We start from the raw sequence: 116,857 nt of genomic DNA on the forward strand, positions 1-116,857 counted from the left end.
TTGGGAATATAGGGGGGGGAAGTTTAGTGGGAAAGCTTTTTTTACATTTTGTTGATCTTGTTGCAAAATTTGACGATAATACGCCTTATCTGTTGCAGTATATTAAGATTTAAAGTCAGCAATCGCTGACTATCATGTATGATAGCCATGGAACCCCAGGAAACATAGCTGGCTATCATATAGGAAAGCCACAGCACTCAAGGTGTGAAAAAGAAAGAAAAACAAATCACTGGTCGGTCGAATGTATTGAGCGAAGCTTTTCATTACCTTAAAGTTTTGCTGTTGAGATCGATATCAGATTGATGCTATGGATCGCTGGAATAATAATAGCTACATGATTTCTTTACAGAGTAAACTTCCACCAATGTTAAACCAACACAAAAAAGATATGTGCATCAAATATCTTAATTCAGAGGTCTCCAAGCCCCGTGCGGCATTCGCGACCCACATTTGCAATGATTGTGCAAACGATAAAATAAATAAGTCTTTTATTAAAAAAAATAGTATTTACACGTATTTTATTGAAGTTGCTTACTTTTGGCTATGAGAATGTAACACTCTTTACATCGCCGTGTTTTGCGAGCATTATTCTCACCAATTCTCTCAGATGCACCTAACGCTCTGGATTGCGCTCTCCCCTATTCCTATTCGTTGCTAGAGTGAATGCGCCTCGCGAACTGAAAAGTTTGGAAACAGGACGCAAAACGAACTGAAAGGTACGGGCCTTAAACGTTTACATATGGGGCATGGTGGAATCCTAACAGACTGCGTTTAGCAAACGGTAAACAACTGTAGCATTTTGCCAAAAGCTTTTAACTGGTGGCTCCCTCTGTTGGTAAATATCCAGTGGAGTTTTCATCGCTTTGAAAACTTTCACCTCTATATTGTTAGTGGACTTCGCATCGAAAATATGCATGGCAAACGATTGCTGCCGGTCTGGCGGTACAGTCGTTAACTCGTACTTAACAACATGCCCGTCATGGGTTCAAGCCCTGAATGAACCGTGCCTCATACCAACAACTGTCTATCCTGCTATGGTAATTAATAAATCACAGAAAGCCAAGCCCACTAGTTGTACAGACTCTTCTTGGGCCTACCACGCCTCCTTTGTCCTTGTGGATGGCCTAAGAGGACTTTACGGGCTGGGTTGTCCGTTTCCATGCGTACAACAAGGCCAGCCCACCGGAGCCTGGCGAGCTTGATACGCTACATGTGTGGTACAGACTAGTGTTGGGCATGAATCTGAATGAATCTTTGAAATGATTCAATGAAACCGAATATCGAATCTCTAAAGTATCATGAATCTCTAAAGATTCATGAATCTCAAGGGATTCATAAATCTTTAAAATTTCATAGAGGTTGAGCTTTTTATTATTCTTCTTCTTGGCGTAACAACCTACGTGGTCATGCCAGCCTATACAGACTTTCAAGACATCTTGGCAATATCACACAGCTGGATAGTTTTGGGAGACGGTCCATGTGACACTTGAACCCACCACGGACATGTTTAAGGTGGGATTTTGATTTTTTTAATTCCCCCTTATTAAGGTACATGCTGGGCGGATCAGTTCATTAAGATTCATAAATCCCTAGAGATATATAAATTTTAATCGAATTTGTGAAAATGTTAGATTCAAGAATCTTTGAAGAAAAAATAGAAGGTGGGCGAAACAGAATGCGAGAAAAAAGCTAGCAAAATAAAGATGAGTTAGTAGAATGCAGCAGCATTTATTTGAGGATATCAATCAAATTTCGGAGTCTTTTTTTATTATTTTATTTATTTCTTTTTCATCGTACATATATGTGATTTTTCAGTCGTTTGAGCTAAAGCTAAAGCTCTGTTGCTTGGGAGCAGCCAATAACAATGGTGACAAAAAAAAACTAAATCTGGTGATCAAAACTACTCCCAACCTTACGTTGCATGTTCCGATTTGATCGCCATTGAAGTTTTGGGTAAAAGTGAAGCTCCGCTCTCTTCGTTACGTTGGCGTTACGCGCGTAACACCTGTGAGCTGCTAACCCAAGCAGCAAATTTGGCGGTACGCTTGTTACAATCGTCATTAATAGACAAACTGTTTTTTGAGTGTTTTGAGTCAATTAGACAATGTATTTTTTCCTTTTCCATCAATCACTTCCATTTCCACGAACCTGAATCTATGCCACTTACGCCAGCTCTAATTTGAACCACAGGTATGAATGTTTCGTCATTGTTTCGGAGGTAAACTGTTCAGATCTTCTGTTAAAGGCGAGGAAAATAATAAACCCAAACACAATCGGTTATTCGTTTCATGTTTCTTTATAAACTGATAAACTGATTTCAGTACATGTAGCATGCCGTTTGAAAAACGATTTAATGACATATGGCAACCATATTGGAAGCAAGTGCGACTGAGGTTGTGCAGTGTCACCAGCGCTTTTGCAGACGTGTTGATCTCACGCAGATCTATGCGCTGCAACACCTTATACAACACCTTATATCGCTCAGCTCACACTTGCCCCTTGCTGTATTTGTTCAGACTGTTACTTTGTTACTACTCTGCCAAAACATCTGCCGATCCTTTCTCGTGCGCTTTCTCTTTCTCTCTCTCTCTCTCTCTCTCTTTCCATCTATCCACAGATTTGACCCTGTGCTCATAGGTGATGAATGAATAGTGCAGATTCACTGTGGCTAGACGTTCCCGCTGATCTGATCGCGCAGAACAGTAGGCAACGCGCGTATCGGGATAACAATTGGCGCGATTAAAGCAGAATCGTGTCCCTGAAATGCTCCGGGCAGCTCGTCGCTGCAAAAGGTACGGTGCTTGGGAAGCATATTTAACAAACATTAAGACATTATTTTGGTATTGCACAATCCGGAAGCGGATTCGTTCCCTCTAGCGGGGGCGGTACGGATAGGGGGATAGGGAGGGGGGGGGAAATAATTGCAGCGCATGGCGATAGCCGTTAGACAGCGGAGGGTGAAAAGGGAAATGAGCTCAGTGCTCACCGGGCCGGCTAGTGGCCAGAGCCGTGACCGACGCCATAGTGGTAGCCATCGTTGGTGACCGAGCCGGACGCGACCGAAGCCGAGCTGGCGCCCGAAAAGCTAACTGGGTTGTTCTGCAGCGGGAGCAGCTGTATCGGTTCCGGGCGCGGGGCAGGCGCACTGTAGACTGGCGGTGGTGGCGGTGGTGGTGGCGGCGGTGGCGGCGGTGCACTGTACACGGGCGGCTGGTAGGCGGGGGCTGGCGGGGGTGCACTGTAGACGGGGGCGGGTGGGGGCGCGTGATACACCGGTGCTGGTGGGACGTAGGCGGGCTGTGGCGGTGGTGGCGGCGGTGGGGCAGGTGCGTACTGTACTGCTGGCGGGCCGTAGACTGGACGGGGCGGCGGCGGCGGTGGTGGTGCGTGATAGGCCTGGGCCGGCGGACCGTACACTGGACGCGGCGGTGGTGGCGGAGGCGGTGGTGGTGCGTGATGCACTGGCGGAGGGGGTCCGTAGACTGGGCGCGGCGGTGGTGGCGGAGGAGGCGCGTGATGCACTGGCGGAGGAGGCCCATACACTGGGCGCGGCGGCGGCGGAGGTGGCGGTGGTGGGGCGTGATGCACTGGTGGCGGAGGGCCGTACACTGGACGTGGTGGCGGTGGCGGAGGTGGCGGCGGTGCGTGATGCACTGGTGGCGGAGGGCCGTACGACTGCGGGGGCGGCGGTCCGTACACCGGGGCAGGCGGTGGTCCGTAGGCCGGAGGTGGCGGCGGCGGCGGCGGAGCGTGATGTACCGGCGGTGGGCCGTAGACGGGCCGAGGAGGTGGCGGTGGGCCGTAGACGGGCCGAGGAGGTGGCGGTGGACCGTGATGCTTCTCCTTTTCGAACAGCCCGTCAAACAGCCCGCTCAAGTCGAAGTCCTTCTTTTTGAACAGTTGGTCGAAAGTGGCTGATGTGCACACCGTGAGTGCACACAGTACTAAAAGGACCTGCCGAAACAGAGAGAGAAGAACGAGCTTAGCCGTTAGGGATCGATCTTGATTCAGCTAGCACGAAAGAGTTTGTGTTGTGTTTGGAAACCTATTTGTTATGAGCAACTTTGCAACTAATAGTAATGTCAATCAATGATTGTGGACAACATTGTATATCCTAAATATCCTAGTCCTAAATAAGTTGGGAAGCTTATCATTCCTATCGCAACGGTGATTGCATGCCAATTTTGAATATCAACAAGAATAAATTTGCCAGTTGGACATTACATGCTAACACTCCTCCTCCTTGTAGACACGTTTGATTTTCCTCTTTCCCCAGCTTATATGTGTTTCTACCTCGTCTTCTTCGTGTGACTACACCTCACTAGCGTTATTTCAAAGTTTAAAAGAAGTGTGTGGAGATTTGGGATGCTCCAACGAAACTGAATAACATCACATCGGTCCTTATTGCGTAGAAATGATTCTGATGGGAATCAAACAGTATCCTGCCTTTACAGGAGTCAGCGCGTCTACCATTAAACCAATCGACCCATCCCGATCTAGTTGCGCTAAATCCCTGCAAGACTCGAGTCATATAGTCAGGTACAGGTATCAGCCCTGGCTTAAATGGTGTTTCACAGCTTCCTAGCGAGCCTTTTTTGTTGTGTGTAACACGTGCATGCGCTGGGCTTTGAATGATGGCAGAAAATTGATCGATGTTGGTGATGCAGATGATGCTTTGTCTACGACGGTGCTGATAGACAATCGTAAGACACTGGTAAACCACAGGCACGGATTCGACAATGTCCTTCAACTGACTGCGTTAGTCCATTTCTGCACATGAAGCACACAAGCACACGCAACGAGAGAGTTACACAGGTGTTTGCCGCAACAAACCACAAAAAAAAACCAGCTTAAATTGTTCCTAGCATTCAGGCACTGTATATTCTTTATCCGTTGCACACCGATGCACACAAGCGTCCCAAACCAAATCCCAACCAACTGGCCTGTGGCCCGAAGCACCGCCACAACTAACCTTCATTGTTGGCTGCGTGTTGTTTGTGATCCACGAGACACTGCCAAACTGATAATTGGTAACGCATCTGCGCTCAATTTTATACCATTCCGCCCCGGTACGCGCGCGCGCTCCACCCGTGCAGTGGTTCGGACGCCAAAGTCAAACAACAATAGGCTTTGGGGCCGGTGTGTGATCGTTTTTGGTGGGGGCCACCGTACCCAAACCGACCACGGGTGTGTGAGCGCGCCCGGTCGCAGCATCTTCAGCAGCCTCGGCCGGGTGGGGTGGAAAGTTTCAGCTCGGCCACTCGGCATTGTGTAACGCACCAGTAAACTGTCTTCCCGGATGGGGTGTGATTTGCCTTCTGCGTCTGCACCGGTCGAGCCTGCGATCAACGCGATCTATCGACACAAAAACACATTTTGTTTCTTTGTGGACGAGGGTTAGGAAGGGCGGGAGAGAGGAAAGGGCAGAGAAAGATGCTAGCAGTGTCCCCATACCGTACGCGCTAGCCTGAAGCAACCCCTGTCGATAAAGAGTCGTCCGAGTTGAATGATCGGGATCGGGTGAAGGATGCGATTTACATCACTCAAAAAAAAACCCTTTTAAATATAATTAACAATGCTCTTATGTTTCTAAGAATTTGCAAGGAATGAAAACGATATGTTGAGTACTAGATAAAAGTTACAGGACGGAACAAATGTGTTTTATGCAGATATGTGTATATTTCTCTCTTATGAAAATGCATACACCCCAACGACACATCCTTTAGGTTGCTGCCGGTTATGAAATCACCTTACCAAACCGCACTTCATACCACTTATCTTGCCGCATCCACCGTCCTGCTCTCAGGTGGCCGTGGTGCAGTGCATCTTCAAACATCATCCTTTTCTATCCACCTGAAAAAAAAAAAACCGGAGAGCCTACTCCCTAATGTATGTCCGCCGTTGTTATGTATGCCAATGAATATTTTGTCATCTTTCTTTCCTCTTCAAGCGGTAAAGAGGAGAGTGTTGGAGTGGGGGACGGGATGACAACCTTTGCAGCAGGAATGTTGGCTTGGCCGTCCGTCCCTCGATCACCTCGGATGACGTCGAACGTTTGGCCACTAGCGGATCCTCTACTCCTACCTAAGGCCGGGCACTATCTTCACACCAACACGGTGGCCGCCCCTTTCGGGTCCGCAGCCCACAGCACGTGCAGACCGAAGACGAATTTCAGATTTGATTACTTAATAGCCGGTTATCGAATGGCTATAGCTTTGTTGAACTTTATGCGAACTGGTTCATTAAGGAAAAAAAACAACATCAAGTGCAAAGCATCTGGTGCTTCGTCTTACTCCCGTCCCCATTCTCTTTCTCTCCGGTATGCAAACACAAACGGAAGACGAACCCACCGCCGCAACAACCCGGAGACAATCGGCTATGTCAATTTGAGGGTTTTAATTATTCATCTACCTACAAACAAGTGCATGATGTTGCGCATGATCTTTAAATCCGACGCATATACATATTTACTATTTGCTCGCATAACAATCAATGTGGGGGAATCGAACATGTCCAGCCTTGCAGGAGCCGGCGCGTTAGGCCATTAGGCCAGAGGTCCCCAAACTTTTTTAAGTTCGCGGACCGCATTGCTTCGCAAATAACGTTGTTGAGGGTCATATTGACGCTGCTTTCAGCTGTTGGGTGAACGTTTAAATCTCGTTTTGATACTAATATAAAAACTCTATGTATCAAATTTGTACAGATTTATATTATTGAAGTTTGTTTTTGGATTTAAAAAAAGAGCCAAAAAGTCAAAAATATTGATAGAAATAGTCAAAATTATTTGTTTTTATTTTAATCCTTCTAAAGTAACTGCGGACCGCATTATAAACATTCCGGGGAAGTAATTGTCCACGGACCGTAGTTTGGAGGCGCCTTCAGCAAGCAATCTGGACGTTCCGCCTGATGTATGTACGGATAACCCCCCCCCCCCCCCCCCGAGATATGACCGTATTTGGGACCGAAAAAATGGCCCAAAGCAAGTCGTAAGTCAAAATAGTCGTATGTCGAATATCTGTGAATATAAAGGTAATAACCGAAGTTGGATCTATGATATCGTGTATTTTATTTAAAACAATGTTCGATAATGTATTAATTTTAGTCTAAAAGCTGTTTACACGATATAGATATTGAAGATCGGATAGTTGGGGAATCTCAATGACAACTTTAAATCGTCGTATCTGCGAATTGCCGTAACTCGGGGGACGCCTGTACTATGTTACTTTTATTCATCATATTGTATTTTCACGTTCTTGGCAAGTCGTATCGCCACCGAAAACTGGAAAACCTTTGCATTTGCGGCTCGGTTCAGTTTGCACTAATTTATTTGCTTTCTTTTGTTGTAATTGATTTGTCCATGTCTACTTGGTCATCCAATATCCTAGAGACAAAAAGAAAGCGAATACAACAATTGCATTTGACCTCTAATCTTCGAATGACTGTTGGCCGACAAACTTGAGCAACGCGGCTGGGGCGTTGGAAGCTAATAGGCCACAGCCACTGCACCTAGGTTGCTGCAGTGAGTGCAATATTTGCGCACGATCCCATGTCTGAAGTAATGTTTGCTCGGTTACTACTCTATTGAGCTGTGTGGTACCTTACTAGCAGCTCAACCAGAGAAAAGTGTTCCGAAAATAAGTTCAAAGCTTCAAGTTCATGCATCCGTGGTAGCACGCTTCAAAGCCATCGCTTCACCTTGGTGACCGACTGCACCCAGCAGCTTTCCCGGCCTAATCCTCGGCTCAGACAAATTTGAATGCGGCTGGCCTCAACGGACACCAGTTTCTAGCGGTATTCTGTCTCTGTTTAATTGGAAGCACTCAAATCAATGCACGTTGATTGGGCTAATCATCCTTAAACAAAGCCAGTCGCTAAATAACATTACAGGTCGATTTAGAGTGCTCATCTCTCACGCAAACAACTATTTGATTAACGATCTCGGACGATTTGTTATTGAGTTTGGTTCAACTGGTAGCTCTCTCCTTGTGACAAACACAGGACAGCTCTTGCGGTGGCACAACAGGACGCACGTGCGAAATCTTGTGCGCGACGCATCTGCTACCTGGAGTTACACCGAGGTTTGACGTGCCGAAATCGAAAACGGCGGCAGTCTTTGGCCAGGACTAATGAGGCTACGATTTGAATAAATTTCTCTTTCGATCATTTCGTAACCTATTGCATGCCTCCAAAACTTCCAAACACTTCTCGTCGTTCGAGATAGCAAAAGTCAAAACCGGATTTGGAACGGGTTCGTCACACATTTCGGCCCTCGACAGGGGTGGATCGAGCGATATGATTACTAGGGTCCGTGTGTTAGGTGGCTTCGTTGAAAGATGATCATTCCAGTGTGCTAATACTAATACCTGTACGACCGGGATCGTTGTTTTGGGGCTCACCTCTGTTGAACTTTATTTATGAAACAAAACATCTTCTTAAAAGTGCTTATAACTACAGAAATTTCATGATAGTGCAATCGAAACAAAATAAGTCATAAAATAAATTGAAGATATAACTACAAATGATAATGCCATTGGAATGTTACATCTCTGTGGCCAAACACAGTTTGATTTAATTAAAATAGGAAGAAAAAAGCAAACAGGTAATTGCAAACATTCTTGTGATTATTCTTTATGCAACAGGTCACCCAGTGCCGTTCGCCTCGATGCGGCACACACATAATATAACACATCAAAACGGTTTGATACATCGATGAAAAAAGGAATTGGTGTTAGGCAATGCGCAATTCAACACAAAACCAAGCCCCCTCGCCTTCCATTCCTCCCCACTCCCTGACCGCTTCCTCTACCTCCATCCGCTCGACCGTCAACCCGCCCATCGCTCTGGGAACGACACGCAGGGATGGGTAACAAGATGCGCGAACATCTCAACATCTGATCGAATCGAAGATGAAACCAGCATGAAAAGAGCACGTCGCACGCTGGGGCGGCTGCAAGATGGAATTTTTGGAACCAGAAAGCGTGTTACCGTGCAGTATCGCATTATGCAACAACGACGTGCGGGGCGCGAGAGCGAGCAGGCGCTGAAATGGATGTAGCCGGCGAGATGCGGTGAAATTACTATGTTACACGAGGTGCACTTGAAACACATATCGGTCCAAAACCGTTGTCTCTCTCACGATCGTCCTAGCCTATCCGGTAATTGTTCGAACGGTTCGAGTGCGATGGCTGCGAAGTGTTTGAAATGTTGAAGAAGCTCGAGGGAGCGCGCACATAGATGAGGTCGCGTGGATACTCGCGGCCAGCGAACGATCGGGCCCCGGTACATGAACGCTTCCGGGCGACAGGTTGCTGAGCACGCTCCGTCCCACGACCACGGGTGTTGTATGATTGTATAAGCTACCTTGCCCTGCAAAGGACTAAAGCCAAGGACGAGCTGTTTGCTCCCCAAACCGACGCTAGGATGACGCGATCGGCTGAACGCACGAAGCTTTAGCAAATACAGCTCGACGTCGATTATTGTAAATAAATATTGTCATTGAGCTAATGGCTATTTATTCCAATCGCAGCTTTAGATCAAATCTGTAGTTTTATAATATATATTTCATTCAAAGCTATTATTTTTACATCACAAAGTTGGGGTTATAGAAAGTTTAAAGGTGATTTTTGTTAGTTTTTGTTACTCGTCTCTTTGAATATTAACCACTGAACAATCCAGTTTGCACGAAACTTCAAGAGCGAAACTTTTGTTTTTTTATCCCTCTCTTCCGTAACATTTCGTATTTAAATTTCTTTTCAAGGCGGAAACGATCCACCACATTCGGACTGACCTTTAGAGGAATTTACATTGGCTTGAGTTGAGATCGCGACTTGTGGAACGGATACGAAAATTATAGCAATAGCAAAAAAAAATGGAGCAATTTTGTTATTGAGTAGTGTACTAGCACCACTTCAAATAAAAATAATAAACAATTCACAATTGTTTTCAAAGCTATTGCTTTGTATTGTTGTGTTGCGTCTAGATGAAGCAGTTCGTATTTATACGAACACAAAGTACTGTTTTTTATCCTAGTCGGGTGGTCGAACGGGTAAATTTGTATTTGTATTTGTATTTGTATTTCTTAGTTGCGAGTCCGCCATATAATGATTACACAAGCTTTAGTAATAAAAATAGGAGTAATAATAATAATAGTAATATGTACCGACTAAATGTTATACAAATCGTATTCGTTCTCTAAATTGTCGTGTCGTTTCATTAAAATCAAAATGGCCTGCAAGTGCATTGAATTCGCGCATCATTACCGTAATGGGTTCATTAGATCCGTACTGCGTGTTTCTGAAATTAGTTCTTAATAATTGTCGATTTCTGGTGGTTGGCCTGTTTACGTTTAACTTAATTTGTTCCCATATTTCCGGACAGTCAATATTTCTACAAAGTAGGTCAGCAATGAACAAGGCTTGCGCATTTCTTCTTCTATCAGCGAGAGTCTCTAATCCTAACAGTAAACGACGCGATTGGTATGGTGGCAAAGTGTTACTGTCACTCCACTGAAGTCGCCGTATCGCAAAACGTGTGAATTTGCGTTGGATTCTTTCCATTCTCTCTTTGCAAACTTCTGCAGATGGACACCAGACAATTGAGCAATACTCTAATATAGGCCTAACTAATGCACGGTACAAAGTTTTCACACACACTGGATCGTTGAATTCCCTTGTCATTTTAAACAATAAACCTAGAGTTCTGTTTGCTCTCTTGATAATATCTTCATAATGCGTTTTAAAAGTCAGTTGTGTGTCTAGTAGAACACCTAGGTCGCATATTTCCCTTTTCTTCTGAAGAAGCTGTCCGTTTATTCTATAGCTATTGGAGACTGGTAGACGTGCACGAGTAAAGGACACAACGACACATTTTTCAATACACAGACCTTGGTCGCTTACACCACTTATCGAACAAGTCCAGAGCCATTTGGCGAGTATTAGTGTCTTTGGAAAACGAGTATATCTTAGTGTCGTCGGCATACATTAAAAATTTCACATCACGCAGGACAAAACTCACATCATTAACATATAACAGAAAAAAGTAGCGGTCCAAGATTACAGCCCAGAAGAACACCTGATGTACAGTAAAACGGATTTGATACAACTTGTCCAAATTTTACACAATATAGTCGGTCTAGTAAATAAGATTGAAGCCAAGTGAGAGTACTCTCGGTTAGTCCTAGTTTTTTTTTAGTTTTGCGAGCAGCATATCGTGTGATATGCTGTCGAAAGCTGCTATGCTGTCGAAAGCTGTGTACACACAGTCTGTTTGTAGGCCAATAACCATGCCACTCAAACAATCAAAGAGACAAATTTTACCAAATTTGTGGAGGTTGCACGCTTCGGCATGAATCCATGTTGTTCGTTGCAGATATAATGCCGAGATGCATTCAGCAGGATCTCATGAAAAATTATTTTACACACACTATGCACATGAACACATTGACTTAATTCCTCTGTAGCTCTCTGCATGGTTCGGATCGCCTTTTTTGAACAGGGGCGTCATCCAGGAAGTTTTTCAGATCCTCGGGACCGTTCCGGAAGAGAATGAGATCCGGTATAATTGTGTCATATACGGCAATAAAGTGATGACACATTTCTTTAGCACAACAGATGGAAAGGCGCTGATACATTTAGTGAAGCCGGATACGGATCGATTCCCAGTCCCTACTCTATTGAGAATAAAGTTAATTGATCAATTCATTATCCACATAAATCGTAATGATTTTTATTCAAATCAAAACATTTCGCTCATCAGTAATTCGTGTACACCACCACAACAACAAACTGATCATGCCTTAACGCACAAAACAGTCTTCTAATCGGACCTCTCATGTGGGTGACGCGCGATATGTATGATGCACTAATGTAGTCTCATTTGCGATATGTTGAAATCGGTGTACCACTCTTACCTGGGGAAAGCAAACAACGCGCGCGCCCGGTCATGCGCCAAGAAAAAAAAAATCTCTTCTCTTGGACAACCTTTTACTACCTTGGTAGCATCTTGAACGGGGGGGGGTCGATGAGTGTAATGATTTTTTTTCTTCTTTTCGCTGCCTCCCTCAACTTCACCTGGTTTACCGTGCTAATGTCAATAACGGTCCTTTGATAGCGCGAAGGCAAGTTAGTTCGCGCCCGACCGATGCCTAACCTTGGCACATACGCGTCAACGTTAGGCAATCGGACCAACCTCCACCCGCTCTCTCCCTCTCTTTCTCTCAATCTTTTTCTTTCTCTCTCTCTCTCTCTCTCTCTCTCTCTCTTTTCGCCAGTCTCTCAGCACACCCCGCAGGAAGCCAAACGGCGCGCGATATTTAACCAAACCATTGGACGATCATTGATGCACGCTTATGTCACGGGACTGTGACGCTTTCGTCAGTCGAACCGTCCGTTCCGTCGAATGGCCTGCCCACTCTACCGGGCCAAGCAATCACGCCGCGCAACGACCCTGGAACCGGCAGGGTTGTAAAGAGGTGCGTCCAGTTGTTGCGACCGCTGCTGTGACTTATCGGCCTGGCTCGGGGGCACACGGGCGTCCACCTTTTGCCGTTTGCATGCCGCTCTGGGAGTGCGTACAGTGCCAAAACACTTGACGTGGCCCTGCCGAAACGTTGGGAGTTTAATCAGCATTGTTTATTGTCTCCAAGTATCAATATTTGTGTGTTATTAGCATACATCCCTGAGCAGCAGCAGCAGCAATCACATAGCAGTGGTAGCTGTGGAACATTTTGATTTGTCAAAGCATTTTATTCACACATTTTCAAACATATAGTGGAAACATCAAATTCCTCCTCCTTATGTTTTCAAATGCTATTCGTATTATCAAGCGCAGTAATGCGCCATGGCAGCATAAACTCATAAAACAAAAGAAGCACAGTTCGCTACACTCATCCCTGGCATGCGGGACAGGAAGGGCGTAATATACGCGGTTTATTATTATTATTATTATTATTTTGAGTAGCGCTGAGAAGCATTACATCGAAACGTTTGAAGCCTGATTACGCAACTGACCAATCCCCGGACAGGGAGTATGTGCCGGTGAATGAATTCCCCGAGCGAAGCGAAAACAAAAAGACAACTAATAATGTTGCTTCGGGATGGTCCCAAGCCACGCCGAAGAGACGCTGGGGAATATATATTTGTATATATATTTGGGGAAAGCATATTTGTCGTTTTATCGATCGCATCGCAGAACCAGACGAGTGATAGAAATAGTAAAACAGTTTCCCACGTGCTGATTGTCGTTGCGCAAGCAACGGATTTTCCTGCGCGCGCAGCCAGATTCAGCCCGATGATTAAGGTTTAATATATTTGTAATTGCTTTAATTATATCAAAAAGTCTCTCGGCTGTTCACCATCGTCCAGGCTTTCGTGTGGGACGCAATACTGCACACGAAAACAGCACGCAAGGCAGGCTCGTCAATCCTTATTATCTTACAGTAAACAGGCTAAATGTGGCATAAAACATAGTGCATGCTGTTGCAACAGTGTGGCAAACTTTCGCTGGTCCAAACAGGGTTGCAGTGGTCCCACCCTGAGACCCCGAGCGGTTCTTCTAACAATACGAACAATCAGCGAACAGTCCGCGGTTGCTTTGTTAGTCGGTGTTAAACTTTTTACCCACATTGTATGTTGCACTTTACCGGTTTGTTGCGTTTTGTTTGGCTTCCTTCGTACTTCCATACTAACGTTACTTTTAAAAATCATTTCCCTTTTTGTATTAACGTACTTTTGATAAGATATGTATTAAGTGAAGATTGAAATCTATTCCAAAACTATTATTTAATATTTAATTTAAAAAAAATAACCTAATTTAAATATGATTTTACATAATTGGAAAATACAGTAATATTCATTTAATGTTAATATAAATTTATTTTATTTTATTTTTTTTTAATATTCCTATTCCTATTAATATTCGTAACTGTTTTTTTCCAACGGCAAACTTATCAACCGCCGTAAACCCCCCGAGGTGCCGTGGCAATTCCCGCGCCGCGTCAATAAACAATAGATCAGACGAGCGCTTCCAGTGACCGGTGACGCAACCTCGTGACCATCTTCCGGCGGCATTCGATGATCCTACACACCACGCTCTTACATGTGACCTTTAGGTATGGCCGATTTACAAACTGCCATGATTATGTATTGCCCGTTCCGCGTGCTGTGAAAAGAGTGATCACCTGCTTCTACTTCGTCTTGTTATCGCGTAACAGCATAGACAATCATGCGTGGTGCGTAGCGATTGTATGTCCATTCCTTGTTTCGGAGGCACGACTCAAATTGTCCTGCGACGAGCTGCTTGCTCCTGGAGCCCATGTGTATTTGTACGCGCCCACTAAGCGTATTAAAATAGAAGCACCCGCGGAAAAGCAGTTGGCCTATCAATACGGCCTAGAAAGGTCACGTTCGCGTGAGGGTCGAACGCCGCTCGCAGCAACATATTGCCAGTTATGGATGGCATGGGCGAATGAGTTGAAGATGAACAGGATAAAATCAACACCGCGACGAGGGTGTCATTAAAAATGACTGTTTACTTGATTACTTGCTAATGACAATTAACACTAAACTGATCTGTTTTTGAGCAGCAACAGCATACAGTTTCAAAAACGAAAAATAAAAATGTATCGTTGTACAAAAGAATACATAATACATTATTGTACAAAAAAATCAGACATATTCTGTGTTTTCTTTTTTTTACACACCTGCTAAAGACGAACTGACGCTATACAAGTATGTGGCCCAGTATGTGCGTGTATGGTTTTATACAACTAGAAAAAAAAGTTAGACAATTTCTGGTTTATGTTTGTGATATTAGCACTAGAGATGAATTTAAGAATCGAAAGATTATATTTTTCTTCCTTTTATCTCTTATTTGGCAACAAAACCACAGCACTCTGTCGTAGTCGGTCAAGGCCTGTGTTGTTGTCCTCCAAAAAACCACTTTATGGGTTGTAGTAGCAGTGGTAGTAGTAGTAGTAGTAGCTCCTTATATTTAAACCAGCGATTTTCAACCGCGTGGGGAATTCCTCACACCGGAGGTTTGATTATTTGAATTGAATTTTGATTATTTTTGGGGGTGGTTTTCGATCAAAATTTTGCTAAATACTACGAATTGCCACGCTCTCCCCCGCTCATGAAATTGTAAGGGGGGAATGAAATCCAACATGCACCCTGCATGGGGGGAAATGCTTTCGAAAAGGTTGAAAACCACTGCTGTAAACTGAATGGTGTGAGTCTCACAAATAATTCAGGTTCTTCGGAATCGATTCTCTGTCACGCACGAGATTCAAGTCTATGATGGCGACAAGATAACTTATTTGGTCGTTCGGCTTGACTACTATACCACAGGGCTCTGACCCAAAAACTCATCCGTTGAAGTACTATCGTATCATCGCGCAAAGTCCAAACGTTTCTAGTATGAACCCATTCGCGAGTTTAACCTAATTAGAAAGGGATTTACGCACCTTCACCTTCAATCCAATAAGCCCCATTGGTAATTGATATTAAGACTAATGTTAGTTAATGTAAAAAATACAAATTCTAAAACAAAATCTATTTAAAGCGGTATCCTCATGCTTTATTGGCGAGCCACTCGACTGTAGCTGACTTGCGGGTCGATCTGTACTCCGTTGGACGTTTTATACCCTCCACTGGACGTCACATCCTTCTTGAGCCGTTTCTCGTCAAAGTTATCGCGCTGCAGCAGCTTCTGCAGCACCTGCTGAACCTCGGGAAACGAAAGTGGCTCCACATCCGGTGACTGCAACTGGTACGTGACCACATTATCGGACAGTCGATTTGGAACAATGGCCACACTGCTCAGTACAGGCTGCGCGTTCTCTTTCCCGGACTCGTCACTGCTTCCATCGCGCGTATTTACTGTTGCGGGTTTCGTATCTCCACCGGCAATGGATAGGTCAGTGTTATCGCCAATCCGCAGGCCTACAGTTTGAACGTCATCTACAGGCACGTTTAGCGTTTGATCGCCATCTAGCGAAAGGCCTTCAGTTTCATCCACATTTACAGGTAGATCTGCAGTTTGATCTACATCCACCGCCGAGCCTACATTAAATACGCTTGCACCCGCCAAACTTACAGTTTGGCCATCAGCTACCGGCAGTCCTAAAGACTGATCGTTTGCTTCCGGTAGGTCTACAGCTACTAGGCTTGCATCCGCCAGGCCTACAGTTTGATCGTCAGTTTCTGGCAGGGTTACTGTTTGATCGTTATTTACCGACACGAGTATCGTACCTGCGTTATCGGCCGGTAAGCCTGCTGTTTCTTCGATTCGCACGGGCAACTCAATATTGTCGGCTGCCGAATCCGGTAACACTATAAGATTGGCTCCACCGCTGACTGATGGGGGCAACTCTTGGATAACTTCTGCAGTGTCGTCTTGGATATCTTCGGATACAGTAATTGGCTGTTGTACCTCTTCAACAACCGTACCCAGTGATGGTTCACTTTCCTGAATTCTGGAGGATAGGGTTTCCGTACTCGCGGTTCGTCCCTGACTTTGCGCAGTGAACACCGGTAAAGGTGCTGCATCGTTTATAGGAACGATTTCCGCTGGTAGCTCAATGTGTCTACCTTCCGACTTTAGCACCTCTATTACATTGGTCACGGTGCCCATCCGGAACCCGACGGATGGTATAACTTCGACGTTTCTGGAGTTGCCATTAGATTCTACTGCTGGCAAAGCCTGCTGGTTGGAGTTACTATTCAACCGTATTGATCCGAATGCCGGCAATGCCTGCTGATTAGAGTTGCCATTAAAGCTTACTGCTTCGAAAGCAGGCAATGCCTGCTGGGTGGAGCTGCCAGCGAAACTTGCTGCTTGGGACACAGCCGTTGCCTGCTGGTGGGAGCTGCCAGCGAAACTTGCTGCTTGGGAGACAGCCGATGCCTGCTGGTGGGAGCTGCCAGCGAAATTCACTGCATGGGAGACAGGCAACGGCTGCTGGTGCGAGCTGCCGGAGTAACTTGCTGCCTGGTAGGCAGGCAACGGCTGTTGGTGCGAGCTGCCGGCGTAACTTGCTGCCTGGTAGGCAGGCAACGACTGCTGGTGCGAGCTGCCGGCGTAACTTGCTGCCTGATAGTCAGGCTGCTGGTAGGCCACGGGTGCCACGGTGTGTACCGGTTCCGGATACGTCGCCGGCACCGGAACAGTGTTCACGCTGGTTGGCTGATAATAGTAGTACGGCGCAGGTTGATAGTAATAGTTGTAGGCGTAGCCATACGGATACTGCGGTTGCTGCACTGCCGGAGCATGATGGACGTACACTTTTTTCTTCTTCTTGAAGAAGAACCCGGTCGTTATGTTAATCACCAAAAACACTACTAGCAACACTTTAAGGATCTAGAGCAGAGGCGAATAAGGGAAGAAAGTAAACGAAACAACAAAAAAAAACCGTACATGAAAACACCAGCTGTAGTCATTTCGTTGCAAAAATTGCTAAACACATGCGGTTCACTATTTTCGTTACAAAAAATTTACACAAACTACACACTTTACCTGCATTGCCACTACAGTAAATCCAAGCGCAACCGGAGCTAAAAACGAACTGAAAGCGAAAATGTGCAAGAAATGTCGTTTTATATCGAATATGCGGGATTTCACTCTTGTGTGTTAATAATTTATGCCGGCGAATCTCTTCCTAATCTGCATCTTTTTAACGAATTCTTTCGTAGTGTTTCTTTTGCTTCTTTTTTCCTACCTTAGCAAACCTAGCGAAGGATGCGTAGGAAAAGAGAAGACGTACCGTCGATAGTAAAGCTGCTCATTCATATTAGAGAAATCTGTGTGATCCTACGCTTGCTAGCCTTGGCGAGCGATCCAGCAATCCGAATAAGCGTCGATAATGTTGGCCCGCTCTGTTGAGAAAATGGTGCTAAATGTGGCAAGAGCCGCTTAACAGTTTTTAAAACACGAAACAGACTATTTCCAACAGCAGCGGTACCACATGACCCAGGTGAAGAACCTGCGTAGGAGCCTTGGCCAAAAAGGCAGGACCAAACGTCAGTTTAAAAATAGATACGAAGGTGGAATTCATAAGTTAACCTTATAGCAAGGGCAAGCACGTATCCATCGAAAGATATCAATCGTTGCGCAAGAGGGTAGGGAGATCTTAGGGCGATCGTTAATGGACACATCAATGTAGGTGACAGGCCGATACGATGCCTACTACGATCCGATCGTATCCTAAGAACCAGTGCTTTCAGGTAATTTATGGCAGCTATTCATGCGTATTTTTCCGTATTTAAAATATTCTAGAAGTTTTATCCCACCGATGGAATAGTGGGGCCCTTCCTTCCCAGCAAAAATTGTGCAAACCAAACCTGTGACCTGGAGTATCCGAACAGGCTCATCATTGTCAGCGCAAACGAGTTTGGGTTTTACTATCTACTTTCCATTCGAATTAAAATTCATGATATTTAGAGATTTTTTTTGGGAATTTTTTATTCGCTTTTTGAGTGGAATCCAAAAAACACATGCTTTTCGAGGTGAATCGGATTCAACGTTATGGTAACGTTATGGCGAGGAACGATCCTCTCCCTCACGTGCCTCTTGTTCCGCTTAGTTAACAGATTCAAGGATATGTGTGTGTGTGTGTGTGTGTGTGTGTGTGTGTGTGTGTGTGTGTGTGTGTGTGTGTGTGTGTGTGTGTGTGTGTGTGTGTGTGTGTGTGTGTGTGTGTGTGTGTGTGTGTCTGTTCAAGTGTGTTTTCAGGAAGATGCTGAACTTTCGCGGATGTTATCTCTTTTCCGTCTATGATACCGCATGATTTCACATAACCTGTATAATCACATATCCAAACGAGCGACAAAGAGGGAGAGCGTAGCAAGAGGCTGCGTTGACAAAATGTTAGCTAATTTTTAAATTACACAGCCACCCAGTCGGAGATGAAAATACAATTCCAGAACGATCTACCTTTTTTTTTAACTATTTCATATCCAGCAGTCACACCTTTACGCTACTTCTCTCCGACACCAAGTGTATTAACTGGTTTTCATTGTTTTGAAAATTTACACAAAACAGTTTGCCCGGCCTTGTAAAATTTGAAATTAGGTCTCTCCATGATGTAGTCTCTTCAAGATCAAGATTTTGACGGTCGCGTCATATTTCATACAACTCTTCTAGATGGAAGACAAAGGCGGAGTCAAAAATTTGGAGAGAATTTATTTAAATTTATTTATCGCTGTATTTATAAAATTGGTTAAACTTAACACGTGTGCTGGACGATTCATAGCTGAAAAAGGATCCCGGAATAGGAATAGGACACGGCTTAAAAACGATTATTAAGAAGGCATACTGACGTGGTGTTTTTAGTTATGCTGCCATAGAAAAATATTTCAAAGACAATCATTTAATTTCCTACCACCGGGCAAGTCTTGTCTTAGGTTTTTTTAGGACAATAAAAACAACCATATTATGTGTAATATTCCATTCTTTTACCCGATTCGAGTTGAGACGAGAAATTTGACTCGATTGCTCTTTTAAACATGCTTGTTGTTTTAGGAATCTCTTGCGGAAAATCAATTGAGACGAACAGCAGGCGTCAAATCGGCAGACAAACTGCCGGAGATGATTTCAAAAATTTGATATTATTGCATAGAATTATCTCTCTTTTCATTTTGGTCAATAAAGTTTGCTTTTTCTATAAATTTTAAATTTAAATGGTATTCTTCGATGAATCTTAAAATATACAACTATTTTAGTTTCCATCGCAGAAAACTGCACAATTTTACTTAAAAAACTGACAAAATATCGCTTTCGATTCATTTCTCGCTTGGTATAGGATGTAGAGAATGACGGGCATGAAATCGACTTTAGAATCGAAAGACACGTAGTAGACGCTCACATGGACTGATTAGTACGACTGTATCCGTGATCGCGATCGGACGTATTATCGAGCTTTCTCCTAGTGTACACAAAGTCAGGTGCATCAAGTAAAAGATGGCAGAGAGAAAGAGATGGGAGGACACTCTCCGCATCGATTTTTCATCACTACCCGTGAAGCCGAAAGAAGAAGAAGAAGTTATAGCACTTCTTGCAAAATTGCGCTTACTAAGGATAACCTGGCCAGGGCACATCTAAAAGCATTATTGGACTATAATGTCTATCTACACCTGGATTCCCTGTAGCAGGCACAAGAGTGCGTAGAAAGGAAACGTGTAAAAATGGGAAGGATATTGCTCAGCGGCGGATCTAACGGTAGGCGGACTAGGCGGTTAGGGGTCCCGTAAATCGCTAGTCTGTTCACTTTCATACATACTGCCTACTACAGAGTACTAGCGACAATGGCCCCGGAAGGATGTACGTTGGGGCCCTGACGCTGGCGATTCATTTGCACCCCACCCCCGCTAACATTAGCCATTTACAGGGGGTCTCAACTCGTCTTACCGCCCAGGGCCTCCGATACCCTAAATCCGCCACTGATATTGCTTCATTACACATATGTCATCCAGCTGGTCGATAGAAGAACGGAAGTCAAAGTGTATGACCTTGCGTATTACATTTTGAATGAAATGTTGCGAGAGGAGATATCGAAATACGACATAGTATTCGATATCAAGGAGCTGTGCTATCCAAACAGCTCCGGACTGTTGGTAAGAAAGCTTGCTGGCATTTGTTCGGTGTGCATGACGCGGGAGATGCCAATCCCATAATATTTGCATGCCAAGGGAGAAATGACGCGGGTCATCCCGGTCAAACAAAAACATACCGCATACACCACTTCAACGCATACACCACGGTGTATCATGCGCAAAAAAATCGGCAGGATTTGTCTGCCACACAATCGTACGCTTCGCCGTAGAAATCCGCAAGGAAAGAAACCAAAGCTGCAGAGCATGGAATAGATACAGCCATGGCCACGATTGCTAAAGTTTACACACACACACACACACACACACACACACACACACACACACACACACACACACACACACACACCTCAACCGATTGCCGTATCACCTAATGCGGACGATCAAGCGATAGCGTCGACATCAGCTGGTTGTACGGAATCGCTTGATACATACATCGATGCGGAAGAGGAACTGATGCAGGAGCGCATTTGTGTGGATGACACGCTTAACAAAGCTGCGTCAGGTTTCAAAGCCCCGCTTGCGCCGATTTTATCCTCGTCTCTTCCCGCTACTGAACTGAAACGTCGCACGGAGGATGAAAGTGAAGGTGATGATTCAAACTCATCCCAGGGCTCGACAACCAAGCGCAAACCAGGTCGTCCGACCAAACAAACAAAGGTATTGTAAATATCTCTCTATTTTTCTTACCCTTCTTTTTCATTTCTTTCTGTCCATTCAATGATACGTTTCTTAAAGTTGTAAAAGCTTAACAATGGCTAATTGAAATGAAATAAGTATTAGTATTGGTTCAGTCCATCTAAATACGATATGTAATAAGACTATCAATCCTTAAGTTTTCAATGTAATGCACTGTTTCCACAGCAGTACAATTACTTCATTTTTCACGGAAAAAATGTAAAATTGTAAGTACTGGGCACTTTATTTTGCCGGCCACTGTATTTACAAGACCAAAATTTAATTTCCTTGCCTTGTCTTAGGTTTTTTAGGATAATAAAAACAACCATATTACGTGTAATATTCCAGTCTTTTACCCGATTCTAATCGAGACGACAAATTTGACTCGATTGATCTTTTAATCATGCTTGTTGTTTTAGAATAGGGAAAACCAATTGAGAGCACTGGTCTGGACCACTGGACATATTTCTATAGAAACCTCAAACCCATTATAGTTTCGTTTCAAAGTAAATCGTTTTTCCTTAGCAGTATAGCTGATTGCAATAATAGAATAAGCCTGATTGTTCCATACTGTGAATAAAGTTAGTAAAAATGTTACTAGTACTAGTAGTATGACACGCATAATTACAAAATTATTACAGCAATAGGCAATCGTAATAGAATGAAATGAGCATGAAAAATGTAATTACGCATTCTCGAGACAAGGGCAAACAAAACCCTATTAATGCCTATAAAGGCTTAGTAGAGGAAACAAAAATAGAGGAAACTACTATGTACATTTGCTGTTTTCTTGAATGACGGAGTGATTTTATTGTAGATATCTATTGTTCATATACGTTACGTTTTACGTGCCTACAAGACCGCGCCGAAAATATATAAATATTTATAGTTTGTTAGTCACAATCAATCAAACTGGAATTGGCATGGAATTTAGCTCAACCTGCTTATCTGTAACGGTCAATTACAACCAACAGTTCCTAACACCTGCTACACCTTGATGAATGTTTATTCCCATTAACCATTTCCCATTTCACGCACAATCTGCATCTTTCCCTCTCTCTGTCCCTCTCTGTCTCTCTGTCTCTCTCTCTCTCTCTCTCTCTCTCTCTCTCTCTCTCTCTCTCTGTATCTCTATATGTCGGTCGTGAATGATTTGCTACGGCTGGGAAAGAAACTAATTGCAATGATCCACTACACCTTGATTTATTAGCTTACGCTAGAATAACATTCTCCTACCCTGAAATAACCGTATAGGAAGCAAAATAGCTGCATTGCTGCACCCGTAGACCATGCATTCGATACAAATCGTAAGGAAAGGTTAGGAGTTGATTATTGATTCATTTGCATCATATGAAGCCCCATTCGTCTAAATTTGAATTTTCCTACTTGCAACAGGCATGATCATTCTTCTAGATGAACGCATTTTGTTTTAACTACGCAGGACTACAATCAATTTTACGTGCCTGTGATTTCCGTGCATCTTTCCCGCGTAAGGTACTGCAAAACAAATTTTAAAAAACAACAAAAATCAACGAATATAATAAATTAATAAATAAATCAAAGCACACGCGCAAATGAATAATAAACCTACCATTCCTACGTACCCGTAACATGCAAATGTATAAATGTAAAAGCCGGTCATCCGTTGCCCCTCTGTTGTTCCGCTTGCCGTGCGGCATCCGCGCGCTGCCGCCGTGCCGTGCTCACACGATGGTGTAGTACATGCTCACGTCGCGCATGGCCAGTTCTTCGCCAGCGGTTAGAGGCCCCTGCCGGCAAGCTACTTTTTTGACAGCAGCTTCGGCCGGTCGACGAAATCGCTGCGATGCTTGACGAAGAACCGATGGGTAAACAGCACCATCACGCCCCAGCCGAGCAGCAGGACACCCGTTTTCAAGCTAAACTCGGTCGGGTATAGCACGATGACAAAGAACATCGCTATTTCAAACAGCACCGTGGCCATAATCTGCAGAACAGGAGCGAAGGATGGAAGTGGCTAGGTTAGTGCGTGGCATGGGAAGATGTAGCGGCCTAGTTACGTTACCATTCGCTTGCGCCAGTCGACCGTGGGATCGGAGACACTGAGCGGCGAGGGAAACTCCAAACCTTCCCCGTTCCGTACGCGGTACATGCCCAGGAACAGCTCGATGCTGTCCTGCCGGAAGCCGTCGCTAAAGTTGTTCTTGACGTAGCGCGTAAGCGAGTTAAGCCCGTCGCGCAGCAGCCCTTTGAACGTGCGCTTGCCGGTGCGCGTGAAGTCCGTCTTCAGCGCACCGGTGCCAGAGTACTGCAGTGAGATGAGGTCTGCGTTATCTGCCCACACCTGTAAAAAAAAACAGAGCAAATTGCATTCCAATTTTATATGAAACACTAACCACTAGCACCATCAACCTACCGCTTTGAAGACCGCCTCGAACTGCGAGTTGGGATCGATGTGCTTCTCGCCGAACTTGAAAATGCCGAGCCGTTCCAGCGCCTGCTCGAGGCTGCGCTTCGCAATCAGGCTCTGCACAACGTTCGTCCGGTCCAGACAGTCGATGCAGTTGGTGCGGAACACACCCTTCTGGACGGAGTACACCTGGCCGACGTGGTTGGTGTGATAAAAGCCGAACTTGTCCTGCTCGTGGGTGATGCGGTTCATCAGCAGGCTCAGCCGGTCGTACCGCATCTTTTTGCACTCCTTGTGGAAGTCGAACGAGACGTAGTGCAGCTGCGTGTTGCCGACCCCGGACACGGTCGCATCGTACGCTTTCTCCAGCACCTCTTCCGCGCCCTTGTGGTCGATCAGGTTGATTAGGCACTGCGCACCGTACAGCTTGCACTGGTCGTCGAAGTGGCGCGAGCAGGCGACCAGATGGTCCCGCCCGATCAGCAGCTGTGGCCGCGGTTTGTACTGCAAGTTCGGCGTCTGGTGCCAGAACAGGGGAATGCTGCCGCGCGTCTGCACGAACGACACCCGATCCTGTCCGGTGACGAGGATCTGCTCCGTCTCGACGTAGTTGGCCACCTCGCCATTCTGGTTAATGCCGCGGCAGAACAGCCGGGTGCCGGCGTGCTGTACCGAGCGGCGTGAGATCAGAATCCAGCTGAGAGCATGCCCGTTCACCGTTACATCGTTGATGGAAACAACTGCACCGAGAGCAAGGGAGGGAGGGAAGGGAGGGAGAGAGAGAGAGAGAGAAAGAGAGTGAGAGAGAAAGCTTAATGTTTACAGTAGTGATGGGAAAAATGAAGTTTTCGTCGGAATCGATTGGGGCTAGCTCCGAAGTTTTGCTGGAATCGATTCTGGAATCGGCTCCGCAATCATAATCGGGTCCGGAATCAAAATCGATTCTGAAATTGAAATCGATTTAGGAATCCAAATCGGCTCCAGAATCGGAATTGGCTCGGAAATCGGAACCGGCTTCGAAATCGAAGTCGGTTTCGGCATCTCCTTAAGAATAGGCATTTCCAAGAATAGGTCCAATGATGCTACGTATGCTTCTGCTGGCAAAGAATGCTTCTGCTGGCTTCTGAAACTTCTTGTTTCTCTGACTCTCAAGAGCAAGAACTGTTTCTCATTCCGGAGCTAATTCCAATTATAGGGACATTTTTGATTCCGTTACCCTAGCAAATTGCGATTCCCAGTTCGATTCCGATTCCGTAGCCGATTTCGATTCCGGGGCCAGTTCTGATTCCGGGAACGACACCTCTATCGACTCCACAATCGACACCAGAATCGACTCCGGAATCGGCTCTGAAATTGAAATCGGCTTCAGAATCGGAATTAGCTCTTAAATCAGAATCGGCTTCGAAATAGGAGTCGGTTTTGACATCTTCATAAGAATAAACGTTTGGGTCCTATGATGCTACGTATTGATAGCCGCAAAGAATCCTAATATACTGGTAAACGATCCATTCTCATGGAGATTCCCGAACTAATTTTACTTCTCAAACTTCTTGTTTCTCTTATTCTCAAGAACAAGCACTGATTCTCATTCCGGAGCTAATTCCAATTCAGGAGTCAATTATGATACCGTTACCGGAGTAAATTGTGATTCCCAGTTCGATTCCGATTCCAAACCGATACTAATTCCGGAATCGATTCCGGAAACGACACCGGAATCGATTGAACTCGACTCCGAAATCGACTCCAAAATTGGAATTCCAGCATCCAGCAAATAGGCTCCGACCACTACTAGTTTTCAATGTGCGGGAAAGAGCATGATGCCACCGGGTGTACTCACAGCCATGTATGATGGGAAGAACGTAGCGCACCAGCAGTGGAAAGTTCTCCAGCAGCCCAACGTTCCACACGAAGCGCTTGTCGCTCTGCCCGTAAAGGCCAACATTGTCCCCGACCTTCGGATTGCTGCCGATGCGCTGCATCGTGTTGGTAAGGTCGTAGCCGTACGAAAAGTAGAAGAAGGGTGTGTCCAGCACCTGCCGCATCATGGCCAGATAGGTCTCGTTCTGTTCCTTCTGGCTCTCGCTCAGATGCGTCAGCGTCGGCGTGAGCGGTATCAGATCGGAACCGGCCATCTGCCACACCGGCTCGTTGTTGATAAGGCCCACGAAAATGCGATGCGTTACCACGACCAGATGCAGCCCGCTGATTAGCCGCACCATGCCGAGCACTCCGCAGATTTTCCGCAGCTCGTAACTGTGGATCGGTAACCGCTCCTTGCTGTCCACGGCTGCAGAGAGGTGGTAGGAAGAGAAGATAAGGTTACAAAAAAAAAATCTGCACCGGCTGGAAAAGGGACTACTATACGCACTGTGCAGCGAAACTGCTCCATCTGGCCGTTCGATGATGACGAACTGTTCCGACTCGGAGGGCTCGATGTAGAACCGGTCCGGCGTGATGTACCTGAAACGGCAAGGCACGGCTCGGTTACAACGGAATGAACGAGATAAACAAACAGCTCAACATCGTTTACGGATCAGATGTTTTTTTTTTTTCGCATTCCCCCACAACATTCATATCCAACACAACACCGGATGGGCGAAAAAAGGGTAAACATTTTACACTCTTGCGACGGGTTGGTGCGATGGCAAGCGTTGGGTGAACACTGGATGACAAATTGTGCCGAAAAAAAGTGCATTTTACTTACAAATTCATATCATCGAAGATTCGTGCATCCATCTTTACCATTATCGTACGACTACTGGGCGAGGAAAATAGATGACGTCTGTCGAGAAAACAAGACACGACATAAATATGGGACCGCGTACGCTTAGGCTATGGTCCTGCATGCGGCTTTCCGGCAAGCAGCAATCTGACAGCTGATACAACACGTACGGGGGAATGTCGCGTGCGACTGGTTAAAAGTAGCCCAGTTCTGCAGAAGAAATGAAATGAGAGCTTTGGTTCTACCATCGTTTATATTATTGCATGAATTTCCAACACGCCATTAACGTGTTGAGATGTTAATCTATTCAAAGTAAACAGTTGAAAATGATTTTTAAAATGCACTTTGAATTGTTCACGCGAAAATGTAGTACTAAGCTGAACTACTTTGGACCATAGATGACGTGCAATACAACCCAAGTGCCACTAAACAACACTAATCCACTAAATCCACTATACGACCACTAAACGGAGTCTGTACTGCTCAAGCTCGCAACCTAAATGGAATCTAGATAGATTTCGTTTAGCAGACGGCAAACGACTCAGCCATTCTAAAAATAGCTAAAAAGCTTATGGCGCCATTTGTTGGTGGGATAGCAACACAGCGAACTAGCTTCCATCGACATTTTTCCTTTATGTCTGTGCCTGTGTCTACTAGATTGTTTTCCTCAACCATCTCATTATCTATGCCTGCTATTTGTTGTGACCTCGTTTTTTTTAATCGTTATCCAAATTACCCAAGCGCCACAGATTAAGCTTAAACAATAGGAAAATCAAATATCCATAGAAAATAATGAAAGCTTCATAGCTTCATTGGTTTGCTCAATATATGGGGTATTACAACTTTTCATTATATTGCTGTCCTTTCCTGCAATGTGTTTCGACAAGCTCCATCTTATCATCTATACAGCCTTCCAACTTTCCGAGCAAAAATCTATATTTTTCTTGGGTATTTTGCGCTGGTTTTCGATACCCTTTGTTTAGACATTCCAATCGCCAGTAGCGAACCCATCGAACTCATTTCAAAATGATATGAAGTTGAGGGTACGATGGGTTCGATGAATGAGTTTTCCATCACTTGTGAGTCTCCAGTAGCTCAGTTTCGAAATGTTCGAGAGGGCTAATGTAAACACACGGATAAGTTGCGTTGATAAATTTCACACCGCGTAGATCAAAGTAGCTCAGTTCACTCAAAGCATCTACTTGTACTGTGGAGCGCCGTTTATCCGAGCTTATCGGGACTCAACCTCACCCGGATACTCGAATAACACGAGTTATGAGTCATAGTGTATATTTTATCACAAATTCCAATTTTTTAAAATTTGTATTACGTTTTGGTAAAACATACCCAAGCGCCACAGATTAAGCCTAAACGACTGGAAAATTGAATATCCATAGAAAAAAAATGAAAGCTCCAGCTTCATTGGTTTGAACAATAGATGGCGTATTAAAACTGATTATGATATTGCTATCCTTTTCTTGCAATGTGTTTCGACATGCTTCATCTAATCATGACCTATATAGCCTTCTAACTTTCCGAGCAAAAATCTATATAAATGGTCGTGTGGTCAGATACGTGGGTATCAACACCAACGACCATTACTCAAATCTCACTTGCTTCAGTGCTGGTGGTTTCCGTTGGAGTTTAGTATTTAAACAATCGTATCGCCGTTCTAGTTCTAGCGATGCATAACTTCAATGCGAAACCATACAACAGTACAGAGGAAATGAGAAAGCTCTCCTGCAAGCGATGAAGCTCAACTAGTTGGGGTATCCCACCAACAGAGAGCACCACCGGCTTTTTCGCAATTTTTAGAATGCATGAGTCGTTTGCCGTCTGCTAAACGAAGTCTTTCTATATTCCGTTTAGGTAGAGAACTTGAGTCGTTTAGAAGCCGTTTAGTGGTCGTTTAGTGGATTTGTGGCACTTGGGTAGCCAGTTTTCATTAAACTCATCATCATTCTCTTCATGTTGTTCCAAATAGAATATTCGAAATGTGCCATGAATTATTATGATCTTGTTAATTACGATTTTGTTAAGACAGTATGCTTTGATAACCGTTATTTCAAATATCGTCCGCAATGTCATCTCAAGTGACATTTGCTCGAAATTGTTTTCCTATATCTGCTCGATTAATACTCGATACGCCTGAAATTGTGGATTTGTGGCTGATCAAGTGTGTTGAAAGCGCTAAAATTTGGTGAGTTCGTATATAAGACTTGCTTCTATCAATTGACGATGCCGTCGAGCTCATTTTACACACATAGCTTAGATTTTTGATGAAAAACAAAGCTAATTTTCTGTGACGTTATTTTATAAAAAATCAATATTATTTAAGTATAAAATGGCTACCTGACCAACTATAACGATAAACTGGTGCAGTTTAAGGGAAGTTGCTCGAATTCCCGATTATTCGTGCTCGAAAATGTCAATCTTTGTATTGTACGATCATTTCTCAACAGCACGGATAAACGGACAGCCGAATAAAAGGTACCCGTATAAACGGCGCTCCACTCAACTGGTTCGACTCGACTGGTTCGGATAAAGCAGAAATATCGTGCAAGACAAGCAGCTATGTTTACAATATTGAACTACTTTTGTGTCGCGTGAGACGTTCTCGCTCTATGTCTATTTGAACGGTTATTCAATGCCGGAAAGAAATCTCTCGCTAGAAATATCGGAAAAAGTTCCACAACTTGGTGGGCGTGTACACGTAATATCATCGTATGAAACGCATGACGTGTAAATGTGCATTATGGTCTGCATTGGAATGTGTCAATTTGTGAATGCTCTTGTATTTCTGGCAGTTTTTTTTACATTCTAATTATTAAACTCACCACTTACCTGCAATATAACGTATTTTAAGGAATAAAGAGATCATTTATCGAATCTTTTTTTTTTCTTGCAATCTAATACGGACGTCACACGAGGCGTAAACTCAAAAAGTTTACGCTTGATTTGTATGGGAGAGCGTAAACTTCCTGTCAAAAGATTTCAGGGTTGTATGGCTGAAATCCAGTTTACGCCAAAGTTTACGCTTCGTGTGACGTCCGTAAAACACGATTGCAGTAATGCACACCGGTCACATTGTATTTTAATGGAGCTTGACAGCTCTACCGAGCTCTGCGTTTGCGCGTTTTTGACATTTTGCCCAGCAAGCTTTTCCTCATGGTGCCAGACCACAACATAACAACACCCACTGTAATCACCTCGCATTGCCGGTGTCAGAGCATATTATGCTAACTCCGTGCAGTGTCAAAATAAATACAAGAAACTTACCTGCTGCTGCAAAACCCCATCGAACGTTCAATGGTCGGCCAATAATTTGCTGTTTATATTAAATTAATTATATTAAATTAAGCTAGGAAAGGTAATTGTAGTGTGCGACTGCATGCTGTACGTGCGGAATTATGTAAGAATCTGTAATGTTGATTATTTTTCGCTGCAAACGTTTTAGCAAGACAGCCGCAGGGAAGGGAAGAACTACTGCTAATCGACCAGCTAAGCTTCCACTTGCCGCACCATGATACTGAAAATGACCATCCCAAACACCGTGTGGTATCAAACCCGCTCGATAGTGTCATCGGTCACAGCAAACACAGCCGCCGCCGCCGCCGCGCTGGATCGCGTGCCGAAGGTGGTGGAATTCCGCACGCCGGAACAAACCGTAGCCAATCACACGCGCGCCACGCTCGGCCGCTACTACACCGTGCCGGGCGACGTGCGCAAGAAGATCTTTGCGCACGGCGGGCTGCCGAAAAGCTTCGAGCGCCAGATCAAAACGTTCAACGAGTGCTCGCTGATGGTGCGCCGGCCGGCCGTCGAGATCATGGAGTACCTGCAGCGGACGGATTTCGCCCGCCCGGTGAACCGGTTCGTCCTGCACGGCGAGGACGGCGTGGGCAAATCGCTCGTGCTAGCGCACCTGCTGCACTACGGCTTCCAGCAGCAGTACGTGCTGATACACGTGCCCTGGGTGCCGAACTGGATGAAGCGCGCGAAGGAGATTGCGAACTCGGCCTCGCACGAGGGCTCGATCGATCTGCCGCTGGACGGTGCGGCCTGGCTGGTGCACTTCAAGAGCCAGAACGGGCCGCTCATCAAAAGCCTGGGCCTGACGGTGAGCCGCGAGTACGTGTGGACGAAGCGTGAAACTACGCCGGCCGGTGCACCGCTGATGGAGCTCGTCGAGCACGGCATCAACCGGGCGAAGTTTTCCTGCGACACGATCGCTGCGTTGGTGGAGGAGCTGAAGCAGCATGCGAGTGCGGGTCGCGCCCGGGCCATGGTAGTGATCGACGGGTACAATGCATTCTTCCAGCCGCACACGCGCTTGCTGACGGAGGCCAAGGCACGCATCACGCCGGACCAGATCACGCTCACCAAACCGTTCCTGAGCATCACGCGCAACGACTGGACGAACGGCGTGTGCGTGGTCACCGTCGACCAGATGGTGAAAGAGTTCAAGGACACGGCAGCCGGCCGGCAAAGCAGTGCTGTGGCGGGGCCGGCCCAGGTACAAGAGCCCTCCCTCGCGCTGCTGGAGTCGCGCGAGTGTTTCGAGCATCTCGACCCGTTCGTGCCGGTCAGCGTGGTCGGTTACGATGACGCTGAGTACTACAGCTGCATCCAGTACTACCTGGAGCGCAAATGGATACAGACGAATGAGCCCGGGTTTGAGGAGGAGCTGAAACTGCTCAGCTGCCAAAACCCGTACCAGCTGATGCAGCTGTGTGCATCGTTGTAGGGCGGGATGGAAGGTGTAAAGTAGAATTGTTATCAAAAAAAAAACGAATAAACAAGACCTACAGTGCGTAAATAAGTGAAACAATGTTTAATTGTGTGATCCTTCTTACCGCTCTAACGGTTTGGCCCCAATGGTTCCTTGGATTGACCACCTGTGATGGGTAAATATTGGTAAATTGCAATAAAATATACCAATAATGCTTCGAAATTACTCTATCTATATTTTTTAAACAGTTTTAAAACGGAAGGTGCAACCGTCTAAGCGGACTGCACGACCCACACGCTGACCCACGACAATTTTTCACAGAAAAACGAGTGAAGAGCATTTCAATTCTTTTGATTAGAAGTACAAAAATCGAATATTCGTTGCAGATTGTACAATTATGCTTATGTCCGTTAAAAAATACACGTATCGCGGCATGTATGTATAAGAACCATCCCTGTTGCATTAATTAACATTTTTTTAAATAATTTAATTTTAGCTCCTCACGGTTGTTTTCAAATGAATTATCAATTATACCATCCTCATCATTACATACCTGCTTAATTTTGCATCGCATTACAGTTGAAAAGTTACTACCAGTGTACAATGACCTAAAATACGGTAGTTTAAGAGCAGTAAAGAGGTAAAAGTAGGAAGGTTTGTGTAATAATTATATTCTCCTATCTTTCGATGCAATTTCCAAAACAAAATAAAAACCTACGTAACAAGCATTGAACTGAATCGCCTGCAATTTGTTACATGAATATTTAAAACCGAATAATCGTTGCCTAAAACTAAGGTACACAAAATACCCCAAACTACATACTGTGCTCTAGATACCATATGCAAATCTATTGGCTAGGCCAGGGGCCTCTAAACTTTTCAGCTCGCGGGCCGCATTGCTTCAAAAATCACTATGTTAAGGGCCATTTAATGTTACCTATAATTAATGAGTGAACGTTTAAATCTCATTTTTATAACAAAATAATATCGATACTTGAACAGATTCGTGTTACTAAAGCTTGATTTTTGTCTAAGAAATGAAAAAAAAATACAATTTCTTTTGAAAAAGTCAAAATAACCTAATATTTATTCTAAATCTGGCAAAGTCATCGGGGCCGCATTTTAAGCTCTTGAGGGCCGCATGCGGCCCGCGGGCCGTAGTTTGGAGACCCCTGGGCTAGGCGATAGATCCTCAGTGAAGTGAATTCCTAATTCGATTTTCTAGTTTTCATCAGCTAAATTAGTTTATTTTGCTACCCAAAAGTTTAAATAAAATAAAGCAAAATCTAAAAAAAAATATTATAATTCAAATAACGGACAGCTTCAGACTCCGTACAATCATAATGTTTTTATTTAATGTCTGTACATTTCGTCTCTGGTCATGCTGCTTTTAATCTTTTAGATGTTTGCCATGATGAACTAGAATAAATTAAAAGTATTTCAGACATCCAGTAGACCCCGACGTCATGATAAATAAATATTTTCTGTCGGTCTGTTCACCACCGAAGGCATTCTTAGCAGGTTTGGCGCCAGTGTAATATCTACGATATTTCCCATAAAATTGGTCCATATGCATTAAAGTACATCGGAATTGTAAAAGTAGTTATCATCATGAAAAGAATTTTTTTTAATATTGTGCTCTGATTTTTACGTAAAACACGTATTCAATTCTGTCCGAAGATAGAAGCAAGATGTTTTACTTTGTTTTGCAAAACAAATTTTTAGACAGTTTAGGACTTCTTCTATTTCTCGATTCGAGTAGAATCCAGAAACTTGTCTCGATTGCTTTTTGAAATAGGTTTGCTTATTGTTACAGAAGTTTGCTAAGGAAAATCCATCGAGGCGGGAAACCGAAATCGCAGTAGGCGTGAAATTGTCTGTCCAACTCTCGAAGATGCATTTAAAATACGTTAACAGAATTTGAATGTGAGCAAAAAATAAGGAATTTCCTGAAAGATAATGAAAATAAATAATTGAGAAATAATTGCTTACTTAACACATTTTTATGGAAACCTTGAAACCGCTAACGGAAGTGAGATAGTTTAGCTGCATAGTAAATCTGATTTCCTTGACAATATTCATCACGACGTAGAGACATCTCGATTGCAAAAATAGAATAGACCTGAATGATAATAAAGATACAGTGGCAATAATAAACAACAATATTTGAAGATAGCTGTGCACCCAAACTTCGTTGTCAATTTGACCGTCATCTTGTTGTTCCAGAATTGGTTGATCCAGAACACAAACACTCAGAATTCCTCAGAATTGGGTGTCCGGAACATAAAATAAGTTAAAAACAAAAAAGCTGTAGTGTATGTGTAAAAGTGAAGATTATTGATTAAATTTCGTGACTGTCTGGAATCCGTATCAAAACGTTCGTAATTATTACTATTTTATTAGTTAATCGTCAACGGACAATATGGCCTATTCAAGATATGTAACAGTACAAAAAAATTACATAGCAAAATCAAGATTTTTATCACAGTTCACTGTGGCCACGGCAGAAGCCGGAGACGTTCTTTAAAGACTGAGTTGAAACGTTAAAGTCGAAGCAGTGCGAAACAGTGTTGAATACAGCGGACATTGTATTGTATTGTATTGTTTTTTATTGCGGAAGAAATTGGCCGAGCGAAATGGCTTTATTACCCTATAACTTACCCTAAATCTAGCAAATCATAGCTAATAAATAATCGAACAAATACATAACATAACGCACATTACAATAAGCTGCTTTGTTAAAAATGAGTCGCGTAATGCCAGTCAAAACTAACGTAATCAGCGTTAAATTTCAGAGACATCGCAGTTATTTGATCATTTTCACTATCAGCTCGTCTAGCCAGTTGAATTCTAAGAAGTCGATTATTGCGAAAAGTTCTAGAGGATACATTTATATTAATTATTGCTAGTAGTTCGGGCGCGTCAGTCTCACCTATAATTAGCTTAGACATAAATTTCAACTGTGCTACTTCACGTCTCCTTTCAAGCGTCTCTAAGCCAAATAGTAAACACCTAGTTTCATGAGACGGACGAGGATCTACAAAAAGGGTCATGCGGTACATAGGGTCAAACTTACCAGCGATGGTGCGAGGCTGCACGACCCGCAGAGTCTATCTAGACCTAAGTGGTCGGGATAGAGCGTAGATATCGATACGATGCAACCAAGGCGATGAGTCGATAGAGCCGTTTAGCAGACCAGCGATAAAAGCGCACTGTGCATTGCGTCTTCTAACCTAAGGCCTAGAAGGCGGCACCGCCCACGCATACGGAGGAAGATTATTGCGATCTTGTCAGGGAAGTAGGCTTAGGGCATATCGCGTGTGCTTTCGTTGAATCGCCTCAAAACGAGCAATTGAAGAAGCAGTAGTCGTGCACCAGACTACGCACGAATATTGCAGAACCGAACGAACGATACTATTGTAGACAGCCTTAATGCACATAGGGTTGCGAAATTCATCAGTTGTCCGGATAACCACGCCTTGGTTTCCTCTGGCTACAACGTCATCGATATGCTGTTTAAAATTCAAACTTGAATCTAAAAGAATCGCTCAGGTCTTTGGCATAATTTTGTCGATTAACTGCAGTGCCGTCTATGAAGTAGGTATCAGTGATTGGGCTCCTGCAGCGACAAAAAGACACACAGAAGCATTACTCGATGATAATAATGATATGTAGTATGAAACATGAAGAATATCGAAACTGTCTAGAATATGAAAGAAAATATAGCTAAATTTCGGCTGATTAAATTTGAAATAGTAAGAAATTATCCCATGCCAAAAATGTCCTAATGATTATTGTCTTTAATTCGAAGCAATACAGTACGATTTAATATGTTCCAAACTATTATCAAACAATATTATTTTATCTATTAAGCCACGCTAATGGTATCCGTGTTTTTTACCTCTGATATCGGGCGTTTTGTTTTATGGTGAAATCTCTGTAAAACGTCATATCTGCAATATTGATTGTATCTTTAAGATGAACATTTTCAGAGTCTCTTTATATGCCCTACATTTTTGTCTCTCTAAGATGCATTCTCTAAGCAGCATATGCAATTTGCCTGTCCAGATTCGCTTAGGTCTTCGGTTGACCCACTTTACGTAAAAATTGTAAGCCAAATTTTTTAACCAAGAGAAAAAATGTGTGAAAGTTCAATGAAATATATGAACTGTTAAGAGCCGCACATTGCCGATCGCTTAGGTGAATTTACACAAAATATGTTTTTAGCGGTCAAAGTAGGCCATATTTTCACAGTTGCCGTGTTGGATATTCCTTAGCAAAACGTTGTTTTTTCCCCCCAACATAAATATCGCTCTAAGCTAGAGGTCTCCAAACTACGACCCGCGGGCGCTCGAGAGCTTGTAATACTGTCTGCTAAGTAACAACACTGATGGCTTCAAAAGGGTTAAAATTAATAGATTTTTTTCCTCCAATTTTTCAAACCAAAAATGAACTTCACCCATTAGCTAAAGGTAACGTCAAAATGGCTCTCAACAGCATTATTTTTACTAGGCAATGTGAAGAGACCCCTGCCCTATACTGCAGGACCTTTGAGGAGTTACCTTAGACTGTAATTTGTAAAAATTATCTAAATTCTGTAATGATTTAGCAAGGATAAGTGAAAAATCAGGGCATGAGAACATCTTTCAAAAATAAGGCCAGTCAACTCCTTCACTCTTCGTGAAATAACCCCTTTCCGTTCAAAGTTGTTAGAACTTTCAGAGCCTTCTTCTTCTATATATGGCGTAACGTCACACGCGGACATGCCGACCTATACAGGCTTTCGAGACTAAATGCATTGCCACGCAGCCGGATATTGTCAATCCATGCAACGGGAGGACCATTTCAGGCTTAAACCCATGACGAACATGTTATTGAGTCATTCGAGTTGACGACTGTACCACGTGACTGCCCCAACCTACCCAACCTTCAGAACCTAAGGATGATAAAACCTACCATTTATCATATAATTCGAATGCAACTACTACTTGACGTGCAATGGGCAGAATTGTGTCGAATTTTTCAAAGAGTAAGACAGACTTAATAAGTACAAAAAACACTTCAAACACCACTGTGTTACTGTCATACACATTTATTCTAATCCTTTGACTGCCCGTAATTATAGTGGCATTACATTAAGGTGTTACCAGTTTTGTTTTATTTTCCGCCGTGTCACAATTGCTTGAGGCATGTTTATTATTATCCGATTGTTCTTGTTTCTGTTTCCACTCACAATTTTACCTTACGGCACCCTTTGGTGCGAAAAAAAAACGTTCACGATGCAACAACAACACACACATACACGCTGCCTTTAAGTTGAGAGCATGTTCATTATTTGAGTAAATTTAGTTACTAATTTTGATGAATGTAATGGGCGCGTAGAATGATGCTTAATTTAAAACAAACAAACGAAAGAAACATATAATGAAACAAAAGATTTTTTAAATCGCCTATCGTTGCTGTTGGTTTATCACAATTCCAAAATGATTGTTTTCCAAAAATTTCCACACCGTTTATGAGTGAATCGAATAATACAGGGGTTTTTTTTTTTGTCAGGGGTTCTCATAATTTAGGGACACTTGCTTGACTCTTTCTTAAAAGGGAAGGTGGACTTTATGGGACGGGCAGCTGACTCTACGGCATCCTTTATGGACAAGCTCATTGGGAATCCTATAGGAATTGCCATGTGTCTATTCAAAGTAGGTGCTGCCCTAGAGTCCAGTTTCCATCTCGCACCAAGTTCACTTCCAGCGAGCCCAGTACAGCTCCTGAACCCCCCCTAGGAAGACCGTAGGACCGCTCACATGCAGCATGCCGCTTCTTTGCCCCTCGCGTGTGCTAACTTCGTTTCATCGGGACGCTTTTCTATCACCCTTCTTTCCCTTTCTTACATTTATCTAATTGTGCGTGCGACAATTTAGTGATATTTTAATATACAATGTTCGTTGTATACGCTATCCACTGTAGCCATTCGACACGTATGTGTATGTATATGTGTGTGTGTGTTTGTTGTTCTGTCGTAACCCCTTAAGTAAGATAGAAGTTTGCTAGCAAAAAGAGGGAACCGCTGTTTGCCCACCCTGTCGCACTTAGCCAATTGATTATACTAATACATATACTGGCAACTGTTGCCGTTTACGAAACGTGATTTGTGGGTAGTTTGAGCGCCAATTGATAAGCATTAAGGCACTGTTAGTTAAATAAAACCATGAGCAATATACTTTTTTGTGATCTTTACCCGTGGCAGACATGGAAAGGAGGTGTGGTGAGTGCAAACTATTAGAAGCATTATGCCGGTCGCAATAAACACGAAAAACAAATACACAGCAGTAAGTATGAAACCTGGATACGTCACGGAGTAAAAACCTCATGTTATCAATGGCTCCGGAACAACAAACAAGAAAAAAAAACACGAGACGATACCAATTCCGATATCCTATTGGCGATCGCGAGAGGATGAGCTAAAATTGATTGCACAAATAACAAATGTTTGATTAAGTTATCGCTTTCTCCACCATCTAATACAAATTAATCAGTCAAAATGGACAAATGTAAACGAACGAATTAGCCCGAAAGTCTATAGTAAAACTCATGCATGTGTGTCACTGAATTCTTGACTCGTGAATTTTAGCGAGGTCGTTAATAGGTTGATTTTACGATTTTACCTCATTTCGATAAAAAAAAAAGAAAAGATTTTAAGCGAATTTGTGCCGTTGCGAAACACAATACCACGGACTGCTGTCTTGAATGTTACCGTAACGCGATCACATTTCATCTCCGAACACGGTTGGCGGGTTGCGTGAGTCTGTCGAAGGGCCAAACCCGGCCGGCAGCCGGCTCACGCTCTATTGCGATATGTTAAGGAGCCCGCCGAACATCTCCTTGCTTCTCCTTTTTTTTTTTTTTACGTCCGCCTGGGTAGTGTTACAGCTCCCGCACGCCAGTGCCGTAGTTAGCGCCGCCAGCTTTGTTCAGATGCGCCTTGAACATTTCCAAATCGAGATCGACGCTCGTTTCCACCTGCAGCTCGACGGCAAAGTTCTAAAAGCGGAACACAGAAAGGGGAAAGGGTATAGCAAGCAGAACATTTTTTTTTTTTAATTTCGCTCCCCCTCCGTCCCGGGTGCAACCTCCCCCACGTACGTTGATCACATCCTTGATGATCGATTTGTCGGTGGACATTTTGGCGCGCTGCATCACACCGACCTCCGGCCCGATCCAGGTGAGGAACAGGAACTTGCTGCGCTTCGACATCTCGTCCCCCATCTGTATCCGGATGTAGCCGAACGCCCGCTCGTCGTCGTGAAACTGGGCGCAAAACTCCTGGAAACCCTGCCCCTTGGCCGAGCATACGATTTTCAGCCCGTCGAACTTGAACACGGCCCACTCGTGGTCGCTCATATTGGAGCGTACGTCCTCGTACGCCTCGCGAATTGCATCCTTATCTAGCGAGGTGGGCAATGCCATCTAAAAAGAAAAAAAAAACAGGAAAGAAAGATAAAGCGGAAAAGAGATTGAGCAATATGTTGGCTGTTATCGCTGCAACACTGCCGGCCGATGATATCAATGCCCTTATAAGGTTGTACCATTGTCGGGTGCTTAGCTCCCTCAATGCTACATTACTTCTTTTGTGGTTTCGTAATACAGGGGTTTTTACTTGATTTCGCAAGCGTAGTAACGCTGAATGCAACTGCAGCATTTGACAACACAAGCGCATCAGTTATTTTCGGAACGTCATCACGCTTAAGACAACCTTCGCACCTTGTAATCGCAAGCGCGGTACACCATATCGCAAAAGGGTTTGGCGGCTTGAAGCATTCATTTAACCAGCGCCTATAAACGTTTTTAAAGCAATGCACACGCCCGAAAATTGAAACTTAAGCGTTGGGTAAGGTGTTCGTCCCTTTGTGATTGTGAATTTACGTGAAAAAAGTATTTTGGATTGTTTCCTCCAAAATCTTCTAAAAGCTTGTAAATTACCAACCCTGAATCTGTTCAGACACATGGAGTTGAATACTTGCTTGAATCCGTAACGCTGGAATTGTGATGTTATGTACCGCGCTTGCGATATCCGGTGCGAATGGCGTCTTAAGCATGACAACATTCCAAAAACAACTGATGCGCTTGTCCCGTCAAATGCTGCAAAGTTGCGTTCAAGTAAAATGCCCTGTAATGTATATTATACAGGGGTTTGCAAGTCACTTTCGAATGTAAAAGTATTTACCACATCCAAAATGTTTTTCAACAGCTGTCAAATACTGTGTTTGCTTCAAAATGAAACTTTAGTTCTAACACATGATTTTCAACACACAACAAAGAACTGCCAAACTCAATCCAGCTTGAAGCGTGTTGAAAATCATGCTGATGAAATTTAAAAAAATATTTTAATGGAAATGAAATGTCAGATGGATGAGGATTAACATCTTGCTCGCGGAAAAATAACAATGTTTAAATTTGAAACTGACTTGGAAAACTCTGTAAGACATTTATTCATTCGAGAATTGTAACACGTAATTAAGTCGCCATGCTGAAGCGCTCAAATAAAGCCGAAATAGAATGAGATAAAATCGGCATTCATCGCTCAAACAGCACACTGCATTAGTCGTTTATTTATGATCTCAGTAAACAGCCCAGTTTAGCCACGCATCGGTTCGCTGATAGTGGGGTAGCGCGATAGGGAATCATGGCATGAGTCATGGGACCGCAAATACGAACACGATCGGAACAGCAGTTCACCGCTGGCTGAGTCACCATCTTGGCCGCATTCCTTCCGCAGCCCCCGGGGCTCAATAATTTCTGTTCTATTTCGTGCAAAGAATAAACGGTGGCTTGCACGGCGGCGTGTGTGTGTTGCAAGAAAACAGCGTATGCACAAAAACACACATTCGACGCCTTTTCCGCCGGCACAGTGACGTGTCCGCGGCACATCGCGTCATCGCACCGGCAAGCAACCGGCGACAGATGGTGCCTCCTACCGAAAATTTGTTTGATGCCTTTGCTTTAAAGTATTTTTGCTTTCCCAGCACAGCCGAATCTCAACTGTGCATGCCGGTTAGGGTTGCGAGGAGCCATAGTGCTGTGCTCCCCCCCCCCCCGCACGGCATGAACCGAACACAGAGAAATCTTTATCGTGCGTTTCGCGTTTTCGCCGCCGTGTATGACTCAGTGCGCAGTCACTAACACAGCCGCATGACGGGTGCATTCCTGGCTGCGGTTTTATGACACACAAGTGTGCTGCATGCATTAGCGCTGGTTGTTGTTGATGCATCTTCGCTCCGGCTGAACTGAGCGGACTTGGCGTGCAGTGTTGCCATTTCTTTCCCCCTCAACCCACTCCAAGTCACACCATGTTCCATGTGTTTTTTTTTCTCTCTCTCTCCTGGAATTGGCTTGAAGGCACTGTCAAAATAATGCATTTTTCGTTGTTGTTGTTTTGTGCGCTCCGGGTGCAATATAAGTAACACTTCATCGAAACTTTGGCGCTGGCTAACAGCTGCCTCTCCATCGGCTCCATGAAACGATGACCATTTAAGGCGTTGGTGCAACTCGGCTCGCCAACACACACACACACACACACACACACACACACACACACACACACACACACACACACACACACACACACACACACACTCATCGCTCAAAGGCTGTCCAAATAATGTTTCGTCTATGTCGCCCCGCACTGCCGTGCATTTTATTTTCACCCTTATTTTAATCTCCCGTTTAACTGTATCTCCTCCTCCTGCACTGTGCGTGAAAGTAACCTGGCGGGAGGTTTGCTTCTTCTTGCAATCGCTTCGTGCTTCGTAGCACCCCGCCAAGCGCGCCGGTGATATGTGAGTTGACCATTTTTGTCTTCCCTCCAATGCATCGAGCGCGGCCAGAGATTGTCCGGTTCGTTTGCTGTTTTTTTTTTGTTTTGTGTGTCAGGGCCATCATCTACCGACGCGGGCTTGCGCTGCCGTTATGGACTGTCTGTACCCACACCAATCTATGCTCCATACACACACACACACACACACACACACACACACACACACAGCCAGACAGACGCACACCTACAGTACAAAAGACTCCACCAGCCTTGACCCTCTGAGTTTGTCAGCCGCACGCGGGTTGGCGGGCTGTATGCTAGCCCCAGACACTAATTGCCCGACAATTGGTGACACATCCATACACACAATCGGCAGCACCAAAAAAAAAAAAAAAAAAAAAAACATGTCTTGATTTGTGCCAAGAAATATAAAAATTGCACTCGTGATTCATCGTGACACGCTCCTGCGGGAACACGCAAGGCCGGGGTTTCTTGTCTTCTTCTTTTCTTTCTATAAATACCACTTGCAATCGCTAAAATTTTGTCAAAAAATTGTTTCGCTACACACGCGGCAAACCTCGGCACAGATGGTGTGAATTCACCATTACAAAAAAAAAAAACCCCTCGGGAGCGAGCCAACAGATTTTTTAGACCCGGTCGTCCGCGCAAAAGCGCAGCAAAACCCGCGCGCGAGTCCAGTAAGAAAAGCACACACACACACACACACACACACACACACACACACACACGAAAAAAGTACCGCATTTGGGCAATCTTCCAATGTGCTGCGCACAGGGGTAGGTGGTAAAAATATTACTCACTGGTCCGGAGAGTCTTGCGGAACGTGCTTTCCTTGGGAGGTTGTGGCTTTCTCCCCCCCCCCCCCCGCCGGAAGGTTATTGGCGCGGGCCACCAAACAAGAAGCAGCGGCGGAAGTCGGCCCAGGGAATGGACGATAACATATAAAGATCGATTGATTAAATCCGTAAAGCGCTCAAGCCTGACCCCTGCCGGGCTGTATAAAAAGATCCGTTGTGCGCAGAGTTCCTTCACTCGCTCTCTTCTCTAACGCGCGATGTAGTTTTAGGTTTAGCTGATTTAATTATCCCACAATGTAAGTGGTTCGTAACGCACCAACTAGCGCAACGCATTCGGTAAAATATTGACCTTAACCGCAAAGACCCTCTCCCCCCCCCCCCCCCCCCCCAATAAAAAAAGCTACGGTTGGGTGAAAATAAAGCCAAGAACATCAGCCGCACGGAAAAGATAAAATACTTCAAACTTGCTTGTAACAAGCAACAAGGTTCAAATTTCGTTTTCTTTTTCTTCTATGACATAACTGCACCGATGCGCTGGCAAATTATCGGCAGTTGATGTTGGGCTCGGTGCTGTAAAATGTCATGAGCATCACGAGATATTCACCAGCGAAAACAATGATCATATCCGTGGTAGCTTGATGCACATTGCTGCTACTCAATGAAAGTACGTAATGACATGCCGAACACAACATGTGGATGCTTGGGTCCAACGCGATGCACTGACTGACAAGCTGAGCTTAATGCCGGCGCAAGCATGATCATTAATTTTTCCTGACCAGACCTGCCAAATGCCACTTTAGTTTTAGTCACCAAGACTCAGCACTGAATGAAACGAAGCTCAAATCAGATCATGTACACAACTGAGATGTTCAGAGGTAAGACTCAAGCAGTTGATGGTTCAATCACATGCTTGATGACATTTTGTTTAACACTCAACTCTTGATCACTCACTCGGTCATGACATTTTCTGTCGGTGATAATCATGACATTTTTGGAATATACTTGGCGTATGGTCCCAAGGAGCAACATGCGCATGCTTTAACGCTCTGTTTGACCCGACAGACAATCGAAGCAGACTCGCACGCACCGCATTCCTCCCATGACTATCGTGATTATCACCGACTGAAAATGTCGCGACCAAGTGACTGACCAAGAGTTGGTTGCACACAATGTCACCAAGCATGTAATTATCGCATCAACTGTTTGAGTCTCACCTCTGATCATCACAGAAGAGCTCATGACGCTGATATGATTTTGTCATGATTATGTCAGTGACATTTTGCAGAACTGATTGCACAGCAAAAAAAAAGTCATGACAAAGTGACCGCCCAACCGTTGGTCACAAAAATGTCACAAAGCATGCATTAATCACACCGATCGTGTTGAATATCACCCCTGATCATCACAATTAAGTACGTGACGCAGAATTGAATTTGTTTCAGACACAATTGTTTTATGACATTGACAGTGACATTCTGCAGCCCTGGTTGGGCTAATCAATTAGTGCACCGAGCGTGTGTTGTTGTCTTGCGACTGGTTCCACGCGAAATATCCGCGCGAGAGAGATTAAATTGTACAGCGAAATGAAAATAAACAATTAAACGCACACATTCCTCAAACGACGACGTCCCTCGGAGGCAAACAACGGCAAAAGCACACAGCAAAAAAATAAAAAACCGTGCAGCAAATTTCCAGCTTTCCCGCTGCACTCACACACGCGCGTGTGTGCATGTGTTTTCAATTCGCATTTTAAGCGTTTTTGTGTTGTTGTTGCGTCTTTTTTTTTGTATATTCGGTTTCTTTTTCTTTTTCCTCCGTTTTTTTTTTTAGATGTGTTTCCCTTCTTCTTTCTATTTTCTAGTCGTTTCGCTTAGCTTGTGCTCTATATTTTCCGAAGCACAGTTAACCCTATCCTTTTGCTCACCCATCGTTCCCACATCGGGCGGAGTTTCCAAAATCTCTTTACATTTCGGAACGAAACCAACCAAATAAAAAAAAACATGGACCCTTCTCCTACTGCTGTGAGTGACGGGAAAGAGAAATTAGGGGTGGCGAGGAGGCGGGTGAGGAGGCGAATTCAGTAAAAGGTGAAATTATCCTCCACACCCTCCATGTACAGCAAACAGCCACGCGATCGCACCAAAGCACACACACACACTTGGGGATGGGATGCAGCGGCAGCTTTCGGACCGAAAGCAATGAAATTAGGAGAAGTGGAAGGGGGGGAGTGGGGGGGGGGTGAAGGCGTGGGCGTGCTATCGCTGCTATGTTTGTGTTATTTCATCCCCCATTTCTAGCAAGCCATTGGCCCCAATTAGGCATCTAAAATGGAACGGAACGAAGAAAAAAAATCCACCCCACCCGGCCGGCCGGTCCCGCCGATCGCCAACATTGGAAGCCAAAAGATGCTACTTCCCAAAACGGGGCTGCCCATCTTCTTCGTGTTGATGGTTACACTCACACACACGGCATGCTTAAAATTCAGCATATTTATTTCTTTTTTTTTTTTCGGGAAAACCCTTTGCATTTCGATTACACACACACACACACAACGTGTTATGACGTCATTATCTACCTTCGCTGGTGCGGTTTTTCAATCAGTGCGACACAGGAAACTGTTTTCATCCTTTTGTGAATGTTGTGAATGTCAAAGCTAAGTAGTTCGTAGTTGTGGGACACTTCCTTGTCTCTTTCCGATTGGAAGTGAACTTCCCTTGTTAGAAATTGGACTCTATGATACGCCTTGAAAATTCCTGTTGGATTCGTCAAACAAGGGTGCTATAGAGTCCAATTCGCATTACATTAAGTTCATTTCCTGTAAGAAAGAGTCAATAAAGTGTCCCACAGCTATGAGCACTACTGGATAACCCTGTAATGCCACACAGATGAAGCAGTTTTTGTTTTCTTATCCTCTCAATGAATGTTTTTCATGTTAAAATTAAAATTTGTTTCTAGGAAAGCAGCAACCCTCGTATTTGTGTGTACATTTTTCGCCAACGATGTGCCAGCTTCACCCAAACAAAGGTGAAGGATTTTAAGGATACAAATTTTCTCCAGTTTCATGTTCTATTTTCCCGATCGATCTCATACCCCAAAAAATTGCATCCAATCTGTACCAAACCGAACCGAAATTGCATTGCATAACTGTAAGCAACACGTGTCAGTGTCAGTGATTTCGTTAATTTTCGTTTTTCTTCGTCTTCTTCTTCCTCTTCTTCTTGTTAATCACTACAGTTACAGAAACTGGTCGAAGGCGCTCCAAAAAGCGGGATAAATGTGGAACAAACCAGAGGAAACCATCATTTACCCGTACATATTGGTAAAACAGGTCGTTCGCACCCGAACAAGACCCGGGGGCGCGACGGGATGGGGGTTGGCGATGCATCTGGGGCTTGCTGGTGGTTTCGCTGGGCACACTGTTGTTGAAGAACCCGTTTTCTTCGGCGATGGCTTTTTACCTTTTTTTTTTTTTTTGAAGCCGCCAAGCCCTGCGGGCATTTCGCGCGGCCACACACACACACACACGGCGTTGCACCGTCCGTGTCCCGGTGGTGTGTGTGTTTTTGAACGGTCTTTCGAATGTGCACCTGCTTTCAACGGATTTTTTTTTTGTTGTTGTGTGTGATACTTGTGATACTTTGCAGGCGCGCGTGACGAGTGATTTCAATGATTTGCAAATTCAGTTCAAATAAATAGCACGAAAGTGGCACCCTGCAGCAGCACTTTCTCCGTGATTTATTTGGACTGTTTGAAAAAAAAACCCAAGGCGCCGTTGAGGGATGAAGTGGATTTATCGTTGAGATTTGCATGAACGGACGGCGGCTCGGCGGTCTATTGGAGAGACGATCCGGGCTACCCGCAACAAGACAATTCGTCCATTCGGCAATTGTCGTTCACCCCCCGCCCAACCCAAGAACTTTGAGTGTGTGTGTGTGTGTGTGTGTGTGTGTGTGTGTGTATGAGGCGCGACCATATCCGGTAAGAATGAGAGAAGCGGAGGCGCCCGTACAGCGAACCGGCATTGACCCGCGGAACGTAGGTCGTAACGCGCCCCAAGAAGAAGAAGAAGAAGAAGAAGAAGAAGAAGAAGGAAAGAACACTTGCCAAGATACACACACACACACACACACACACGCTTGTGACTTACCTTGCGAGGCTTGCTCTCGGCCATTTGTTCTACTTCAACCGAGTCGGACATCCTGCTGATGCGGTGGAGATGCTGTTTCTCTCGTTGAGCAAACGTTTGATAGTGGGTATTCCAAGGGTGCGGGTGTGTGTGTGTGTGTGCGTGTTTGTGCTGATAATTGAGCCACGCAACTTTGCTTGACCTTTTTTCCTAAGTTGACAAAGCCGTGGGCCGCTGTAAAACCTTCCGCCTGATTCAATTTACTCAAACTAGCACCAGTGCTTCCCTACGTTCTTCGCCTGCAGCATCAATAATGCACAAGGACACACTCAATACAACAACAACAACAACAACAAAAAAAACAACACACGCACACACAAGACGAACAATGCTGGAACACCGCACACGGGAGGATAATGCAACGCGACGGTTTGCCGGCGAGCGAGCTTCACACGGTTTGCAGGGCAACGAATTCCAGCCAAGACTGAGATGGTTTAAGCGTGCGCAATAATTGTACAAACATTTTTACACGTGCAGTGTGTGCGGCTGGAAAGCTTCGGGTCCGCTCGACGAACGCGAGCGAAAGAGACGACCGTCGGTAGCGCGGTCTGCTGTACGTTGTCTCGTTTGTGCGCCGCTCCGTTAGCCCGTGCCAGATACGCGCGTGTGAAAGCGTCCGCGAAGGAAAGGGCGACCGCGAAGGTGTAGGCTGTCCCTTTTCTTGCGATGGGTTGCTCCGGCGCGCGTTGTACTGTTTCCGCACTTTGGAGCCCGCCATCTTTGGCTGGATTTGACAAACCGAGGTGCCGGTGATTGACGCACAATTGTGAGCTATTTTTCTATGCACGCAATGGTTTTTTTGTAAGAAATCATTTTTTTCATAATGCCAATGCTTTATTTTTTTTATGTATGCTGCACTGTTTTTTTTTTTTGCCATCGAACCTTTCCATTCGACAATGTTTATCTCGAGCAGCTCAGTTGTCAGCTTTGTCAGCAATAAAAACAAAAGCTGTTGCTTATCTTTTTTTTTTGCGTAACCGCGATGCAGATTAAAACAAGCGGCCGTCCCCTGTTGCTTCTTGGAATACATTGCAAGCAGTAGGTAGTGGTGCCGTTTTGTTGCATTATTTGGCGGTCCAGCAACTTGAACTTGAAACCCCAACCAGCTCGTTTTGGGGGCAGGGTGCAGAAAAGGAGGCAGGTGCTGCTTAGCTTTAGACGTTACAAACATTTAAAGAAATGCAATTTACTGCGCGCAATTTAGTAAATGGTTAGCCTATTACATTCAATAATCCCTTTTTCCCGCTTTCCAGCTAGCTTCAATTGCCACAATGTCCCGTAGTGTTAAACTTTACTATGACCTCATGTCGCAACCGTCGAGGGCGCTTTACATATTCTTATCGACCAACAAGATCCCCTTTGACCGGTGCCCGATAGCGCTGCGAAAAAGTGAGTATGCGGGTGATAATCTTTGCGTTATCTTTTTTTTTTTTTAATTTTAATGTTCCCGTTTTTGGCTCCTCCCCCGCACAGTGCAGCACAAGACGGACGAATACCGCCGGCAGGTGAATCGGTACGGCAAGGTGCCCTGCATCGTGGACGGCAGCTTCCGGCTTGCCGAGAGCGTCGCCATCTACCGGTACCTGTGCCGAGAGTTTCCGACCGACGGCCACTGGTACCCTAGCGACACGGTGCGCCAGGCACGCGTCGACGAGTACCTTTCCTGGCAGCACCTAAACCTGCGCGCCGACGTGTCGCTGTACTTTTTCCACGTGTGGCTAAACCCGCTGCTGGGCAAGGAGCCGGACGCCGGCAAGACGGAACGGTTGCGCCGGCGGCTGGACGGTGTGCTGAACTTTTTCGACCAAGAGCTGCTGCCGGCCGGTAGCGGGCCGGCGTTTCTGGCGGGCGATCGCATCAGCATTGCCGACCTATCGGCCGCTTGCGAGATTGAGCAGGCGAAAATAGCCGGATACGATCCGTGTGAGGGCCGGCCGGCACTGGCCAGCTGGCTGACGGCGGTGCGGGAGCAGACCAATCCGTACTACGACGAGGCGCACAAATACGTTTATCGGCTTGCGCCGGACCACATCGTAACGCCGGTCGTTGCGGAAGATGAGTGAATGTTTCGTTCTTTTTGTTGCTACTGTTGCCTAGGTAAAATAAAGATTTTCGATTTCCAAAAACCACAAAAATATTAAATATTCAGCGTTTCAAGGTTGTAGAAAACAAACCGCCCTTGCATATTACAGTAATTTACCCGTTTGATTGCAATCACATTGAGCGATAACACATTTACACGGCGTTTTGAATAAGAAGCGTCTTAAATAGTGGTGGGAGCTCGGAATCAGACCTACCCAATTCCGATTCCTTGTTCGGAATCAATTCCTGAGCCGATTCCAAAGTTAACTCCGAATCCAGAATCGATTCCGAAATCAGAATAGACCTTGGGAATCGCAATTTACCTCGGAAACGGAATCAGAATTGTCTCACGGGATTGGAATTAGCTCGGGAAAGAGAATAAGTTCTTGAATTTAAATAAGAAGTTTCAAAAGGGAAATCAGTCCGGGAATCTCCATGAGAATGGATCGTTAACCAGTAAATTTTGATTCTTTGCGGCTATATCAATACATACGTATCATCATTGGACCCAAACGCCTATTCTTATGGAGATGCCGAAGCCGACTCCGATTTCGAAGCAGATCCTGATTTTTCGATTCTGGAGCCGATTCTGGAGCCGTTGTCGGAGCATATTTCGATTCCGGAACCAATTTCGGAGTTGACTCTGAATCCAAAATCGATTCCGGAATCGACCTGGGAATCACAATTTGCTCCGGTAATGGAATCAGAATTGATTCTATAATTGGAAATAGCTCCGGAATGAGAATCAGTTCTTGAATGGAAATATGAAGTTTCAGCAGGAAAATCAGTCCGAGAATCTCCATGAATTTGAATTTGAATTTGAAGAACAAATGAATTTTGATTCTTGGCGGTTTTCAATCATTGGAACCAAATTCCTAAGGAAATGCCAAAACCGACTCCGATTTCGAAACCAAATCTGATTTCGGAGCCAATTCCGATTTCGGAATCGATTTCGGAAACTGATTCCGGAATCGATTCCAGACAACTTAGGAGCTAGCCGGAATCGAATCTGACAAAAACTTTATTTTTCCCATCACTAGTCCTAAAGCGTTAAAAAATAGACAAATGTAGATTCTTCACAAATATAAAGCTGATACTTTGAGTATGATCGAGCAAGTAACGAACATTAAAAAAAACTTTACAACAATAGAGGAACATTATTTAATCATTTACATAGGGTTTGAGTCGGTGTAAACAGTTCTTACGCGAAAGTAGAAAAAAACACGTACAAAAACGGGTTTCCCCATTTTAGCGACTAAATAACCCTTCGATCGCCGCTACATCTTTTGCGCACTCTTTTGTAAGCACTTCTATTTGCTTATCCGGCTTTATCAGCACATCGTCCTCGATGCGCAAACCCGTGCCACGAAATTCAACCGGAACGTCGAAATTGTGCTTGGAGATGTAAATACCTGCAAGAAGCGTATTGATGAATGGTTGGAAGAGGGCGAAAACGAGTAGCTACAACGATTTACCTGGCTCGACGGTGCACACCATCCCGGGCATTAGGCGAATGTTGCGCGATATCAACGGCGTGTCGTGCACATCCATGCCCAGATAGTGCGAAACATGGTGGGGGCAAAACTTGTAGGCCGCCCTGGAGCGCTCCAGGCCCGACAGTGACTCCGGTATGAGCTTGATTTCCTGCAAGTATTTGCCGATCTTCGAGCACATCGTATCGAACAGCTGGTCGAGCGTTTCGCCGCCCGCCTGCTGCAAACAGCCGAGCAGTTCCCGCTGCACCTGCAGCAGCACCTCGTACAGTACTCGCTGCGGATCGCTAAACCTGCCCTCGACGGGCCACGTGCGGGTAATGTCGCTGGTGTAACCGTGATACTCGCAGCCGGCGTCCAGCAGCAGCAGCTCACCGGTCCTGACAATTTGATTGTTGTTGATGTAGTGTATCACCGTCGCGTTGGAGCCGCCCGCGACCACCGGCGGGTAGGCCAGGAAGTTGGCACCGGCGACGCGGGTGTAGTAGTCCACGTTGGCGAACACTTGATGCTCACTGATGCCGGGAAAGCTGTGCTGCATCGTCCGGTTGATGGCTTTGGATGCGATTTCACACGTTTTGCCCATCAGCGCACACTCGCTGGCCGACTTCACCAGCCGGAGGCTTTGTATCGCTTCGGTCGGTGGCTTTGGTTGCGTCTGGTTCGTCACGTCTTTTACCATCTTTGAAACGTCCTGTAAATCCGATGCCGCTGCGTCGTACCACAGCACCGCGTTGGGATGGGCGAAACCATGCTTGGTGAGGTATTCCTTTAAGCTATTGACATCCAGCGCCTCCTCCACACCGAACACGTCCACGGCGGCCTGCACGCCCGTCCTGGGGCCGTCCCACATTTCCGCATGCTTGTCTTTGGGGCGCACGAACAGCGTGCTTTTGCAGTTGCTACTCGCGTCAATTTCCAGCACCAGCACACTGTCCGGCTCCTGGCAGCCGCTCAGGTACAGGAAGTCGGTGTTCTGTCGAAATACGTACGGAATCTTGTGGCTCATGTACTTTTTGTTCGCCGACGGGATGACCACCTACAAAACAAGGGCGATACGTTTATTCTTTGCACATCGTTGCACAGCACAGCCGACGTACTTACGATGTGATTCGTTGCCGTGCCGGTTTGGAGCGCGTGATGATCTCGCAACGCGTGGAGCAGCCGTTTTCGCCTCTCCTGCACCTCTTCAAGCCGTATGCCGGTTAGCACCTCGCCAGACCCTATTAAATGTGGATGCGTCTGGTGCACCGGCTGCCCGAACGTTGCATTCTGAAAGGCGGCCTGTCTGCCCGGCTTGCCGGCTGCGAGAATTACATTGGTCTTGTGGTAATCGGCGCACCATCGAGCTGTTTAGGGGGGTTGAAAATAACGTTAGCGCGCGGCCAGCCTTGCGTCGGAGCGACGGTTATAATTTATTTACCTTTTTTTACCAACAAACTAGAACGCCGGGCTGGATTTAAAAGGAAAGATTTGGTGAAAACAAACATCGCGAACTGTAGGGGCCGTTCCTAGAATGACAGGGTATTGTTATGTCTACACCGGCGTGACAAAGTCGCAAGTCCCCAACGAACAAGATACGCTTTCAATCTGATCTGCTAATTGACAGCTGCACGTACGAGAGATCGTGCCTCGTGATTGAAACGCATTTTGTTTAAAAAATCATATTAATTTTTTAATTTATACTCTTCGGCTAGTAGAATCGGTTTAGATAAGCGTATTGCTTTGACCTGACGCATAAATTAATGAGTAAATAAAATGAATTATTTTGTTAGAGGCAATTAAATCTACAATTTAAGGCCGAAAATACATAAACTGGAATTTTTCTGGCGCGTATTTATGGCTGCTATGAAACCTAGGAACAACTTATCAACTGCATCTTTTCTGAACTGTCACATCCATATCCAAGAACCACGACTCCACTAAACGACCTCTAAACGCCATATAAAAGGTTCAAGCTCTCATCCTTAACGGAATATAAAAAGACTTCGTTTAGCAGACGACAAACGATTCATGCATTCTAAAAATTGCAAAAAAAGCTCGTGGTACCATCTTTTGATGGACTAGACACACAGCAGAGCTTTCTTCGGTTTGAGAGCTTTCCCAAGTGCCACAAATCCACTAATCGACCACTAAACGGCTTCTAAACGACTCAAGTTCTCTACCTAAACGGAATATAGAAAGACTTCGTTTAGCAGACGGCAAACGACTCATGCATTCTAAAAATAGCAAAAAAGCTGGTGGTGCTCTCTGTTGAAGGGATACCCCAACCAGTTGAGCTTCATCGTTTGGAGGAGAGCTTTCTCATTTCCTCTGTACTGTTGTATGGTTTCGCATTGAAGTTATGCATCGCTAGAACTAGAACGGCGATACGATTGTTTAAATACTAAACTCCAACGGAAACCACCAGCACTGAAGCAAGTGAGATTTGAGTAATGGTCGTTGGTGTTGATACCCACGTATCTGACCACACGACCATTTATATAGATTTTTGCTCGGAAAGTTAGAAGGCTATATAGGTCATGATTAGATGAAGCATGTCGAAACACATTGCAAGAAAAGGATAGCAATATCATAATCAGTTTTAATACGCCATCTATTGTTCAAACCAATGAAGCTGTGGAGCTTTCATTTTTTTCTATGGATATTCAATTTTCCTGTCGTTTAAGCTTAATCTGTGGCGCTTGGGTTTTCATTCCCATTTCTTCATTTGGTATGACATCGGTACGATTTTTCGTTAAACAGCCTCAAATCAGCTAAAGAGTTCGAGCTGGTTATTTGGGTAGTGTCTAGTGCTATTTTCGAACTTATTTTTTGTTCATGAACAGTTGTTAAACCTACTTAAACCAGTTAGTTGATGATGAAAATAAAATTCTAATAATGATTAATCGATTGAACCATAGTAAATTGTTTTTAATCAAGTGAATTTTATAACTTTTATATGAATTTGACATTTATTGGACTATTATCCGTGAATAACGATTAACCGGCAACCGTCCGATCCCGAGCAGCCCGGATAATCGACGTTCTACTGTACAGTTTGTTCTCGAGTTACACGGTTCTCGACATACGCGGATTTGGAGATACGCGGTTTTCTAAATTGGACAGATTAAATGTCAAATCAGTACAATTTGCTTCAGAGCGTTTCTACATACACCGAGAATGCAGCTGAGAAAATAACTGACAGTATGCTTTGACAGCGACTGACAGCATTTTCGGTGAGAGAATTCTCCTCGGCATGCAAAGAACGATGGAGCTGAGAAAAAATTGAATTGGCAGTTTATAGCGATCGATCAATTATAGTTTGCATTTTTGCCGTCTAATAATCGTAGATATATTATTAAAAAGTAAAAGAAACTTTTTTGACTTCATTTTAGCGATTAAAATGGATTTTTTCAACATCATTTGAAAAGTCTCATCTCGGCGCTTTTCAGAGCTTCTACACACACCAGCGTGAGAAACCGGTTGTCAATTCTCTCACAGCCATCTCTCAGCTGCATTCTCGGTGTATGTAGAAACGCTCTCAAGTTAGGTATAAGGGCGGTGGCAACGCATTTTCGCATGCGATTTTATCGGACGGCCTGTCAAATTTTTATATGGGATTTGACAGATAACGTCGGACGACGAAATCGCACGTCCGACGTTATCTGTCAAATCCCATATAAATCTCGTCCGATAAAATCGCATCCGATGAGCGTTGCCACCGCCCTAAATGGCATTTTGGCTAACAAATTGAAACCGCTTAAAAGCCAGAAATATTAGAATTTTGTGCACGAATTATCTCAAATAAATGATGAAGTGTATAAAAGAACTAAATTAAATCAAAAACTCCGAGTAATCAATAGTATTTTAGTAAAAAACGTGAAATTCGACATACGCGGATATTCGAGTTACGCGGATTCGACTTGAACGCAGAAACCGCGTATCTCGGGAATAGACTGTACAAACAAAACACATCTCGTGGAAATACTATTCAAATTAAAACTTCCACTACACTTTTTAATTCCAGCAAGCGTGTAAAGGGCCAATATTGGCTTGTAGTGTTTCCATGCGAGGATTTTAATTATTTCCATCTGCAAATGCACCGACGATGGAATGCTACAAAAATACGTGTGAACTCACGCGGTGGCAACAACGTCATACAGTCGGATTTTGATGTTTGGGAATGCTGTAAACACAAACATGCGTGCATGTACAAATTAACGTCAGCTGGAGCGACAAAGACAGCTAAAAAAGCTAGAAAGAGACCCCTGTGCGTCATTTCGATGCGGTGCATGATATCTTTTTGATATGGTAAGCGATGATTAACATTTGGTGCAAGCAGAAGAGAAAAATCGCACATCAAACCAACCAGAGAGACCAGACACCTTTTGTTTTCTGGTATTGTGGTAATTATGGTATTTAGCAACGGTGACTGAAATTGTTTAAAATTAGTGCCTACGAAAGCGGGCAAAATGTAAAAACTGTGTGCCGTTCAAACGTCGGGAAAATACACAAACACTCAACACTAGGAGCGGTGCTAAAAGGTCCATACATCCGTTTTCGCACAGGTAGGGTGGGAGAAATTGCTTGCTCTACATGCGTACGGGAAAAGTAGCCTAATCTATACGCTCTATTTATGCAACATACAGATACAGGCAGCTAGGCGCAGCACAGTGCCCGCGCGACAATGTTCCTCGGGTGTTACAATGCCATCCGGCGTTTCCTCCACTGGGGACCATTAACTGCAATCGGTAAGACTGCGGCAAAACAGTGTTGCCACTTCAACGCGACGCTGCTCTACTGGCGCATGTAACGCAATGCTGATGGTTATCCGTTGCAGGAATTATACAATCGATTACAGTGATGACCATTTACATGAACAGCATGTGGTGGCCCTCGCACACTTCCCTGTGGGCGCTCATCAACCAGACAGTATTTGTGCTGCTGTCCCTCGGCACCGGGTTTTACTTCGTGATGGCCTCGCTAACCGGGCCGGGCTATTTGCGGCTCAAATGGCGACCGGCCCATCACTCAGCGGACGAGCAGTTGCAGTTTTGCATCGTGTGCGGAGGGTACAAGGCGCCGCGTTCGCACCACTGCCGGAAGTGTGACCGGTGCGTGATCAAAATGGATCACCACTGCCCGTGGATCAACAACTGCGTCGGTTGGGCCAACCATGGCTACTTTACCGCCTTTCTAGCGTTCGCCGTGCTCGGCTGCATCCACGGTACGGTGATATTGGGCTCCTCGCTGTACGTGGGCCTGTATCGCGACTGGTACGTATATTACGGCCACCTCTCGAAAGTGAACGTGAAGCTAACGGTTTCGAGTCTGGTGCTGTGCGTGTTCAACATCGGGCTGGCCATCGGGGTCGTACTCACGGTGGGCGCCTTGTTAGTGTACCAGGTGCGATCCATCCTGAACAACCGGACCGCCATCGAGGATTGGATCGTGGAGAAGGCGCGGTTTAGAGCGGAACGCAACGAGCAGACCTTCGTGTATCCTTACGATCTGGGCCGATGGAGCAACGTGAAGCAGGTCATCAACTTTACCTGCCGGCCGGTCGGTAACGGGTACGAATGGCCCGTCGTCGAAGGATGCGACCAGTACACGCTAACGGTACGTTGCCGAGCGACAATGTTGGTCACCCGCGCGCTTTAATTTGCACCATCCATTACTCTCATTCTGCAGCGTGAACAATTAGCACAAAAAGAGGAAAAACGGGCACGAACACGGACGTACACCATTGTTCGACCGGCGACGGGAAGCTGGTTTCCACTATTTTCGCAAGGACCGTCGGTGTGCCTTTCGCCTCCGCTTACTGATGAGCCCCGAATTAAGCTTGAGGTTGATGACATCGTTCGTGTTACCAGATGGAGAAAGTAAGTATTGGAGATGAATCAAGATAGTTAAATAATATTCAAGCTTATTGCACTCTCAAACTTCATGCGAGTCCTGAAGTTTTATCAGATAGCTCTTTGAATGTTTTATTTTATCTTTAATGAGATGCTGGGATTTTTGGAGGAGTAAACTTATTCCCAAGCACACACAAAGGTTTCTGCATTGCCATGTACGTTCCAGTATGCGTAACTGGCAATACAAAACCAAAACGGCCAGAGATGCAACCTTGTTCATTTCCTGATTCTGTTTCCCATAATGCCCATTTGTGAGTAATTCTTGACCCTGTTTCGGTCCTATTTCCCATCTGAATATGCAGTCCATGCGGGGTTTGGCACCATGGCAGGCATGTTGATCGGGCCGTTTCCACTACACATGCTACACATACACATACACAACTTCCATGGAGATCAACACACAATCTTCACCATATCGCGTTACTAAACCTCCCCACACTCACCACACTGAGTCACTAAACTACTACTTCGCAATGTATAGATCGCTTTAGACCTTGCGTGAAAGTGAACGTGAAATTTTGTTTTTTTTTTTGCTATATTTCATTGAATATTTATCAGAATATGGCTTATCGCACCGGTCTCGTAGTACAGTCTTCAACTCGTACGACTTAACAACATGCCCGTCATGGGTTCAATCCCCAAATAGACCGTGCCGCCATACGTAGGACTGACTATCCTGCTATGGGGGGAAATCAATTAGTCACTGAAAGCCAAGCCCATAATGTACCACTTGACAGGCAGGCCTTGACCGACAACGGTTGTTGAGCCAAAGAAGAAGAAGGCTTACCGCATACCAAAAGAAAGAATATTAAATTTCCCAACTATCTAGACTATAAAACTAAAACATTATAAATTAAATTTATTTCCTTGTGATTCCTCGCTGACCATTATTTTTTCCATCGTGAACAAAGCGAGGAATCTTTAAGCAATACGGACCGTTCCTCCTGAATAAAAAAGCAAGGAATCTCAAGGAAATGCATATAATTTTTTTTTAATATATGTTATAGTATAAATAGTTGGGGAATGGTATCTGAATGAATTTTTGAAATGATTCAATGAATCTGAATCTCTGTTGGAAAGATTCACGAATCTCATTAGATTCAGATATCTTGAAAGATTTACAAATCTCAAGGGACTCATACATCTCCAAAGAATCATAGAGCTTGAGCTTCTTATTATTCTTCTGTTTGGCGTAACAACCTACGTGGTCATGTCAGCCTACCCAGGCTTTCGAAACTTCTTCTCATGTACAACAAAGCCGGGCATGTTGTCAAGTCGTGCGAGTTCTTACGAGATTCATGAATCATTCGAGTAAGAGAATTGATGATTTTATAGAGAATCATGAAATTTTAGTGATTTACGAGTCTTTAGAGATTCACGAATCTTTGGAGATTCGTTTCGAGATTCGAATGAATCTGAACGAAGGATTAATAAAGCCCAACACTGGTATCTACAGTTTATTATCCGCAACTGAACCTAGCTGAAGCTGGCTGCTTCTTTTATACCCGTAGTATGTGATATGGTCCACTTTGTTTTTCCAAACACCCCCTCTTAGAGCTATCGCAAATCTATGTTACGTAAAGCCTGCTGAAGAAAAACCTTTCGTAAACTCATCCGCAATTTGGGTTTCGCTTGGAATATATGTATTTGTAGCCACTTGTAGAATGACGACACTCCATGTCGCTACCCCAATCTGCATCTGCAAATCCTATAATTGGCTCCTCTTGATTATGCCAATATGCTAGGAAATAATCCTTTGTACCTTGCAAATACCTTAGTACACGGTGTAGATGTGTCCAGTGGCCATCTGTTGCATCACTCTGGTTTCTAGCGATCCTATCGACGGTTTGAAATCTTCCATACCAAAAGTCCTTGACGTACTTTAATTGATTAATTTTTAACGTACCTTGTTATCATGTCGTAATCAATTTTCATTCGAATGAAGTTGGTTATTTCTTGCATATCTTCCATTTCGAATTCGAATTTACCAGTTAATTTTTTTTCCAAAGAGTTTGATGCCAAGACTATATCATCGATCATTAGATACATCTCAGCTTTCGTAGTTTTCCGAGTATACAAACAACTGTCATATGCTGACCGTACAAATTCCAGTGTGAACATATAATTGTGTAACATTTCATTGCAAATTCGCGGCGCCTCTTTAATCAGAACATATCAGAACACAAGTTTTCATTGTTGTAAACCCAACAAATTATTTTCAAAATTACCAATATATTGTTCTAGATTTATTTTCCGGCGGGGGGTTTGATGTGGAAAACGACTAGCTAGAATCGATTCACGCATCGACGGAACACGTAGTTATTCCTGGTATTTGACACCACTCTTTAATCGAAAAATAAAAATTTATTTAGTAATAATCAACTTGAACACTCGATTGCAAGAAAGGCATAAGCTTGAATATGTTTTGCTACAAACCAGTAACATTAGATTAGCCACCGTTTCAATTAATATATTTGACGAAGTACAATCTGTCCTCTGAAAGCATTTAAATTTCCTGCCGCCAGTTTGCCTGCCATCTAACATCTATATTAACTTCATTTTTCACCGTTTCAGACACTGGTTGTTTGGCGAAAAACTACAGGAACCAACGAAAAAAACTATTCCGAAGCGGATTCGCGGTTGGTTTCCTCGGAAATGTGCCGTGGAGTATATCGAGCTTGATGATGACGATGCTGTGATGAGCGGCGTACCACCAATATACGAAAATACGAATAAAAAAGACGTTTAAAAAGACGCTTGAAATACAAACCATTGGAAGAAGAAAAAACTGAGAGAACATGCCGTCCGTTCCCGAGATATGCGGTGAATGTGTTCCGAAGACATCCGCGTATGGCAAATATCACGGTTTTCTGCAAAAAATACAATTGAAGAGTGGGTAGTTTTGATTCATGACACGTTCATGTAACTTCACTCATTTCAATATGTTTGTACAAGCAGAGAGTATAATTTTTGGAGCAAACTGATTACTGATTTGACACATAGCCTAACAAAATGCAGAAAATCCGCTTATTTCCAAATTAGCGCATATCGAGGACCGCATTACTCGGGAACAGACTGTATAGTTGCCCTCACAGAGTGCGCACCGTACATTAAAGCAACAGATTTGAAAGATAAATATTGTTCTGATGGCTGATACAAAAACAAATAGGATTCCGTCAGCTACATAAAAGAGATACTGTGTTTTGATTTGTTTAATATTTACTGCACACAGGCATAGGTATGTCTGCTGCAAACGGTTCCTTTATTTTCTTTTTTTTAGCATTGTTTTCGAACTAGATTTTAGAAATACATATTTTCTGCTTCAAACGTCGTATTTTATAGTGTTTTCAAAATATGATCGAATTCACGTTGTCGCTTTGCTCATGATTCGATGAGAGAAACGCCACACCTCGGCTACACTAAAAATACATAAATTTCCCAAATATATGTATTTTTATGCTTTCCAAGCCATTTATTATCTTCGGAAAGGTTATATGAAATGTAATTCTTCTAAAGCAGCGGTCGGCAAAGTCTTGCCCGCGGTCCAAATGCGGACCGCAGCAACATTCAAAAATTGCGAAAGGATATGACTGATTTTGAAAGATGGAAAGAAACTATTCGTACACAAATGACTGAAGATCCTTAAGTATAACATTTTATACTGTACTGTTTGAACTTTAATTAAAGTACTATGATATTTGCATAAAAAATGGCGTTTGCAAGAAAAAAAATCGGCTGGCTGTAGAAAACAAACTAGTAGAGATAATTTCTCTACATTTACATTTTTTTAGCAATTGAAAGGTATTTATTTACGCTTACTTGCACAAATAAATCTAAGACTTTACGAGTTGCCATCAGTTTCGTCAGTTATCCGGAATTTTCGCCATGGTGGACGCAAACGTGCGTGTAGGCATAAATTTAGTTCTACCTTCGGTTTTCGTTCAGAAAAATCGATGGGACACATGGAACGGATGTTGGACCAGTTTGCGGTGTCATATCGAAATACTGCCGAAATTCACCTGAAATGATCGCGTTGAGCTTGGGCGTCATTGTTTGTCGCTGCGAGACCAGCGGAGGCGATTTCTAATTCCTGATCTGTTGATTCATGTTTCCCAAGTACTATTTAACTGTAATGTAGCCACTTGTCCCTCTGTCTTCATTTTCTAGCTTTTTTAGCCTCAACAATGAACCTGGGCTCTCTTTCGATACTTTGATTGTTGCCTAACAGTTCCAAGATGTTGGCGACCAAAAAGGCGTAATAGACTTATACGACGTCCACAAACTTCCGTACGGAGTCCATTTTTTCTTTGATCGCGCAGGCTTTTGAACGACGTTGGTTTACTTTTTAGGCCATCATGGTTAGAGTTCGTGCGATAGAGGTGTCAAATTTTGTTCGCTGATTCATGAGATACTACTATTCAAAGTGTTATTAACGTTTTCTTAGTGCAGCTGAAGAAAAACCCATGATAAACTAATTAACTTGTTTATTTTTGTAATGCAACCGTTATGTAATTTTAACATTGTTTTTTTTTTTAACACGTCAATAAGACTTTCGGAATGAAGGAAGTCGCATACGAAATTTTATATAGATAAGATACACTATAGTCTTGCTGCAATACATTTACTTAAAGTTTTGCATGCGACTTTACGAGAGCATTTGACTTTCGCATACGCAATACATGCATTACAAAGTTTTAGATATAGTGAAATAGGTCCATACATTTGTCTCACGACAATATATTTTCTGCTATTTGTTTTTCTTAATTTCACACAAATTAAATGGTTTCCCTTTTGTCTATTTTACGGATATTTTCAATTTTCAAACTAACATTAAAAAAAACCCCTGTTGGTTTAACGAGAATGACGATTCCACTTTGTTGCTGTTTACGAGTACAGCGATTGTCAAAGTGCTTTTTCATAAGGTACCAGTTATCATCACTTTATCTGACATGGCATTACTTGTCCGTAAAGCATTTGGATAATTGCTGAATGCATGTTTGCTTCGATAATTTGTCAGCCGTTGAGACTTTTGTATCATCCCTCGAATATTGGCAATATTTTTTGCGGCCTGAGAGGATGGGAAAATGAAAAAGCCTGCACCTGGCCCGCGGCTCTCGATCATTTACTTAATTTGACCCTTGGCCTAAAAAGTTTGCCGACCGCTGTTCTAAAGCATAAAGCCGCCCTGTTGCATAATTTCTTTTGCATTTGTAGATGATGTACCTAACGATGGTTTTGTGATGTAAGGTTGGCAAGCTTTCTATTCAAGTTTATCTTATTCTACGAATATTTTACTTTCATTTTAAGTTTCCTAAGGGAACTCTTTTGAATTTTTCGCTTTTTTATATTTTTTTCTCCTCCTTTCTTTCTTATTTTTGAATTTCTTATTTTTTTGTCCTGCTCCTAATCTAATAGTGTAAAGTAGATAAGTTAGTTTAATTTTAGTTTAAGTTAAGTTAGCGTAACAAAAGGCCCTAGGCCTAGCACCGTTCTTTCTAAAATCAAAACAAACTGCCTCCTGGCAAAACGCTCCACAGCGGTGAAAAGCGAGCGTTACGCTAAATCTCGCAAAACAAATGTACACATGAAATTAAAAGAAAAATACCAATAATCATATATTCTGATTCTGATTCTGATTCAGTTTAAGTTTGCGTTTGCAGGATTTATTGAAAGTTTGCAAGACATATTCATCACCAATAAGCGCAGTTTCGGTTTGGTTGGTTCTTAAGAAATTGAAAGCTTTTAAGGCGTGTGTCAATAAATTTAGTTGTACTAAACAAAAAAAAAAACAAATTAAAAACTGCTCTTCAACTGGTAGCTACAATCGAATGATTATTTGTTACATTTTGCCCAGTGCTATTAACTGTATCACTGTTTATACTGTACTTTAAATCAAGCTAACTACATAAACGATTCGCTGTAAGACGACTGTGCGATCGTGCAGTTGCGCTTGAAAAAATTGCTACAGAAAATTACGTACAATACGAAGATAAGGCGATGGGGCTGGGGTACGTGCACGGGCATTTATAATTTTAATTCTTAAGGTTAGTGATTGAAATTCAGATGCTATCACCTCGTACGCACACTGCTGAAAGACGAATAAACCGGTTTGATGTTGCGGTTTAAGGTCAGTCCTCCGTCTTCCACTGTAAAAAAAAGTGCAAATTATGGTAGGCCGTGTGTTTTTTATATTTCTATTTTCCCCTTTTTACTGTTCACTAGGAATAGGATTAAGGCAAACTGTGCGTTGCGTTCTTTATAAAATACTTCCCATGTTTTCATATGTTGGTACAAGTGGAGGCTTTAATTGAAAGACCATACAAACGTGTGTGTGAGAGTGTGTTTTGTGTAGGCATGTCGATTAGGGTTGGCGTTCGATTGGCGTGAAAGTGCCACGAGATGCGTTGGATCAATCAGAAAAGTTAACCTTTTCTCTCTTCTACTGCCGCTGCCGCTGGTTGTATATGTGTGTGCTTTTTCTGCGTGTGGTTGTTCCACAGCACTGTAAACGCCTTCAGCATATTACATGAAGCACAACACACCGATGATTCGCATATAAATTCCAAGTTCGTCGGCTGTCCGCGGGAGAAGAACCCGTCAAGATCTCGGTGAGTGCGGTCGTGTGCTGTGCTGCTACTGTGCTTGCGGTGGGTTATTATTAGTGTTTGCTCCAAAGTGTTCAATTTCCTCGAGACATGTTGTGTAGTGGTTTGTTGTTGTGTTTGAATGTTTGATAACCTAAAGCGATTTTTATTTAAATTGAACTGCTATCAAAAATTACCAGAATTATCTGCCCATACACCACCACGATCAGCTTTTACCTATTGGCAGTTAAATAGAGTGTGCAAATGCTTGCAAATACGCTCAATGCTCAAATCAATGAAATTAAACCCTTCAAATCGCTTTCAAATTGTTAGCTCAGCTAAATAAGTATGATGCTAATTTTCTACATTTTACCTTAAAAAGGTCGTTTTGAGCATTTTTTTTTTAAACTGCCGTTGCATAAGCGTGACGTTAAAAAAAGTGTAAATAATTGAACCGTTGCTACACCAACGAGAGTTAGCTAGTAGTGATGGGAAAAATGAAGTTTTTGTCGGAATCGATACCCGCTAGCTCCGAAGTTTTCTGGAATAGATTCCGGATAGTCAGCTTCCGGTGTTGATTCTGGAATCGGCTCCGGAATTAGTTCCGGAATCGGCTCCAAAATCGGCTCCGGAGTCGGAAATGACTTCGGAATCGGAATCGGTTCCGGAATCGAAATCGGCTCTGGAATCGAAATTGGTTCCAGAATCAGAGTCACCTTCGAAATCGTAGTCGGATTCGGCATCTCCATAAGAATAAGCGTTTGGGTTCAATAATGCTTTTGATGTCCGCAAAGAATCCAAATTTACTTGTAAACGATAAATTCTCATGGAGATTCCCGGACTGATTTCGCTTCTGAAACTTCTGATTTCAGTTCAAGTACTGATCCTCGTTCCGGAGCTAATTCAATTTCTGGAGTCAATCCTGATGAGCAAAAAGCGATTCCCAAGTCGTTTCCGAAGTCGGTTCTTCGGAATCGCAATTACCTCCGAAATCAGAATAGACGTCGAAACAGAATCGGTTTCGATAGCCGAAAAGAATCAAAATTTACTTATAACGATCCATTTTGATTCCAACTGATTCTCATCCCGGAGCTAATTGCATTTCTGGAGTCAATCCTGATTCCATTACCGTTTCCGATTCCGGAGCCGACTCTGAAATCGATTCCAGTATCGGAATCGGTTCCGGAATTGATTCCGAACACGGTATCGGAATCGAGTTAGGTCCAATTCCGAGCACCCACCACTAGTTGCTATTCGAGTTTTACTGTTCTGTTACTTTATTTGATTTTTACGGTTGTTTAATTCCCGATTCCCGATTGTTTAGGTATGGCGATGGGTCGAAGCTCGATGCTGCTCGCAGTAATTGCTGCAACCATTATAGGAGTGACCGTGGGTGACACGGGAGTGCCGTACAGCGGTTACCGACTGCCCAAATCGATCACTCCCGAGCATTACAATCTGCGCGTCTACACACATCTTGGCGATGAGCGAGGTTTCATATTTTACGGCCAAGTGGCGATGCGGGTAAGCAACCAAAGGAAGCGAACAACAAAAAAGTCTTGGACCTAATAACACGTTTTTGTGTGCGATGGATGTTACAGCTCATTTGCCACGAGGATACGGAGAATATAGTGCTGCACTCGAAAAACCTAACGCTTCCCGAGCAGCGCATCTCGTTGCGCGAACTGGGCTCGGCCGGCCAGCAGAACGGCTCCGCCATAGCGATCAAGAGCGTGCAGTACGCCAAGGAGCATGACTTTGTGATACTGAACGTGGCCACCGTGCTGCGCAAGGGGAACCGCTACGAGCTGGTCGTGCCGTTCGAGAGCGCCCTCGGCACCGGCCTGCTCGGCTACTACCGCAGCAGCTACGTCGACAAGGCGAGCAAGCAGAAGATCTGGCTGGCGGTGACACAGTTCGAGCCGACGTACGCCCGCCAAGCGTTCCCGTGCTTCGACGAGCCGGAAATGAAGGCCACCTTCGACATCGCGCTAGCGCACGACGAGCGGTACGTCGCGCTCAGCAACATGCCGGTGAACAGCAGCGCCCCGGTGGACGGTATGCCGGGCTGGGTGATGGACGTGTTCGGCACCACCGTGCCGATGTCGACCTACCTCGTCGCGTACACGGTGAACGATTTCGAGTACCGGGAAGCGATGGCGGCGGAGGAGGGCGACGTGCTGTTCAAAATCTGGGCCCGGCGCGACGCGATCGAGCAGGTGGACTATGCGCGCGAGATCGGCCCGAAGGTAACGCGCTTCTACGAGGACTACTTTCAGCAGAAGTTCCCGCTGCCCAAGATCGACATGATCGCGATACCGGACTTTGCGTCCGGTGCGATGGAAAACTGGGGCCTCATCACGTACCGCGAGACGGCCCTGCTCTACCATCCGAACGTGTCGACGGCGAGCAACAAGCACCGCGTTGCGTCGGTCATTGCGCACGAGCTGGCGCACCAGTGGTTCGGCAATCTCGTCACCATGCGCTGGTGGACCGACCTGTGGCTGAACGAAGGCTTCGCGACGTACGTCGCCAGCCTCGGCGTCGACTACCTGCACCCCGAGTGGCACTCGCTCGAGGAGGAGTCGGTCTCGAACACGCTGGACATTTTCAAGTTCGATGCGCTGCAGTCCAGCCACCCGATCTCGGTGGAGATCGGCCACCCGAACCAGATATCGCAAATCTTCGACGCGATCTCGTACGAGAAGGGCTCGATCGTGATACGCATGATGCACCTGTTCCTGGACGAGGAAACGTTCCGCGACGGCGTCGGCCGGTACCTGCGCCGGCACGCGTACGGCAACGCGGAGCAGGACAACCTGTGGGCGGCCCTGACCGAGGAGGCGCACGCGAACGGCGTACTGCCCGACCACATCGACGTGAAGAAGGTGATGGACTCGTGGACGCTGCAGACGGGCTACCCGATCATCACCGTGACGCGCAACTACGACGCCAACACGGCGCAGGTAACGCAAACGCGCTTCATCTCCTCCGACGTGCGGCCGGACAGCAACGTGACCGACTACTGCTGGTGGATACCGTTGACCTACACCACCGCGAAGCAGCTCGACTTTAACGACACGCTGCCGAAAGCGTGGATGGCGTGCAGCGGCGAGCCGAAGGGCTCGCACCAGCAGGAAGCGAAGCTGCTGGAGGATCTGCCCGATGCCGACCAGTGGGTCATCTTCAACGTGGAGCTGGCCGGGCTGTACAAGGTGCGGTACGATCGGCGCAACTATCAGCTGATCATTGCGCAGCTGAACGGGCCCAGGTTCGGCGAGATCGGGCTGCTGAACCGCGCGCAGCTGATCGATGACGCGATGGATCTGGCCTGGACGGGGCAGCAGAACTACGGCATCGCGTTCGCGATGCTGAACTACCTGCGGCAGGAGACGCAATACATCCCGTGGAAGTCCGCACTGACCAACCTGAACAACATCAACCGCATCCTGAAGCGCACCCCACTGTACGGCGTGTTCCGGAGCTACGTGCAGTACATCCTCGAGCCGATCTACGAGCAGCTGGACATCTTCAACGGCAGCCGGGCGACGACCGAACGGCTGGACGGGATCAAGCAGATCACGCTGATCGCTTCCTGGGCCTGCCGGTTCGAGGTCGGCGACTGCGTCAACCGGTCGGTCGAGCTGTTCGCCCGCTGGATGAACGAGAGCAGCCCGGACACGGACAACCCGGTGCCGGTCAACCTCCGCCCGGTGGTGTACTGCAACGCGATCCGCCGGGGCGACGAGGCGCAGTGGCACTTCCTCTGGCTGCGCTACCTGCAGAGCAACGTCGGGGCGGAAAAGATCATGATCATCGGTTCGCTGGCGTGCACGCGCGAGGTGCGGCTCGTCGAGCGCTTCCTGCAGTGGTCGCTCAACAGCACGTCGGGCGTGCGCAAGCAGGACGCCACGATTCTGTTCAGCGGCGTGTCGCGCAACGATGCCGGGTTCGCTGCCGCCAAAAAGTTCTTCCTCGAGCGGGCCGACGACATATACAACTAGTAAGTAATGGCGCTAAACGCGTGCGTGAAGCCTCCAGCATTCGAATTACCTACCCGGGTCCGATTCCGTGTTCGGAACCAATTCTGGAGCCGACTCCGATGCTGGAATCGATTCCGATTCCGGATCCGAATCCGGAGTCGATTCTGCAGCCGATGCTGAAGTTGACTCGACTCTGCGATCGGAGTCGGCTCCAGAATCAGAATAGACCCTGGGAATCGAAATTTGCATCGGAAACGGAATCAGAATTGACGCCAGAACCTAAACACCCATTCTTAAGGAGATGCCGAAATCAACTCCTAAGCTACGAGCTAATTCTGATTTCGGAGCCAATTCCGATTCTGGTGCCGATTTCGATTCCAAACCCGATTCTGAATTCCGGAGCCAATTCCGGAACCAGATCCGGAGCCGATTCTGGAGTTGACTGCGAATCCAAAATCGATTTCAGAATCAGAAACCGAAACCGATCTGGGAATCGCAATTTGCCCCGGTAACGGAATCAGGATTGACTCCAGAAATGGAATTAGCTCGGGTATATTAAGATGTTTCAGAAGCGAAATCAGTCCGGGAATCTCCATGAGAATGTAAATTTGGATTTTATACAGCTTTCAATATGTAGCATCATTCGACCAAAACGCCTATTCTTAAGGAGATTCTGATTCTGAAGCAGATTTCTACTCCGGAACTGATTTCGATTCCGGAGCCGATTCCGATTCCAGATCTAATTATGATTCCGGAACCAATTCCGGATCCGATTCCATCATCGATTCTGGAAACTAATTCCGAACCTACAGTCCCAAAAATCTTCATTTTCCCCATCACTAGATCGAATACTAACCACACCGTTCCTTTTACTCCGTTACAGCCTGAGCCCGGACACGTCGCGACTGTCGCGCTACATCAAACCGCTCGCGGAGCAAATGTTTTCCAGCGAGGAGCTGCAGGAACTGACCGATCTGATCGAACAGAAGGCACCGATCTTCGAAAAGGCCAACCAGGGCGTCAAACAGGCGCTGGAAACGGCCCAAACGAACAACCGGTGGTCGAAAGTGAACATTGACAAGATGGAACGCCTATTGCCAATGCTTACTACCCGGTCCGTTTCAGTGTTAAGTTTAATCGACGACCTGTAGAAAGGGGCCCGCCTGGGTGGACGGTGCGCCGATACATTTCCGTAGGCGCCCTCCCCTGAAGTGTAGTACTTAAAGCATACCCCGTTTACCTTCAGTCCCATCGGCAGTACAATTACACAGTCCTGCCGCAAGCATTCCTCTACAATGGAGAGGGAGTTAAAATATAAAAAAAAACACACGCACATGCTCGGTAGATAGTTAAGAAGTTGTTACTTTAAATATTTTCCTGACTATACCGTCCAGCCTAGGGAGTAGCTGTAGCACGGTCCTCATTTTTTTATAGAAATAAAACTAAAACATTCACAAACACACACACACCTGTTGTAGCTGATGTGACGAAAGACGAAAGCAGTAGAGCTGGGTTTCATGAATCTTTCGTTCAGATTCATTCATATGAATCTTCAGTGATGAGTGATTCGAACCTCGAGTCGAATATTCAGATTCATGAAATATAAAGATTTATGAATTCTTGAGGATTCACGAATCTTCAAATATTCATAAATCTTTAAACAATCATGAATCCCCAAGGATTCATGAATCTCTTAATATCCGTGATTCGGTAAGACTCATAAATCCATTAAAGTTCATAAATCTTCTGGGATTTATGATTTATGAATTATAGTTATATGATTTCCAAAATATTGAATTTGCCCAATCCCACCTAAAACTTGTCCGTTGGGGGTTCAAACCTTGCAAGGATCGTCTCCCCGTAGCAAAACAAACTATCCGGCTGTGCGGTACTTTCCAAGAAGTCTCGAAAACCTGTTTGGGCAGGCATGACCACGTAGGTTATTACGCCAAGAAAAATAATAATAAAAAACTCAAGTTTTATGTTTTTTAGAGATTTATGAATCCTAGAATCTTTCAAGATATAAGAATCTTTTGAGATGCATGAATCTTTTGAGATTGAATAGTCTTTTCGCACAGATTCGAGATTCAGATTGAATGAATCATTTCAAAGATCCATCACGTTCATAAATCTGAATCAGATTTATCCAACACTAGCAAGCAGCAAAACCTTTTTTTCCATTGCGCTACAGTCTCCATGTTTGATGGTTGGCCTTGACCGACAGACGCGTTATTGCGCTCAGATACGAAGAAGAAGCAGGTTCAATCAAGGTTTGCGATTGAGGGTCATCAACGGTCATGCATAAAACAAACGCAAACGATCCCGCTAGGTATGCTTGTTGTAGATGCGAGGAGAAGGGGACGAGAGGACGTTTTATAATATTCATTTTGGCATGGAAACATACAATTTTGTGATTTTAACCATTTCAGCAACTTAAACCTTATCTGACGATATTCCAGCAACAAAGTGTACACAACAGTAAAGCGGTATGCTCTGTTTGTTCTGTTTTGTTTTATTATTCCTCTTTAAATATATTGAACATTACTCAGTTTCTGTTGCTGCTCTAATGCGGTATCTCATATACCATATATTGTTGAATGATGTTACGGCGCACTACTCCAAACCCTCTATCATCTCTAACATTTCTCTTAGCTTTTACACTGTTGCTTCTTATTTGTCTGTCAATAAGTTAGAAAGCCGATTTTGAACCGGCTTCAGGTTTCACGATCTATCTTCGCCCTAATATAATTACTATATGCGACTCGAATGAGGAGGTCAACTATATTGCCATGCTGCTAAAGTCTAGATCTCTCACGCCACAATTCCGTGGCGCTCCCTATCCCCCTGCTCCACGTCGCACGTGATCCAGGCAGCAAGCACTGACTATCCCGTGGCGCTGCGTGCGTAGCCAACTTAAACAGGAGGGGGGGGGTTGGATGGAGAAGGAGTGGGAGTGGGGGTTGATTTACAATAAGCCAATACAGTCATTATCCGATATACGCTATCGTACGGGACCGAGCGCAATAGCGTATCTCGAGTTTTCGCGTATAGCGGATTTGTATGGAAAAATAGTTTACACTACCAGTTCGAGGGTTGAAAAATATTGCCACAGAGTTTTGCATTAAAGTTTTTTGTTGTAAAATATCTTGTATCTTTTGCACAAATTTAATGCAAAATGCAATAAGAACATCAAGGAAACTCAAAAAGAGCATAACATATTTCAAAATATTAAAATATTTGCAAAATACACATGGAGCTGTCAAATTTAGAGCAATCGCGTACTGCGAATTCTCGTATATCGGGTATCGCGTACTGCGGATAATTGCTGTATAAGGCCGGGCACGACCAGCTAGGTGGTCCTGGCGCCAGGCAGGAAGTATTCCTTGAATAGAAAGAAACGTGTTTAATGTTTAGACTTGCCAGCATGCGTGCCTGGAGCCTCGTGCGCGTCAAACTTAAACGGAGATGGTAGCAGATTTGGTCGCCGCCGGGACATGCTTGGTTATTACCTTATGCATTTTGTGTTGATACTGCTGTTGCTGATGCTGCTGCGTGGGCGATGCCGACTGCTCTTTTGGTTGATTATGTTCCTTTCGCTCAATGTCGTAGCGCGCGTAAAACAGCAGGTATGGCGTGGTCACATGGCGCCGGTTCGGTGACAGTATCTCCTCGAACTCGAGCTGCGTCATAATTTTTACCTTGTCATCGTCGCACATGTACCAGGTTAGCTGCTGCTGCTGCTGCCTTGCAACGGTATCGTCCATGAAATTGCCATAACTTAGCTCGCTATTCCCTTGATTGCTAATCGACGAGCTGGACAGCAATGAAGAGTGACAGTTGCCGATGGTTGATTGGCTTTCGCCGTTCGCACCGTCCAGCTTGTAGCGACTTTGTGCACAGTTCATTTCGCACATTGACCCCGCCACGATAGGCGATAGGTGATGGGGGGCGCTGCCCGGGCCACTGCTGCTGCGCAAACCGTCCCCGATCAGGCCGCCGCCCTCATCGGCGGTCCCGCTTCCGGCGTGAGCGCCTCCCGCATGCCGGATGTCGTCGGCGAGTATGTTTTTCGCCAGCACGGCACAGCAACCGACGCTCTGGCAATGGAGATCGTGCAGGTTCGACGCTTTGTCGCAAATACTGCGCAGCGGATGATTCGTTTTGCCGTCGCACGGGTTGCTCCCGCCGCCCAGCGAACAATCGACCGCGCTGCGCGCTGAGCTGACGCCGTCCATGCTTTGAATGCTGTAAAAGTTATCACTATAGCCGGCCCGCACCGCCTTCTCGATGCAGACGGTGGTGGCGTGCGCGTTCAGCTGCAGGTTTTCGATCCCATTGATGGGGGAGAACCGATTAATAACGTTGTTTTTCAGCTTTTTGCTAATATCACCAGCACTGGAGGCTTTTTTGCTGCCAAACAGCTTTTTTAATTGACCGGAAGCACTCTTGTCGACGCCGCCGCCGTGCCCCTTGCCCGAGATTCCGACGCCTTTGATGCCGTTCAGCACGCCGGCCGCCTGCGCTTCCAGGGTGGAGGCAGCGAGCAGCGCCCTTCGTTGGCGATCCTTAACACAGTTGACGTAGTGCAGCGGGATCTGCAGCGAGCTGGTGTAGGCGATGTAGTGTCCGACCGACATGCGCGCACCGACGTGCGTTATCACGCTGTACAGCCGGTACACGTGGCGCTTCTCGCTGTCCGACTTGCCCAGACAGTCGGCGCAGAAGCACTGCAACACGAACGGCGTCGGGATGTAGCTGTTAATTTTTTCCATATCGCCATTGAACCGCTTCAGCTGCAGCACCAGCAGCCGGGGCAGTATATCGAAGGATATCGTACGGCAAGCCTCGGTGTAGCCCGAGCACACTTCGCACCGGTACTTGTTATCACCACGAAAGTATTCCTGCGTTATGCAAGCGTCCTGGCGGGGGAGCAAACGAAAAACATCAACCATTAATTGATTTTTTTTTTAGTCTCAGCTCATAATGTTGCATGAATGTTTGCTACAATAGTGCTTAGAGGTAGCGTAAAACTGAACAGTCAAATCAAACTATTTCCATGAATGAAATCATTCTTCACAAATTCTTCACGCTAAGAGAAACTTATATGCGTTACATGGTTTCCCAAGTCCCTTTCAAATGTTTTCGTTTTTACACATTAATTTCAATACATCACAAAGAACTGACAAACTCAATCTAGCATCAGACGAGTTGAAAATCATTCTGAAGAAATTAATGAAAATCATCCTGAAGAAACAAAATATTAGATTGATGTAGATTAACATCTTCCACGAGATGAACAACAGTGTTTACATTCGAAAGTTACTTAGAAACCCCTGTATCATAATTTTTAATTTCTTCAGCATGATTTTCAACACGTCTCATGCTGGATTGAGTTTGACAGTTCATTGTGGTGTGATAAAAATCATGCGTAGCAACTGAAATTGTATTATGAAGTAAATACACTATTTGACAGCTGTTGGAAAACATCTTGAAGGCGGTGAATAAGTACAGGGGTTTCCAAGTCACTTCCGATTGTAAACATTGCTTTTCACCGCGTGCAAAATGTTAATCCACATCGATGTAACTTTTCATTTCCGTCTCACAGGGGTTTCCGAGTCAATTTAGTCAATGTCAACAATATTTTTCAATGCTATCGATATGTTTTTCAAACAGCTGTCAAATGTTTTATTTACATCATCATAATTTTTCAGTTCGTCTAAATGATTTTCAACACGCTGGAAGTTGGATTGAGTAGTTTGACAGTTTTTTGTGATGTGTAGAAAATCATGTGTAAGAACTGAAACATTATTGTGATGCGAATACAATGTATGATCGTAGCTGTTGAAAATAATTCTCTAGGCAGTGAATAATGATGTGCCCATTCGAATGACTTGAAAACCACTGTAATAATTTTTAATTTCTTCAGCATGATTTTCAACACTTCAACCTCCGCATCGCAGCACCTCGTCATCGTTTTTACACCGGGGTTTGAAGCCGGATCGCATCACCCGCTGACAGGTAAAGTGTTGAAAATCATGTTGAAAAAAATAGTATTATTATTATAGAAATGAAATATCAGAGTGATGGAAACTAACTTCTTGCACGCGGTAAAAAAACAATGTTTACATTCGAAAGTGACTTGGAAACCCTTGCAATTACTCGTTGGGAAATTCAATTAACTTTCATTTTGGTTCACAGTTCGTAATAATTGACCACATTTTTTTTAAAGAAATATAACCGCAAAAACATTCATTTTTACATTTCGCACATAAATGAGCCACTAACACCCAGCAACGTACCTGATAAAATTGCTGAGGATTCTTTAGCGCCTCGCTGATCTCGCTGGAAGCGATCGGAATAGCAATGTCGATCATGATTTCCTTTTGCTCGGTTACCGTTTCGCACGACAGGCACCGCGTCCTGGACACGGTAACACCTTCGAAATCTTCGCAAAAGAAGTTTAACCCCAACGTGCGAATCCGTTCCTCGAGCCGTTCCTCCGCTGCGGTCGCACCGTGCCCACCCGGTGCTGTTTCGTGCGGTAAGCTGGCCTTGTCTTTGCCCGCCCCTGCATCGGCACATTTGCTGACGGGCGCCACCGGTTTAACGCTACTGGCCAGCGGCAGATCCACTGCGGCATTCGCTTTGCTCTCCTTCGCCGCGAAGGACTTGGCATTGCGGAGCGATTCTTTACGCCGCCGGAATATGTTGCGCCCGATGAATTGTGTGCTAGACTTCGTTTCGGTGCTGGCAGTCACCGAGTCAGCACTATCGCCCTTGGCGGGCGGAGGCTTTTCTAGGGATGGAAGCGAGCTAAAACGATAAAGAGAAAAGGTTTGCTTAAAAATCGCACAAATAAACGGTATAAGCTGAACCGCTTCAGGACTGTTTAAATATTGCTTTCGAAATTAATGGTGGGAGCTCGGAATCGGACCTACTCGCATCCGATGCCGTGTTCGGCATCAATTCTGGAGCCAATTCCGATGCTAAAAGCGATTTCGATTCCGGGGTCGATTCCGGAGCCGATTCCGGAGTTGACTCTGGAACCGATTCCGGGGTTGATTCCGGAGCCGATTCCGGAGTTGACTCCGATATCGATTACGCGATCGGAATCGGCTCCGGAATCAGTGTAGACCCTGGCAATCGAAATTTGCTCCGGAAACAGATTCGGAATTGACACCGAGAAATTTTCAGAAGCGAAATCAGTCCGGGAATCTCCATGAGAATGGATCGTTTATAAGTAAATTTTGACTCTTTACGGCTATCAATACGTATCAATGGACCAAAACGCCTATTCTTAAGGAGATGCCGATACCGACTCCGATTTCGAAGCTGATTCCGATTCCGGAGCCGATTCTGATTTCAGATCCTATTCCGATATCGGGGCCAATTCTAATTCCGGAGCCGATTACAGAATCGATGCCGGACCTACTATCTGGAATCGACTCCAGAAATTTTTGGAGCTGGCTAGAATCGATTCCGACAAAAAACGTCATTTTTCCCATCACTATTTCAAACAGGCCAGGTAGTTTTAGGGGCTACCCCTTGCCTACTACGTATGCTACCCCTTACCTTATTTTGAGGAAATCTGGATTTTCGATGAGAGTTTTGTTCAGCTTTAAACACGATTCCCTCACGCTATCCAGTATGCACATGAGAAATTCGTGCGCGTCCTGCTGCTGATTGCCTTCGAACGTGCTGCTCACGCGCTGCACCGCCTGCAGCAGTCCGCCGGCGTGGAAAGGCTCTATCGTGTCGGCCGCCTCGTTCCGCGCAAGGCTGTGGTACAGCTCGTGCAGCGTTTCGCATACCAGCTGCCGGTTGGTCTTGGCACCGTTCCCATTGCTAACGCTTGGTTCGCACTTGCGGGACCTATTGTAGCTATCACCGGTGTAGGCGGGGGTGGACGCACCACCGTACGCGTTGCAGCCACGGGCGTGATTGGCGGGTGCGCTACACTTCTCGCTCTCGCTAAAGCATATTTCGCTGACCATCGCCGAACCATCGGACGCACTCGACGATCGGCCGTACGGTGCTGCGTGCGGCTCGTACCCGTTCACGTGCTTTTCGTGCAACCCTAGCTCCTTGCCGTTCCAGCTGGGCCCACCGAGCGCGTCCGGTCCATCCGAGCCCGCCCCGAGCAGGGAGCCTTTCTGCTTGGCGTTGATCGCGCTCTGCTCGTCCTGCCCATGCCCCTGCTCGTCGTGCTCGGGCAGGCACCGTTTCTCCGCGTTTGCTTTGTGCAACGTCAGCTCCAGAAACTCGACCAGATGGTGCAAATTATGCGTAAAGTTCGGTGCGAAGCGCAAGGTGTACAGCACCGAGTTCATGTAGCACGAGTTGCCGATGTTGCATAGCGTGGCCAGTGAATTGCTCATGGTGTGGGTGACCATACTGTTGAGGCTTTTCATAGCAGTCTGCAGTGCCGCAGCAGTGGCGATGGCTGAATTACACTTGTGATGATGCTGTTCGCAGAAAAGCTCGCACGCGTTTGTTCCATTCACAATTGTTGCTGTTGCCTGCAACGGGCCAAGCAGAAAGCAAAAATCAGTATTTGTGCAACGTTGAAGACCAACTTGCCTTAAGCCTAACATGCTTACCGATACATACTGCTGAACCATGACGTACGGAACGGACAGAACAATCCACCACCATTCAATGTGCTCGTCCCAGTGGGTAAGTGTTCAAATTAGTAGTTAAAACAAAGAATAAAAAGTTCCTCTAATCACAATTATTTGTAAACAATCAAGTTGTATCGCCGCTTTACTGCCGTTTTTATGTTGCACCTGTCATTTGCCACCTGATTGCCAGCGTTCATGATGCATGATGATGATGGACCTAAAACAAAATTGCACCAAAACAGTCAAAGGCGGTCATATAAGGCTCAATAGAGCACACGGGATGTTAGCAATCATTATTTATCAGTATTTATTTTCGCCATTTATCCATTGGGGAGCCCAATGGTAATCATGTATTATGTATGATGAAAGTGTGTACATGTATATATACATATACATACATATATATTCCCACACACGCACATGCAAACATTGACCATACACATATCGTGTCTATGTTTTGGTTATCATTTTTTGGACAATTTTTGCAAACTGCTTCTATCCTGTAGTGAGTCCGAAAACGAATATCTACATTTGATATGCCTTTTTTGTCGCTGCTTGTTGCTTTGCAAAAGTAATCGAAAGAAAGGCAGGCCAAACTAAACGTACTGTCACTCGAAGCAAGCCAGCAAATTACCAGTGTCGGGCAGAAGAAAGAAGCAGTTTACGAAAACGATACTTACAAAACTATGCTCCGCAACACTAAACGCAGCCAGCATAAATGTTTACAAAACAAACGGTAAGCATAATGTAAATATTCACACTATCTCTCATACAACCCAGTAACATGTAATACGGTTTGCCGCAAAAGGGTATCTCAGCGCAAGGTGACATCGATTATTGATTTGATCATCATGTACATTGCCTGTCCAGAACTATGCTTGCGAACATTGCGAACAGGCATATAAACTATCTTAGCTCATTGGTAAGTACGTAACAGTGCCAGCATGTAATAAGGGAGTGTTGGCCGATGAACTTTACTTCCGATTATTTATCGTTTTTTTTTTTGTTCTTCTTTGGCAAGCTGAGTCGATGCATGCACGGTCCGTGGTGCAGGTTTCGTCTGGTGCTTGCGTGTTGCGGTTTATGCACCTTGTGCGATGTTGTGTCGCTTCCTGTGGCGGCTTTACGAGTTCGGCAGTACGTTTCGTACACAGAACTGATTAACAATTTTTACACGAACAACTATCGATCTCTCCGCATTGTTATTAATTGTAACTTTCTTCGTCCGACTTTGGCATACACTTTGCACTCCGAGTTTTGACATGTGTGCAGCGGTGTGCTGACAGTCCAGGTTGTTAACAGCGATCAGGCTAGGGGCAGACGGTACAAAACGGCAAGGCAAAGAGTGTAGTAATCGTTGATGACGCCATCAGTGCGCTCATTTATTCTGTCTATTTAACACCAAATATTGCAATCGTTTTCGTTCCGAGGAGCTTGCATTTTAAACGGTAAATATTTTTTTTTTGTGTTGCTTCGGGAGTAGCGACGGGTGACGAAAACATACATTTAGCGAAATTCTTGGAATACGTCAATTGTACGCAAACGCATGGGACTCGCGAACATCCATGGACCCATCGGACAGTGTGCGAAAACGGAAGCATTATGGTCAACACCCAACCAACAAAACATAACAGTAGGGTAACTGTACCAGTTTTCGGCAGGCTAGTGCAGCAGTTTCACAAAAATTGCTCACACATCAATATTTTTCATTATTTTTCTTGAAAGTGTTGTTATTCTGGTTGATAAACTATCATAGTATGTTACAATATTTGTTATTTGCCGGTTCAAAGCCCTTTTTCATAAATATTCGTGAAAATGCAAACATTGATTTTGCTCCTATTTTCGGCAGTTTGTTCCTATTTTCGGCAGGCTGTGTTCCTATTATCGGCAGCGCGAATACGGGTTAGAAAATGTTTGTATCACTGTGAATATGTACAAAAAAATGTTTAAAGCAATTTAACACTCTTACCTTCCTAAGATTGGTGTTAAAAAGCATTTTAATTAATAATTTTATGTTGCTTATTTTGGCCCGATTTGAGAGCCGTTTTGGTGCGACGTTTAAACAGAGCAGCCATTGACAGTTTGATGGTTATAGCGTACATTGCGAACTGGCTTGCAAATATTTATTTTTCTCTTAAGTTAGTGCATTGTTTGTCGTAAAATTGGTGATATTTGGTACAAGGGAAGTTTAACGCTTCAGTTTAAGGGAATTTGCTTGAAATCCCGATTAATCGTGCTCGAAAATGTCAATTGGGATAGCTCACCTAAGACCTAAAATTGGATATTTCTTTGTGAAAAATCCACAAAAATATCCCAAATAGCCAGCTCGAACTGTATAGCTGATTTGAGGCTGTTTAACAAAAAATCGTTCCGATGTCGTACTTTAAGGCTGATTAGGAGAAAGATGGTACTTTGAGGAACTTTGAAGGTTTTTAACAGGCACTTGATACCCTCTGGAACCTTGCAGCTGGTAAACCTCATGTGTATGGTTTAAGATGGAAATTGAAGGGTTGTTGTGAAAGTGTGCCAAACTTGGTTGGCTAGCTTTTTATAGCTTTTTATTGCATGCCATCGGTACGACGCTCTTGTCACTGTTCAAATAGACATAGAGTGACGTCTCGCGCGACAAAAAGTAGCAAAAGTAGAACCTACATGTTTTTTTGTTTGAAAACGAAAAAAATATGTTAAAGTGTGTTCTAATTTATTTTTTAATGTTTTGAATAAGTCTGGCTCGTAACCCAAGCGCCACAGATTCTAATCATGACCTAATCATCTAATCATGACCTTTATAGCCTTCTAACTTTCCGAGCAAAAATCTATGAAATTGGTCGTGTGGTCAGATACATGGGTCAGATACATGGGTACCACCATTACTCAAATCTCACTTGCTTCAGTGCTGGTGGTTTCCGTTGGAGTTTAGTATTTAAACAATCGTATCGCCGTTCTAGTTCTAGCGATGCATAACTTCAATGCGAAACCATACAACAGTACAGAGGGAATGAGAAAGCTCTCCTCCAAGCGAGGAAGCTTCACTGATTGGGTATGCCACCAACAGATGGCGCCACCAGCTTTTTGATATTTTTAGAATGCATGAGTCCGTTTATGTTGAGAGCTTGAGTCGTTTAGAACCCGTTTAGTGGTCGTTTAGTGGATTTGTAGCACTTGGGAAACAAACTGGCTAATTCATTTATTTCGGATGAAGCAGAAATATCGCGCGAGAAAAGGAGATCTGTTTGAAAAATTGAGCTACTTTTTATCGCGCGCGACGTTATCGCTCTATGTCTATTTGAACGGTCAAAGTGATAGGCTGGAAATAGACGAACCGAGATCATCGTGGTACCGCGAAAATCGCGTATGACTTGAGCTGTCAATTATGTTATAAAATCTGACAGATAGGCGAGATAATCGCGGTTCGTGTATGGAACCATCCGAGGTCTGGTGACGATTGAATGTGCCAAGAAGAAATATTTCTCTATCCATTTGCGAATCAAATTATTTTTTTCACATAGTTTATGCAAAATAAAATACAAAACTCATTTCTCGACACGAGTTTTCACACAAATCGCCAGAAAAAGTAAAAATAATCGGTTCGCGCAACCGCAAGAATCTCAGCAATACCGAAGTTGGGTATCTCTGCGAAACAGCAGGCGCGATTGGAGGCGCGGAAGATTTGACAGCTCTACTGTTCTTACTTACTTACTTATCCGGCGCTACAACCGCTTTGCGGTCTTGGCCTGCCTCAGGAGTGTCCGAAACCGCTCACGGTCTCGCGCCTTCGTCTGCCAGTCCGTTATCCCGGCCTTAATGGCGGACGCCTCCACGCCATCTTGCCACCTCAATTTGGGCCTACCACGCCTCCTCTGTCCTTGTGGACGGCCTAAAAAGACTTTACGGGCTGGGTCGTCCGTTTCCATGCGTATAACATATGCATCCATGCTCTACTGTTCTACAACTGTTGTAAACAAGGCGCGAATTTCGCGGTACCGCGACGATCTCGGTTCGTCTATTTCCAGCCATATAGACTGGTACCGTCAAACATCTCATTGCTTGTTGCCCAAGCTAGATAAGTTAAATGAAGAAGGAATATTGAGTACAGTGATTGTGATATTTTAGTAAACTATGTGAAATTCAAGAACTTTTATAGTTTTAAAATAAATGTTGTGTTGTGAATGTTTCAAATAAATTGACAAATTGTGTTGTTTATTTCATTGATGACGCCTTGCTTAAAAATAAAACGCAAAGAAAAATAATCCCCTGCACCATGGCATAAGAAAGCTGCTTAAGCGCTATTTAATAGGTCTACCTGGAACTTTGATGCTGTTTATTCAAGCAGCGATCTTTAGCATTCCAAAATTGGCTGCTTATGACCATTTGGCTATTTGGATTAGGACGTAGCCAGTTTTTATTAACTTCATGTTTGATCAAGGAAAATATTTGAAGATTGTAATTAATTGTAGTGTTTTCTGTTATAAAAATGTGCTCTGATAACTTCTTCTTCTATTTGGCATAAACGTCCTACGCGGACATGCCAGCTTATACAAGGCTTTCGAGACTTAATTCATTACCACGTAGCCGGATATAAAGTACGAGCTGGCTATTTGAGCGATCAGCGTTGCCACCGCCCACACGGTTCTCGACTTACGCGGATTCCTAAATTTGGCAGATCACATGTCAAATCAGTACAATTTGCTTCAAGTTCGATATGCATTGCATTTTTGCTAACAAATTGAAACCGCTTAAAAGCCAGAAATATTAGGCCGAAAATACACGGACCGGAATTTCGCGGCCGCGGAATTCCGCTTGCTGAAAAATGTATGGATATGACAGTTCGGGAAAGTTGCCGTTGACACTTTGTATATGGGTTTGATAGCAGGCGGAATTCCGCGGCCGCGAAATTCCGGTCCGTGTATTTTCGGCCTTATAATTTTCTGCACGAATCATATCATACAAATGATAAAGTGTATAAAGTTACTAAATTAAATAAAAAACTCCGAGTGATCAATACTATTTTAGTCAAAAAACGTGTAATTCGACTGACTCGGGAACAGACTGTACGTGAATAGATACCCCTTTTTTTGTTTTTATTTGAGAAATATTTGGCGATACGGCAATGTCGGATCTGAATAAAAAAGAAGAAGTATTTTTCTACCATGAAGGGGCTGTTTTTGTTTGATTTATGTTATTACAATAACATTGCAAGTGGATTGCACACCTGCTTCGTCTTTCCCACGTGGCAAATCGGATCCACTGCCATGCACGTCAAATTGCGTACAAAAACGTTTGCGTCAAATCACACGACATGGCCGCGCGTTGACCATGCCCGCAGGATTTCTCGTGTCATTGCACCCCGGATAATCGAAAAGCGGCACGGATAAACGAGCCTTTGCCGTCCTGTGTACCAAACGTCACCAGTTACGACAGTGGCGACCTCCTTTTCATTTCCGCCATCGACGGACACGTACTTGTGAAGCACGCGAATACGCCGAATAAAGCCCAAAACGCGTGATTTTTTCTCACAATCGTCCTGCAACAGCATTAAAATGGCCGGTGTAAGTATTGGGCAGCTGGTGCGCTATGGGTCAGCTGGCTGAAATACGTTTTTCCACCTGTAAATCGAGTTCCGGGTGTACGCCGGGTTGTGTGTGTGTTGTACACGGGTGACGGATGCGGTGCGGTGTGATCGGTGTGAATATAAGATCCTCCTTGGCGGGTGTACTTACTAAAATTAGCAATTAATACGAAGCTCGGAATTTCGGGATGGTTTCGAAAAAGAAAAAAAAAAACGTTTCTAAAATGGAGCATTGTGTGCGGATTTTGCTACCATCCTAATCGTACTCCTTTAGCCCCTCCCCCCCACCCCCCTTCTCGCTTCCTAGCTGCTTTTCGCTGAACTAACTCGAACCTCTGTCCCTCTTGCAGACTCTGTACACTTACCCGGAAAACTTTCGTGCCTACAAAGTGCTGATCGCGGCCCAATACTCCGGCACGCCGGTGAAGGTTGCCGCCGACTTCGTGTTCGGCGAAACCAACTGCAGCGAGCCCTTCCTGCAGAAGTTCCCGAGCGGCAAGGTGCCGGCGTACGAGACGAAGGATGGCAAGTACCTGACGGAGAGCAACGCGATCGCCTACTACGTGGCCAATGAGCAGCTGCGCGGTGCGAACGACTTCCACCGGGCTGAGGTGCAGTCCTTCCTCAGCTTCGCCGACAATGAGCTGCTGCCTGCTGTCCAGGGCTGGACGTTCCCGATGATTGGCATCGTGCCGTACAACAAGAACAACGTTGAGCGTGCGAAGGAGGAGCTGCGTCGCGGCCTGGCCGCCCTCAACAGCCGCCTGCTGAAGCAGACGTACCTGGTCGGCGAGCGGATCACACTGGCCGATGTGGTCGTGTTTGCCACGCTGCTGCACGCGTACGAGTACGTGCTGGATCCTGCCTTCCGCGCACCGTTCGGCGCCGTCAACCGGTGGTTCACCACGCTGATGAACCAGCCGCAGGTGCAGGCGGTGGTCAAGGTGCCGGCGCTCTGCGCCAAGGTCGCACAGGCCGACCCGAAGAAGTACGCCGAATTCCAGGCCAAGGTGAGCGGCGGAAGCGGCGGCGCTCCAGCAGAGAAGAAGAAGGAAAAGAAGGAGAAGAAGCCGGCGCCGGAGAAGCCGGAACCGGCCGAGCAGCCGGACGCAGCCGACGAGCTGCTGGCCGCCGAGCCGAAGCAGAACGATCCGTTCGAAACGCTGCCGAAGGGCACGTTCAACTTCGACGACTTCAAGCGGTTCTACTCGAACGAGGAGGAGGCGAAATCGATCCCCTACTTCTGGACCAAGTTCGACCCGGCCAACTACTCGATCTGGTACGGCGAGTACAAGTATCCCGAGGAGCTGACGAAGGTGTTCATGAGCTGCAACCTGATCACCGGCATGTTCCAGCGGCTGGACAAGATGCGCAAGCAGAGCTTCGCCTCGGTGTGCCTGTTCGGCGAGGACAACAACAGCACGATCTCGGGCGTGTGGGTCTGGCGCGGCCAGGATCTGGCGTTCAAGCTGTCGCCCGACTGGCAGGTGGACTACGAGGTGTACGACTGGAAGAAGCTGGACCCCGCCTCGGACGAGACGAAGAAGCTGGTTGAACAGTACTTCTCCTGGAGCGGCACCGACAAGAACGGGCGCAAGTTCAACCAGGGCAAGATATTCAAGTAAATCGTCCTGATTTTTGTTACTCTTAAAAAAACACAACCACACACAAACAACGGTCGTCTATGTTCCATCTGGCTGCCGCGCGTCTGGCTGTCAAAACATTCACCCACAACTGCTGCAATCAATCGAAACAACAAAAATGCGCAACAATGGCTACGTCAACCATCGATTTGTTTTGAACTCCGCGGAAGGATAATGTGTCCGACCGCCTCTCTCTCTCTCTCTTTTTTAAAACAACTTACCACACACCACGGGCCTTCTGTTTGCAGCAGTGCAGCATCCTCCAGCCATCAATCAAATCCGCAACAGCAACAGATACAACTTCAAATTCAAGCTTGCTGCAAAGAGACAGAATGTCGATCGTTTGGGGGGAGGGGAGAAAGCGCGATGGTGGTTCTCTTATTATTGCTGAGAGCACAAGTACGAGTGTGTAATCGTTGAATTGTTAGTTTTACGTGAGGAATTAGTGTGAGTACGTACGCGAGGAAAGTAGCGAGCACACTTATTGCGCCTGGTGTAGCTCGACTTCATTTTGCCAGCAGGTTGTTCGTGTCCGGTTTGAAATTCGTTCCCGCTCCCCGACCCGTTTCGTTAGCGATTGTCGTTTCGTCTCGGCCTCATTGAATTAAAATAAAAGAATTGCCACACCAGAAGAGAAGAAATAAAAAAAAAACTGGCTTAATAATAATTCTAGCGGTATTTAGTATTTTTTCTTAGCTTTGCTACGCTGACCGTTATTTTATGGAATTATTTGTGCTCCTCTTTATTCTAAGGTAATGGATTAGTTACTAATGAGATTCTATTGCATTTATGGTGCCAACAAATCTGTAAAGCCAGGTGGAATGGATTAGGTGAGGGCAGTAAACCGGGTTTCAAATTCAAATCGATGTTCTACGTACGAGCGAAGCAGTAGATTGGAAACTTCGAACAAGCTGAAACCCCCAATCAGATGAAAGATTCTAAGAACATGGTTATTACCATTATCGCAATAACCGTTTTCTCAATGACCAAATTTACACCTTCATCTCTACGACCGTCATACCCGGGGAATCCCATACATTTTGTGTGGGAAGTTATTCTTTTTCAAACTAAAACTTCAATATCTTTTGTTGCATTGAAACATCAAATTAGATACAAAGGTACGGCCGTTAATCTTATTTAATTTAGTGAATAAATGGGATTTTTTAAGTCTCGTTCACTATTTTTTAATATTTTTTTAAGTTTGACAATTTGCCTTTTAAATGGATTTTATTTCTGCTGTTCTATGAAAAGTACGTTAAAAGTACCTTTTTGGATTATTTTTTTAGATGAGTTTTAATTAATTATTCTTTTTTATTGTTTTAAAGGAAATACTATAAATCATATTTGTTTGGTAAGTACGGTTTTCTCTATCGGTAATATGTTTTTCTAATTGAAAACTGATTAGAAGAGAGCACATTTGGGGAAAAACAGAAGGACATGGTGCATATTTAAATAATATGCAAAGCATTTTGAGTTTTTTTTAAATGAAAATAAATTGAATAATAAAAAATATGTTTAAAAACATATTTTTATGAAGAATTTCTGCTTTTCTATTCATAATCAATTAAAATAATCAGAATCGTCCATCAAGTGCAACATTACTAATGCATTCAATATGGTGGCTGCATTGAAGGCTGTCCATGAAGAAATTGGTTATACATTACAAAAATTTAAAAAAATATTGAATGAAACTTTAAAAAATCCCATTCCCTCAATAAAGTGAAAAAGAATAATGTCTTGCTCTTTTGACAAAATTTGTAATTAAAATATTCATTACATAAAAAGTTATGAAAGTATTAAAATCGAAAGCTACCACTTCCCATACAAAATGTATGGAATACCCGGGTATGCCGGTAGGACCATCTTTCAATACAAAGTTATATCAGTTATAAAATGAAAATCATACCCGGGTATAGAAAAGGGTTAAGAAAAGAAAAGAAATAATTACACCTCGTGACGAAAGCGCAATCCAAACGCATCGAAACGCTCGGGTACGCAAATCAGTAAATAATTTACAAAAAATGTCACGCTGCATTTCGTACGCCGGGAGCCTACATGCGCATGGATGATGGCATTACGCACGCTGCCGAAACGAATAAAACTGCTTTCGGTGTGTATTTTCTTAAACTGCGTTGATTTCACCACCACCGACGAGTGCGTTATGTAACTTATTTGAAGTCTGAGGTTTGGTGGTGTGCGTCATATGGTTAATATTCTCATATTTTCCAAAAAAAAGAAAAACAAAAAACAAAACGCTGCGTTTGCCCAGTCGGCAACAGTACCGGGTTGATATTGCTGCGCGTTACTGCTAAGCCCGCTTAATAATAATCCCAAGATCGTCCACCTCGGTCAACCACTGCCACGGTACAACGGTGAGTAGTTGGATTTTGCTTAATTTACATTACTTTCAGGCAGAAACTGCTTGTGAAACGGTCTCATTTGTTTAGCCGTCCGCCGATCATATGTTTACAATTGGGTGTGTTGCTGCTCAGACTATTTCCACCTGTGTCATATATTGGCGGTGTAATATTCATCATCACAACTAATGGCTTAAATACTCGATTATCTAATGAATGGTTTCCCTTTTATCGTAAAGTATATTTTTGTATCGTTATTAGCTTGCTACATTCTTTTCGTAGTTTTTCTTTTTATGAGCATGTTTGTTTGTTTATTGTTGTCTTTGTGCTTAAGTTTAGTGGTGGGAGCTCGGAATTGGACCCACCTGATTCCGATTTCGAGTTCCGATGCTGGAATCGATTCCGATTCCGGAGCCGATTTTGGAGCACATTTCCGGAGTTGACTCCGGAATCGATTTCGGTGTCGACTCTGGATCCTATTCCGAAATCGGAATCGGCCCCGGAATCAGAATTGGTTAAGAAATCGGAATCGAACTAGGAAACTCAATTTGTTAGGGCAAAGGAATCAGAAATGATTGCAGAATTGGAATTGACTTGAAGCAAGAAGTTTCAGAAGCGAAATCAGTCCGGAAATTACCATAAGAATGGACTGTTTACAAGTAAATTTGGATCCTTTTGGGACTATCAATACGTAGCATCATTGGACCCAAACGCCTATTCTTAAGGAGATGTTGAAACCGACTCCGATTTCGAAGCCGATTCTAATTTCCGAGCCAATTCCGATTCTGGAGCTGATTTCGATTCCTGAACTGATTTCAATTCAGGAACCGATCCCTGAATCGATTCCGGAAACGATTCCAGAAAACTTCGGAGCTAGCTGGAATCGATTCCGACAACAACTTTTTCCCATCACTACTTCTGTTACTCACATTAAAAAAAAAAACAATTCATGTTATTTTGACAAAATCATTGCAGAAACTACAAACTTCTTCTACAACCGAAGATGATGACCAGCTGGTTTACCAATAATGTTAATCAAGCAAGAAACATCGTCCTTGCCAGTAGCGGCGTATGCGTTGTCGCTCTGAAGTTATTGCAGTACTGGCGATCACGATCGCTGCAGCCGATACGGAAGCTGAGCACAAAGGACGTAGTCATTATTACGGGTTGCGATTCTGGCCTAGGGTAAGCGAGTTTTGCTGCACGCTGAAAATGGTCCCAAATTGGCGTTTTGACTCTCTGTACATTTCCCAACCCGATCCCCAGCTACAATATGGCCTGCATGTGTCTGCAGGCCGGCATGACGGTGATGGCGACGTGCGTAAGCAAGGAGTCCGACGGATACAAAAGCTTGCAATCGCGCGGAAAGCAAACGGGACAGCTTGTCTGCTTCATCATGGATCTGAACAGCCAGGAAAGCATTGCAGACACGCACAGCGCAATAAGGAAATGGTTTGCAGCAAATCATCCAGCTCGTGCGTACTCCTAGTTGAAGCTTTTCTTTTGCATCTCTTCAAAGAATTGTGCTCCTCTCGCTTGCAGGTCTGTATGCGCTTGTTAACAACGCGGGCGTCATGTGTTTCGGGGAGGCGGAATGGCTTTCCAGCAACCTCACCAAGCTGCAGCTTAATGTAAACGTAATCGGTGCCATCCAGTTCACGCTACCCCTGCTCGAGCTGGTCCGGGAGAACCGAGCGCGTCTGATCGTCGTTACCAGCCACTGCGGACGGCAGGCCCTGCCGGGGCTGAGCGTTTACTCCGCGACCAAGGCGGCACTGCGCGCCTGGACCGATGCGGTGCGCATGGAGCTGTCCTGCCACGGCGTGCCGGTGGTCGAGTTTATGCCCGGCTCGTTCCTGTTTCATTCCAACATTTGCGCCCAGCAGCTGCAGTACTTCGACGAAATGTGGTCGGCGATGGGCGCTAACCAGCGTGCGTTCTACCAGGACTACTTCGATCGCTACCGGGGGTATCTGGCGCCGCTCTGCCAACCGCGCGCGCTGGAAAGCTTCAGCGAAAGCGATCCGCTAACGGGCTGCATGCGACGGGTACTGTTCGACGCATCGCCCCGGTCGCTGTACATCTGCGAACCGTGGCGGTACTTCTGCTACTACAATGCCTTCCGCTACCTGCCGAACGTGTTGAAGGATCGGCTGGTGCGCCGATTTGTGGCCATGCCAGTGTACTGACGACCTCCAAATCCGAATATCTAGGAACTCACTACCTATTTTTTGATTCCTCAAAGGGGTTTAGCTTAGTTTTGCAGACTAGTATTTGCCTGCGTTCGTGTAATAACGGAGAATAAAACCTCGCAGGAGATGTTATACCTATTATTAGCATTTTAAATCTAGCGAGGCATAGTTCTGCTTTAGTGTTGGGTTTCATGAATCTTTCGTTGAGATTTATTCATAGGAATCTTCAGTGACGAGTGATTCGAATCTCGAGTCGAATATTCAAAGATTCATGAATCTATAAAGTTTAATGAATCTTCATGAATTTTTCAATATTTACAAATCTCCAAGGATTCGTGAATCTCATAAGATTCGTGAAACTATAAGATTCATAAATCCATTAAAATTCATATATTTCCAGGGATTTATGAATCTTTAGAGATGTATGATTTCCAAAATATTGAATTTGTCCAATCCCACCTCAAACTTGCCCGCTGGTGGTTCAAACCTTGCATGGACCTGAGTCTCCACGTAGCAAAACAAACTATCCGGCGGCGTAGTACTTTCCAAGAAGTCTCGAAAGCCTGGACAGGCTAGCATGACCACGTAGATCGTTACGCCAAGAAGAAGAATAATAAAAAAAAGCCCAAGCTTTATGCTTTTTTAGAGATTTATGAATCCCTGGAGATTCGATAATCTTTCGAGATACATGGATAATTCCTAAATCTTAGAAATTTCTTGAATTTTTGAAATTCAAGAACCTTTTCAACCGAGATTAACATTCAATGAATCATTCCGAAGATTCATTCAGATTCATGAATCTGAGTCAGATTTACCCAACACTAATCTGCATTATTGTTTTTACGCACGATTTTCGCTTCTCATTCCATCGCTTTTGATTAGTAAAATACTAGTAAAATCAGTGAAAATTGCTACAAAAATAAGTCTGAACTGCATAAAGGCAACCCTGTCGGATGATTGGGTCGTTTGAGTTGCTTTACAAAAATAAAGAAATATTTTTAAAGTAAACCTTGCCTGAGAAGTGTGCATTTAATGCTTACAAAGTGGACAAGATTCAACAAAACAGACAGCCAGGAGTCCGACACGTCGTCGGAATGTCGCAGGGGCATGTCAACAGAGAGCATATTTAGCGTACCTCAACAGTTCCTTCCGTTACTAACGCGCCCCAATCACAACACAAGATAGGCTAGGCGCTAGGAGATTGTGAGCCATCGTTGTCTTTGGTACATCAGCAGGCACGCAGACCAACCCGGGTGAAACGGAGATGAACACCGCCCAATGCTCGAGGCGAACGACGCAAACCCGCCACTCTCGTGTAGATAACGTGTGCCCCGCCGGCTGTTGTTGTGCATGCACTCTCAAATAGCCAGAATTATCACTCTTATCAAGCGGAACAGCGTACCGTGCCAGTTGCACACAGTCGCCGCAGAGCAAATCCGTCACTCGATCGCTCAAGAGGACAGCAATACACAATTGGAGGCGAAAGTATTTCCAAACTGATAACGGCCTCGCAGATAGTGTCACATGGTAGGGGCACCGCGCGCAGCCGGCAGTTGCTAACAGAACCTCCAGCGGACTGCAAGCGCTTCCAGCTTAGGATAGAGTAAGTGTGACCGGGCCAACAAATCGTGCAGCAATTGGCGCAGCGAGACCAACACTTTTGGAACGACTCAACATTCAACTATTGTCTGTCGGTGGTCCTTTTACAGCATGATAGGAACACTGCTGCAAAGGGGGCCAAAGTTGAACAACGTCATTTGCAAGATCCTCGGCGCACGCAGCATGAGCGGCATGACGAAGTATTTGGTCGAAGAGGACAACTTTGCCTTCCTGCGCGATCTCGGCCTGCAGCGCGTGAACAATGGTGTGTACAACGGCGAATGGGTGGCCGGCACGGCCGGCAAGGTGCAGTCGATCGATCCCGCATCCGGCCGGGTAATAGCGGAGGTTGCTACCGGCTCCGAGCAGGATCTGGAACGCTGCCTGACGGCCGGTGTGGCCGCCTACCAGGAGTGGAAGAAAATTCCGGCCCCGCTGCGCGGTGACGTCATACGCCAGATTGGCGACGAGCTGCGCAAGTACCGGGAGCCGCTCGGCAAGCTGGTGGCACTGGAGATGGGCAAAATCCTGCCCGAGGGGGTCGGCGAGGTGCAGGAGTTTGTGGACATCTGCGACTACGCGGTCGGGCTGTCGCGCATGTTCGGCGGCGCCATCTTTCCGTCCGAGCGGCCGCAGCACACGATCCTCGAGAAGTGGAACCCGCTCGGGCTGGTCGGCGTCATATCGGCGTTCAACTTTCCCTGCGCCGTCTTTGGCTGGAATGCGGCGATCGCACTGACGGTTGGCAACACCGTGCTGTGGAAGGGCGCCCCGAGCACGTCGCTCGTGAGCGTGGCGACCACCAAGATAGTGACCGACGTGATCAAGCGCAACAAGCTGCCCCCGATCGTGACGCTCTGCCAGGGCGGCGAGGCCGTCGGCAAGCGGATGGTGAGCGACGAGCGGATCCGGCTGATGTCCTTCACCGGCAGCACGGCCGTCGGCCGCACGGTCGGCATCGAGATGCAGCGCCGGTTCGGGCGCTGCCTGCTGGAGCTCGGCGGCAACAATGCGCTCATTATCAACGAGGATGCGCCGCAGGAGATGGCGCTGGATGCGGCGTTCTTCGGCTGCATCGGCACGGCCGGCCAGCGGTGCACCACGACCAGGCGGCTGATCATACACGCCAAGCTGTACGATAGCTTCATAGCGAAGCTGGTCAAGCGGTACGCCAGCCTGCTGAAGCGCGTCGGCCATCCGCTGGATTCGGCCACGCTGTACGGGCCGGTGCACAACCAGCAGGCGGTGGACAATTACTTGCAGACGGTGCAGGAAGCGGTCGCGCTCGGTGGCAAGGTCGAGTGCGGTGGCAAGGTGATCGATCGAGCCGGGTTCTTCGTCGAGCCGACCATCATCTCCAACCTGCCGCACGATGCGCCGGTCGTGAAGCGGGAAACGTTTGCCCCCATCGTGTACGTGTTCAAGGCGAGCAACTTGCAGGAGGCGATCAGCTGGAACAACGAAGTCGACCAAGGGCTGTCGTCGTCCCTGTTCACCAACAACATCCAGTCGGCGTTTGAAGTAAGTGGCGCAGTTTTGGTAGGATTTTTTTGGTGGAAGAATTTTTTAATGAAAACATTACTCTTTTTCGGTTCGCTACCAAACAACAGTGGCTGGGAGAGAGTGGTTCCGACTGCGGCATCGTAAATATCAACACTTCACCCTCGGGAGCGGAAATTGGAGGAGCGTTCGGTGGCGAGAAACATACCGGCGGTGGCCGTGAATCGGGATCCGACGCCTGGAAGCAGTACGCGCGACGATCAACTATAACCGTCAACCATTCAACCGATTTGCCACTGGCACAGGGAATTGTATTTGAATAAGTGGAGGGGTTACATCTTTGTTTTATAAAGTTTGTAATAAATACAGACGAACAAGTCTGACTGATTAATGTGTAAACAACCGGTTCAAGTTTAGGTAATTGACGTTGCACAATCCAAAATTCCTTCACTATCGTACGCAACACGTGTTCGGCCCAACACGTGGTGCGTTGTTCAATCGGACTGTACCTGTCTCGATGTGCAAAGGACCCATTATCATTACTATCATGCAGAGGGTGGGTCACTTTGTCAATTTGTCACAGATAATAAGTCCACTTCAAGCGGGCTTGGCACTGGCCTAGACCAATTAGGATTGTTGTGCCTAACAAGAAGGGGTGTGCTTTTAACAAACCACATAAGACACATTCCGGAGTTTCTGGGCTGGTAAAGTTTCAAGATCAGTTCCGGGAACGGGAAAGATTCTAGATCAATTCCAGGAACAACCCCGGTTTAAGCTGGTAGGTTTCGTGGCCCTTTTAGATCAACTCCAAAAAGTTGGTTTTAACAGATCTTCGGGGAAAAAAATCCACACTGATGCTAACTTATAACCCCACGGTAACAATTCAGGAGCTCTCGGTAAATAATGACCTGCAAGATTTTCGAGCAGGAGCATTAATATGTGATTCGTCTGCAGTTTTCAACTTCTGTATTTCACACAGTTTTGTTTAAAAACGGGAATCTGTCAAACGCATTTCCCCAAAGGTGGTAACATTCTTTGTTGAAGTGACATTAAACATATTTTGGAGGTTGAGCAAAAACTAAAAACAAAAAATGCTGCATTGCATAGATGGACGATTCACGAACATCATCAGGTCCGATATGCTTTTTCAATCGATTCAATCGATACGTCGATGTCGGATAAGTTGATTGCATCTATAGGCACACTTGAGATAGCTGCGTTTGAGCGACACAGATCAAGTCTCCATAGGAACATTGTAATTTGAAGTGTTCTGGAAAAAGAAAGTTGCAGCACTTGGAGTTCGTTGAAGTACACCCATTCTATGAAACAAGGACCGGTATACAGCGCCGGTTCTAACGGTAGGCGAACGAGGCGGTCGTCTGGGGCCTCGTCGATCGATAGTCTATAGTATGCAGTATGTATAAAAGTTGACAGAGTACTAGGTACTAGGGCCCTTGAATGATGAACGTTGGGGCCCCGAGACTCACGATTCGTGTTCAACCCCCCTCGATCGACACACATTTTGGTATGGGCCTGTGGCCGATGATCCTCACCGTCAGCAATTACAGTAGACTGTTCAATCTCCCAACCCCGCTCACCATCTAAAGGGGGCCTCAAGACATCTTAGCGCCTAGGGCCCTTGATACCCTTAATCCGGCACTCCTCATGAAATTTCCGTAGCTTGCTAGGGTTGTCTTGAATTCTGCGTACGTAAGGAATATGTAAGTTTTTGTTCCATCGGAAACAATTGCATAAATAGTGGCTGCTTTTTTTACGACAGTAGCGAATGATTGAGTCTATTGAGTAAAGTTATGTTAAGATTAAGTTCTTCAAGACTTCGTGTTGCTAATTCGTCGTGGACAGCACATGTTTAATCAGGAATAATTAACCGTATTTAGATCCGAAATATCTGCGAAGCTTTACTCTAGTTCACATTCTGATAGATTTCGGACTCTAGCCTCTGCACAAGTGTTTTATTGTACTGAGAACGAGAGTTACGAAATCAAATTACGTTTCAGAAGCAACACTTTCTACACAAACAACCATTTGCGAGAAACATAAAATCGATCTTGTTGTGCTTTGCAGTGTTGTTTATCTTTTTGAGCCACACTGACGTCTTGCCTGACATGTTATTGTGCTTTCACATTGAACGGGTGATTGTACGGTCGAGAAAGGGTGGCTGAGAATGCTTACACCCCCGAAGCGTATCGTACCCTTTGGTGGATGGAAAATTGCGAGAAGAAGTTTTATTTTTTTCTTAAAAATTTCACAAATAAAAAACGATCGAACGACCAGCGTCGCAATTAGCAGTAAACAAAACAACAACCGAAGCGAGTGCCAATAAAGCAGCCTAAACTCAATGGTCAAGGTAGCTATATGCAAACACCCTTGCATGCTACGAGCACAAACCGAAACCGGGTGAGAAACCGACCCACCGGTGTAGCCGCGCCCGATGTAAGGAGCGACCATATTGACAGCTACGAACAAAGGGCAAATGTAAAAATACATGTCGACAGAGGAAAGAAATTGCTATTGGTGCTTTGTGATCCTTTTACTGGAAACTGGCAGCGTTAGAATTGTTCGGGGAAAAAAGTACGGCGTTCGAGTGCAAGTGCAAGGTGTGAACGTATTTCCCCGCAAGACCGAAACAAAGATGATTGGGACGGATTAACGTGTTGGCCCGCGGTACGCGGTGGCACTGTGTGGAAGCTCGTCTGTGGGTCGGCCGAGCCGAGCGAAGTGAAAAATTAACTGGCTAAATGTGTAACAGAATCGATAAAGCTATCGGGTAGTTTACAAAAAAAAAAGCAATGCAGAACGGACCGGACAAGAACGGCAGCATCGGAGACGGGCAGCAAAGTCTGCCATGCGATTGGCAAATGTGTTAGAAAATTAATGCTCCACAGTGGCTAAAGGCTGTACGTAATTTTAGCTCGTCCCACACATACGCACACACGCAACACACATACACACACAAGGCAGACAGGCAGGCAGGCAGGCTGAACTGAAAGAAGAGGGGGGAAAACTGTCTAAACAAGCAATTGTGGTCAGCCACCCCTCACCCATCGTAGGGCAGTGGAACGTATTTTTTTAGCGTCGCTGCATTCATTCATGGCGAAAGTTAGAATGCTTCCCATACATTACCTGCATTTTGTGTACTGTTACATGCATTGCTGTGGGTAACATCAATTTCGCGGATGAGCATGCTAAACTAACGTCCGGATACGAATAAGATGTCTCGAAGAACATGTTTACATTACCTTACACACTCAACAAACAACAAAAAAAAAGGATTGGTTTATCGAAGCATATTTGATTCGCTAAAAGCATCAAAGGCAAATCCATCGAACGATAAAGCATAAGATAAGCATAATGAGTGCATAATCGTTTCCTTGCGAAGCGCTACAACACTACCTATTGAATTGTGTGCAATGCGTAACACGTTTCATTTATGCTCTTGGGCACCAACATTAAAATTATGCTTTTAGTTGATGCAGTGCTGTCGGCCTAAAGCTATTTCTGTGCGGCACAAAATGGAAGGTTTTGTTTATTTTGCTGTGCCATTTGAGCGACGGAACATTCACTATTAAACAGTTTTCCATGCCGTCGCTTTACAGTTGCTGGATTCATGCATGCAGGTCGACAAATCATAAGCGATGGTCTGTCCCGTTTTGCTAAATTTCACACCTACTAATTAACGTATGCAATTAACACATTGGAATGGGCACGGTTTTGCGACCCTTTTTTTTTCGCGCAAATGCCTTCTGCCTTCTATTTTAAACCGTGCGGATTTAGCTCGACATTTTCATTAGTTGATTGGCGTTTCCTGGGATTAAAATAGTTAGCCAACTGCGGTGTTGTTAGCAAGTAAAGGCATTGATTCTGGCTGTTTTGCTTTCCAGCTCAAGATTTTGGTTGAAAAGTTGAAGAAAAAGGCCAAACGATGGATGGTTCTTGGATGAAAGGAACGTTGTTCTCCAACAAGTGTACAACTTGTACTCACCAAACAGTATTTACTTTACTGGAGCTGTTTTAAGTTTTATATATTTTTGTTTTTTTTTTGTTTATTCTGATTGTGTTTTTGTTTTGCATGAAACGATACAGGGTTTTCCCTGTGTTCTCATAGTTGTCGGACACTTTCTTGACTCTTTCTTATTGGAAGTGAACTTCATATGCTGCAAATTGGACTCTATGGCACGCCTTTCTGACAGGGTCCGTGGAAATTCCTATTCGATTTGTCCGTCAAGGGTGCTATAGAGTCCAATTCTCATTACATTAGGTTCATTTCACGTATGAAAGAGTCAATAAAGTGTCCCACAGCTATGAACACTTCTGGATAACCCTGTAATGTATACAATTAACACAAAAGTATTGAATTCAAAGCTTACAGTATTCAAATTATTAGCTTTTGTTGTTGGTCATAAACATGCTCTCTGCGTTACTCAGGATAAAAAGGTCAAATGAATGATTACAGCGCAATTTCTGCTCTTCATTACCGATTTACTAATTCAGTTGTAAATGTTTTGTTTTTCAAGATTTTTGCTCACTCAGTACGACCCCTTTTGGCAAGCGGTAACCAGAACGCGTGTAAATTTTAATAACCATTCTGCAAAGCAACATGAATGAAAAGAAGAATAAGTTGAAAAGTAGCGCTTGTAAAGCAAACGACAATCCGCTAAATTGTCCGCTAGAGAAGGCGGACGCGTCGGAAACGTATCTGCTGAAGATAAAAACATGGAGCCCGGGCAAGCGGTCGCAGTGCTTCGTCACACTTTACCGCCACAGTAAAAGCAATATTTCCACGATGCAACGCAATTCCAACTCGCTTCGAACGCGCCTATCGTGCTCGCATAACTCCCTGACTGATTCCATAAAAAATAAAGCAGACGATTCGGTGTTCATCACGCAAGCGATGTCACACGATGCATTAGACGACAACAAAATTCTTGATTTCTATAATGTTCCTATCGATTCTGACATCTATACCACGCCAATTGATTTAATAAGGAATACCTACAACGCGGAAACGTCTTTTTATCGCAACCGGAACGGTAAGTGCTGGAATCGGTCGTGTACGCCGGAATTGAATTGTGGTCATCTTATTAGCTTGCTTTTTTTCCACCCCCGTTTTCCGTTCTCATTTTTGTGTTTGAATACTGCATCCACTTCCAAATCGTGTCCTCATGGTTGCATTGCGTTTCGATTACGTTTGGTTTTGCTTACCTGTCCTGTCCTAGGTGAAATTCGGTGACTTGTATGGTTGTTTGGTTTTACCGTTGCTCTGGTGCTAGCCACACCGGAACAATACATAGACACGCGAGTGAAGATTTCTTGTAAGACTCTGTACAAGTTAACGAAATTACCCAATCACAAAAAAAAAAAACCTGTAAAATCATCTTTGTTTGCGTATGATTTTGGTGTCCCGGACAATCTGGACAGTCGACTAATGGTATGAAATGATACATTTTTCAGAAGCATCACAGAGAAACAGTTGGAACAATTTGTTAAACTACAGTGAACAGATCAGCTCTATTAATGAGCGTAAGAACAACAAACCCCACATTATACTTGACAGAAAATCAACCAAGGTGGTTGATAAACACACCAACAGTGATAAAGCGGACAGCAAGCGCAATTCCATCTCGCACGAGATACGCGCTCAGTGCAAAAAGTCAAACTTTTCCGTAAATCTTAAGCAAAAGTTTTGTAACATTTTTCGAGTAAGCCGACAGCAGCACCACAAACCGTTCTTGGGCAACAAGCGCTCGATCGTCGCCAGCAGAGCGAAAGATAATGCTGTGTGCGTCAAAGACAAAAATGAAAGCGCGATCGGTAAGAAATTAAACACTCCACGGAAGCTGCCGCCGCTTCCTGCCAATGGTACGTTTTGCATGGAGCTGTTGAAATTCCAGCTTGTGTAGTATTGTAAATCGTTTGGACTTTCCATTTAACGCTTTGCTACGCCTTCCAGAATCTGATTTAAGGTACCTAATGGGTGATACTAGCGACCAGAAGAAGAAATCAAATGAAAGGAAATCGTCGATGGACTTTACTGCAAGTATAGAAAAAGTTCAAGAGGTATAGTAAATCATTTTGCAATTTAATGTTGCAGTTCGTACAACGATTGTTCAAATTCGTCTGATCATTGTGTTTACTGTTCTATCATGCATTGCAGTTCGGTTGGTACTGGGGTCCAATAACGTCTGAAGGAGCGGAAAAAATACTATCGAACGAACCGGATGGTAGCTTTTTAGTTAGAGACAGCTCCGACGACCATTATATATTTTCTCTAACATTCAAACTAAATGGAACGGTGCGACACGTTCGAATAGATCAATATCAAGGTAGGTGCTGCGATCGATCGCCCCTGAAGGATGGTAAAAAGCGTTGCTGTCTCATTACTTTCCCCTTCACTTCCAGGATCGTTTTCATTCGGGTCCTGCGCTAAGTTTAAGTCTCGTACGATAATGGAATTTATAGAGAATGCCGTGGAACATTCAAGAAGCGGAAGATATTTGTTCTTTCTCCATAGACGTCCGGAATATGGCCCCATGCGTGTTCAATTAACAAAACCAGTTTCGCGTTTCAAACATGTGCAAAGCCTGCAACACATATGCAGGTATAGTTTCTTACCATACGTTGAATTCTCCGCCCGTACGGAATAAGTATGCCCGATACGCCTTACTAATTGATTTTCTTCTCGATTGTCTCTTGCTTTCTGTTTCAGATTTGTCATCCATAAAACAATCAAGCGAAAAGATCTTATTCAAGCTCTTCCCCTACCGAGAAGAGTTTTGGACTACTTGTGTTATAAAAACTGTCTTTCGGAGCGTACTGAAGTGGATTTGCTAAGCAGCCTCGAAAAACCAAATATTGTACTCCGTTAGAAGTGAAGCGAATGCACATTTTTTCGGATAGTGGATGTATAACATAATATCGAAAAAAACAAAACAAAAAAACTGAAACATATATAACCTACCCTCGTAAAACTAAACTTGGTGGAAACATTTTATTTGTTCTTGCGGAGAAAAGTAATTTGGCGTTTGTCTTTGTTTATTGGCTTTTTTACATGTAGTATGGAGTAAATCTTCCGGTTGATCGTCATCTATAACCAAAACCGAGCTCATACCGGTCCTGGTATTATACTGGTATACTGGTTCTATAGCGGATATTGAGCCCGTTCCGATTTTTGAATCGACTAGTTAATTTGGCCAGATTACAGGGCTACGTAAATAAATTTCAAAGATCCCCTTTACTGCAAAGAATAAGCCGAAAACAATGCTCTCGTAATCCAATGAAAATGAGTTATTTATAACCACCCCATAAGAGGCCTAAACCAGAACTAATCGTATACTGGTCATGACACCACATAAACTGTTCAGGTAAAGAACTGAAGAACAACACATGACCAAATGCCTTCAGGGCCGGCGCTGAAGCTAACCGATCTAGGAACCGATTCTGATCTCAAACAGATCCAGGAACCAACACTGATCATATCGGTCCTAGAACTGATCATGTACCTGCCCTGGAACCTGTCATAAACCCATAGCGGTACTGGAACTGATAATGAACTCATAACCGGCTTTTGAACCTATCATGAATCCATAAGGTCCTGGAACCTATAGTGAACCCGTGCAGGTCCTGGAATCGATCAAAAACCCATACTTGTCCTAGAACCTACCTTGAGCCCATACCAGCCCCGGAACTTATTATGAATACATACCGGTCCTCGAACATATCATGAATCACTAACCTATTATACCCAAATAGTCAAAATTGCTTAAGCAGCCAATTTTGGCAAGCTAAAGATCGCTGCTTGAATTCGCCTTTGCAGTAGATAAACAGCATCAAAGTTCCAGGTGGTCCTTCTAAATAGTGCTTAAGCAGCTTCCTTATGCTAGAGGGTGCCGGGGATTTTTTTTGTGTTTTATTTTCAAGCAAGGCGCCATCAATGGAATAAACAACTTTTTTTTTTTGTTTTCTTTATGTGCATGTTTGTGAACTGTAAATGTTCACCATGCGGCAGATCTTGGAGAAGATGGCTGAATACAGACACAACACATACCATCTCTTCATTGACTTCAAAGCCGCATATGATAGCATAGCCAGGGGAAAACTGTATGACGCTATGAGCTCTTTTGGAATCCCGGCCAAACTGATAAGGCTAGTTAGAATGACTATGACCAACGTCACATGCCAGGTGAGGGTGGATGGAAAACTCTCAGGGCCTTTTGCTATCGCCAAAGGTCTGCGTAAGGACGACGGGCTTGCCTGTCTCCTATTCAACTTGGCGCTAGAGAGGGCCATCCGGGACTGGAGGGTGGAGTCTTGCGGAACCATCCTCTGTAAGTTAACCCAGATCCTGGCATATGCTGATGATATAGACATCATTGATCTGCGGCTCTCCTATATAGCAGACGCTTACCAAGAGATCGAGCAGGCGGCAGAGAACCTCGGATTGCAGATAAACGAGCCAAAGACCAAACTGATGGTGGCAACATCAGCGGGCCCGCCAACAATTAATCAGAATCTACGTAGGCGTGACGTGCAGATAGGTGAACGCACTTGTGAAGTCGTCCCACAATTCACCTATCTTGGGTCAAAGGTCACCAACGGCAATAGCATGGAAGCTGAGTTGCGCGCAAGGAGTCTGGCTGCCAATCGGTCATTCTACAGTCTGAAAAATCAGTTCACCTCAAAGAACCTGTCGCGACGGACGAAGCTGGAACTATATAGTACCTATATAGTACCGGTACTCCCATACGCCTCTGAGACATGGACACCCAAGGAACATTTTAAATCTTATCATAGTTTTAACGATGTTGCTACGGAAATTCATTAAGCCTTCTTTTTTCATTTGAAAATCGTGTATGACCTTATACGACTAAAATAAAACTAACTTAAGACTGAAAGGGCCCATCTACAGAACTCTGTTAAGACTAATAGTTAAAACCATTTCTAGACCTTTAAAACGTGAGGCGCAAATAAACTATCAAAATAACAACATATTGCTATGGATATGTTCTTGAGATGGAAATGAAGCACTGAATATGAAGTCATAATAATGGTTGAGAGATATTTCAGCATTATTATGTTGTCTTGATATTTTTTCTGATGAATTCGCTCGCGTATGTGCAGAAATCCATGCCAAGAAAATTTCACTGCTGAAATACATTATAATAATTTGAAAAATATGAAAGCGCTTTAATAATATGAATGTATTTTTAGTTCAAAAAAATTAATTAAAAAATAAAAATTTGTTTATAACACCCACAATTTACACCAAAAGCTTTGTCAAAATAAACATGACGTGAAAAGCGTTTCAAAAATTGCCATTTTTCTATTTGTCATGTAAACTATGAATTTGTTTATCAAAATATTAACATGGCTGACACATATTGCACACACAAATGAACAATCATATTAATAAACATGGATTCCATTGGCTTAAGATCAGAAGGTCTTTCCTGATCACAAGTTCAGTTGATTTGTAGTGCAATATGTGTGGCTAAGATCTTTTTAAACAGCACATAGCTATAGGAACCGCTTGTGCAGACTAATAAGTTTTGAGAATCTCCTCGTACAGGCAGTGTCAGAGATACGCGGAATCTGGTATACGCATATTTACATAATCGTGATTTTCCCAGTTTTATCCATTTTTTTATTAATAAAATTAGAAATACATCGAATAGTCTTTGCAGGGGATAAAACCACCCACTAAAAGCAAAACGAAAATAAAATTAAATATTGTTTAGCTGAAAATCCCAGAATACAATTTACGAAGAAGTTAGAAATACTCGGCTTATCAACATTTTTCGTTAATAGCGTATTTCAAGTACAACCGGTATAGCCTGTTTCAAGTTCCCTTTGTCCAAGACTTAATAGGCATTTAATAAGATCAATTGATATTGATACCTTAGTCTTAAATAACAAGTTTTGAAACGTGCTTAAGAATACATTTACAGGTTGATTAAAGCCTGCCATCAAAACTCCAATTTTAGTTTGAACAGACAGTCTTATAAGCGTCATAGTCTCAAGTAACAAGTCTTTAAACGTGCTTAAGAATACATTTACAGGTTGATTAAAGCCTGCCATCAAAACTCCAATTTTAGTTTGAACAGACAGTCTTATAAGCGTCATAGTCTCAAGTAACAAGTCTTTAAACGTGCTTAAGAATGCGTTTACAGGTTGATTAAAGCCAGCCATCAAAACTCCAATTTTAGTTTTAACAGACAGTCTTATAAGCGACTTCAGAACGTTTTAAAGGTTTAACAACTTTAAATACGGTTAAGCATCTTCAAAACACATGTTAAAACTATGTGGCTCAGTAAAGAATGCTTTAAGACATGTTTAAGTGTAAAAGGTATGGGAAATGTTTCTTGGGCACTGTCCAAATCTGACGAAACTCTCTTAGTCGCGTTCGAGAGGAAGATGCTCATAAGGATACTTGCCTCGTATGTGTGGAAGGACAATGGAGGAGCCGCTATAATGACGAGCTATACGAGATGTACGGCGACCTCACTGTCAAGCTCACCAGGCTCCGCAGGGCTGAAAACGGAACACCCAGCCCGTAAAGTCTTTTTAGGCTGTCCACAAGGATAGAAGAGGCGTGGTAGGCCCAAACTGAAGTGGCAAGATGGCGTGGAGGCGTCCGCCTTTAAGGCCTGGATAACGGACTTGCAGACGAAGGTGCGAGACCGTGAGCAGTTTCGAACACTCCTGAGGCAGGCCAAGGCCGCAAAGCGGTTGTAGCGCCGGATAAGTAAGTAAGTAAATGTCCATAACGTTAAAATACAAAAATAAAACAAATATAAATAAAATACAACAAAATTTTAAATAATTTACTGTTAAATCAAAATTACTTCTTTTAATATTGCTACTTCAAATAACTAATCTAACTGGAACACAAACCACGAGACGGCATCTGTCTTTGACACTTTGGCAAGAGCCACCTTGTACCGATGTCATGCAATCAAAAGCTATAAAGTTCCACCAAGTTCGGCACACATTCTTAAAAAGCCTTAAAGTTCCATCGTCAATCCTACAGATAGAACTAATCAGCCGCAAAGTTCCAAAGAGTACCGTGTGCTTGTTAAAAAGCTGTATGGTTCCACCAAGTACCGTTTCATCTTTTAATCACCCATAAAGTACGACACCGGAACGATTTTTCGTTAAAGAGCCCCAAATCAGCTATGGAATTCGAGTTGGCTATTTGGGTAAACTTATACCGATCCTGAAACCGATACTGAATCCATACTGGACTTGGAACTGACACTGAACTTATACCGGTCCTAGAACTACTCAAGAATTCAAATCAGTCCTGAAACTGAATGTAAACCCATAGCGGACCTGGAACTGATGCTGAATTTATACCGGACCTGGAACCGACCATGAACCCATACTGGTCCTGGCACCTACCATGAACCCAAATTGGTCCTAGAACCTATCCAGGAGTTCATATCGGTCCTGGAATCAAACACAAGCCTATATCGGTATTGGAACTTTTACGGAAACCAAACCGGTTCTGTAACTGATCACGAACCCACACAGATCTTGAAATTGATACTGATCGCATACCGGTCCTGGAACTACTGAATACTGAATACTGGTTCTATAATTGATACTGAACCCATACCGATCTTGAAACAGCTTTCATTTGTATTCCTTCTTAAAACCGAACCTGGACCTATTCCAGGACGAATCCAGGACGAAACGTGAACCTGTTCCGGACCCACTAACTGATTCCGTAGGTCGACGAACCATACGTGGCAGTTATATGTGTAGCATAGGAATTAGTAAAGAAATTTAGCGTAGAAATTCTGAGTAGGTATTAGCGTTGGAATAAGCGTAGGAAAAACGTAGACATTTCTGCTCAATTTGTACTGTAATTATTGTCTTGCTGAAAGCGTGGCTAGTAGTGAGTTTCTTCTATTACTAAAACATGCAAAGATGGCGTCTCAACTTAGTTACGAAACGAATCCTGAATGGTCCTCAATTCCCCAACACCAGGAATTGTTCCTTGAAATCTTCTTCGATTCTGGAATTGGTGCTTTACTCAATGTTACAAGTGTGATGGAAAGTCGTTCAGAAAGAATTAGAAGCATCAATTGAGAGCATAAACTGAGCTTAAGGAGTAATCGGTTAAAACTGTTAAGTGAGCGTCTCGTGAATATAATAGAATTGGCGTTGAGGTGTATAGCATAGCCCACAAAACTATTGCACAACATTAAAAATTAAGTTGACACATGTCGTTACAAAAACAACGATAGAAACAGGAGAGGAGAAAACGAAAACCTATCAGGTTCGGTTTTTGTTCGTGTCTTGTCAGTTGAACGTTAACCCCTGCCGCCAAGATCAAATTGGCCGTCAAACCTTGCAGAAGTAAAACTCGACAAAAAAAACAAAATCCACTCCCAAAACCCGAATCTTTTCGTCTTGTTCTCTCCGTTTCTGTTGCTTTGTTGCTTTTTCTAGGCCCTCCCCGGCAACCATGTGGACGCGGTCAACCATATTTGTTCGACATTGAGCACAGCGCGCAACGTGGCGCCCGTTGTTTCTAAGGCAAAACGGCTTGTGTCAGGTCATGAATTTTGTCAGTGGCAATGAGTTTTGGCATTCTATTATTTTTTGTTCCTTCTCGCGCGTTTTCAGGGGGGGTTCGGGCGAAAGATTAGCCCGATTAGAGACCGAAACGGTGGGAAACACGGTTGGGCTCCGGGACAACATTCACTTCCCGCGTGTGCACGGTTTTGTAATTTCGGGGCGAGCTATTTTTTTCTTCTGCTGCTCCGTTTCCAAAATTAGCTTCCCACTTAGCACGTTTCGCGCGATTTGGGGAAGGGCCTGCGCTAAGCGTCCAATTAATTTCAATCCGTATGGGCAGGAGGAGCACGTCGAACGGTTGGCCCGAGGGTAGACGGGGGCGAAGGCAGCATTCTCGCGCAATGCTACCTTTATACGCCCCTCCCTGCTCCGCTCAGACTTGCAGGAATGTGCGACATGCGCGGTCTTAATCCGGACCGGTGGGGAGTTCTTTGCTGGGCTTCAGTTCCGTTTCACTTCGTGCTGCTCTTCTTACGGTGGACGATATATGGCTGTACCTGTTTTTCTTGTCGCTAGACATCACTTACGATCAAAATCAAGTGGCAGATTGAGCGGCCAGTGCACAGCAAGGCCGTCGGAAGGAAAAAAAGGCCTTGGACGAGATAAAGAAAAAAGGCAAACAAACACGCACACAAACGCACATGACAGTGCGAGTAAAACGTTTGGCGCTGGAGAAGGAGGGCCTCCTTCTAGGCGAAACGCTTCATAAAGATCTTCACAATCACGATAATCACTACCATGCCAGCCCGCATCGTGCTCCCTCCATCCACCTCGCTCTCTCCGACTCGCTGTTATTTCTGCCCCTCCTCTCCATCTCTAACATCAATTACCAACCGAAACACATGTTACCGCGCGCACGTTTGCCCCTCGGACGCTGACGGATGACGCATATCAACGCCGCAACATCGAATCGAAAGTGAAAGATGCAGTTAGTAAGTTCGAGGCGTCAGAGTATGTACGTGTGCGTGTGGATGTGTGGATTTTGTCGCTCTTTCTTCTGCTCTGCTTCATTGCAACTACTGAACGGTACGAGGTCACCACTCACAACATATGTCATCCGCACCCGCCACTACGCGGGTTGCACCCTCTCACATCTGGGATGGAGCGATGTCCCTACTGCGCCACCCCACTGTTACTCTTTAGTGCATACTCATTAGTCGCCGCTGGAGAAGAACGCCATACGTAGGGGAAATTGGGGCGAAATGGTTTGGTGAGCCAAAATGGTCATCTGAATTATTGGCAAATCAAAACGTTTAAAATGGCTTCTGCCAATTTGAAAAACACCAAACACAAGATGTACATCATGAACATTTCATAACCTAAGGTATTTTAAATAAATGAAGTTATCGATTAGATAGTAATTAATTTTTATTTAATTAATTCGCGAACTAAATTATAACAAGAGGATGATTGTCACAGTCTGCATATGAATTGATCAGTCTGGTCGCCACAGTCACTGACAAATCAAATTCTAGAAGCCTCAGTCAAGTCCTCATTTCGCGGTGAAGCAGGACCTGTTGGAGATCGGGCGTTCCAAAAAATGACCATTTTAATTTAATGTAAAAATTTTAAACTTAAGGTTTGCAAAATGCTTCGTTTAAGGTTTTGGCTCACTCCAGCATGGGGCCAAATCGTCGGATTTTTTTGGCCGGACCAAAATAAAGAGACTGTGGTTTAAGCAAAGGTCGCTAGAATTTAATTGTTTTATATACTTAAAACTATGCTATATGCACACTTAATCGACAAGACAAATTACTGATAAGATGTACCATTATTGAATTAGTCCAAGTATTAACTAAATTTTGTAACAAAACCCTTTAATACAAAACTTAAATCTCTACCCTTGCTATTCTACCTAGTTGCAACAGCTTAAACCAAAGCCTAAAGCCTAAAGTGGTGTGGTTCATTTTGCCTCTTTGTTTGGATGTGTTTTGACATTAGCTGTATGACCATTTTGCCCTATTTTACCCCGCACAATACATTTTCACGACTTTTGATGTTGATTTTTAAATTTCATTTTATACATTTACATTTGTTGCTAATACGTCTACTACTATTTTTGTTTCATGAACAAGGCGTAGAAACATTGCGATTGCCGTCAAAATATCAGTGTAAGGTGGTTTACCCAATGACATACAGAGCAAAATCCTGGACAGTGCCATTTTTCCCCGCTTTCCCCTACCAGCACTCGTGTGATAAGTGGCGCACATACACATCTCCCGTGTCGCTTCGTCCATACCCCTTCATTAACTTCATTAATCGGCAAAATTGTTCTGCTACTAAGCCGATGCAGATTGTTATTGCTCAATCGGGCTGCGGGTACCGCAGGATCCCTTTCGGTTCGTGCCCAAAACCACACACACACACACACGCGCGCAGAGCAACATTAGTCAAACTAACCTCAATGCAAGTGTGCAATAGATTTGTCATATTTCATATCGCATGCGGTCAAAACAACTCCAACAGCAGCAGAGCAGACGAAAAAAAGAAGCAAAAATCAGCCAACTTGAAATAAAAAAACGTCTCATAATCGATCACGGCAAAACGTACCGGTGCTGCTCGCCCCGGCAATATGTTGCCTCATTAAACGCGTCTGCGTGGCTGGTCGTGGCGGGCACTGGGAGCTAAACCGACATACTATTTTCAAATAATAACGGCAAGCCAGACGCACGCGCTCCACTTGCTGTTTGTGTCTGGCGGACGGGTTTGTGCCGTGAATGGGCTGTCTGGGGTCGGCCCGGTATGTCGCACAAATTGGATAGATTCCGGATCCGGTAGTGGCCGCAGACCGCAGTCCAATTGGGCGGTGACGGTTTGCCAACTGGCAACGCCACCAGACGCACAGCCCTAGTTGGTGCGTTTAATTTAAGCGCGGGAAGTTATTTTAGTTTTCGATTAATTAGAGTGAATGCGGGAAGTGGACCGTCCTTCGTCCGTCTGTCTGCTGCAGCTGTGGCGCGAGAGACTTTTGGAGAGATTCATTTTTTTTTGTGGCATTGTTTGGCGCTCTCTTTTCTGCTTGACAAGTGGACTGCTTTTATAACCGTTCATACCATGGGATGTATAGATTAAAAAGGGCAACAGTTTTATTTGGTGGATAAAGAGGAACTAAAATTTAATCAGAGCCTATTTGAAAACGTCCCATGGAAGGTTAATAGTGTTGTTAACGGTGCAAATTGCTAAAAGCTTAGTAGGCAAAACATCTGTATGTAAGAAATATTTAAGAAAAGGTGTTGATTTTTGTATAAAAAGAAGCAAAAAGTTCTTAATACGTCAGAACGAACGAATAAAATCCGTTCTCCGCCACACTTATTTCCCCTCATCATAGAAGGCGAGATTTGCATCCTACTTGATTTTTGGAAAGATGTTTATAACAAGAATGTCAAGGGGATAATGAACTGTGCTACACGACAACGCTCGTTCCCTTTTGTATGGTGTAAAATACACAAGGTTTTGAGCTGCAGATTTCTAGCGAATTGGTTTATAAGTGAAAATGATCATCCTGTAATCCTTACGTTTACCCAAGATTTGTACTTTTAGTAGTGTACAATCTAAATGTACAATAATTTCAAATATAAGTTTCTTGCCGTCAGTCGAATCTAACTACACAATGTAGTCATTTTTAGCATACTCCTACGCCAGGAGAAACATTATTCACAGAACAGAAATATTAAGGCTTTTTGCGTATTCACAAGGTTTCGGATTCACAAGGATTTATTTCGAACATGGGCAGGGCTGAGTGGACCGATTTTTGTAATTTTTTTTTTGTTGTCAAAATTAACTAATTCTGTATTTATTCCATCATTCCATCACTTTATCTTTTAGACTAAATTTAGTATCTGCTTTAAACCTTGATTATCTATATGGGGGTGGATTTCAATTTTAATTATTCCTATGACGTAACTGCTGAATAGCTTGTTTACTTTTTTCCCTTATGGTTATTTATTCCAAAATCTGGTTTCATCAATCCATTCGCCAATGTTTTCAACACAGCCACATTTTGCACAATTAGGACTGTTATATAAATTATGTTTACATTTTATCTCCTGGGTGTCATATGATACATATAGTGTCATATCAGTACATATAGCTTGTTTGTTCGGAGTTCAATTGTTTACCATTTTATATTAGGGTATTTTTGTATTATATGTAGTGTGCTATAGGAACTGACTATTGATTTGTGAATTGGGCTTGCTGGTGGTTTTTGTATTATTGTAGTTTATCGATAAGCCATTTCTATTATTATTGTTTTCATGCATGGATATGATGGTGGAATGTCTGAGATATTGGGTGGATTGTGATGGAATGTGATCAATTCCTTAGTATGTTTAATGTATTCTAATTTGTTTAAAAGCCTGTTGATAATTAGTGCTTTTAATTTTGCCTCCGGTATTAGAATATTCGGCCCTCCTTTTGTTGAGCTAACTGACGGAGAGAAATTCTACGGCCACCTTTAGACCAAATGAAAGTGCCTAGTTTGGATGTAATCTTCCCTAAGTATTTGTTGCTTATTGATAATACTGACCCAACAAACCATATCTTTGAAGTTAAGTTAAGTATGTGTTTGCTACTATTATTTTTTGACAAAGGTTTAACTCTCTTGCCAAATGTAATGCCAAATTATTTGCCCATAGAATCTATTTTTACATAAACAACTGTGATTAACTCTATGAAAAGCCTTCTGAATGTCGAGGGCGATGAGCTTACCTACTAATTTTTTATCGTTATAGTTCAAAATTTATATCGTTTGTGCATAGTTTTGTCTGTTTTAACATTTTTGCGCTGTGTTGAGAAACTTATTTATACAGGATATTTAGTCACTACGGCAACGCAAACCCGTGAGCGTCGAACGGATTTTTTTTTGTTCGTCCCAACGTGCTGCGAACCCCTATCTCCTGCTACGGAACAAATTGAAACCCTTACTCTCCCCCTGCCCTATTACAATCGTTGCGTAATTGATGGATGTTTTTTTGTTAATTTTATTACTCTCAACATGTGATCCTGCTGCGTTGCTTTCCATTGGAGACTTTGGCAACGCAAAAAAAATGTGAAAAATCTTTAGATATGTATATACAGCGACCGTGAAAATGTGCTGACTTTAGGTTACACGTATATTGTATTAGAAAATGTGTTGAAACTTTCATGTTTTTATCAAATTTAATGGTTTTGTCATCAATAACAAACAATTTTTTTTATCTCGAGTAGCTTTGAAATGTTCGGGTAAGACAGACACGGACACTGAAGGAGTTTACTATATACAACATTACCTATTGACTTTCTATTTCGGGTAGGTGCATAACAAATCTACGTCATTTGCAACGATGCTTTGTTCAGCCGTGAATTTTGGAGTTATAAGCACCGTTTCAAACACAACGTAGAATGCAACATATAAGGCTCTATTGAAACATCGGGAATTAATAGCTGACGTTGCTCCAGCTTACAAAATAATAGTTTAAGGCCTCCTATCAGGAAATTACTCATGTTTTTTCACCGTGTCAAAATTCAACCTTTTCGTTTTAGTAATCCCATAGAATCTCTACTCTATTCCTGAATTACGTAGTACATATCTTCTTTTTGTTGATTAATGTGGTCCAAATCGTGACAAGATTTTGTTTTTCGTGAGATGCCTCATCATCGTCGAGCGAGTAATAGTATAACGCATGACTGCTGTTTTGACCGGTGCTCCATTTCTCGCATCTGTCAATGCTTTTTTTTAGTTGCTGTTAGGGTCTAGTACTCTTGGGGTCTATTTCGCCTCTGTTGCCTTACTATTACGAAATCTGTTCATCACCAACTGATATAAGAAAAAACATAATCAAAATTTCGGTATCCATCTTTCTTTATTGATATTTTGATTCATATCCGGACAGTTTCGAGCTTATGTTTCAAATTACGGACGTTTTGATTCATATTCCGGACAGCCTCAAAAATTCCTTTTATAATCTTCAAATTTACACATACACTATTTCTTTTTAGTTTTTAACTTGTTTCAAGGTCTGGACACTTTATTCTTGATTCGATGTCCTTTTAGACCGACGAAACGACGGTCTTCAATACAACAAGGTTTGGATGTTATTTATATCTCGTACTCGAAGATGAATAGAAACCAAAACTGCTACACAGTTTACAATTTACTTCGGCTCTACGGAATTAAAAACAAGATAAAAGATCTTGCATTCTTGAATTCCGGACAGAATTAAACATGTGCTTTGATGAAATTCAGAGCACAATATTATAAAACACTGTTGCTCTCACGTTGATAACTACTTCTACAATGGATTCCAATATATTGCAATGCACGTAGACGTGATCGATAGGAATTATCGAAGAAATAACACTGGCGTCGGTTGTTAGCAAAACTGCTAAGAAAGCCTCAGGCGATGAACTGACCGATAGAAAATATTTATTTACTGTGGCATCAGGGCCTACTAGGGGTCAGACATAATTTTAATTGATACTCGTAGATCATGGCAATCATTTAAAATTAAAAAGCTGTAATGCCAGAGACTGGGTATGAAGGTATTCAATAAAAACATGCCGAATGTTCGGAATTTGAAGCTCTCCGTATTTTGAATCATAACGGTATATCATACTAAAAACGATTCTCAAATGTGATGTTTTAGTCGCTTTCAGTTGGGTTGCTACATTGTTGAGTAATTCAATAATTAATTTTATCATGTATTTATGAGAAGGATTTCCCGCAGGATTTGTCTTTACTCCCCTTCCCCTAACATAAATCTGTGAAAAAGTGATCTAACTTGTTACAGAAAAAAATAGCAACATTGTTAGCCCTGTCTCCATCAGACATTTGTCAAGCAACCAAGGGAAAAAATAGATGCAATCGTGCGAATTTCTTAGGGCTATTATGGAAATTGAACAAGCATCGTTAAAATAAAAATGGAGCGCGCTAACCTGGGGGGTGGGGGGGAAAGCATCCGGGAAATCCTGCATGCATTCAATGGCAAACCACCCAGCGCGCCCCGGACACTCGGTATCATCGATTAGTGCGCCCAGGACATTGGTTGGGCGTGCGTATTGGCCCTCGTTTCGGGGCATTACGGCATGCGGCAAACGAGCCGCGGGCCTTGCGCAATTGCACATCGTTGCGCACAGGTGAGCACGACATAAACAACCCGGCCTACCGGCCGTAAAGTTAGCGCGGGCGACACACAAAACCAAAAGCAAAAGGGGGGGGGGGGAGGGGGTAGAGGCAACAACTCGAGCACTCGTGCCCCCTTTCCTGATCCCGTGCCTCGTAATCTTTCACGTGAATTAGATACGCGGTCAGCCGAGGCAGTGGTGGGGAGGGGTGTCTGGGCCGACAGGGGCTTGAGAAAGCTCAAGGTTGGACCGTAAGCGGCCGCAATGATCGTCGCTCCTGACCTACCCCGATGCAAACATCGCTGCTCGAATGGTCGCAAGAAAATATTACACTTACGTTTTATTTGATACACACTATCGCGGAACCGAGACGCAGTCCGGTTTTTCTTTTTGTTGTTGTTGTTGTTGTTGGTGAGAAAATCGAAGACACGGCAGGGATATCGCAGTACACGATGTCGCACGGCCGATAACGCCGAACTCGTGCGCATGTGCGCGGCGGTTGTATCGTTTCCTCATTGCGCACCATTCAGAAGAAACTGATCCAGTCATAACATGCGTGTCGGCGACAGCGCGTACTCCCAAGCGTTCCGGTTTAACTGTAGCGGCGGGGAATAAAAACACACAAACAAACCGGCCACCGTTTTGGCGGCTGCAAATGCACATTCTGTAGACTGGCGAGGACTCTCACATTACTAAGCCGGGGGCAGGGAGGGGCGCCCGCAACCGCCGGCGGCTAATGGACGCGCGCACCGTATTGTGTCTGTGTGTGTGTGTGTGTGTGTGTGTGTGTGTGTGTGTGTGTGTGTGTGTGTGTGTGTGTGTGTGTGTGTGTGTGTGTGTGTGTGTGTGTGTGTGTGTGTGTGTGTGTGTGTGTGTGTGTGTGTGTGTGTGTGTGTGTGTGTGTGTGTGTGTTTGCGTGGGCAGCCAGCGGTGGATTATTTATGGCCGGCTCTTCTAGCACTGCCACCGCATCGGGGTGTGCAGGCGTCGGTGTGGTGAAATTGGGGCACCAGCTTTTATCCGGTACGGGTATGCAATGGCCGCCAACCAGGGAGGAGGAGGAGTGGTTGCTAGTTTTCGGCACAAACGCCGTCACCTACACGATATTATTCAAATGCAATGCCTTAACTAACGTACGGTGCGAGGGCTTCACCAGTCGGGTGACGTGTGGTTTGGATCTTTTTTTTTATATACACGCACAGCTTAATTGCAAGCAGAGCAGCGGAGAACGGGAATCGATTAAACAGTTTTTGGGTTCGATGGCAGGTTCGTCGCCTAACCGCCCCTAGTGGCGCATTGAAGTCTTTCATATTAAATTGTAGCTTTGCGCTGCTTTTTCGACTGCTTTTTCGTAATTGAATAACAGCACATGCGCTTTCGTCTGGAGTCTGGCGATCGTGCCGATCCGATGAACACGATGCATATCGTGCCTTCGTACCACCCACGTGACGTTTTGCGGGTGAAGCGATTATTATCGCAAGTGGTCTCGAGCAGCCCGTTTCGGCCCGAGCCTGAGCTATCTGTTCCCGGGCGATGTAACTCGCGGAGTCGCACAGATTGAGAGCACGTACCGCTTCCCGAATCATCCGAAACTGCACTGAAGGTATCATTATGTTTCTTCTTAATGGAGTCTGGGTTCACCCTTTCTTTCGCTCTTGCATCCGACCGATCACAGTCGAGTCCGTGACCTAAAAAAAAAACAAAAAAAAAACAACGATATAAAACAAAAACGAAACACTCCATAAATTGCTACCTGCCGCTTTCTCCCGCCGTGTTTATGAAAAATTGGAATAAACGCTATACGCAGCTATTAATGGGACAACTTCTTGATCCTGGTCATGGTTGCAACGCCACTCTCCCTGACCGGGCGGCATGCACATAATAAACCGATCAAGGCAAGCGGGGACGGGCCTTCGGAGCATTTATGCTGCCAACTGTCGTGCAAAACCAAACCGATAGCACCGAATCAAACGGGAATCAATGTGTCCGATGGGGGTGATTGATTTGTTTTGTTACATAACAGTGCATTACCGGCCTGGCCTGGATGCGGGGCGGGCCACTCTACTTGCTATCCTCGTGCCGGCACAATTTGCCAACCACTTGTCGCCTTGCACCGAACATCAAGCACTCGTTCGTGCACAGTGACGCGAGTAGATAAACAAGACGATCGTTAGGATAATCGCTCAATCGCTTATGTCAAATGTAGGTGCGAATAAATGATCACTTATGAATGCAGTTTCTGCACATAAGTCAACCCTCGCGTCGGAGGGTGGTCGCGCGTGCATACAGTGCTTCAATCATGCGCTAGGTGCGAGAAAATTCCTGCCGTGTAAATGCATTCCGCGCACGCTGCGCGCAAGCTGCGAAAACCCTTGAAGCTGCGGGGTGTAAGTAAAACGTTGCAATTAATGAAATCAATAATAAACCATACAAAATAATAATTCATAAGGTTCGTCGCTTAACGAAAATAAAAATAAAACAGTGCATTTCTTTGGTTTTGCGATGGGAAAAGTTTGCAACTTGTTTTGGTCAAGCGAAATAAATCACTGTGTGCTGCACCAGTGGCAGTGGATAAATGGTACTGCTAGCGCAAATAAAAACACCTTAACGAGGTGCAACAACCCTTTTTTTTTTTTTGGTCCAACAGCCCACGACAGGTGCCCGGCGGGAGATCGCGCAAAATACGAACCAGCGGAGATGGTGAGCTGTCGTCAAGTGGAAATGCACTCGTCACATGCTGCGCGCGCGCTCCCGCGCCTGTTTGTGTGTGTGTTTGGCATTAATGAACTTCCTTACCGACCCCTGTTCGACCCTGCGATCCCGCTCCTGCCGTACGCACCCGAAGCAGAAAAGTGAAAGCGCTGCAGTCTGCTGCGCTGCCGTTCGATTTTGTTATTCTGCAGACGGAAAACTGCGACAGTGCGGGTGCAAAACTGGCACCCGCACGGTGCGGGATTAAGGTGCATAGATTTTCCGTCGCTTTTCTGCAGCAGGCAAGTACACTGCGAAAGGTGACCACGGGAAACTAGGAAGACCTGCACGTCTAATGCGCTTACACAATTTCAAACGGTTTCGAATACAAATTTGTCACTCTCCGTTTCCGGCCATCCGTTTTATTATGTATATTTTCTACGAGCTATTTTTTTTCAAATGTATTGCAGCACAGCTTAAGCCTAGGTCGTTAAAATGAGCTACATTGTTATGTTTCGGGCAGGGCATGACACTTTATTTTTGGAATGGCATGCCTTAGCACACCAATGTCCATCGTCGAGCCAGCGCACAAACGGTGTGCTCTGTCTGCGTTGTCTTTCCTTTGCTTTATTTCGGCTGCGGCCATCACGACGGGAGTGGCACGACCAGGTTACTCATGCCATAAATCACCTGATTTGTGAGCTCATTCTAAAAGTGAGCAAAAGAAATAAAATGGAAGAAAACCTGCACCACGCACACAAAAGGCGTTCTGCCACATCCTTTCTCCTTTGCCTCATCGGTTCGCCCCCGTCTAATTTGGAGCAGCCGGGGGAGTGAGAACTAATTTGCGTTTTGCACTTTTTTTCGTTGCTGTTTTTTTTTTTTTAATCTCAAGCTGATCACTTGTGCAGATAGATGATTGATGGAAATGGTCTGAATCTGTGGCGTTCGCCCCTCCGAGCGACCCTGATGTGGGCACGGTTCTTGAGGGCCTTGCCCCTGTCCGTCAGCTCGATTCCACCCGCTAATCGGAGACGGTATTGAGCGGCCAATGCTTTGTTTCCTCGCCCTGTTTTCTGTCAATCGCTGGACCGGTTACGCGTTGCTTTTTGGGGGTGTTTTTGATTGTTGCTTTAACGCTCGACTTTGGAACGCGATTTCATCATTCGATGCCGTTTTGTATCCCATGAAATAGGATGTTCTGCTTGGACAGAACCACCAGTACGATTAATTTAATCAACCAAATGTTCCGGAAAGGATACAGCTACAGCCAACCGGTATGGGTCGTCACAATGGGGCGGTCGATTTTTTTTTTTGTAAAAGCACCTACCATAGCAGAAGATGAATCGATGCCGTTCATGCCTCCGTCCGAAGCGTTGTAAAGCGGAAATTTACGTTACGAGATTTATGGGCCGTCCGGTTGGACTTTTTTTTCCCCCAACCGTAGCCGACCGTCCCGAGTGCGTGCGCGGTGCTATAAAAATCACGAACAAGACAACATTATTGATCTATTTCCAAAGCGCACCACCTTACCGTGTGGTCCCTCAGCAAACAAAACCTTTCACCGACAATGGGACACTATTCAAGACGTACACGAAAGGGGTGGGGAGGAACAAAAACTACAGCTGCTTTTGTGCTCGAGCGATTGCGTCATTGGTTTAAACTAGTGATGGGAAAAATGAAGTTTTTGTCGGAATCGATTCCGGCTAGCTCCGCAGTTTTCTGGAATCGATTCCGGCTAGTAGGTCCGGAATCAGTTTCCGGAATCGATTCCGGAATCGGCTCCGGAATCGGAATCGACTCCGGAATCGGCTCCGAAATCGGAATCGACTCCGGAATCGGCTCCAAAGATGATTCCGGAATCGGCTCCGGAATAGGAATCGGTTCCGGAATCGACTCCGGAATCGGCTCCGAAATCGGAATCGGTTCCGGAATCGACTCCGGAATCGGCTCCGGAATCGGTTCCGGAATCGACTCCGGAATCGGTTCCGGAATCGAAGTCGGCTATCGAATCGGAAATGGCTCATAAATTAGAATCGGCTACCAAACGGAGTCAGTTTTGGCATCGCCATAAAAAAGGCGTTTGGGTCCAATCATACTACGTATTGATAACCGCAAAAATCCAAATTTACTTGTAAAAGATCCATTCGCATGGAGATTCCCGGACTGATTTCGCTCCGGAGTCAACACCGGAATCGGCTCCGGAGCCAACTCCGGAATTGGCTCCGAAATCGGCTCCGGAATCGGCTCCGGAATTGGCTCCAGAATTGGCTCCGGAATCGACTCCGGAATCGGCTCCGGAATCGACTCCGGAATCGGCTCCGGAATCGACTCCGGAATCGGCTCCGGAATCGGAATAGATTCCAGCATCGGAATCGGCTCCAGAATTGATTCCCAACACGGAATCGGAATCGGGTAGGTCCGATTCCGAGCTCCCACCACTAGTTTAAACGCACACGAAGAAGTAATTTTAATGCGCTCCGCAAAAGGGAAAGAATTAGTTTACCGGACAAAGGTACGGTACGAAAATTCCATCCGGCTGACACAGAAACAAAGGACAAAACGAACCACAAAAAAACACACACTCAAAACACCAAAGCATAACGTTGAAGTTCTTAACGGTTTTGGTAGGAAACGCACGGAAATGGGCAATTTTTGGTAGGTACTGGGCGCCGGTACGCGCAAGATTAATGATTTGCTGCGCGCGGAGCTATACGAACTGAAGGTTATGCTCGGACATCGAAAATTGGACAGGGACAGGGCAGTAGTAGTTTCTAGCTGATTGGAGTGGGTAGATTTGAGTACAATTATGCTCGCTGCTAGTGCTGCGAGCGAAGCAGAACATCTACGCATCACGGAAAAGAGAAAGTTTGGCGCGATCTTATCCGCTTCTTAGAACTTTTGCTGATTTATTTCCAGGATGTTGGTGATGCCTTTCGTACACCAGCTGTTGCTGGGTTGCGTACACCAGAAAGCTGGCAATGGGAATTTTGCCTCATCTGAAGAGTCGGAAGTGGCGCCCAGAGGTCTTCTAAGTATAAATTATGCATTTCGCCACCCTTTTTTGTGACTTCCAAACAGGGTGTCTTCTGGTAACAAACATTTGTTACCGAATTCAGGACAATCTAATATCTTTTAGCTGCGTTACGCAAATTAATGAGGTAGTTAATTAGCTTGCTTTTTATTATCTGTTTTCTTTCGTCTCGACGTGTCATCATCTATTTCCCTCCTTTGCTATAGGTATCATCGATCAGGCGAAGGTAACAGTTGTTTACTTTCTTTTTGATTAGCTTCTGCTATACAAAAGAGGGGACGGTTATGTGTGCCGACATAATAAACCGCTGAAGCTTTTCCTTGAAAACATAACCTCATACCACCTGTTGATCGAAACCGAGCTAAACGTACCCTTGCCGGTAGCCTTGAGAATGTTCTCGAAAGCTAAAGAAGCTTAGTCGCTTGACCGAGCTTAGCTGTAGGGTGGAACACCAGTCGCTTATCGAAATAAAGCATCTATGTAGTGCAAATTATTTAAATTAGTGTTTTACAGCAAACCGCTAAACGTGAAGAGCGATAAACTAAACGTGTAGGAGACACTCTCGGTGGGAGAAGGCAGGCGAGGCTCATGTTGGATGTCATTATTAACCTTCCTTTCGATGTGCCGTGTTGTGGTGTCATTAGTATGCCCACAGTCGTATGCGATAGAGGTTGGGGTGGGGCGCGTTCAAGTCTTCACAGACACTTTTAATAGCAATACTGATTGTTTTTTTATAATTAATTTCACTACATAGCTTTATATTTAATCAGTTCACGGTTCAGATACTGTCTGATACACTAGAATTGAGAGTATCTGAAGCCAAAGCTTAAAGTATACCACTGCCTTTGCCAGTTTGGTTATCTAATCTCATTATAGATAATAAATTATTTTACATTAGTTTAGCTCAGCGTTCATATCTAGTCTCCCAAGATGTGTGTATATTTTTACAATCACCATAAAATGTAGCTTCTGGCTGCACTGAGTCATAAACGTACTTGAACAGTCAGGATGTCAGTGCGCCACACGAAAGCCTAGTTTTCCTTCCAGCAGACAACATGCTCTTCTTCACAGTAAAAGAACAACAAAAACAGTAAGCGGTGGTTTGTTGCCCCTGACGGCTTGTTCTTGCTGGCATGTTCTTGCCAACCAAGGCGCATGCACCACTAATCAACGGTTCACTGGTTAGCTGGATCCGCAAAAGGAACATACCGCTGCTGCCGCAACCGCCGCCGCCGCCGGACCTTCAGGGGTCGCGTCCAGCGATGATCTTGAGCCTTAGACGCCTAGACCTAGAACAACAACGCGGAACTTGGACAGTGCCCTACCACCGAACACAAGCGGGTGTGTGTGTGTGACGGCAGGGTTGTCGTGGGGATCGAGGTAGGGCGGTGTAATTGGCTCGGCGGAAGTAAAACCTCCAAGCACACGGTTTGTCCGATTTCCTTTAATTTCCATCATTCTGGTGGAACAGTATTTCGGTTCTTGTGGTCGGGCGTCGCGATCTCGCTTGGAAGGGTTAGCCGGGGCCGCACACATTTGGAAACCTCCAAAAAAGGCGTTTTGAGAAACGGAAAAACGGACGATAATTGTTGAAATCAGCTGGCGGAGCGGCTCGCCAATTAGCTTCATTTGAAGCCGCGCAAAACCATGAGCCGATACTCGCCGACGATGGCTGTGCGGGGTGTTGAGATGGGCCGCTGGAGTGTGCGTGCGCATCACTTACGGCAGATTATCGATTACATCGATATTAGCCGATCGATCGAAATCGGGAGATTCGCACACAGGGTCAGGGGTGGTCGGAAGGCGAATGAAACAAATGTGCCATAGCAAGCAGGCGCAAAATGGTCGGGTGGGAAATAATTCGATTTCGGCACGCTTTGGTGTGTATCGCCGGCCGGGCGAGACGGAGCGGCGGGCGGGGACGCGTGCATAATTGAACGCACCAGCGTGTCTTTGGGCTCGATGT

At 44.6% G+C, this 116,857-nt stretch overlaps 14 protein-coding genes across 22 annotated transcripts; 8 read left to right on the forward strand and 6 right to left on the reverse strand.

Moving 5' to 3' along the window:
- Positions 1 to 2,277: 2,277 nt before the first annotated feature.
- On the reverse strand, positions 2,278 to 5,019 carry LOC120906758 (leucine-rich repeat extensin-like protein 3). The gene is made up of 2 exons (XM_040318694.1): positions 4,973 to 5,019; positions 2,278 to 3,954 (listed from the first exon to the last, which is right to left on the reverse strand). Exons 1-2 carry the CDS (start codon positions 4,976 to 4,978, stop codon positions 2,995 to 2,997), a joined length of 966 nt encoding a protein of 321 aa, XP_040174628.1. The 5' UTR covers positions 4,979 to 5,019; the 3' UTR covers positions 2,278 to 2,994.
- A 9,837-nt stretch (positions 5,020 to 14,856) lies between these two features.
- LOC120906112 lies at positions 14,857 to 17,725 on the reverse strand. Its single transcript, XM_040317565.1, has 2 exons — positions 17,512 to 17,725; positions 14,857 to 17,355 (listed from the first exon to the last, which is right to left on the reverse strand). The coding sequence occupies exons 1-2, from the start codon at positions 17,515 to 17,517 to the stop codon at positions 15,574 to 15,576; spliced, it is 1,788 nt and encodes a 595-aa protein (XP_040173499.1). The 5' UTR covers positions 17,518 to 17,725; the 3' UTR covers positions 14,857 to 15,573.
- A 4,330-nt stretch (positions 17,726 to 22,055) lies between these two features.
- LOC120906321 (phosphatidylinositol-3-phosphatase SAC1) lies at positions 22,056 to 26,509 on the reverse strand. 2 transcript variants are annotated; one of them, XM_040317896.1, is made up of 7 exons: positions 26,375 to 26,509; positions 26,039 to 26,130; positions 25,508 to 25,957; positions 23,677 to 24,410; positions 23,326 to 23,604; positions 22,886 to 23,247; positions 22,056 to 22,778 (listed from the first exon to the last, which is right to left on the reverse strand). In XM_040317896.1, the coding sequence occupies exons 1-6, from the start codon at positions 26,413 to 26,415 to the stop codon at positions 23,062 to 23,064; spliced, it is 1,782 nt and encodes a 593-aa protein (XP_040173830.1). In that variant the 5' UTR covers positions 26,416 to 26,509; the 3' UTR covers positions 22,056 to 22,778; positions 22,886 to 23,061. The 2 variants fall into 2 exon arrangements, with proteins under 2 accessions (XP_040173830.1, XP_040173832.1); XM_040317898.1 differs by having other exon boundaries at positions 22,873 to 23,247.
- Positions 26,510 to 29,565: 3,056 nt separating this feature from the next.
- LOC120906564 (28S ribosomal protein S29, mitochondrial) lies at positions 29,566 to 31,857 on the forward strand. Of its 3 annotated transcripts, XR_005740120.1 has the most exons (3): positions 29,566 to 29,762; positions 29,850 to 31,299; positions 31,373 to 31,857. XR_005740120.1 is itself a non-coding variant. In XM_040318328.1 (2 exons), the coding sequence occupies exon 2, from the start codon at positions 29,916 to 29,918 to the stop codon at positions 31,137 to 31,139; it is 1,224 nt and encodes a 407-aa protein (XP_040174262.1). In that variant the 5' UTR covers positions 29,566 to 29,762; positions 29,850 to 29,915; the 3' UTR covers positions 31,140 to 31,857. The 3 variants fall into 3 exon arrangements, 2 of the variants coding, with proteins under 2 accessions (XP_040174262.1, XP_040174263.1); XM_040318328.1 differs by having other exon boundaries at positions 29,850 to 31,857; XM_040318329.1 differs by having other exon boundaries at positions 29,854 to 31,857.
- A 4,343-nt stretch (positions 31,858 to 36,200) lies between these two features.
- On the reverse strand, positions 36,201 to 46,396 carry LOC120905840 (coactosin-like protein). Its single transcript, XM_040317067.1, has 3 exons — positions 45,904 to 46,396; positions 38,268 to 38,591; positions 36,201 to 38,165 (listed from the first exon to the last, which is right to left on the reverse strand). The coding sequence occupies exons 1-3, from the start codon at positions 45,952 to 45,954 to the stop codon at positions 38,049 to 38,051; spliced, it is 492 nt and encodes a 163-aa protein (XP_040173001.1). The 5' UTR covers positions 45,955 to 46,396; the 3' UTR covers positions 36,201 to 38,048.
- A 500-nt stretch (positions 46,397 to 46,896) lies between these two features.
- On the forward strand, positions 46,897 to 48,077 carry LOC120905839 (glutathione S-transferase theta-1-like). Of its 2 annotated transcripts, none has more exons than XM_040317066.1 (3): positions 46,897 to 47,083; positions 47,196 to 47,331; positions 47,416 to 48,077. In XM_040317066.1, the coding sequence occupies exons 2-3, from the start codon at positions 47,214 to 47,216 to the stop codon at positions 48,003 to 48,005; spliced, it is 708 nt and encodes a 235-aa protein (XP_040173000.1). In that variant the 5' UTR covers positions 46,897 to 47,083; positions 47,196 to 47,213; the 3' UTR covers positions 48,006 to 48,077. The 2 variants fall into 2 exon arrangements, with proteins under 2 accessions (XP_040173000.1, XP_040172999.1); XM_040317065.1 differs by having other exon boundaries at positions 46,898 to 47,079.
- A 950-nt stretch (positions 48,078 to 49,027) lies between these two features.
- On the reverse strand, positions 49,028 to 51,028 carry LOC120906868 (xaa-Pro aminopeptidase 3). Its single transcript, XM_040318994.1, has 4 exons — positions 50,941 to 51,028; positions 50,622 to 50,866; positions 49,500 to 50,556; positions 49,028 to 49,436 (listed from the first exon to the last, which is right to left on the reverse strand). Exons 1-4 carry the CDS (start codon positions 51,005 to 51,007, stop codon positions 49,273 to 49,275), a joined length of 1,533 nt encoding a protein of 510 aa, XP_040174928.1. The 5' UTR covers positions 51,008 to 51,028; the 3' UTR covers positions 49,028 to 49,272.
- A 2,711-nt stretch (positions 51,029 to 53,739) lies between these two features.
- LOC120906869 (palmitoyltransferase ZDHHC6) lies at positions 53,740 to 58,741 on the forward strand. Its single transcript, XM_040318995.1, has 5 exons — positions 53,740 to 54,067; positions 54,149 to 54,250; positions 54,340 to 55,118; positions 55,191 to 55,381; positions 57,989 to 58,741. The coding sequence occupies exons 2-5, from the start codon at positions 54,187 to 54,189 to the stop codon at positions 58,161 to 58,163; spliced, it is 1,209 nt and encodes a 402-aa protein (XP_040174929.1). The 5' UTR covers positions 53,740 to 54,067; positions 54,149 to 54,186; the 3' UTR covers positions 58,164 to 58,741.
- Positions 58,742 to 61,842: 3,101 nt separating this feature from the next.
- On the forward strand, positions 61,843 to 67,445 carry LOC120906866 (aminopeptidase N-like). Of its 2 annotated transcripts, none has more exons than XM_040318993.1 (4): positions 61,843 to 62,022; positions 63,323 to 63,522; positions 63,600 to 66,001; positions 66,865 to 67,445. In XM_040318993.1, exons 2-4 carry the CDS (start codon positions 63,325 to 63,327, stop codon positions 67,130 to 67,132), a joined length of 2,868 nt encoding a protein of 955 aa, XP_040174927.1. In that variant the 5' UTR covers positions 61,843 to 62,022; positions 63,323 to 63,324; the 3' UTR covers positions 67,133 to 67,445. The 2 variants fall into 2 exon arrangements, with proteins under 2 accessions (XP_040174927.1, XP_040174926.1); XM_040318992.1 differs by having other exon boundaries at positions 61,938 to 62,061.
- Positions 67,446 to 69,061: 1,616 nt separating this feature from the next.
- On the reverse strand, positions 69,062 to 76,120 carry LOC120906865. 3 transcript variants are annotated; one of them, XM_040318991.1, is made up of 6 exons: positions 75,283 to 76,120; positions 74,582 to 74,819; positions 73,554 to 74,500; positions 72,281 to 72,794; positions 69,491 to 70,900; positions 69,062 to 69,363 (listed from the first exon to the last, which is right to left on the reverse strand). In XM_040318991.1, the coding sequence occupies exons 2-6, from the start codon at positions 74,600 to 74,602 to the stop codon at positions 69,331 to 69,333; spliced, it is 2,925 nt and encodes a 974-aa protein (XP_040174925.1). In that variant the 5' UTR covers positions 74,603 to 74,819; positions 75,283 to 76,120; the 3' UTR covers positions 69,062 to 69,330. The 3 variants fall into 3 exon arrangements, with proteins under 3 accessions (XP_040174925.1, XP_040174924.1, XP_040174923.1); XM_040318990.1 differs by having other exon boundaries at positions 69,062 to 70,900; positions 75,692 to 76,120; XM_040318989.1 differs by having other exon boundaries at positions 69,062 to 70,900.
- Positions 76,121 to 80,015: 3,895 nt separating this feature from the next.
- Positions 80,016 to 82,481, forward strand: LOC120905742 (elongation factor 1-gamma). Its single transcript, XM_040316786.1, has 2 exons — positions 80,016 to 80,151; positions 80,522 to 82,481. Exons 1-2 carry the CDS (start codon positions 80,143 to 80,145, stop codon positions 81,794 to 81,796), a joined length of 1,284 nt encoding a protein of 427 aa, XP_040172720.1. The 5' UTR covers positions 80,016 to 80,142; the 3' UTR covers positions 81,797 to 82,481.
- Positions 82,482 to 82,600: 119 nt separating this feature from the next.
- Positions 82,601 to 87,371, forward strand: LOC120905743 (retinol dehydrogenase 7). Its single transcript, XM_040316787.1, has 4 exons — positions 82,601 to 84,186; positions 85,147 to 85,356; positions 85,438 to 85,646; positions 85,714 to 87,371. Exons 2-4 carry the CDS (start codon positions 85,175 to 85,177, stop codon positions 86,358 to 86,360), a joined length of 1,038 nt encoding a protein of 345 aa, XP_040172721.1. The 5' UTR covers positions 82,601 to 84,186; positions 85,147 to 85,174; the 3' UTR covers positions 86,361 to 87,371.
- A 383-nt stretch (positions 87,372 to 87,754) lies between these two features.
- On the forward strand, positions 87,755 to 89,861 carry LOC120905741 (putative aldehyde dehydrogenase family 7 member A1 homolog). Its single transcript, XM_040316785.1, has 3 exons — positions 87,755 to 87,966; positions 88,073 to 89,483; positions 89,573 to 89,861. Exons 2-3 carry the CDS (start codon positions 88,074 to 88,076, stop codon positions 89,783 to 89,785), a joined length of 1,623 nt encoding a protein of 540 aa, XP_040172719.1. The 5' UTR covers positions 87,755 to 87,966; position 88,073; the 3' UTR covers positions 89,786 to 89,861.
- Positions 89,862 to 91,962: 2,101 nt separating this feature from the next.
- On the forward strand, positions 91,963 to 96,456 carry LOC120906348. Of its 2 annotated transcripts, none has more exons than XM_040317941.1 (7): positions 91,963 to 92,380; positions 93,998 to 94,513; positions 94,935 to 95,342; positions 95,434 to 95,540; positions 95,638 to 95,806; positions 95,883 to 96,081; positions 96,190 to 96,456. In XM_040317941.1, the coding sequence occupies exons 2-7, from the start codon at positions 94,081 to 94,083 to the stop codon at positions 96,347 to 96,349; spliced, it is 1,476 nt and encodes a 491-aa protein (XP_040173875.1). In that variant the 5' UTR covers positions 91,963 to 92,380; positions 93,998 to 94,080; the 3' UTR covers positions 96,350 to 96,456. The 2 variants fall into 2 exon arrangements, with proteins under 2 accessions (XP_040173875.1, XP_040173876.1); XM_040317942.1 differs by having other exon boundaries at positions 91,968 to 92,080.
- Positions 96,457 to 116,857: the final 20,401 nt, after the last annotated feature.

The sequence above is a fragment of the Anopheles arabiensis genome, chromosome X, assembly GCF_016920715.1.
Source record: "Anopheles arabiensis isolate DONGOLA chromosome X, AaraD3, whole genome shotgun sequence".
NCBI classification, from domain to species: Eukaryota; Metazoa; Arthropoda; class Insecta; order Diptera; family Culicidae; genus Anopheles; species Anopheles arabiensis.

Bases quoted from the DNA above. Each gene is read 5' to 3' on its own strand.
- LOC120905743 (XM_040316787.1), top strand. From the start codon at position 85,175: ATGATGACCAGCTGGTTTACCAATAATGTTAATCAAGCAAGAAACATC. The intron at 85,357-85,437 runs GTAAGCGAGTTT...CCCGATCCCCAG, and splicing joins GGTTGCGATTCTGGCCTAGG to CTACAATATGGCCTGCATGT. The intron at 85,647-85,713 runs GTGCGTACTCCT...TCTCGCTTGCAG, and splicing joins TGCAGCAAATCATCCAGCTC to GTCTGTATGCGCTTGTTAAC.
- LOC120905839 (XM_040317066.1), top strand. From the start codon at position 47,214: ATGTCCCGTAGTGTTAAACTTTACTATGACCTCATGTCGCAACCGTCG. The intron at 47,332-47,415 runs GTGAGTATGCGG...TCCCCCGCACAG, and splicing joins CCCGATAGCGCTGCGAAAAA to TGCAGCACAAGACGGACGAA.
- LOC120905741 (XM_040316785.1), top strand. From the start codon at position 88,074: ATGATAGGAACACTGCTGCAAAGGGGGCCAAAGTTGAACAACGTCATT. The intron at 89,484-89,572 runs GTAAGTGGCGCA...ACCAAACAACAG, and splicing joins ACATCCAGTCGGCGTTTGAA to TGGCTGGGAGAGAGTGGTTC.
- LOC120906866 (XM_040318993.1), top strand. From the start codon at position 63,325: ATGGCGATGGGTCGAAGCTCGATGCTGCTCGCAGTAATTGCTGCAACC. The intron at 63,523-63,599 runs GTAAGCAACCAA...TGGATGTTACAG, and splicing joins ACGGCCAAGTGGCGATGCGG to CTCATTTGCCACGAGGATAC. The intron at 66,002-66,864 runs GTAAGTAATGGC...ACTCCGTTACAG, and splicing joins GCCGACGACATATACAACTA to CCTGAGCCCGGACACGTCGC.
- LOC120906321 (XM_040317896.1), bottom strand. From the start codon at position 26,415: ATGGTAAAGATGGATGCACGAATCTTCGATGATATGAATTT. The intron at 25,958-26,038 runs GTGCGTATAGTA...ACCTCTCTGCAG, and splicing joins TGGAGCAGTTTCGCTGCACA to CCGTGGACAGCAAGGAGCGG. The intron at 23,248-23,325 runs GTAACGTAACTA...CCTGTTCTGCAG, and splicing joins TCGACTGGCGCAAGCGAATG to ATTATGGCCACGGTGCTGTT.
- LOC120906865 (XM_040318990.1), bottom strand. From the start codon at position 74,602: ATGGTTCAGCAGTATGTATCG. The intron at 74,501-74,581 runs GTAAGCATGTTA...GGCCCGTTGCAG, and splicing joins TGGTTCAGCAGTATGTATCG to GCAACAGCAACAATTGTGAA. The intron at 70,901-72,280 runs GTACGTTGCTGG...CTCCCCCGCCAG, and splicing joins ATCCTCAGCAATTTTATCAG to GACGCTTGCATAACGCAGGA.
- LOC120906869 (XM_040318995.1), top strand. From the start codon at position 54,187: ATGTTCCTCGGGTGTTACAATGCCATCCGGCGTTTCCTCCACTGGGGA. The intron at 55,119-55,190 runs GTACGTTGCCGA...CTCATTCTGCAG, and splicing joins GCGACCAGTACACGCTAACG to CGTGAACAATTAGCACAAAA. The intron at 55,382-57,988 runs GTAAGTATTGGA...TCACCGTTTCAG, and splicing joins CGTGTTACCAGATGGAGAAA to ACACTGGTTGTTTGGCGAAA.
- LOC120905840 (XM_040317067.1), bottom strand. From the start codon at position 45,954: ATGTCCGACTCGGTTGAAGTAGAACAAATGGCCGAGAGCAAGCCTCGC. The intron at 38,592-45,903 runs GTAAGTCACAAG...TTTTCTTTTTAG, and splicing joins CCGAGAGCAAGCCTCGCAAG to ATGGCATTGCCCACCTCGCT. The intron at 38,166-38,267 runs GTACGTGGGGGA...TTCCGCTTTTAG, and splicing joins TCATCAAGGATGTGATCAAC to AACTTTGCCGTCGAGCTGCA.
- LOC120906868 (XM_040318994.1), bottom strand. From the start codon at position 51,007: ATGTTTGTTTTCACCAAATCTTTCCTTTTAAATCCAGCCCGGCGTTCT. The intron at 50,867-50,940 runs GTAAATAAATTA...CCCCCTAAACAG, and splicing joins TAGTTTGTTGGTAAAAAAAG to CTCGATGGTGCGCCGATTAC. The intron at 50,557-50,621 runs GTAAGTACGTCG...CTTGTTTTGTAG, and splicing joins GCACGGCAACGAATCACATC to GTGGTCATCCCGTCGGCGAA.
- LOC120906564 (XM_040318328.1), top strand. From the start codon at position 29,916: ATGATACTGAAAATGACCATCCCAAACACCGTGTGGTATCAAACCCGC.
- LOC120906348 (XM_040317941.1), top strand. From the start codon at position 94,081: ATGAATGAAAAGAAGAATAAGTTGAAAAGTAGCGCTTGTAAAGCAAAC. The intron at 95,541-95,637 runs GTATAGTAAATC...CATGCATTGCAG, and splicing joins GTATAGAAAAAGTTCAAGAG to TTCGGTTGGTACTGGGGTCC. The intron at 96,082-96,189 runs GTATAGTTTCTT...TTTCTGTTTCAG, and splicing joins AGCCTGCAACACATATGCAG to ATTTGTCATCCATAAAACAA.